Genomic DNA, 137155 nt, shown 5'->3' on the forward strand with positions numbered 1-137155 from the left:
ATGTGTTCTGATCTTCATCTAAGTCACAACAATAGATAAACACAGTCTGCTTAAACTAATACCGCAAAAACATTTTACGTTTTCATGTTTTTATTGAACACAACATGTAAACATTCATAGTGGAGGGTGGAAAAAGTATGTGAAACCCTACTAGGCTAATGACTTCTCCAAGAGCTAATTGGAGCCAGGAGTCAGCCAACCTGGGGGCCAATTAATGTGATGAGATTGGATGTGTTGATTAAAGCTGCCCTGTCCAATAAAAAACACACCAGTTTGGAGTTTGCTGTTCTGAAGAAGCATTGTCTGATATGAACTAGGGCTGCACGATTAATCGAAAAAGAATCACAATCTCGATTCATACATATATGCGATCTTCATTTGAAATGAAGGCGATTCACTTGCATACAGTATTTTCCTGTATTCAGATTCTGCGTTCACGTATTTACATTACAATCCAAGAATATCAGTCAAATTGCTAACACACACTCATACAGGGTAAACCCAAACCCTATTCATTCACCAATCAGTTTCTCTCCTCTCATTTCCGGCATTCCGCTGTCACTCGTGTGACGTATAACAAGGCGGCAGACCTAAACACAGTTGTTTATTTGGTGGATTTGGAGCGGCAATTTCCACAAAAAAGAGAGGATAAACGAGTGTCGTTGTGGAAGATCCTGGTGGCGACGGAGAAAGTGAAGATGCAACAACATTGGGTTCAAAAGAAGGCAAGGAAATAATTTACCTCCGGACATTTCTAAATCCGGAGGTCGCATGCAGGCTGTATACGTCATCAAGCCTGGTTCATTTGAGTTAACGGAGCATTACATTCGCAAGTCATAAACATACTTCAACAATTTAATATTAACTAAAAATATTAGTCATCTTTATAATGTTAACTGTTAATATTCTGAAATTAGACAGTCTTTATGATGCACAGTTTAGAAATGCGACCTCCAGAGAGGCTGCAGCCTTCAGATTGAGAAACGGCCTCTGTGCGTTCCCCATTTGAAAGGGTTAGCACGAGGGGAACATTGTTTCATGTCTGCGTTTCTCTCTGATGCCTCAAAATGTTGATCGTTTAGTCTTTGAAAGGTTTAACGTTAGTGTTTTTAAAGTTTTAAGGTTGGCCAGTTTGATAGTACAAAAAGCACAGGTGCAATTTAACAGCTAACAAATTTTAAATTACTCTAAATTTTAAGGGCTCTAAAGTAAGAAAAAGAGACTTTGAAGACACGTTATTATAACTGAAGGTCCTGTAGCACATAATAAATGTTTTTGTTAAAAAAAAGAGAATCAGGTGAGAGAATCGGGATCTCAATTCTCATGGAAAAAATTGTGATTCACATTTTAGCTTGAATCGTGCAGCCCTAATGTGAACCATGCCTCGCACAAAAGAGCTCTCAGAAGACCTACGATCAAGAATTGTTGACTTACATAAAGCTGGAAAGGGCTACAAGAGGAAATCTTAAAGCCTTGATGTCCATGTGTCCACGGTAAGACAGATTGTCTACAAATGGAGAAAGTTCAGCACTGTTGCTACACTCCCTACACTTTTAGGAAAAAAGATTCTTCAAAGGTTCTGAAACAATGGTAAAGGTTCTATATAGAACCATAGCTTACTGAAGAACCATTTTTGCTGAAATGGTTCTTTGTCTTGGCAAAAGGGTTCTTTATTTCCCTCCTTTTTTGATTTTAAATTTAGTCAGTTATTTTCAAGCTGCCTCCTGATTATTTTCACCTGTAAAAGCCCTGAATCATCAGTTCTGCTGAACCACCTGCAGACTAACAACACAAACAGGTAAGAGAGGAAAATAATCATCATTTACTGTTAAAAACATTTTGAAAATTTGAAAGTTTTGTGTGTTCTTATTGTAATTTATTTATTTTATAGCTTCATTCCCTTTATAACAGGTAAGCTTCATACTGTTTTAAATGATAGGAGACTCTGCTTTAACAATGACTTCGGATAATGATTTGTTATAGTGTTTGTTATAAAGCATATACATGTATATTTTACATTAAGTTTATTAAACTAATTATGAAAAGAATGTGGTAGAACGTGTGTTTAGTTTTTTTATTGATATTTCAGAGTTCTCATACGTGAGGTAATCTTGCTTATGCTGGGAGTGAAGGCAGTGCGTATGACTGCTTGATATGAGAGACACATCTTGTTTTTAAAGGTGATGTATGCTTGTTACTTTCAATGCTGGCATTAAAATAATAGTTATTTACTGTTTAAACATTTTGGAGATTGTGTGTGTGATCTTGTGGCACATTTACTTGTGATAACAGAATTATTTTTGTCTATCTGTTGTAGGTGGATCATGAGTGAAGCTCTGCAGATCTGCCATTGGCTTGATAACAGTGGTTTATGTGAATTGAGTGAATTCAATTTATTTTATTATTTTCCTTTCTCCAATCTCCAACAGATCCAAATCTTGTTCAGCCTGATGCTCAACCTTGTATGATGATGACCACTGCAAGGTGATGGAGATCTGTGTTAATCACAGCCTGCGTCTCAAGATCAACATGACAATAGCAGACCATCTCTTATCTTACTCTTATCTGACCAAATATTCAATGTCACTGCCACAAAACAAAGAACATTGGATGGAGTATTGGATGATCCCGTAAAGAAAATAATATGGACTTTTTTGGTGAGATTCTACAAAGATTGACACAATCCTTTTGACTTTTATTTTTACAGTTAATAATGCATTATAAACATCCCATTCATTTGTATTTTATGTCATCGATCTGTTTGTGCTAAAATGTATACATCTGAATGTAATGTCAATAATATGTTAATATTCAGGATTTATTATCATTTGCATGTTTTGATGTTGCATGTCACGATTTTATTGATTTCATGTAATTGTTGTCTATTTAAAATTATTTTAATTGCATTGATTGTGATTTTAATGCACATATTTATTATTGTATGACACCTCATGTAATGAAAAAGTGTAAAATAAAAGTATGTTCTGATGTCTTGCAATTCTGTTTTTTTAAACTGTTAAACCTTATAAAGTGCTATAAATAAGAAAAAACAAATAAAAAATAATCCTCCTGACTGCTGATAAATGAAAGGGTTCTTTATAGCACCACTGAGGTTCTATTTAGCACTTTTTCAAGCAAGGTTCTAATATAGAACCATCTAAAAAGGGTTCTATATAGTACCAGAAAGGGTGCTGCTATTGTTACAAGCTGAAGAACCCTTATTTGGTACTATATAGAACCATTTTTCTTAAGAGTGTAGGCGTGGTCGGTCTGTAAAGATGATTGCAAGAGCACAGCGCTGAATGCTCAATGAGGTGAAGAAGAATCCTAGAGTGTCAGCTAAAGACTTACAGAAATCTCTGGCACATGCTAACATTTTTGTTGAACAATCTACAATACGGAAAACATTAAACAATAATGGACTTTATGGGAGGACACCACGGAGGAAGCCGCTGCTGTCCAAAAAAAAAAAATGCAGCACGTTTGAAGTTTGCAAAAGAGCACCTGGATGTTCCACAGCACTACTGGCAAAACATTCTGTGGACAGATGAAACCAAAATTGAGTTGTTTGGAAAGAACACACAACGCTATGTATGGAGAACAAAAGGCACAGCACACCAACATCAAAACCTCATCCCATCTGTGAAATATGGTGGAGGGTGCATCATAGTTTGGGGCTGCTTTGCTGCCTCAGGCCCTGGACGGATCACTGTCATCGATGGAAAAATGAATTCCAAATTTTATCAAGACATTTTGCAGGAAAACTTAAGACAATCTGTCCACCAGCTGAAGCTTAACAGAGAATGGACGATGCAACAGGACAACGACCCAAAGCATAGAAGTAAATCAACAACAGAATGGCTTCAACAGAAGAAAATACGCCTTCTGGAGTGGCCCAGTCAGAGTCCTGACCTCAACCTGATTGAGATGCTGTGGCATGACCTCAAGAGAGTGATTCACACCAGACATCCCTGATCTGCAACTATAGGAAATGTTTGGTTGAGGTTATTGCTGCCAAAGGAGGGTCAACCAGTTATTAAACCCAAAGGTTCACATACTTTTCCCACCCTGCACTATGAATGTTTACATGTTGTGTTCAATAAAAACATGAAAATGTATAATGTTTGTGCGGTATTAGTATAAGCAGACTGTGTTTCTCTATTGTTGTGACTTAGATGAAGATCAGAACACATTTTATGACCAATTTATGAAGAAATCCAAGTGAGCCCAAAGGGCTTTCAACTGTATATCATTAGCAACTAGAATAATTTAAGCTGTACCATCTAGCCTGCTTGACAATGATAATAAACTGAATTTAACCTTGTCAGTAAGTGGAACAATTTGATTAATTTGCAATTTCGTAAAATAGGCTGCATTTACACTTAACATGCAACCTGTATCCAGATGTTGTCTATACACATTGAAAAAGTGTAAATGCACGTCTGGTCGGAATGTTATCCAATCAGTGTGTCTTGTTCCAGAGTTAAGGATGTATTGTGATCGAATTTCAGTGTAATGTTTATGCAATCCAGCCATTGTGTCTGCATTCACCGGTCAACAGCATGCAAAACGCTGCACCCTCTCTCGCGAACAATTATGTTGCTCATATTAATTATCATGTGTAGCCCAATGGTAGAGCATTGCATTTGGGTACCTGACTGAGCAAACGTCTTTTCACACTGAGAGCATATTATGAAAGGTTTTTCACCTGTATGAAGTAGCAGAAGTAGCAGTAGTAGTACTTTATTGTCACTGGTCACAGGTACCAGCGAAATTACCCATAAACCTGTCCATATATACAATACATACAACATGACAATGGGGGGACAGGACAGGAAGACGGGGGATTGAGAAAGAAATACAGCATAACATGAGGGAGGGGAGGAGAAAAACAACAACCCCCAGACTATATGATCCTGTGGGAACAGGAAAACACCTAAGCAACATAAACACATAATCAGTACACCATGAAAAACACATGACTTGCAACACAGGAGGTGAGTGGGTGGTGGAGGTAAACTCTTCCTACAAACATTAGAGTGTTAAGGTTTCTCTCCAGTATGAACTTTCTCTTGATGAACTCTGAATAGAGATGAATTAGAGAAGCTCTTGTCGCATTGAGTGCAGAAGTAAGGTTTTACTCCAATGTGAACTCTCTGATGGGATCTTAAGGAACCTAATTGAGTAAACGTCACGTCACACTGAGTGCATTTGAAAGGTCTTTCACCTGTATGAACTCTCCGGTGCTTTAGTAAGGTAGACTTATGACCAAAACTCTTCCCACAGACACTACACTGATTAGGTTTTTCTCCTGTATGAACTCTTTGGTGGGCTTTTAAGTAACCTACATCAGAAAAAGTCTTTTCACATTGAGAGCATTTGAAAGGTCTTTCACCTGTATGAATTCTCTTGTGACTTTGTAAGCTAGCATTTCCACTAAAACTCTTCCCACAGAGACTACAGTGATAAGGTTTCTCTCCAGTATGAACTCTCTGATGTGCTTTTAAGTTAGAGGACTGAGTAAACGTCTTGTCACACTGAGAGCATTTGAAAGGTTTATCACCTGTATGAAGTCTCTTGTGATTTCGTAAGGAACTGTGTCCACTAAAACTCTTCCCGCAGACACTACAGTGGAAAGGTTTCTCTCCTGTGTGAACTCTCTGATGGGCTTTTAAGTGATAGGACTGAGTAAACATCTTGTCACACTGAGAGCAATTGAAAGGTTTTTCCCCTGTGTGAATTCTCTTGTGACTTTGCAAGTTTTCCAGTTTACTAAAACTCTTCCTACAGACACTACAGTGATAAGGTTTCTCTCCAGTATGAACTCTTTTATGAACTGTAAATTGAGATGAACTAGAGAAGCGCTTTCCACAGTGAGCACAAACGTAAGGTTTCTCTCCAGTATGACGCCTTTGGTGGACTTTTAAGTGAGCTAAATTAGCAAACGTCTTGTCACACTGAGAGCATTTGTATGGTTTTTCCCCAGTGTGAATTCTCTGATGACTTTTAAGAGATCCTTTCATTCTGAAGTAAGTTCCACATTCAGTGCAGTAGAAAGGCTTTTCACCACTGTGTATCCTCATGTGACCTATTAGATTAAATTTATTGCAACAAATCTTCCCACACTGCTCACAGGGAAACTGCTGCTTCTTTTTCTCTCTGTGCTCTTCTGAATGAAGTTTCTTCTCATGTGTCTTTAAATATCTCTTTAAGCGGAATGTCTTTCCACAGGTGATGCAGGAAAAATTTTGTGCTGTCAGTCGCTCTTTTGATGTTGAGGACGTCATTTCTATATCCAAACGTGAGTTACTCTTCACACCTGAAAGAAATGAAACAATTAAATTGCGTTTCCACTCTTATTTACACAAACGATGAAGAATCGAGATTCTGTTTCTTTTTCTATATTCACACATATAGACAGAAGAGAGGTGTTAGTCATGTTATTAAAGCTGGGTCATTGCACATCAAATAAACCAAAATTTGTAAACATATGCAAAAAAAAAAACGTAAATAATTTTTGTTTATATTTTATTAAAATAAAGACAACATAACTAGTGTGAAAAAGCCCTAACCACACCCCCTTGTGTTGTATGTCGGAGTCAAGTTCAGGCATGCAGACTCGGCAACAGAGTAAATGAAGGCTAGCTGGATTGTTTATACATTAATATGCACAACGCACAATGTCGTAACAATAAACGGGAACAGACGTGAATTAATGTCTCGTTATTTGATTTAAAATGTCCATCTGTCTAACACAGGGGTCTCCAACACATCGCTCGCGAGCTACTGGTAGCTCATGTCTTAATTGCAGGTAGCTCGCTTGTGGGTTTATTTATTTATTTTCTGTGGTTATGGCGCATTTGGATGTCTGGTTAGTGTTAAGTGCCTGTGGTACTAAAAACTGGATGCGTGTTTGACATCGCGTTGTAGATCATATGACATCAGTAATTTAACATGTATGATCCAAAAACAAACAGATAAGTCTGCGCATCCGCGCCACGGCGACCGGCCGATCCGCGCGATGCTTTGAACCCGAACACACTTCGAGTCGAGGCACTATGGTTAAAGGGCACAGAGAATGAAAAACCATTTTTACCCTGTCTTTGTTGAATAATGGTAGTCTACCCACATTTACGATCATACAAAAAGTGCTAGACATGCTAAACATCTCAGTCTCACAGAAAATCCTCTTTTAAAAATGTCAGCCAGAAAACGGCCCAATCTGAAAAACGGATGCTTATGACATCACAGGCATCTAACTGACCCTCCACTTTAAAATAATCGGCTACATTTTTTGAGTGGCAGCAAAGTCAGCCAATCAGTAATGAGATTGCAAGTTAAGCCAGTAGGGGGAGCCAAATACGTGCAAAAATTGCAGAACGAGTTTGTGAAATTTTTTTTTTGTAAAGTAAGCATTTTTGTATTTATTTTGCGAAAAGAATGTAACAGAGATTGAGAAGGATAACTTGATTGCACTCAACAAAGTCAAGTAAAGAGAAAATTGACTTAATCACCTGAGTCATCATTGAACCCTCATCAACTCTTTACATTGTTTGGCTATCTGTATATGCATGCCCAATACACACACATGCAGAGGACAGAATAGTGAAAAAGCATCATCACGACGGGCAGAACACAGCACTCACAAGAAAACAGCTATCCAGTTATTTCATGCATCGCAACTGGCTCAAGATGGATGTTAAAGAGAAAGCTGAGGAGCAACAGCGGATTGCATCGAATGTCTCACTCAATCAGCTGGAAACCAGGTCATTAATATCTACCTCTTCTAAGAGCTCAAGAGTGTCCACTGCAAGTATGACAGCAACCAGAGCACGAGCTAAAGCGGAAGCAGTAAGAGCACGTACAACATTCATCCAAAGAGAGGCAGAAGTACTGCTGGAAAAGGCTAAACTGGAATCTGATCTGTTATCTCTACAGCATAAAAAGGAGGTTGCTGCAGCAACAAAAGAAGCTGAGATTCTAGAAGCGGCTGCATTAGAGATTGAGTCAGGAGAAATGAATATGGCGATGGCTGTCAACACATTTCCACAGAGACTGTTGAAAAGCGCACAAAGGACTATGTGGACAACCATTCTGGATCAAGTTTTCATTGTCTTCCTCTAGTCCAGGGATGGGCAACTTCGGTCCTGGAGGGCCGGTGTCCTGCAGAGTTTAGCTCAGTGTTCTTCACTCCCAGCCCTGGAGAGCCGGTGTCCTGCAGAGTTTAGCTCCAACCTTAATCAAACACACCTGAGCAAGCTAATCAATGTCTTCATGATCACTAGAAGATCACAGGTAGGTGTGTTTGATTAAGGTTGGAGCTAAACTCTGCAGGACACCGGCTCTCCAGGATTGGGAGTGAAGAACACTGGTTTAGGTCCAACCGTAATTAAACACACCTGAAGCAGCCAATTAAGGTCTCACTAGGCAAACTAGAAACTTTTAGACAGGTGTGCTGAGGCAAGTTGGAGCTAAACTCTGCAGGACACCGGCCCTCCAGGACCGAAGTTGCCCATCCCTGCTCTAGTCAAAGCAGAGCTTGATTCCCATGATAACAAACAGTTCATGATACCGCCTGCACTGCCCACGACTGCCACAAGCCATGTCACACAAGATGCTGACAGACTGAACCGAATTTCTACTCCTAAACTATACCAAGTAAGTCAGCCCAGAATGCCCAGCACACAGCTATCATTTGCTCAGCACACTCCTGTTAACCTGCCATACACATTGCTCTCTCATAACCAAGCATATGGACAAGTTCCAGTTTCAGAGAAATCAAGCAAACTTCAGACTTCCTATCTTATCAGTACAATGCAACAACCATCCTCTTCAGACCATGCAGCTTTGGGAGTGCAGAAATAATTGAGAAAACGCTCTTTGATAAGCTGGACTGTTTCCATAAAATCAGCAACAAAGAACCCCAAAAGTTAAGAGAACTTGCAGATCTGCTTTAAGAAGTGGAGTCAGCAAAGCTTGGAGGCTACTTACCCGGGCTCTCTTTCTTGGACACAGCGAGGGGCATGGGACCTATTGTCAACAAAGTTCCTCCCAATCTTCAAGAGAAGTGGATGTCCCAAGGGTCTCAATTAGGGATGTCCCGATCCGATCAAGTGATCGGAAATCGGCCCCGATCACGTGGTTTCAGACTCGATCGGAATCGGACGTTACCTCCCGATCAGGACTCGGATACATATGCAGGGTTTAAAATCCATTAAGGTCTCGCTCTCCTCCGCGCCAGTGTACGCGCTGCGCTGGTGCGTGTGAACTGATGAGTAGAGAATAGGCTTGTTCGACTTCATGCAGCGCCACAAGAACCGGCAGCCGGATGACGTCAAAGTTCCGCGAGAGCGATTTAAAAGGAAACTCCTCCATATGATTTCGCGGATCACTCTCGCGGTAGTTTGACGTCACCCGGCTGTCGATTGTTGCGGCGCCGCATGAAGTCGAACAAGCCTATTCGTGCTTTCATTCATAGGCTTTACACTCTTGCGTGCAAGGAACCCACGACAAAACCGGGTTTTTACCGCTCATTTAAACGACGCATTGATCGTTTTTGTCACCATACGCAGCTCCGCGTCTCACTCAGAAACTCAAGAACGCACATTCGCGCAGGATACTGTAGAGATGAGAGATAGAGAGAGAGGTAAGAATGGTGCCCATGTCGAAGAAACAAAGTATTAAAGTATGTATAGCCATGTCACTCATCTCATTACAATATGTTAACTAGATAACTGGATACAACTGATTGTATAGTTTAATAAAATAATGTATTTTGATTATACAAATTAATTATGACCTAACTATAGGTATTTTATAACTAACTGCTGACCAGCTTAGGGAGTCTCTATGGCTAATTTATAAGATATATTGCGGAATCAGTATGTTGTTTTTCTTGTTAATTGAGTCTTTTTGGGTAGCCTATCTTATGCCTAGAATTAGTCAAGGAGGTTGATTCTTATAACTTCCTTCAAAGTTTGATCAATTGCATATATGACATAATGACATGTGCAACAAATGCATATAGGGTGTCAGACTCATAGACTTGCATAATTTAAAGTTCAGGTTTTAAAGTTTGGGTCAACATGTGGCACAGCTTTAAAATTGAAACATGACATAAGGAACATCCTGGTTCCGTTTTTTTCCTTCTTTATTCTTTTTTTGTATTATAGAAGTATCGGATCGGGACTCGGTATCGGCAGATACTCAAAATCAAATGACTCGGACTCGAACTCGAGGGCAAAAAAACCTGATCGGGACATCCCTAGTCTCAATACAAGCTTCAGTTCCAGGTAACATTTCCTCCATTTAAGTTTTTCACAGAGTTTGTATGCAGGGAAGCCTACATGCGTAATGACCCAAGTTTCACGTTCCACTTATCTTCGAATGTCCATGCAAAGCCAGAAATCCCAGTGAAAAGAGGTGGATCACTGAAAAGCTTCCTCTCTACTCACAAAACTGAGATTGCACGAACAGCCATCTCTACTGATTCACCGAACAGTAAGCCAGACATCAACAGACAATGCCCCATTCACAGAAAACCCCATCCCTTCAAAAGGTGCAGATCCTTCAGAGCTAAGAGCATCGAGGAAAGGAAAATGTTTTTAAAGGAGCATAATATATGTTACAGATGTTGTTCTTCAAATGATCATGTGACCAAAGACTGTGATGTTGGCATACATGATTGTTGACATGTGAGTGTGGCAGTAATAAACATGTCACAGCTCTTCATCCTGGACCACCCCCATGGATGCTAAAGGTACCCAATATAGAGCATGGCGGGGAGAAGGAAAGTGCAAACCCTTCCATTAACTCTAAATGCACCGGTCTGTGGGGGTGCTAATAGCTCACGATCTTAGCAAAAAATCTGTTTCATCAGAGTTCACCCCAAGGGAGAGCCAGACAAATCAGTGAATATCTATGCTATTCTCGACGATCAAAGTAATCGTTCACTTGCCAGGTCCGAGTTCTTCGACCTCTTTAATCTCAAGAGCACTGAATTTCCCTAAACTCTGCGCACATGCGCTGGAGTCACAGAAATGTCTGGGAGGCGAGCTATGGACTTCATTGCACATCCTCTAGATGGCAGTCTTTCAGTCCCACACCCTACGCTCATTGAGTGCAACTACATGCCCGAAGATAGGTCAGAAATACCCACTCCTGAAGCAGCAAAACAACACCTACATCTCAAATCTATTGCTCATCTCATCCCTCCTCTAGATCCAAATGCTCAAATACTTCTCCTTCTCGGACGTGATATCCTCCAAGTCCACAAGGTAAGAGAGCAACGCAATGGGCCACAAAATGCTCCATATGGTCAAAGACTGGACCTAGGCTGGGTTGTGGGTGGCGAAGTGTGTATAGGCGCTGCTCACAAGCCCTCAACCATGAGTGTTTACCACACAAACATCCTAAAAGACGGGCGTCCATCCTGCTTTAGCCCATGTCCCAACGAACTCTACATCAAGGAGCAATTAAATGCACAGTCAAGTGTTAAAGTCTCTCCCCTTTCCCAGTTTGCTCCCAACCCATTAACCACCTCAGTCTTTGAAAGAACAAAAGATGATGATAAGATTGCCCCTTCAATTGAAGATAGGCAGTTCATTCAGTTAATGGACAGGGAGATGTTCATGGATGATACTAATAGCTGGGTAGCGCCCCTTCCATTTCGTTTTCCTAGAAAACGCCTTCCAAACAACAGAGAGCAAGCTCTGAGTCGTTTCAACTCTCTCCGTCGCACACTTCACAAGAAACCAGAGATGAGAGAGGACTTTCTAGAGTATATGAAGAGGATTTTTGATAACAATCATGCTGAGCTAGCACCTTCTGTAAACCCAGGGGAGGAGTGCTTGTACTTACCCTCTTTTGGTATGTATCACCCACGCAAGCCTGGTCAAATTCACGTAGTGTTTGACTCCAGTGCGCAGTTCCATGGCGTATCTTTGAACAATGTGCTGTTAACAGGCCCAGATCTCAACAACAGCCTACTGGGAGTCCTGTTGTGATTCAGGCATGAGCCAATAGCCATCACTGCAGACATCGAACAAATGTTCCACAGTTTCGTTGTCAGAGGGGATCATAGGAACTTCCTCCGCTTTCTGTGGTTCAAGAACAATGATATGTCTGAAAACATGGAAGAATATCGCATGAAAGTTCATGTCTTTGGCAATAGCCCTTCCCCAGCTGTTGCCATTTATGGTCTTAGACATGTTGCCTTGTTCGGTGAATTGGAGTTTGGTACAGACGCGAGACATTTTATTAAGAGAGACTTTTACGTTGACGATGGACTTAAGTCACTTTCTTCCATCAGCGAAGCAATCAGTTTGCTTAAGGCCACCAAAGATATGCTCGCTATCTCTAACCTAAGATTCCACAAAATAACATCCAACATGATCTTTCAAACATGAAGTCAGACTGGGATGCTCCTCTTGCAGCTGAAAGCGAAACAGAATGGAACCTCTGGAAAGGCTCATTACAAGACTTAGGGCAGCTCAAAATTCCTAGAACTTATACTCCATTGTCCATTTCTCACTCTGTGAAAAAGGAAATTCACTTGTTCTCAGATGCATCTGTTAAGATCATATCTGCTGTCGCATACCTAAAAGTAACGGATAATGATGGAATGTGTCGGGTTCATCATGGGAAAGGCTAAGCTAGCCCCCCAAACAGTACTTACAGTTCCCAGACTCGAACTGTGTGCGGCCATCCTTGCAGTCGAAATAGCAGAAAAAAGCCGATGTTGCTACTAGACCTGTACTTGCGTGTCGCCTAACTGAAACAAACTGGTTCACTGGTCCACCATTTTTGCAACATTCAGCATTTACTCCTGTGAAAGAGGCTCCCTATAGTCTCATTTATCCAGATACAGAAACGGAGATGCGAACGCATGCCACAACCTGTTTAAACTCTAATCCTGGTCTCGGTTCAGACCTCTTCAAAAAAATGTCTTCTTGGAAGTCGTTAAGAAGAGCCATAGCTTCAATTGTTCACATTGCTCTGTCGTTCAAAGACAATGGAAAGACATGCCGAGGCTGGCACCATTGTGAGAGTTCATGCACACCCGAGTTACTAACTCAAGCTGAAAATGTCATCATCAGATGCATACAAAGAGAGGCTTACAAAGCAGAAATTTTTGTCTTGTAGAATGGAAAGGCCATTCCTAAACAAAGTTCCCTCAAGAGGCTGAACCCAGTCCTAGAAGATGGATTTCTAAGAATTAGAGGCAGACTAGAACAGTCCGCACTTCCCAGCGGTGAGAAACACCCTCTCATCATTTCAAGCCATCATTACATAGCAACCCTCCTAACAAATCATTACCATGAGAAAGTAAATCATCAAGGTCGAATATTCACAGGAGGAGCAATCCGCACTGGAGGATTCTGGATAGTCGGAGCAAAAAGACGCATCAATGCCATTCTTCACAAGTGCATCACTTGCCGTAAACAAAGAGGTAAAACATCTGAACGGAAAATGGCAGACCTCCCACATGACCGCATCAGCATGGAGCCACCCTTTACTAATGTCGGCTTAGATGTGTTCGGCCCTTGGAACGTATCAGCACGCCGTACCCGTGGAGGTCATGCCTTTAGTAAAAGATAGGCAGTAATTTTCACATGTTTATCTATGCGAGCCATCCATATTGAACTGATAGAGTCAATGGACATGTCGTGCTTCATTAATGCACTTCGCCGGTTCTTTGCCATTCGAGGCCCGGCAAAGATCTTACCATCTGATTGTGGTACTAATTTCACAGGAGCATGCAAAGAGCTGAACATGCTTGTGGTCTCTACCAAAGATTCAAGCGTGACAAATTACCCCAGTGAAGAAGGTTGCAAGTGGATCTTTAACCCACCACATTCGTATTCATCCCACATGGGAGGAGCATGGGAGAGGATGATTGAACTTTCAAGATTTTAGACTCCATGCTCTCTCAAATCAGCTCCTCAGATCTGACTTACGAAATGCTGTCAACTCCAATGGCTGTAGTGTGTGCTATTGCCAATGCAAGACCTCTCGTATCCATTTCTACCGATCCTGAGTCGCCACTTCTCATCACCCCAGCAATGATCCTCTCCCAAAAGATGTGTACTTAATCTGCACCCCCAGGACCCTTTTGAAGGCGCTGATCCAAAAACAGTGGAAAAGGGTGCAGTATCTTGCCAGCATATTTTGGGAAAGGTGGAGATGAGAATAACTTGCATCTCTTCAGCCCCGTAAGAAATAACATGTCAACAAACCTAACATCAAGGAAGAAGGCCTGGGGTGTATTCCAGAAAGGAGGGTTAACTTACCATCAGATTAACCCTAAATTTTGGGTTGATCAACCCCAAACTTGCTTACTCTGGGTATGTCGGTTCCAAAACACAGTTTAAGAGTTAGTTCAATCAACCCGCTGAAAGTAACCCAGAGTTAATGCGCGCTCACGGTAACAACATAAAGGCATTGTCAATGGATGACAGATTTCACGAGTCACCATGGAAACGTCAGAGAACTTAAACTTAGCTGATAAATGAACCCTCTTTTAATTGTAAAGCTTCCTTACAGTCCTTACAGATTTTCAATGATTTTGTGTGATGCTTTTCAGTACACTACACTAAAAATTATCATTCATTTGCATTGGACGATTAGGATCTGCTGTGACAGAAGTGGAGAAAAGAAATGTTACATTAGTGTCAATAGTAACATATTCTAATATGTCCTGTATCATCTTATATAAGCAAGCATCTCATTTTCCCTTTGGCTAAAAAATTATAGCTCAGGAAAGCAGCTACAAAAGGCCCATTTTAAAGAAAAAATTTAGAAAAAAGACCAACTATAGATCAAATGTAGAGAGGGGGCTGAGTATCTGAAGTGTATGTTTAAGAAATAAATAGGATACTATGATATATATTTATAATTTAATTTCATTATGTACATGATCTAACTGATAATAGAAAATCTCTGACCACTATGCCATGTCTGTGATTCAATGGTGTTTCAACTAATGATGAAGTCTGTGCTTTACCTGTGTCACTCTATGGGTCAGTGTTAAATCGTGCCTGTGCTTCATGGGTGTCATTCTGTGGGTCAGGTTAGATGCACATGCCTATCAGACACTGCAGGCAGGGGTAACTTCTATCCCTCAGTAATTATTATTTTGGGGTAACTTCTGTCCCTCAGTAATTATTATTTTGATAGGCATCATGTGTTTCTATTTGTTATAACCAATTTACTGTAACATTGACACATTATCACTTAAGTAATATATGTTAAGATTTCTGGCTCAATAATGACAATGTATTTGCACACACATGTATTAGAACTTTAGATTTATCTCAAATTATCTAGTAAGTGAGGTTATTTATGAATTGTCAAAATTGATATGGAAATGTACTTTATTGTTAACATTAATTAACTGATGGAAATGTGTTTCATAAATCCACTGATATTTAGAGATATATTAATAATGAACATAATTAAATGTAGAGTAATTAGTAAAATCACAAATATCAATCCATGTAATTAAAAAAAAACAGTTTCTTTAAAGAAAATATCATACATTTTTTAAGACAGCAATAAATATTCGTGACTGTAAATGTAATAAAATAAATGCTTTAACATTGTAATATTATGCAAAATATATGCTTCCACACCCGCTGCACGCTCATCATAAGTACACGCATGCGCAGACATCCTCCGGAGCCTCGTTTTATTAACTAAAATGAACTTACCCTGCAACATAACCTGCTCCGGAGCAGGTTATCTTCAGAGAGTCAGTTGCTATGGTTACTTACATAACCCGAAAGTTACCTCCGTTTTTGGAACCGAAAGCAGAGGTTATCCGCTTACTTACTCCTAAACTTACCCGGGTAAGTCACATAACCTGCTTTCTGGAATAAACCCCCGGTCCTTCTGAAAGATAATCAGGTTAAAAGGAACGAATGGCCAATGGCTTTGGTCACCAAAGCTATCGTTGACTCGGATGGCAAGGTCAGGAAACTGGAACTAAAGGTCACTAAGAGTGGTACTACTAAAACTTTCTTACGACCTATTACCAGGGCCGGATTATCCAATGGGCATTATGGGCACGTGCCCAGGGGCCCACGCGCAGTCGGGGCCCACGCGCAGTCAGGGCCCAAGCGACGGGAGAAAATAAAATGTAAAATCTAATTGTTAATTATTTAGATTAACTATTTAAGCGCAAATAATCCCGCGCTGAATCGAGCGGACTGTGGGTGGCAGTAGTCTTCATAGTTTAAGTTCGGAATGAGTGAGAAAAGCAGAAGTGCACAGTTGATTTATCAGACAATCCATTACTTTTCTTCATTTATCCTGAATATGTGAATGTCCTGTAAATGATGCGAATCAGTGCTGCTCTGACAGCCTGGTAAAGTAATCATTTATATTAGAAATCATTTGTACTGCGTATGTGTCGAACGGAGCCGTCCGCGCTTGTCCGTGGTTTGGAAGCTGCGCGGGAACGCGCGCGCGACAAAGACAGATGGGGACAGTTTGTCGTATTTGCCCAGATTGCCCTTTCTCCTCTGCATCTGTGCGCAACAGTGAAACACACATCGCCAACAGACAGACAGGTAGGCAGGAGCTCTCCACACAGGTCGTATTCCAGCTGTGTTTTTCTTGACTTGTGGGGAAGTCAGTGGAGATCAAATGACATAACTACCAGCACCTCAGTTTTACAGCTCATTATCCAAAAGACAATTGTTGTCTTGCTAACATGACTCATAATACCTTTTCTAAAGTGTAGATAAGCCAATAGTAACAGCCTGTTACTAACAGGTCATAAATAAAACGTAGCGCTTTTCTAAGCGGATTTAAAAGAGGATCTATATTTTGTGGCGTGATGGCATTTTTGGGAGTGCTTCGACTCGCCTGAAAAGTCCGCTCCCCTTCTCACTCTCATAATGGGAGAGGGAGGGTGTTACTGCGCCGAGTCGAGGTGCTCCTAGGAGTGCTATTGCGCCATGGGTGTAGTTCCTCTTTTGAATCCGCTTGGAGAAGCGATACGTTTTATTTTGTACCACCAAACTTGCTCGTATAACTACTCGTCTTAAATAGGAAAAACGTTGATGTGTTTGATCACTTCTAACTTTATCTCTAAATGGTACCATTGAATGAATGGGGCTAAGCTAAATGCTATCGAAGCGGCGCAGCGCGCTCCAGCGCTTACGTGCACGCACACAGATGATAGAGGGATGTATCAACAGTTCTTAGTTAAGGTAATAACATATTTTAATATTGAAAATGACTAGACTATTCCTTTAAAGTCAAATTCCGTTTGTGCATGATTACATGATATAGGCTAACTTTTTTAATACTGTATCCAAAATTATGGATAATTAATACCTTAATAAGATAATACTAGGGATGGGCATCGAAACCCGGTTCCACTCGAGAACCGGTTCTAAGTTTAACGAAGCATCGGAATTGTATGTGCTGAACGTTAACGAGTCCTCTTATCGATGCTCTGAGTCCCAGCCAAATACAGCCGTGCACTCGAGTCGCAACTGTCCCTTTGTCCTTTATCGCGCACCATAGATAGCACGGCGTCTACGCATCTGCATGCCATCATGACGTCAAAGCGATTTGAGCAAAGGAGGGAATTATGGAGAGAAAGAAGCGATCCAAAGCTTGGCTTTATTTCACAAAACGTGACGAAAATCATGCCGTTTGCAATAATTGCAAGGCGGTGATTTCATGTAAGGGTGCAAATACAAGCAACATGCTTAAACATATGTTAACCCATGGTACTAAATTGCAGGAATGCCGTGTTTTTGATCCGCTGCGTACAACTGCGCAAGCTAGCAGCACCGTAACCTCCATTGAAAAGGGTAATGTAATGTTACACATCACTGGCGTCTTACAAATAACAGGCATATTGTACGAAAACACTCTACTGTGTTTGTGTATAATTATTCTCGCAATATCCATTTTAGATGATAGGCAGGATGAAATCATTAGCTCCCAGTCAACAGGCTGCTCGAGTAACGTTACGAGTGAAGAAATGCGTTCGCCATTCACACTCGCTGCTATGGGAAGAAAACTAAATGATGAGAAGGTAAACGAGTGTCACAGAGCAGTAACCAGGTTCGTGGTGAAAGGGTTACACCCATTCTCAACGGTGGACCAACCAGATTTTAGGTATGTGGTGAAATATTAAGCTGGCAAGTCTTTTTTAAATCAAATTAATACTTTTATATGTTATAAACAGAGTTATAATTATCACATTATTTAATTTACATGAATAAAAATGTGTAGGGAGATGATCAGGACAATAAACCCCAGGTATAAGCCACCTTCAAGGGACTACCTTAGCAACAGTTTGATCCCTGCATGGTACCAAGTTGAAAAAGAAAACTTGTTATCTGCTGTCAAGGATGTTACAAAGGCAGCCATCACAGCAGATGGATGGACTAGCCTGGCCCAGGACCATTACCTCACAGTCACACTCCATTACACCAGACAGGGCACTACTGTAGGGAAAGTCCTTAAAACTAAAGCAGTATATGAAGCCCAGACTGGTGATGCTGTGGCTGAAGAAGTTGAAGCAATGCTGAAGGAATTTGAAGTTAGAGAAAAGGTTGTTGCAGCAACAGTGGACAATGCAGCGAATATGGATGTTGCTGTGAAGAAGATGCAGGTTTTGAAGATCAGCTGCTTTGCACATACATTAAATCTCGCCGCACAAAAAATTAACAAATGCAGCATCGTTTGCAATTGGTCTGCAAGAGTGCTATAGTTGTTTGGATGAAGAGGTCCCACATGGCAAAGGTCATTCTGAAGGAAAAGCAGCAATTACTGAGTAAGTGCACATGAATTTCTGTTTTTATTTTACTTCACAGTAAAATGTTAATATTTTTATGTAAAAAATCTCTCTCTATCTCTCTCTCTCTCAGATTTTAGCAAAAAAGTTAATATGATTATTATAATGTTTTGTAACATTTTATTCTAACAAAAATATGCATTTTTTCACAGACCTCGCTCAGCACTCACTAATTGTTGATGTAAAGACACGATGGAATTCTCTTTATCTGATGATTGAGAGGTTCTATGAGCAGTTCCCTGCTATTCAAGCAGTAATAATGGACCCGCGGATAAAAAAACAATCTGAGAAGGAAAAGTAAGTTCTGTAATAATTAACTACTACTACTAAATTACTGTAGGGTGCAAGAGAGGACCACTTATTGTGCTACCTTGCTTAAGTAAAATTATTATCTATAATTATAGGCTGCTTGAGAAACTGCAAATGGAGGACTTCAGGAAGGCAAAGGAGTTCATGGAGTTGATGTCTGTACTCTACACACTCTGTGTATCTAGTGAAAAAAGCCCTACATGTGGCCAAATCATTCCAATTTTAAAAAAGTTGGAGTCCCACTATGCAGACCAGGCCGAAGACTCTGCATTTGCAAGAAACATTAAGGAGAAAATCTGGACTGACCTTTCAGCACGTTACCAGGTTTCTTTACAGATACTCATTAATTTCCAGGCTTCATGTGAATGACTCATCGTTGTCCTTTCTTACTTTTTTTTATTAAGAATGAAAATGTCCAGAACTTCCTGGAAGAAGCAACGGTGATGGACCCTAGGTTCAAGTTGAAAATAGACAGTGATGCCATTTTATCCTATTACTTTTGTGTCAATATTATTCAATCAAACATACAGTATTTGAGAGCAAAACTATTAAATTGTTGTAAAATTTAAAAGTTTAAAAAGTTATCTTAAAATTATTTTAGTTACAAAATACAGTGATTGTTAACCAAATTTTTTGCAATATGAATTTTTCTTTGAGTAGTTTCATCGCGTGTCCCTACATTTTGCTCTCTGCTACGCTGTTTTTGTTTGCGGATCAAAAATCTTTGCTTTTGAGTCAAAAAGTTTTGGATGCAAGTTACAAGCATCTCAGTGGGCGGGATCAACCTCGTTGAATGAAAGACCCGTTTCTATTGGCCACTACTGTCACCATTTGGCCACGCCCACCACGGAAGTCTGTTTGTAAGGTACGAAAGATCATTTAATGTCATAAACTCTGTGGAATGTGTATAAAAATGAATATCTTGTGTTTAACCATCCATATGTTTTAATCTCTCTTATCTAAATATGCAACGTTAGTTATTAGCATTAGCTTCCGGAGGCTATTGCGTCCAGAGTTTGCTTTATCCAGCTACAGTTAACGCTAAGTCTTACATAGATATGCATACCAGTGGCGGATGCAGAACGTGACATATGGGTGGGCATGGATTAAGTCCGGGTGGGCCTGAATCTATGGGTGTCACTTTTGAATAAGAAACTATAACAAGTCTATAAAATTCGTCAAAACTTCAGAACACTAATTTAAACAGCATACACACACACCCGAACTGCACGTCACATTTTTGACATTATTGATACTTTAAATTGTAATGCAACGTGACATTTGTTAAGCCTTTTTGGTAAAAAAAATATTGGGCTCTCATAGCCTACAAAAAAGAACCTGCACACAGTGACAAGAAATATAAATGATCCCAAAAAAAACTTATACTTTTTTAAATAACCTATTAAAGTGTTTAAATAAATACGGCTACTAAATGCTTAAAATGAAGCTTCTAACATCATATTCTCTTCATGCAAATAACTAAAAATATATTTTCGTTCTCACATATTTAAGTTAACTTACTAAATAAAGAAAGAAAAAGGGAATTGCTAGAATAATGTTAGACTCTGGGGTTAAACGAAATGACAAATAAATAAACATTTAATATACTTTTTGATGAGCACAAGAGCAAGCCTACTCGTGAAGAGCGGAGCCGAGGAGCGCGCATATCAGACGTGAACGAAAGGAATAATGGATTTAATGCTTTCATCTCATTTCCTGACAGTTTCACTTGTTAGTGAGGATAGTAATGGCTAACAAGATGACGCCGAATTACATACAACATAATTACCTAACTAAATCTGAGAGAATGCAAACACATTACAATATTTTTTCCTCCGCCCGACGGCCAAGGCGCATCATTTTTTTAGCCCGACAGGAATTCGCCATAGCCCGTAATGGCGATTTTGTGAGGTTTGTTTTGTAGAAAGACTTTCTTTAAAGTGAATTTCGTTTTGTATAAATTGTATCTTAATATTAATCAATGTTTGATCAAACAATTGCCTCGATTTAATAAATAAGAAGCAAACCAAGAACGTCTGTGGTGTGGATTGAAGTGAACCCACTATATTTCCGCAGCCTACGTCTTTCTGCTTTAATGCATTTCTTAAATTAATGTCTCAATTACACAGTAGGCTTATAGGTTGTTATGATAGGCTATTTGTTGCTTAAAAGCAATAGGCTATATTGTATAAAGTGTAGCAATAAACGTGGCGTGACTTATAGTGCTGCTATATCGCTATATCAAACAACATCACTATGATCAGATGTTTTCTTTCTATTTTTTACCCTGCTGTCATATTTGTTGTGTGTTTATGTTATTGAGAGGAAAGCGCGCAGCACATATTTATAACGTGTTGTTATTCAAAATACGTTTTCTACTTGCTTGCAAAAAAAGTTCTCAAAGTGATCATGGCCAGGGACGTGCACAGACATTTTGAGGGGCAGGGGCTCAAGTGAAATAAAGGGCACTTCTCATAATTATGTATTTTTTTTCTTTTTTTAAACAAAAAAAAGTATATATATTAACGCAATTCTGACTTCCTTTTTAAAAATTTATTTAAAAAGTTAATTATTTGATCTTCCTCAAACTCACGCAATTGTTTCATTTTTAAAAGATGTCTACAAAATAATCAGTTCACACAGAGACCATGGTCTCCTTAGTATTCTAGGTTTATAGAGCAGCAAAGGAAACCATTACACAATGTGCATGTTTTGAAAACATTAAATTACACATTAATGACATATTTGTTAAAATGCTAAAAACAAAATTGTGACTGCTGAGTAGTGCTACATGCCGATAAATGCTATATGCTAGGGTTTAGCTGAAGTTCTATTAGTTTGCAATTAGTTGTTAATCAAAATCTGTATTTTTGTCTGATAAGGGCTCAAAATATAAGGTCTGTTTACTAATTTCTGGCATGAGCCTCAGAGCAGAGCCAATCAGAACAGAGCTCAACATTATTATTCATGACCCTTTCAAATAGGGCAAAAATAGACCATTTCATTCAAATGACAAATTCTAGGCTTGTAAATGGACATGTAAAAACGTTTCTGGATAATTTTTGCACTTAAAGTGCCTTCTTTGTCAAAGAATAATTTAACATATTCTTGCAACACATCCTTTGGCACCTTTAATTTTAGGTTTCATATTTATTAGGGTTACACATGTCAGAAACAACAAATATAGATTAGGCCTATTTTATTTGTATTTTATATTTTACTTTTTTGTGATGTCAGTAAAAATTCAGACTGGGCAAGTAAAATACTGAACCATCAGATTTCTCCCCAATCTACTACTTCACTCCAGTATAACACATTATAGGCTACTTATTTTACAGACATTACAAAAAAACGCAATCAAAAAAGCTTACTACTGTAGTTAGCAATTATATTATTGTTTGTGCTTTATTATTTTATGAGCAGTCTGTTTAAACTACATACACTATAATGTTGCAAGTTTGCAACTCTTCAGGTTAATATGGGATTGTCGTGGAAAACAATGTCCCTGAATCGTTATGTGTAACAACGTGTCCCATATTTTGTGCATAAAACTAGGGATGGCTCCCGCGAAACTGACGTTTCGACACTGTGTCGAGATCCCGAAGCGTAAATGTTTCGAAACACTGCTCCGAAATGTGATTCGGTACACCCATGTCACGTGATGAAGTGATTCGAAACACCAAGCGGTGCATTTCACAAGTATTTCGAAAGGTGGCGTACCTGTCGAATCTGTGTCGAATAACTGACAGGGTAGGAAACAAGTCTGACAATACATCATAGATGCGTTTTTGGCAAGATCAAATACTATAAATTACTGAAAAGAAGTAATTTTTCCTCATAGGTATGTAACACTTAGGCTACTTACAAAAAATGCATGCCATCAACAAGTGTCCCTTGTTTGAGAATGTTTTCAAAGGCTGGAGAAATTATATGTAAAAAAGAAGCTGGTTGAGTTTATCAACACAGAACAATTTATATATTTGAATAAAGATCTTTATATGTAAACAATATGGCATATTATGGCTTGATATATTTTATGAATCTCTTATTATTTATTTGGTATATCTCTATTCCATTTTTTTATTATTAAATAGACCCGAATAGCCTATAGTTATCGACAATTGTGAGCCTAAAAGCTCATGTAGTTGTCAAACAGATGTTAAAACAACAACTAAAAACATTTTATTATGATGTAGCGCATGCATTTCCCGGGTTCGATCCTAAGATCTATGTATGAGAGACGAGAGCACTATCCACTCTCACATTCTATCACTTGTGTGTCAATTAAACAACATGTGTGATACAATGTGTCAGCGCTCGTCTAAAATCTTGTCAAGGCTGCTTTATGTAAAGACATGCAAACGACCGCTAGGTGTCACTGTGGAGGCGGTTTCGGATTGATGTTTCGAAGCCTCGAAACATACGGCACAATTGATTCAACTGTTTCAGTGTTTCACGAAGCCTCGCTCTGCCCACCACTACATAAAACTGTTAATATAAGAATGCTTTCTTCCTCACACACTTACCGGTAGCTGCCTGCATAATCATGCACATGATCGCGTCTCGTTCAGCTTTGGCGCTTCTACAAGCGCGAATGCAGCACGAGTAAAGACAAGACCAATCATAAAGCGAAGAACGTTAGAGAGGCGGGACTTAGGAAAGGTAAAGCCAATCATATTAGCGATGTGAGTTTTGGAGGCGGGACTCATCTGTTAACCGTTTATGTACCACAAATAGCGCTATTTTTCTTTTTATAAGAGTTTACATCTCATTTAAATGATTACTGAATAAATTCAGGTTAAATTAAACAAGTAACAAGTAAAAAACACAAGAAACAAACAGACATCAGTTGTTATATGAATAAAGATCATATTATTAATAAAAAAGCACCCCAGAAAAAAAGGGCACTTTTCTCCAGGAATAAAAAGGGCAGGTGCTCAAGCCCCCTTTGATGTCTATGTGTGCACGTGCCTGATCATGGCTGAAAGCTGCTCGGGAATATTTCATTATAACGCAACATTCAACTGCTTTAATAGTTTTTAAATAGTTATCAGGCTTACTTATAATTTTACTGTTTTTAACATAACATGCAATAGATAAATTACACCACATAAAGTAGTATACATGTCTAACTATACAGAGTAGTATTTTTTACATTTCTGATTGGGCGGGCCAGCTGTCAATCTGGGCGGGCTCCGCGCCTGATGAATACCACGCTTTTATTAGAAAGTTAATCACTTACTGCATACGGACATAAAATGTACTCATGATGTGACGCAATCGTGCAAGTTTGCTGTTGCAGGCTGAATATTTTTGCGTAATTGACTACTAAATTAGTATTTCTTTTTTTGAACAGAAATGATAAATTATACAATTATTTTATACAATTAATTCTAGCATAGCAGCTATGACATATAATAGAGTAAGATCATGTGGGCATCTAATGACATTGATAGATCCAAATATGACTATGCCAAAAATGTTAGATTAAACCGATACAAGAAGCAAGTCCAGTTCACTAGTTCTTAGTTTTACTAGACCTCTCTTGGTCAGGAAAATGACTTTGTCCATTGCTCAAAGATAGAAAACTCTGTGGTGAGTTAATGCTTTTACTCAACCACAAGGTAGACAGAGATGAGAGCATCAGGCAGGGGACAAAATGATAAAGAATAAAATAAAAATGGTTTATTGAATAATCTTAGCTGCACTGGCAATGGTCTGTCTGACTCGTCTTGTAACATATTTTAAACAACATATAAAATATTACACAATGCTACTTTGTCTTATGACATTATCAAAAATCTTTAGCCAGAGGAGACCACTGATATACCTATATCTACTTGTGAAGACAATGCGTCACCCAACATAAATAATCTGCAGTAATGAAACAACAAGCAAAACAGTTTAGGATAAAATGAATGAATATGAAAAATGTGTAAATGTAAATAAATATATTGGTAACTAAACAAAATTAATAAAATCCAGTATTTAAGACATTTTGATATGAAGATCTTTTAAAAGTAGCAAGTAGACCAGACTTTAATGACAAACTGTGATTTGTGTCATAAAAGTAATTTGTGCTTCTTGTGTTGCAGGAATGATTGGGAGGATTGTAATCAGAGAGGCCAAGAAAGATGTCAATATCACTTTGTAATGCAAGATCTGTTGTGGAGAGGATGCATTGTGTGGCATCCTCATCTCTGCTGTTGACTTCAAACATTTCAATTTTGTTCCCATTTATTTGTATAGCGCTTTGAACAGTTTTGAAGTCCTTGTGATGGCCGATGTCAACTTTCCTTATGTGTAGGGTCATCTGATAGAGACAGGATCCAGACTGGAGCTGGTGTAATCTGAAGTTTTAAAAAAAAGCAAATAGAGAAAATTACCATAGCTGCTGTTTAGAGCTTTTTAGGTTAAGGATAATTTAAAAAAAGTAATTTTAACTTAATGCAAAGTTACAGGATGAAATTATGTTTATGCACACTGAAGAGGTGTCTTTAGGCTAGATTTAAACTGGGAGAGAGTGTCTGAACAGTGTCAGTAAGGCTGTTCCACAGTTTCCATAGGTGGAAAAAACTTGGGTAACGCTTTAGATTACAGCCCGGAAAGTACTGGGTAAGTACAGCGAATTTACAGCGTATGTTTCTGTAATTATAGTTTACGTATGAAGTACGTACGTGTAATAGGGGAACAATTTGTGGTGTTTGGGGAATAAAGGGGTAACAACCAGGAAAAATACAAATAATATATGCAGTAAAGTACTGCGTAAGTACAGCGAATTTACAGCATACATTTCTGTAATTATAGTGTACTTATAAAGGACATACGTGTAATTTATAATATTTTGTGAACAAAGGGGTAACAAGTGCCACTTTAATTTACAGCCCGCAGATGCTGTACTTACTCTGTAACTACGTGAACCGAGGGGGTAAATTTTTTTGACTTAGACTGTAACAACACAAAACAATGCTATATTTACACAGTAAGAAAATACACTCTTAGAAAGGATGTGTTAATTTAACAACACATTATGTGTAATTTTAACACATTAGCTTATGTGTCATTTTGTGTTGATTTTGTGTTAAAATATAACACAAGTTCTGTTAAACGTAACGCAAAATGTGTTGTTTTCATAATAAGAATCCATGTGAAAGCAGCAATTGTATGACGCCAGTGCGATCCCCACGCACCAGCTATATGTGGAGAGGAGTGTGATCGAGCCAATTCAGTGAATGTGTGTGTTCCTGATAAATTACTCTCAAACATAAGATTGTTTTGCATGTAGCATATGCCATAATCACGTAGGCCTAATATTTGAATTGTGAGTCCGAAGTTATGAATTACTTACTGTATAAATAATTTGTAATTTCCCACGTTTTTAGCATATAAGTCATACATACCATGTAATATTAAAATAGTTAGCCCTTAGTTATAAAATACTTACTGCATATATTATTTGTATTTTTCCTGGTTGTTACCCCTTTGTTCCCCAAATGTTGTGGATTGTTCCCTTATAATTACATGTACGTGCTTCATGGGTATACTATAATTACAGAAACATACGCTGTAAATTCGCTGTACTCGCGCAGTACTTTCCGGGCTGTAATCTAAAGCGTTACCAAAACTTGCCCTGCTTTGGTAGATTTTGCTATCCTAGGAACTACTAAAAGTCTGGAGTTTTGAGATATTATGGAGCATGATTGTTTGTAGCATACTAAGTTCTGTCTGTAGGAGCTAAACCATTTGGGGGCTTTATAAGTGAGTAGCAATATTTTGTAATCGATACAGAATGTAACTGGTAACTATTGCAGAGATGCTAAATTTGGGGTATTATGAACTTGCATGACCTTGTCAGAACTCTAGCAGCTGGGATTTTGCACTAATTGTAGCCTATTAATTAAGGATGCAGGACAACCACCCAGTAATCTAATCTAGCATTAACAAGGTTCTTCACATCGGAGACGGTTGATATGTTCTGCTGGAAGAAGGCTGCTTTTGTGATGTGAGATATGGGTTTCAAAAGAAAGATTTCTGTCTAATAAAAGTAATTTACTGTATTTGCTGAGGTGACCAACATCCTTCTATTTGAAAACTGTACTCCAAATTATTCTGCTTACAGCTCTTTGGTCCCATGAGTAGTCCAAGTATCTTCATGTAACTTTTTTTTATCAGATCTTGGAATCCCCAGCCATCCCTCCTGTCATTGGCTGACTTCAATGTAACCTCTAGTGAAGAATCATCTGAGAAATAAATACAAATTACTGAGATACAAAATGGTAAACAAGTGTTGTATATTTATGGCGCTTTTCCATTGCATAGTACCCCACGGTTTGGTTTAGTTTGGGTCAGCTTACTTTTGGGAGCTTTTCCATTAGGTGCAGTACGTGGTACCCGAGTCTTTTTTTCGTACCACCTCGGTTGGGGTTCCAAGCGACCCGAGCTGATACCAAACGTGACGCGAAAACACTGTAGATCACTGATTGGTCTGAAAGAAACGTCACTAACAGCGTCATCGCTAGCTTTACCTGTGCTAGGCTAGCTTGCGCTGTCTCGAGCAAGCATGTTGTCATCTGTGCTCTGCTATAAGTTCCCAAACTCCCTTTTAGCGACGAAAAACAACCACATGTTGAGAATCAGGGACACCATAACAGTTTTTTCCAGACTTGCAGTTTGTGGCGGAACATTCGCGACGAGCACGTCAGCATTATATGTTTAAATGCAACTTCAGTGAGGCTCAGCGGAGCGCCGTAGGCTGACGCCGCGGGTGTTTGAAACTGTCATGTGATACAGAGTTAGTGATAAACGCGATGTGCAAACATCTATTTGTGGTTGACAATTTTAATTTTGTGGCGGACTAAGAAATAAATAAATGTAGGGGAATGTACAACAACGCTCTCCTCTCACTTGTATGATGTCACAGCTGTGGGCAGCGCAAATATAACGACACGCCTAAAATCCCTCCCACTACGAAGTGATACTAAACTCGATGGAAAGGCTAACAACGCCAAAGTGAGGTGAGCTGACCCGACCCAAACTAAACTAAACCGTGGGGTACTATGCAATGGAAAAGCGCCATTAGTGTCTTACTAAACATTACATGGGCCTTTGGACAAAACATTTTGGGGCGGTTTCCCGGACAGGGATTAGACTAGTCCTAGACTAAATGTAAGAGCTGTCAAAACTGAAAACAACTTGCGCTGACATATCTTAAAATACATCAGTGCCCTTTGTTTTGCCTCAAAATGCACACATGTAACGTTTTTAGTAAGGCATGTTTGTTAAACCTTGTTATATTTCCTAATTAAACTAAGGCATAATCCTGGTTTAAGATAATCCCTGTCCAGGAAACCGCCCTTAAATGTTTTTTCATTTGTAAATGGATTTGAATAAAGGCATCTGCTATGGGAATAAACATACATTTAAATTTCTTCAATTGGATATTGTTTGAATACATAAACATTTACATAAGTGCCATTACAGGGATTAATTCTTCACGTATTGAGTAATATTTAAGCAGTATCAACACTAAGAACTTCCAATGTAAAAATATAGTCGGGCAATTACATAATATGTAATATTAATATTTGTTTTTATGGTCGTATGCAGTAAGTGTTAATATCTATGTAAGACTTGGCGTTAGCTGGATAAAGCAAACTCTGGACGCAATAGCCTCCGGAAGCTAATGCTAATAACTAACGTTGCATATTTAGATAAGAGAGATTAAAACATATGGATGGTTAACCACAAGATATTCATTTTTATACACATTCCACAGAGTTTGACGACATTAAATGATCTTTCGTACCTTACAAACAATGCCGCTCTCCATAGCTCAGCATCGCTCTCCTCGGTGGCAGACTTCCGTGGTGGGCGTGGCCAAATGGTGACAGTAGTGGCCAATAGAAACGGGTTTTTCATTCAACTAGGTTGATCCCGCCCACTGAGACGCTTGTAACTTGCATCCAAAACTTTTTGACTCAAAAGCAAAGATTTTTGATCCGCAAACAAAAACAGCGTAGCAGAGAGCAAAATGTAGGGACACGCGATGAGACTTTGTAGGACAAAAAAAAAATTTGGTTAACAATTACTGTATTTTGTAACTAAAATAATTGTAAGATAAATTTTTTTAAATGCGAATACATTTTTTTTACAACAATTTAATAGTTTTGCTCTCAAATACTGTATGTTTGGTTGAGTAGTATTGACACAAAAGTAAAACCATAACATTTGGGACAGGCTGAGGTCTGCAGCAATTGTAGCAGCCACACCCAGAGAGACAGAAAAGGTTTTTGATTTACAGTTTGTGGCTTATTTCTGTTGTGATGCTCAACACTGGTTCCTTTCATAGGGCTGACATGTTCTATTTTTCTTTTAAGCAGTCAGAGCAGGAAGACAGCATACCGAGTCTAGGACAATCTCAGGAGGTGGAAGAGAAGCAACAGGAGGAGGTAGAAAACTATGTAAGTCCTTTTACTCATAGTAAATGTGGCATGAAGATACAATAAACTAATCAAATCATTAATCTAAACATTTTGGTGGTAAAGTAACAGTTCCCTTACCAGTAGCACTAGCTTTAATAATAGAATTAGTACATAAGTATATTTGTTTTTTGGACATCAGATTTACTTGGTAAACCTTTCAGGCACCACATATAAAACACCCCAGGAAGACAGCCTTGGAGAAGCTTTTTGCGGAGGAGGAGCATGATTTACAAACAGCCCCACAACAGACTCTGACATTTTGTGAACGACTGGACCGAGAAATACTGATGTACAGAGCCATACCTTCCATCTCTGTATCAGCGAATGCCACTCTTTGGTGGTGGCAGAAGAGGGACACGATGCCTCTTTTGGCTGATCTTGCCCAAACATATCTGTGTGTTCAGGCATCTTCTACCCCTTCTGAGAGGGTGTTCTCCACTGCTGGAGACACTATTAATCGAGAGAGAGCTAGGATTCTCCCAGAAAAAGCAGATATGCAGGGCCGGTTTTTGCTATGGGCAATGTGGGCGAACGCCCAGGGCGCAATCTATGTGAGGGCGCACGAGCGCACTCCAAAAAAAAAAAAAATCCAAAGCGGTTTTTTAGACAAACGCTCATTTCCATGTCAAGTTAGTGCTGAGAGTCATACACAGGTTGTGTGCGTGTCAGAAGAAGCATGGGAGAAAGGGGCAGGGAAACAACTTGCGACTGCAAATCGCTCGCTCGCCTTAAGGGGGGCGAGCGAGGGATAGACTGATCCCAGGCCAGAGGCCACACAACACAACTGCTTCGTCTGCTTCCAAAATCATTTTATTTTTAATTCCTAAAATTAACATAGACCCATATACCTACGAACATGTTATCAATTGGATTTTGTGAAAAAAAAAATCTGTAAAGTCATCTACGTGACTCACGTCACGTGACACCGGTTGATTGACAGGCGAACGGACGTTGTTGTTGGCAAAATGTAATGCAAAGTTAATGATGTCGAGTCTTCATCATCATGGATCAAATTAAAAGACCAAAGAAGCCATAAGTTGCCCAGATCAGAAAAATAAGAAAATAAGATGAGGAAAAATGGGCAAAAGATAAAGGTATGCCGATTTCTACGAGCTAACGTTATTTATATTAGCCTCGCTCTCTTGCTAATATGTTGCTATTAGCCACAGAACACGACTGTTTTTTTTTGTTTGTTTTAGTTTTGCTGAACTAGCAACTATTAGAATTGAGGCACCATGTCATGCAACTAAATTCACCCATAGGCAACACACAGTCTAGTTTGTGTTTGCAACACAACAAGTGCAAACTCATAGCCTGACGTTGTCATACTCAATTCTAGTCAGAATTTGAGTCTGATACCGCTCCATTGAGCTATAATTATGAGGCGTGTCTCAACCGAAAAATGCCTCTGCACTCAATTGGATAGACCTACGACCAATCAGAGCAACGGAGTGTGTGACGAATGTTGAAATTACATCTTTGCAGCCTGACCGAACTGATAGTTATTTCGCTACAATGACACTAACATTGTGATTATACTGAGTTAGCGAATGTACATCAACACCTATTATGTTTACAACATTTCGTTTATATCACAACATGAAGTATTTACTAAGTCATAGAGTAAGACTATCTCTTACCATTTGTACGTTAGGTGAACTTCATCCACGACGATACCCATTACGTTTGCTTGAAAATATTGGAGCCTAGCATGTCCCTCCACTTATTCAGCAACCACAATTCCGGGCTTCCGAAAAGAAGCTGGCAACGACCGCTAATTATATCCATCTCGTCGTGCACGCTGAGTTGCATCGCCGTGATAACGTTAGCCATTTCAGTTGCGACCAACTTTTGCCGAATAGGAAGGATGGCAAAAACATCAACAAATGCCCTGCTCGCGTTTCTCTGTTCCTCTTTTAAAATCAATGCTCTGTTGATATCTTTTAGAACAGACTCAATGTCAGAATCCACACATCTGAACTCTACAGCGGCAGCCATTCAACACACGCGCTCTTTGGTGACGTGGTTCATTACGTTACTGTTGATTATCTGTCCATCATCGTATAAAGCCCGCCCTGACAATTTGATTGGTTCGACCAGCGTTTGTTCTAGCATAGTAGCTCCTCAACGGAGAAACCCCAGACCCATCTTCCCGTTTACAAAATCTTGTGGGCGGGGCTAAGATGGGCTGGCACCCAGGCTAGCAAACTCACACAGACCTCCTGACTGTGTCATTTTTTATTGCTATACGCTATATGTGAACTTAAATAACTTCTAATTTAAAATGGCATGCCATTTTGTAAGCTACACAGTGATATAGCTTTTTAAATAATTTGTAGTGTATGCTTAGCATTTGTTAACATCCTATAAACTAATAAATGTGTGTTATGGTCATTTTAATTGGGTAACTGATGCATGTGTGATGTAAGTGTATCTAACTTACATATTGTATCTTAATTGTAAATTCAGGGGCATTTCTGAAATATTTTGGAGTTAGAGCACCCACTGGCAAAAATGAGGAGTCAGATACTTCCACAGCAGCCACAGACATGGTTGTTGTGTGTGTGTGTGTGTGTGTGTGTGTGTGTGTGTGTGTGTGTGTGTGTGTGTGTGTGTGTGTGTGTGTGTGTGTGTGTGTGTGTTTATTTATCTTGTTTTTCTCTGTTCTTGTTACCTTTTTGTATTTAAGATTATATATAATAAAATAATACATGTTGGTGGCGGGATTTGGGGGTAATTCTTTTTTTCTGGGGGCGGCCAAGGGATGGTTCGCCCAGGGCGTAAATCTAGCCAGGACCGCCACTGCAGATATGCTTATTTTTCTTCATAAGAATTGTTAAATTAATCAAATTTGGTTCAGACATATTTCATTGCAAGCCAGTTTTTCACTGTTAGGCTTCCATCCCTATTTTTATAGAGAACTGTTCATTCTATATTAGGAGGAAGAGTTTATGACTTGTAAGATTGTAATGTTTACAGAATATTTTATTTTGTAAATCTTATTTATTTTTCAGTTTTCTTACTCAAGTGTAAACTTTAAAACAAATAAAACCACTTGTTTTGCACGAAAAAGCAATTGACTACTTTTTCCCAAAACCTATTAGGAATTGTTAAGAGAATCGTTAAAGAATCGTATTGATAAGAAGAATCGTCAGTGGCATTGACATTGATAAAATCTTATCAATTCCCATCCCTAGATAATAATACATTTCTGGAGTGTAAAAAAATTAAAAGAAAAAATAACAACAAGAACCGTACAGAACCGAGAACCGTGACCATAAAACCATGATACGAACCGAACCGATGGTTTTGTGAACCTTGCCACCCCTATTAAATATAATTTTTTATCATATAAAGTTTTGAGAGATAGTGTTTTTCCACTGCTAATTCGCTTATTTAGTCTTATTGTTAGTATGGTTATGTTTGGAGCATTTACCTCAAAGTTTATTTTATAATAATAATAATAATAATAATAATAATAATATTAAATATAGCTGCAAGCAGCAATGCCGGGGTCAAGCCGAAAAGGGCACAAAAGGATGTAAAATTGAGGTTGGATAAGCAGATTGAAGAACTTAGGTAAACCTAATAATTTTAGATGAAAAAACAAAAAAGTTATCAACAAAAATAATCTAAGTTCTTGTCAACTGCAATCGTCCTTCTGTTGTTGACAATCATGGAACATTAGAGCACTGAAGGACATGTGAGTGGTGTTTGCAGTGGTAAAACGTAGGTCACATCATGTTACAACAAGTTTAATCAGTCAAAAGCGACCATCCACGTGTCTCTACGATGTTCTGATGCAGAGAAAAAGCTCTTGAAAAAACGGTTGATAAGGTATTCTCAATGGTTGCTAGGGAGTGAATTGGCAACCACCAGAGATTATAGTCAAAGCCATGAAAGGAATAATCCATGATGACTCATGATTTTAGATGTGTTGTTGCAGTAGTTTTGGGCAAAAATAAAATTTTCTATCTCAAAACCAGTAGGTGGCGCAATGAAAAAATTGTGCATGCAACATCAGGTCATGATTATGTTACATCTAGCTAGTTTTATGACTATACACTTTAGTTTAGTTAAGAAACAGTTGTATGACCATAAGGCTGGCTTGTTATCAAAGGTTTTGTTCAATCATAAGGCCATCTAGTGGTGCAAGCATACAATTTTTTTTGTGTGGCCTCAGAATGTGCTCATACATCAGTGTATCAAATCTGGTGTAAAAATCTTATTTTGTTGCAGAGTTATAACCATTTATGTGTAAAAAACACAAAATTTGAAGGTAATTTTTCGTTTTTTGCATTTTTCGGCCATTTCTGATGAAAATTTTAATATAACGCCAATAGAACTTTTTGTTCAGAAGGTAAGGTTAGTTTCTTGCTATGGTGTTTTCGAGTCGATCGGAAAAACGCTCGCGGAGATATTCACGCATGTTTTTTAAGCGCTATTTTGCTGAGCAGGGTTAACCGTAAGGCGAATTCTGGCATGTTTGGTATCGTTGGACTCGGCAACTATTCAGAACTCCAAGGAAACCAGTCCCGTGAAAATACGTCAATCGGAGCCAAAGTTATAGGCGTATAAAACATTTCTCTGGCCACTAGGTGGCGCTGCAACGAAACTGTGCATGCTCCTTCAGTTCCTGACTGGCATCACAAGTACCAAGTGTCGTGTCAATAGGCCTAAGTTTGACAAAGATACAGCCTAAAATCTGTTTTTTTGCGCTCTACGTAAACTTCGTTAAGGCGGTATTCGACAACGGATTGCTGTATCGAAATTCTTTTGATAACTTTCTGCCATGAGTGTCTCAAGATGATACATACCAATTTTCGTGGCAATCGGACAAAAGCTCTAGGACGAGTTCGAAAAAGTAGGTTTTACGAATAATACAAAATGGCGGGGAATTTTTCTTGACGGAAAATGACGTCATAGGGTCCAATCGAATCGTCTTGAGCCAAGGAATCAGAGGAAGCATGAATTTTGTTTCTAGGGCTTACGGATAAGAAGTTATAGGCCAAAACATAAGTGCAATTTTGGACTGTTGGTGGCGCTAGTGGGTTAGATATAGAGACTCCAAATTTGCTGTGGGGACACATTGGACTGTCGTTTATCAGTGTGCCAAATTTCATAACTTTCCTACGTACGGTTCTATGGGCTGCCATAGACCGCAATGGCGGAAGAAGAATAACTAATAAATATAGCTGCAAGCAGCGATACCGGGGTCAAGCCAAACATGGCAAAAAATGATTCATACGTGATGACTGTCATGATTTAAGATCTAAGTTTGCATTAGTTTTATGAAAAAAAGCTATTTTTTCGTATCTTGAGACCACTAGGTGGCACTGTGCCGAAAGAATAGATGGTGCCTCAGGTCATGACTGTGATGACACATACCAAATTTAGTGTAAATACAATAAAGCGATACGGAGATATAGCCTTAAATGACTTGACCACTAGGGGGCACTGACCAAAAAATAAATTGTGACTCAGGTCTTGATTGTGATGACACCCACCAAATTTGGTGTAAATACAATAAAGAGATGCAGAGATATAGCCTTAAAGGACTTGACCACTAGGGGGCACTGACCAAAAAATAAATTGTGACTCAGGTCTTGATTGTGATGACACCCACCAAATTTGGTGTAAATACGATAAAGAGATGCAGAGATATAGCTTCAAATCTCTTGACCACTAGGGGGCACCGGAAAGTTTACAAGTCCTCCCAGAACATGTTGCTGATGAACCATACCAAGTTTCATAACAATACGCAATTGCGTTTCTGAAATACTTGAACTTAAAGAAAAATTCAAAATGGCCGACACACAAAATGGCCGACCAAAAACCATTTGGTATCGTTTGACTCGGCATGCCTCACGAAATCTAACAAGACCAGTCTCATAATTTTACATTCAAGTTTGCAGTAGTTATAAGCAAAAATAGACATTTTTTATATCTCGTGACCAATAGGGGGCAGTGTGACGAAATGGTGCATGCACCCTCAGGTCATCACTGTTATGACATATACCAAGTCTCATATTAATACGCAAAAGTTTTGCGAAGATACAGGCTCAAACACATTTTGGCGTGCTCGCCCACGCATTCTTTGATGCGTTATACGACAACGGATAGGTCTACCAAAAAGCTTTTGATAACTTTTTGTCTGGAGTGTCTCTAGATGATGCCTACCAAAAATCAAGCCAATCAAACGAGCGCTCTAGGAGGAGTTCGAAAAAGTAGGTGTTTAATATAATTCAAAATGGCCCACAGGAAGTAGGTTTGACTCAGACATATTTGGTACAGTCGGACTCAGCACGAGCCAAGGAATCAATAGAGTGAAGTCTCATGTCAGTGTGTCAATTTAATCAAATGAAATAAAGATTTTAAACAATTTCTTTACATATCCTGACCACTAGGTGGCGCCGTCCTAAAGATTTATATGTGCGCTCAGAACATGTCTCTGATGAACCATGCCAAATTTCGTAGCGATACGCCATTCTGTTTGTGAAATACTGAACTTAATGGGAAAATTCAAAATGGCCGACACCCAAAATGGCCGACCGAAAACCGTTTGATATCGTTTGACTCGGCATGCCTCAAGGAATCTAACAAGACCAACTTCATGATTTTAGACTCAAGTTTGAAGTAGTTATAAGCAAAAATAGGCATTTTTTGAATCTCGTGACCACTAGGTGGCGCTGTGACGAAATGTTGCAGGCACCCTCTGGTCATGACTGTAATGACATATACCAAGTTTCGTGTCGATACACCAAAGTGTTGCGAAGATACGGCCTCACGTCCGTTTTGGCGTGCTCGCCGCCGTATATGTTGTCACGGTATACGAGAACGCATTGGTCTATCAAAAAGCTTTTGATAACTTTTTGTCAGGGGTGTCTCTAGATGCTAGATACCAAAAGACATGCAAATCGGACAATCGCTCTAGGAGGAGTTCGAAAAAGTAGGTTTTACGGAAAATTCAAAATGGCGGAAAGATGTGCATGACACAAATGACATCAATGTGTTCATTTGAATCATCATGAGCCAAGGATTCAGAGGAAACAAGAATTTAGTTTCTAGGACTCACGGGTCAGAAGTTATGAGCATGAACATAAGTGGATTTTTGGACTGTTGGTGGCGCTAGAGGGTTTGAGTCAGACACACCAATGTTGCTATAGTAACTTCTAAGACCGTCCTCTACATGTGTGCCAAATTTCATAACTTTCCTATGTACGGTTCTATGGGCTGCCATTGACTTTAATGGCGGAAGAACAAGAAGAAGAATAATATATAATAATAATAATAAGAAAACTAACAATAACAATAGGGTTCTACGCCCCTTCGGGGCTTGACCCCTAAATATAGCTGCAAGCAGCGATACCGGGGTCAAGCCAAACATGGCAAAAAATGATTCATACGTGATGACTGTCATGATTTAAGATCTAAGTTTGCATTAGTTTTAGGAAAAAAATATCATTTTTTTGTATCTTGACACCACTAGGTGGCACTGTGCTGAAACAATAGATGGTGCCTCAGGTCATGACTGTGATGACACATACCAAATTTAGTGTAAATACGATAAAGCTATACGGAGATATAGCGTTAAATGACTTGACCACTAGGGGGCACTGACCAAAACAATAGATTGTGACTCAGGTCTTGACTGTGATGACACCCACCAAATTTGGTGTAAATACGATAAAGAGATGCAGAGATATAGCCTCAAATCGTTTTGACCACTAGGGGGCACCAAAAAGTTTACAAGTGCTTTCAGAACATGTTGCTGATGAACCATACCAAGTTTCATAACAATACGCAGTTGCGTTTATGAAATACTTGACTTAAAGAAAAAATCAAAATGGCCGACACCCAAAATGGCCGACCGAAAACCATTTGGTATCATTTGACTCGACATGCTTCAGGAAATATAACAAAACCACTCTCATAATTTTACACACATGCTTGCAGTAGTTATAAGCAAAAATAGTCAATTTTCATATCTCGTGACCACTAGGGGGCGCTGTGACGAAACGGTGCATGCACCCTTACATCATCACTGTTATGACATATACCAAGTCTCATATCAATACGCAAAAGTTTTGCGAAGATACAGGCTCAAACACATTTTGGCGTGCTCGCCCTCGCATTCTTTGATGCGTTATACGACAACGGATAGGTCTACCGAAAAGCTTTTGATAACTTTTTGTCTGGAGTGTCTCTAGATGATGCCTACCAAAAATCAAGCCAATCAAACGCGCGCTCTAGGAGGAGTTAGAAAAAGTAGGTGTTCAATATAATTCAAAATGGCCGACAGGAAGTAGGTTTGACTCAGACATATTTGGTACAGTCGGACTCAGCACGAGCCAAGGAATCAATAGAGTGAAGTCTCATGTCAGTGTGGCAATATAATCAAATGATATAAAGATTTTAAACAATTTCTTTACATATCCTGACCACTGGGTGGCGCCGTCCTAAAGATTTATAGGTGCGCTCAGAACATGTCTCTGATGAACCATGCCAAATTTCGTAGCGATACGCCATTCTGTTTGTGAAATACTGAACTTAATGAGAAAATTCAAAATGGCCGACACCCAAAATGGCCAACCGAAAACCGTTTGATATCGTTTGACTCGGCATGCCTCAAGGAATCTAACAAGACCACCTTCATGATTTTAGACTCAAGTTTGAAGTAGTTATAAGCGAAAATAGGCATTTTTCGAATCTCGTGACCACTAGGTGGCGCTGTAACGAAATGTTGCAGGCACCCTCAGGTCATGACTGTAATGACATATACCAAGTTTCGTGTCGATACAATGAAGTTTTGCGAAGATATGGCCTCACGTCCGTTTTGGCGTGCTCGCCGCCATATATGTTGTCAATTTATACAAGAACGCATTGGTCTATCAAAAAGCTTTTGATAACTTTTTGTCTGGGGTGTCTCTAGATGCTACATACCAAAGGACATGCAAATCGGACGGACGCTCTAGGAGGAGTTCGAAAAAGTAGGTTTTACGGAAAATTCAAAATGGCGGAAAGATGTGCATGAAACAAATGACATCAATGTGTGCAATTGAATCATCATGAGCCAAGGATTCAGATGAAACAAGAATTTAGTTTCTAGGACTCACGGGTCAGAAGTTGTGAGCATGAACATAAGTGGATTTTTGGACTGTTGGTGGCGCTAGAGGGTTTGAGTCAGACACACCAATGTTGCTATAGTAACTTCTGAGACTGTCCTCTACATGTGTGCCAAATTTCATAACTTTCCTATGTACGGTTCTATGGGCTGCCATTGAATTTCGGCGGAAGAACGAGGAAGAAAAATAATAATAAGAAAACTAACAATAACAAGAGGTGTCTACGCCACTTCGTGGCTTGACCCCTAAATATAGCTGCAAGCAGCGATACCGGGGTCAAGCCAAACATGGCAAAAAATTATTCATACGTGATGACTGTCATGATTTAAGATCTAAGTTTGCATTAGTTTTATGGAAAAAAAAACAATTTTTTCGTATCTTGAGAACACTAGGTGGCACTGTGCCGAAAGAATAGATGGTGCCTCAGGTCATGACTGTGATGACACATACCAAATTTAGTGTAAATACAATAAAGCGATACGGAGATATAGCCTTTAAATGACTTGACCACTAGGGGGCACTGACCAAAAAATAAATTGTGACTCAGGTCTTGATTGTGATGACACCCACCAAATTTGGTGTAAATACAATAAAGAGATGCAGAGATATAGCCTTAAATGACTTGACCACTAGGGGGCACTGACCAAAAAATAAATTGTGACTCAGGTCTTGATTGTGATGACACCCACCAAATTTGGTGTAAATACAATAAAGGGATGCAGAGATATAGCTTCAAATCTCTTGACCACTAGGGGGCACCGAAAAGTTTACAAGTCCTCCCAGAACATGTTGCTGATGAATCATACCAAGTTTCATAACAATACGCAATTGCGTTTCTGAAATACTTGAACTTAAAGAAAAATTCAAAATGGCCGACACACAAAATGGCCGACCAAAAACCATTTGGTATCGTTTGACTCGGCATGCCTCACGAAATCTAACAAGACCAGTCTCATAATTTTACATTCAAATTTGCAGTAGTTATAAGCAAAAATAGACATTTTTTATATCTCGTGACCAGTAGGGGGCAGTGTGACGAAATGGTGCATGCACCCTCAGGTCATCACTGTTATGACATATACCAAGTCTCATATTAATACGCAAAAGTTTTGCGAAGATACAGGCGCAAACACATTTTGGCGTGCTCGCCCTCGCATTCTTTGATGCGTTATACGACAACGGATAGGTCTACCGAAAAGCTTTTGATAACTTTTTGTCTAGAGTGTATCTAGATGATGCATACCAAAAATCAAGCCAATCACACGAGCGCTCTAGGAGGAGTTCGAAAAAGTAGGTGTTCAATATAATTCAAAATGGCCGACAGGAAGTAGGTTTGACTCAGACATATTTGGTACAGTCGGACTCAGCATGAGCCAAGGAACCAATAGAGTGAAGTCTTATGTCATAGTGGCAATTTAATCAAATTATATAAAGATTTTAAACAATTTATTTACATATCCTGACCACTAGGTGGCGCCGTCCTAAAGATTTATAGGTGCGCTCAGAACATGTCACTGATGAACCATGCCAAATTTCATAGCGATACGCCATTCTGTTTGTGAAATACTGAACTTAATGAGAAAATTCAAAATGGCCGACACCCAAAATGGCCGACCGAAAACCGTTTGGTATCGTTTGACTCGGCATGCCTCAAGGAATCTAACAAGACCAATTTCATGATTTTAGACTCAACTTTGAAGTAGTTATCAGCGAAAATAGGCATTTTTCGAATCTCGTGACCACTAGGTGGCGCTGTGACGAAACGTTGCAGGCACCCTCAGGTCATGACTGTAATGACATATACCAAGTTTCGTGTCGATACAATAAAGTTTTGCGAAGATACGGCCTCACGTCCGTTTTGGCGTGCTCGCCGCCATATATGTTGGCAATTTGTACGAGAACGCATTGGTCTATCAAAAAGCTTTTGATAACTTTTTGTCTGGGGTGCCTCTAGATGCTACATACCAAAGGACATGAAAATCGGACAAACGGTCTAGGAGGAGTTCGAAAAAGTAGGTTTTACGGAAAATTCAAAATGGCGGAAAGATGTGCATGACACAAATGACATCAATGTGTGCAATTGAATCATCATGAGCAAAGGATTCAGAGGAAACAAGAATTTAGTTTCTAGGACTCACAGGTCAGAAGTTATGAGCATGAACATAAGTGGATTTTTGGACTGTTGGTGGCGCTAGAGGGTTTGAGTCAGACACACCAATGTTGCTATAGTAACTTCTGAGACTGTCCTTTACATGTGTGCCAAATTTCATAACTTTCCTATGTACGGTTCTAGGGGCTGCCATTGACTTCAATGGCGGAAGAGGAAACATAATAATAATAATAATAATAATAATAATAAGAAAACTAACAATAACAATAGGGTTCTACGCCCCTTCGGGGCTTGACCCCTAATAATAATAAAATTAAGAAAACTAACAAATACAATAGGGTTCTACGCCCCTTCGGGGCTTGACCCCTAATAATAATACAATTGGCATGTCAATATTGCTTTCCAGTCTGTTTATTTTTGTCATTATGCTGTTATGTATTTTTAACGTATGTATCTAAAGTATATTGTTATGTGAAGAAAACACAGGAGGCTATGATATATTGTTTATGGAGGTCGAGTTCCCACAGAAAGCGTTTTAATCGCATAATTATTTTATACGCAGAAGCAGCCGGTCAGCAACGCACTACAAACGGGTTATGTGTCCTGTTCGGTAAACGCATGCGCAGTATTACCGGCTTTCAAAATTCCTTTACAATTTTGGCACTTATATTTTTTGGTCTTTAAGTGAAACGTGATTAGTAATTTTGTGACTGGAAACCCAAAACAGGTGCTCGCAGGCACGTGCACACATAGACATCAAAGGGGGCTTGAGCACCTGCCCTTTTTATTCCTGGAGAAAAGTGCCCTTTTTTTCTGGGGTGCTTTTTTATTAATAATATGATCTTTATTCATATAACAACTGATGTCTGTTTGTTTCTTGTGTTTTTTACTTGTTACTTGTTTAATTTAACCTGAATTTATTCAGTAATCATTTAAATGAGATGTAAACTCTTATAAAAAGAAAAATAGCGCTATTTGTGGTACATAAACGGTTAACAGATGAGTCCCGCCTCCAAAACTCACATCGCTAATATGATTGGCTTTACCTTTCCTAAGTCCCGCCTCTCTAACGTTCTTCGCTTTATGATTGGTCTTGTCTTTACTCGTGCTGCATTCGCGCTTGTAGAAGCGCCAAAGCTGAACGAGACGCGATCATGTGCATGATTATGCAGGCAGCTACCGGTAAGTGTGTGAGGAAGAAAGCATTCTTATATTAACAGTTTTATGTAGTGGTGGGCAGAGCGAGGCTTCGTGAAACACTGAAACAGTTGAATCAATTGTGCCGTATGTTTCGAGGCTTCGAAACATCAATCCGAAACCGCCTCCACAGTGACACCTAGCGGTCGTTTGCATGTCTTTACATAAAGCAGCCTTGACAAGATTTTAGACGAGCGCTGACACATTGTATCACACATGTTGTTTAATTGACACACAAGTGATAGAATGTGAGAGTGGATAGTGCTCTCGTCTCTCATACATAGATCTTAGGATCGAACCCGGGAAATGCATGCGCTACATCATAATAAAATGTTTTTAGTTGTTGTTTTAACATCTGTTTGACAACTACATGAGCTTTTAGGCTCACAATTGTCGATAACTATAGGCTATTCGGGTCTATTTAATAATAAAAAAATGGAATAGAGATATACCAAATAAATAATAAGAGATTCATAAAATATATCAAGCCATAATATGCCATATTGTTTACATATAAAGATCTTTATTCAAATATATAAATTGTTCTGTGTTGATAAACTCAACCAGCTTCTTTTTTACATATAATTTCTCCAGCCTTTGAAAACATTCTCAAACAAGGGACACTTGTTGATGGCATGCATTTTTTGTAAGTAGCCTAAGTGTTACATACCTATGAGGAAAAATTACTTCTTTTCAGTAATTTATAGTATTTGATCTTGCCAAAAACGCATCTATGATGTATTGTCAGACTTGTTTCCTACCCTGTCAGTTATTCGACACAGATTCGACAGGTACGCCACCTTTCGAAATACTTGTGAAATGCACCGCTTGGTGTTTCGAATCACTTCATCACGTGACATGGGTGTACCGAATCACATTTCGGAGCAGTGTTTCGAAACATTTACGCTTCGGGATCTCGACACAGTGTCGAAACGTCAGTTTCGCGGGAGCCATCCCTAGTTTTATGCACAAAATATGGGACACGTTGTTACACATAACGATTCAGGGACATTGTTTTCCACGACAATCCCATATTAACCTGAAGAGTTGCAAACTTGCAACATTATAGTGTATGTAGTTTAAACAGACTGCTCATAAAATAATAAAGCACAAACAATAATATAATTGCTAACTACAGTAGTAAGCTTTTTTGATTGCGTTTTTTTGTAATGTCTGTAAAATAAGTAGCCTATAATGTGTTATACTGGAGTGAAGTAGTAGATTGGGGAGAAATCTGATGGTTCAGTATTTTACTTGCCCAGTCTGAATTTTTACTGACATCACAAAAAAGTAAAATATAAAATACAAATAAAATAGGCCTAATCTATATTTGTTGTTTCTGACATGTGTAACCCTAATAAATATGAAACCTAAAATTAAAGGTGCCAAAGGATGTGTTGCAAGAATATGTTAAATTATTCTTTGACAAAGAAGGCACTTTAAGTGCAAAAATTATCCAGAAACGTTTTTACATGTCCATTTACAAGCCTAGAATTTGTCATTTGAATGAAATGGTCTATTTTTGCCCTATTTGAAAGGGTCATGAATAATAATGTTGAGCTCTGTTCTGATTGGCTCTGCTCTGAGGCTCATGCCAGAAATTAGTAAACAGACCTTATATTTTGAGCCCTTATCAGACAAAAATACAGATTTTGATTAACAACTAATTGCAAACTAATAGAACTTCAGCTAAACCCTAGCATATAGCATTTATCGGCATGTAGCACTACTCAGCAGTCACAATTTTGTTTTTAGCATTTTAACAAATATGTCATTAATGTGTAATTTAATGTTTTCAAAACATGCACATTGTGTAATGGTTTCCTTTGCTGCTCTATAAACCTAGAATACTAAGGAGACCATGGTCTCTGTGTGAACTGATTATTTTGTAGACATCTTTTAAAAATGAAACAATTGCGTGAGTTTGAGGAAGATCAAATAATTAACTTTTTAAATAAATTTTTAAAAAGGAAGTCAGAATTGCGTTAATATATATACTTTTTTTTGTTTAAAAAAAGAAAAAAAAATACATAATTATGAGAAGTGCCCTTTATTTCACTTGAGCCCCTGCCCCTCAAAATGTCTGTGCACGTCCCTGGGTGCTCGCATGGCAGTTACAAATGTTTAAAATACAACAATCATTGAGGAGACATACCTGATGCCTTAGTGTGATCTTTCTCTTTTGTGGGTTTAGTTTTTATCTTCATCGTGATGTTCCTGCAGTCGATGAGTTTGACTGAACACATCTTCAGTTTGGTCTGCAGGATCTGCTGCTGTTCTCCAGCGTTACAGACAGAATCTAGAGACTCTGTGGAGCTTTGGTCCTCTTGTAAGATCTGTTTACTCATTATCAACGCTAAAATACTCAGAGGCAAGACTCTGTTTACACTCAAGAGAGAAAAACACTGAGGATACACAAACACATCACACGCGCGCTCTTTCTTTCTATCTTTCTTTTTTAAGTGAGTTTAACGGCGGACAAAAGACCTGCAGCTCCTCCTGCTGTACTGGAGAGAGAAGTAGTGATGGTCCTTTTCGAAGCACTGCTTCATGAGGCTTCGAAACATTTACGAATCTTTTGTTTCGAATCAGTGGTTCGGAGCTTGTTTCAAACTGGCCCAAGTACGTGATTTTAGCAAACGAGGCTTCATTACGTCATAACTGTTTCGAAACGTTTCGAAAATCCGACGATTCACCACTAGGGGGAGTTGATCACATGACCAGTGTCTAATATGTTTCGGTGAACTCGGGCCAGTTTTATTATAAAAGTTCATAAAACATTTATCCTTCTGACTAATAACACTGCCAATTTGTCTATTTATTGTTTATAGACAGATTTAATGACAAAAATGTGCATAATTAAAAGGGTAGTTAGTTTTAATCATTTGCTTGCCCTAAATAAAACTAAAAACACATAATACACTTTTAACTATGTCTAAATTAAGTTAAATAATTTTTTTAAACATATTTTAATAAAAATCTTGCTATTATTTTGTAAAAAACAAAGTGTAAAATGTTTGGCCATATCTGCTTTACACTATTTTGACCAGCAGGGGTCGCCAGCGTGTGTGGTGTTTCGAACTGCTTCGAAAAACTGAATCAATTTTCAAAGCAATTGGTTCAATTGATTCGAAGCTTCGAAAAGCTTCGTTTCTCCCATCACTAGAGAGAAGACGCTCACTGCTTTACAATGGATTTAGCAAAAAGGGGTGGGAAAATAATTGCTGAAGAATAAAGACAAAACATTAAGCTTATAGTCATAAATATAGGACATCGTAAGACAAAGATTATGATCAATAAAAATACAAACACAAAAAAGTTTTGTAATTGTATTTTCATTGTAATTAGGTAATGTTTCAGCAAAACCCTAAATATAAACAAAAAGGACGTTTTAAAAACGTTGTAAAAAATATTTGGCACATTTTCTTTAGGTAGTAAAAAATGTAAATCATGTTCACTACGAAAACAAAAACAGACAAAAATCCAACATTTGTGAGATGTTTTGTTCAGTTGTTTAACTAACCACCTTGGAATAAGGCTTTTAAAAACATAATGACCAATACAACCACGGGCCTCATGTATAAAACTTTGCCGCCCTTCTTTTCAATAACAGTCACAAGCCTTTCATTCACAGAGTCAATAAGTTTCTTGATCTGGTCAGAATCAACTTTTTGTGCAGCCGCAACCACAGCCTCCCAGAGACTGTTCAGAGAGGTGTACTGTTTACCTTCAATGTAGATTACCTGCTTAAGAAGGGCCCAAAAGTTCTCAGTAGGGTTTAAATCAGGTGAAGAAGGGGGCCATGTCATTAGTTTTTCATCTTTTAGGCCTTTACTGGCCAACCACGCAGTGGAGTACTTTGATGCATGTGACGGAGCGTTGTCTTGCATAAAAATCAAAGACTTCTTGAAAGATGCAGACTTTCTCCTGTACCACTGCTTGTAGAAGGTATTTTCTAAAAATTGGCAGTACGTCTGAGAGTTGATTTTGAGTCCACGTTCAACCCAAAAAGGTCCAACTAGCTCATCTTGAATACCTGATACCAGTACCCCACTTTCACCCTGCTGCCTTCTGAGTCGAAGTGGAGCTTGGTGTCCGTTATCCAACTACGAGCCCATCCATCTGGTCCATCAAGAGTCACTCTCATCTCATCAGTCCACAAAACCTTTGAAAAAAATCTCTCTACAGATATTTCTTGACCAATTGTTGACGTTTCAGCGTATGTGTCTTGTTCAGAGGTGGTCTGGTTTGGTTTCAGCCTGTCTTATAATATGATAATATGATAACTGAACACCTTGTACTTCTTGACAGTCCAGGTAGATTGCAGGTGTGGAATATGGCAGCACTGGATGATAATGGATTCCTGGTAGCGTTATGTTTGATTCTTCTCAAATTTTTGGCAATTAATTTGCATCTTTTCTTGTCAACACGTTTCTTGCGACCCTGTTGACTATTTGCAACAAAACGTCTGATGGTTCTGTGATCACGCCCCAAAATCTAAGATATTTCAAGAGTGCTGCATCCCTCTGAAAGACTTTTTAAAATTTTTGACTTTTCAGAGTCAGTTAAATCTTTTTTTGGCCCATTTTCTTTAAAGGCGGAGTCAATGATGTTTGAAAGCCAATGTTGATATTTGAAATCACCTAAACAAACACGCCCCTACCCCAATAGAATCTGGACCTTCTGTTGATAGACCCGCCCCACACATACGCAAACCGGCATTTGATTTGATTTGATTGGCTATAAGTGTGTTTTGGTAGTCGGCCCGTCTCCTTTTCCAACGCGTTTTTCAAACATCGTGGACTCCGCCTTTAAGAGATCAATCTGCCTAATAATTGTGCACACCTTGATATAGGGTGTTGATTTTATTCGGCCACACCCTACCTCATAACACAAACACACATCACCTGATATCCATTAAATCCAATCAATATTAAAGTTTAAACAACTTTGAGTTGGAAAATATGGACAAACTGAAGATATCGTCAAAATCATCACTTGCCTAATATTTCTGGACACAGTGTAGATTTCCTCCTTGTGCGTATGCACATGAGGCAAAATTTGCATACCCATGGGTCATTGAAACCCTGAACTCGAGAAAACAGCTGTAATCTTAAATCATTCTTCAGACTGTTTTTTATCAAAGGAATTCTTAAATGAAACAAAGAGCCTTACTGAAAAAACATTAAATTTGTTTTTAATATAGAAATGCTGTGTTTGTATTTTCTGTACAATTCTATTTATAACCCAAAAACTTTAAATGCAAGTTGATTATATTTGATCATACAACTACGGTGAATGTATTTCTTTAGACGATAATCAAATCTCCCTTTTTATCAGGGATTTATTTTATGCTATAGTTTATTTGTGAAGCCAGTTTTATCATTTTGTTTTAAACTCCTCTTAGATATATCATTAGCAACTAGATTAATTTAAGCTGTATCATCTAGCCCAGTGGTTCCCAAACTTTTTCAGCGTGCGGACCCCCTTGTGTACGATGCATTCCTTCGCGGCCCCCCAAAGAAAATTTGTGACAAAAAAACTGTTCTAAAACTCAACATTTTAATAAAAATAACATTAAATTATACAAAAAATTAGTGCTTTTGGTTAGTAGCCTTATTTTTTTAGTTTTAATTATACAGAATTCATGATAAATTAATGTATTTCATAAAATGACATAAAATTGGGGCCCCTCTGGCACCATCTCGCGGCCCCCAGTTTTAAAACCACTGATCTAGCCTGCTTGACAATGATACTAAACTGAATTTAACCTTGTCAGTAAGTGGAACAATCTGATTAATTTGCAATTTCGTAAAATAGGCTGCATTTACTCTTGGCCTTAACATGCAACCTGTATCCAGATGTGGTCTACATACACATTGAAAAAGTGTAAATGCACGTCTGATCGGAATGTTATCCAATCAGTGTGTCCTGGTCCAGAGTTAAGGATGTATTGTGATCGAATTTCAGTGTAATGTTTATGCAATCCAGCCATCGTGTCTGCATTCGCCGGTCAACAGCATGCAAAACGCTGCACCCTCTCTCGCGAACAATTATGTTGCTCATATTAATTATCATGTGTAGCCCAATGGTAGAGCATTGCATTTGGGTACCTGACTGAGCAAACGTCTTTTCAAACTGAGAGCATTTGAAAGGTTTTTCACCTGTATGAAGTAGCAGAAGTAGCAGTAGTAGTACTTTATTGTCACTGATCACAGGTACCAGCGAAATTACCCATCAACCTGCCCATATATACAATACATACAATATGACATTGGGGGGGACAGGACAGGAAGACGGGGGATTGAGAAAGAAATACAGCATAACATGAGGGAGGGGAGGAGAAAAAAAACAACCCCCAGACTATATGATCCTGTGGGAAAAAGAAAACACCTCAGCAACATAAACACATAATCAGTACACCATGAAAAACACATGACTTGCAACAAAGGAGGGGAGTGGGAGGTAAACTCTTCCTACAAACATTATAGTGTTAAGGTTTCTCTCCAGTATGAACTTTCTCTTGATGAACTCTGAATAGAGATGACTTAGAAAAGCTCTTGTCGCATCGAGTGCAGAAGTAAGGTTTTACTCCAGTGTGAACTCTCTGATGGGATTTTAAGGCACCTAAATGAGTAAACGTCATGTCACACTGCGAGCATTTGAAAGGTTTTTCACCTGTATGAACTCTCCGGTGCGTTAGTAAGGCAGACTTATGACCAAAACTCTTCCCACAGACACTACACTGATGAGGTTTTTCTCCCGTATGAACTCTCTGATGGGCTTTTAAGTAACCTAAATGAGAAAAAGTCTTTTCACACTGAGTGCATTTGAAAGGTCTTTCACCTGTATGAATTCTCTTGTGACTTTTTAAGCTAGGATTTCCAGTAAAACTCTTCCCACAGAGACTACAGTGATAAGGTTTCTCTCCAGTATGAACTCTCTGATGGATTTGTAAGTAACATGAATGAGTAAACGTCTTGTCACACTGAGAGCATTTGAAAGGTTTATCACCTGTATGAAGTCTCTTGTGATTTCGTAAGGAACTGTGTCCACTAAAACTCTTCCCGCAGACACTACAGTGATAAGGTTTCTCTCCTGTGTGAACTCTCTGATGGGCTTTTAAGTGATAGGACTGAGCGAACATCTTGTCACACTGAGAGCAATTAAAAGGTTTTACACCCGTGTGAGTTCTCTTGTGCCTTTTTAAGTTTTCCAGTTTACTAAAAGTCTTCCCGCAGACACTACAGTGATAAGGTTTCTCTCCAGTATGAACTCTTTTATGAACTGTACATTGAGATGAAGTAGAGAAGCGCTTTCCACAGTGAGCACAAACGTAAGGTTTCTCTCCAGTATGATGCCTTTGGTGGACTTTTAAGAGACCTAAATTAGCAAACGTCTTGTCACACTGAGAGCATTTGTAAGGTTTTTCTCCAGTGTGAATTCTCTGATGTCTTTTAAGAGATCCTTTCATTCTGAAGTAAGTTCCACATTCAGTGCAGTAGAAAGGCTTTTCACCACTGTGTATCCTCATGTGACCTATTAGATTAAATTTATTGCAACAAATAATCCCACACTGCTCACAGGGAAACTGCTGCTTCTTTTTCTCTCTGTGCTCTTCTGAATGAAGTTTCTTCTCATGTGTCTTTAAATATCTCTTTAAGCGGAATGTCTTTCCACAGGTGATGCAGGAAAAACTTTGTGCTGTCAGTCGCTCTTTTGATGTTGAGGACGTTATTTCTATATCCAAACATGAGTTACTCTTCACACCTGAAAGAAACATGAAACAATTAAATTGTGTTTCCACTCTTATTTACACAAACGATGAAGAATCGAGATTCTGTTTCTTTTTTTTAGATTCACACGTATAGACAGAAGAGAGGTGTTAGTCCTGTTATTAATGCTGGGTCATTGCACATCAAATAAACCAAAATTTGTAAACATATGAAAAAAAAAAACGTAAATAATTTTTGTTCATATTTTATTAGAATAAAGACAACATAACTAGTGTGAAAAAGCCCTAACCACACCCCCTTGTGTTGTATGTCGGAGTCAAGTTCAGGCATGCAGACTCGGCAACAGAGTAAATGAAGGCTAGCTGGATTGTTTATACATTAATATGCACAACGCACAATGTCGTAACAATAAACGGGAACAGATGTGAATTAATGTCTCGTTATTTGATTTAAAATGTCCATCTGTCTAACACAGGGGTCTCCAACACGTCGCTCGCGAGCTACTGGTAGCTCATGTCTTAATTGCAGGTAGCTCGCTCGTGGGTTTATTTATTTTCTGTGGTTATGGCGCATTTGGATGTCTGGTTAGTGTTAAGTGCCTGTGGTACTAAAAACTGGATGCGTGTTTGACATCGCGTTGTAGATCATATGACATCAGTAATTTAACATGTATGATCCAAAAACAAACAGATAAGTCTGCGCATCAGCGCCACGGCGACCAGCCGATCCTAAAATGAAAGCAAAAGACTTAAGGCTGGGGTAATATTATGAAGGTTGTGCTTCGACTGGATGTGTTTAAAGCATGCTGATGATGCGCATCCACAACAGGAGTTAAACTTTCTCTCCAGTACATATATTATGCCATGTCTAACATTACTCCTTTTTCCCCTCTGGAGGGCGCTGTTTGTCATAGGTTAAGCTAAACTACTGTTTGATAAAACTTTATTTGTTATACTTTCAAGCACGCAAAGCGCAGCAGCCATTTTTTGTTCTTTGCAGCAGTGAGAGCACATGCTCCTCTAATCTGTTTCTATTCGTTGTGTAATTTCCTGGAGAAGCTTTGCTTGTAAGTTTATCGTTCATATTTTCTATTTGCTATACTTTTTGTTTGAATGTTGTTCATATTTATATATATTGAAAGCATGTTGCCAGTTTCACATGCATTATGAGTACATTCAAAGGATTTCCATGTGATCCCATGACAACTACTGTAATTTAGTCATGTTAATGTAAAATTGCAGAACGAGTTTGTGAATTTTGTTTTTTATATGTAAAGTAAGCATTTTTGTATTTATTTTGCAGTTTCACAAAAAGAATGTAACAGAGATTGAGAAGGATAACTTGATTGCACTCAAAGTCAAGTGAAGAGAAAATTTACTTAATCATCTGAGTCATCATTGAATCCTCATCAACTCTTTACATTATTTGGCTATCTATATATGCATGCCCAATACACACACATGCAGAGGACAGAATAGTGAAAAAGCATCATCACGACGGGCAGAACACAGCACTCAGAAGAAAACAGCTCTCCAGTTAGTTCATCCATCGCAACTGGCTCAAAATGGATGTTAAAGAGAAAGCTGAGGAGCAACAGCGGATTGCATTGAATGTCTCACTCAATCAGCTGGAAACCAGGTCATTAATATCTACCTCTTCTAAGAGCTCAAGAGTGTCCACTGCAAGTATGACAGCAACCAGAGCACAAGCTAAAGCGGAAGCAGTAAGAGCACGTACAACATTCATCCAAAGAGAGGCAGAAGTACTGCTGGAAAAGGCTAAACTGGAATCTAAACTGTTTTCTCTACAGCATAAAAAGGAGGTTGCTGCAGCAACAAAAGAAGCTGAGATTCTGGAAGTGGCTGCATTAGAGATTGAGTCAGGAGAAATGAATATGGTTATGGCTGTCAACACATTTCCACAGGAGACTGTTGAAAAGCGCACAAAGGACTATGTGGACAACCTTTCTGGATCAAGTTTTCATTGTCTTCCTCTAGTCCAGGGATGGGCAACTTCGGTCCTGGAGGGCCGGTGTCCTGCAGAGTTTAGCTCCAACCATACTTAAACACACCTGAAGCAGCCAATTAAGGTCTCACTAGGCAAACTAGAAACTTTTAGACAGGTGTGCTGAGGCAAGTTGAAGCTAAACTCTGCAGGACACCGGCCTTCCAGGACCAAAGTTGCCCATCCCTGCTCTAGTCAAAGCAGAGCTCGATTCCCATGATAACAAACAGTTCATGATACCGCCTGCACTGCCCACGACTGCCACAAGCCATGTCACACAAGATGCTGACAGACTGATCCGCATTTCTACTCCTAAACTATACCAAGTAAGTCAGCCCAGAATGCCCAGCAAACAGCTATCATTTGCTCAGCACACTCCTGTTAACCTGCCATACACATTGCTCTCTCATAACCAAGCATATGGACAAGTTCTAGTTTCAGAGAAGTCAAACAAACTTCAGACTTCCTATCTTAGCAGTACAATGCAACAACCATCCTCTTCAGACCATGCAGGTATGAGTGAAAAAGCCAGATACCTAGTATGTCGTGAGCATGTGAACTCAGGGCTTAGTAAGTTTGATGATTGCCTGGAAAATTACTTAGCCTGGAAGTTGTCATTTATTAATGCTCTAGAAGGACTATCATTCACCCCTAGAGAGGAGCTCGATCTTCTGATAAGATGGCTGGGACCACAGTCCTCAGAACAAGTAAAAAGAGTGAGAACTGTTCATGTCGCTGATCCGGCAGCCGGCTGTAAAATGGCATGGTCCCGACTAGAAGTAAGCTTTGGGAGTGCAGAAATAATTGAGAAAACGCTCTTTGATAAGCTGGACTGTTTCCATAAAATCAGCAACAAAGAACCCCAAAAGTTAAGAGAACTTGCAGATCTGCTCAAAGAAGTGGAGTCAGCAAAGCTTGGAGGCTACTTACCTGGGCTCTCTTTCTTGGACACAGCAAGGGGCGTGGGACCTATTGTCAACAAACTTCCTCCCAATCTTCAAGAGAAGTGGATGTCCCAAGGGTCTCAATACAAGCTTCAGTTCCAGGTAACATTTCCTCCATTCACGTTTTTCACAGAGTTTGTATGCAGGGAAGCCTACATGCGTAATGACCCAAGTTTCACGTTCCACTTATCTTTGAATGTCCATGCAAAGCCAGAAATCCCAGTGAAAAGAGGTGGATCACTGAAAAGCTTAATCTCTACTCACAAAACTGAGATTGACAAGCAGTCAGCTCTACTGATTCACCGAACAGTAAGCCAGACATCAACAGACAATGCCCCATTCACAAAAAACCCCATCCCTTCAAAAGGTGCGGATCCTTCAGAGCTAAGAACATAGATAAAAGGAAAATGTTTTTAAAGGAGCATAATATATGTTACAGATGTTGTTCTTCGAATGATCATGTGGCCAAAGACTGTGATGTTGGCATCCATGATGTGAACATGTGAGTGTGGCAGTAATAAACATGTCACAGCTCTTCATCCTGGACCACCCCCATGGATGCTAAAGGTACCCAATACAGAGCATGGCGGGGAGAAGGAAAGTGCAAACCCTTCCATTAACTCAGCTCTGTGGGGGTGCTAATAGCTCACACGATCTTAAAAAAATCTGTTTCATCAGAGTTCACCCCAAGGGAGAGCCAGACAAATCAGTGAATATCTACGCTATTCTCGACGATCAAAGTAATCGTTCACTTGCCAGGTCTGAGTTCTTAAACCTCTTTAATCTCAAGAGCACTGAATTTTCTTAAACTCTGCACACATGCGCTGGAGTCACAGAAATATCTGGGAGGCGAGCTTTGGACTTCATTGCACATCCTCTAGATGGCAGTCTTTCAGTCCCACACCCTACGCTCATTGAGTGCAACTACATGCCCGAAGATAGGTCAGAAATACCCACTCCTGAAGCAGCAAAACAACACCTACATCTCAAATCTATTGCTCATCTCATCCCTCCTCTAGATCCAAATGCTCAAATACTTCTCCTTCTCGGACGTGATATCCTCCAAGTCCACAAGGTAAGAGAGCAACGCAATGGGCCACAAAATGCTCCATATGGTCAAAGACTGGACCTAGGCTGGGTTTTGGGTGGCGAAGTGTGTCTGGGGGCTGCTCACAAGCCCTCAACCGTGAGTGTTTATCACACAAACATCCTAAAAGACGGGCGTCCATCCTGCTTTAGCCCATGTCCAAACGAACTCTACATCAAGGAGCATTTAAATGCACAGTCAAGTGTTAAAGTCTCTCCCCTTTCCCAGTTTGCTCCCAACCCATTAACCACCTCAGTCTTTGAAAGAACAAAAGATGATGATAAGATTGCCCCTTCAATTGAAGATAGGCAGTTCATTCAGTTAATGGACAGGAAGATGTTCATGGATGATACTAATAGCTGGGTAGCGCCCCTTCCATTTCGTTTTCCTAGACAATGCCTTCCAAACAACAGAGAGCAAGCTCTGAGTCATTTCAACTCTCTCCGTCACACACTACACAAGACACCAGAGATGAGAGAGGACTTTCTAGAGTTCATGAAGAGGATTTTTGATAACAATCATGCTGAGCTAGCACCTTCTGTAAACCCAGGGGAGGAGTGCTTGTACTTACTCTCTTTTGGTGTGTATCACCCACGCAAGCCTGGTCAAATTCACGTAGTGTTTGACTCCAGTGCGCAGTTCCATGGCGTATCTTTGCACGATGTGCTGCTAACAGGCCTACTGGGAGTCCTGTTGTGATTCAGGCATGAGCCAATAGCCATCACTGCAGACATCAAACAAATGTTCCACAGTTTCGTTGTCAAAGAGGATCATAGGAACTTCCTCCGCTTTCTGTGGTTCAAGAACAATGATATGTCTAAAAGCATGGAAGAATGTCACATGAAAGTTCATGTCTTTGGCAATAGCCCTTCCCCAGCTGTTGCCATTTATGGTCTTAGACATGCTGCCTTGTACTGTGAATTGGAGTTTGGTACAGACGCGAGACATTTTATCGAAAGAAACTTTTACGTTGACGATGGACTTAAGTCACTTTTTCCATCAGCGAAGCAATCAGTTTGCTTAAGGCCACCAAAGATATGCTCGCTATCTCTAACCTAAGATTCCACAAAATAGCATCCAACAGCCTCGCGGTGATGCACGCATCCTCTCCAGCCGACTATGCTAAAGACTTAAAACATCTGAATCTAGACACTGATTCACCCCCTTTGCAGTGCAGTCTTGGCTTAAGTTGGGATCAGGGTGATACGTTCACATTCCATGTCAACCTCAGTGACAAGCCATTCACACACAGTGGAGTCCTGGCGACTGTGAATAGCTTGTTTGACTCTCTCGACATGATTGCGCCTAGAACTTATACTCCATTGTCCATTTCTCACTCTGTGAAAAAGGAGATTAACAGATGCATCTGAGAAAACGTGAAGACCATATCTGCTGTCGCATACTTAAAAGTAACGGTCATGATGGAATGTCCCATGTACGGTTCGTCATGGGAAAGGCTAAGCTAGCCCCCCAAACAGTACTTACAGTTCCCAGACTCTAACTGTGTGTGGCCATCCTTGCAGTCAAAATAGCAGGAAAAATTATCCAGGAACTAGGCATCAAACCTGACAACCTGCTATTCTACACTGACAGCAACGTCGACCCGACGATTTTATGTGTATGTCAGCAACAGAGTGGAAAGAATCTGAAAATGTACCCACCCAGAGCAGTGGCGGTACGTTCCTACCTCACAAAACCCTGCTGATGTTGCTACTAGACCTGTACTTGCGTGTCGCCTAACAAACAAACTGGTTCACTGGTCCACCATTTTTGCAACATTCAACATCTACTCCTGTGAAAGAGGCTCCCTATAGTCTCATTGATCCAGATACAGATACGGAGGTGCGAACGCATGCCACAACCTGTTTAAACTCTAATCCTGGTCTCGGTTCAGACCGCTTCAAAAGATTTTCTTTTAGGAAGTTGTTAAGAAGAGCCATAGCTTCAATTGTTCCCATTGCTCTGTCGTTCAAAGACAATAGAAAGACATGCCAAGGCTGGCACCATTGTGAGAGTTCATGCACACCCAAGTTACTAACTCAAGCTGAAAATGTCATCATCAGATGCGTACAAAGAGAGGCTTACAAAGCAGAAATTGTTTATCTTGGGAATGATAAGGCCATTCCTAAACAAAGTTCCCTCAAGAGGCTGAACACAGTCCTGGAAAATGGATTTCTAAGAATTGGAGGCAGACTAGAACAGTCCACACTTCCCAGCGGTGAGAAACACCCTCTCATCATTTCTGGCCATCATTACATAGCAACCCTCCTAACAAATCATTACCATGAGAAAGTAAAACATCACGGTCGAATATTCACAGAAGGAGCGATCAGCACTGGAGGATTCTGGATAGTCGGAGCAAAAAGACGCATCAATGCCATTCTTCACAAGTGCATCACTTGCCGTAAACAAAGAGGTAAAACAGCTGAACAGAAAATGGCAGACCTCCCACATGACCGCATCAGCATGGAGCCACCCTTTACTTATGTCGGCTTAGATGTATTCGGCCCTTGGAACATATCAGCACGCCGCACCCGTAGAGGTCATGCCTTTAGTAAAAGATGGGCGGTAATTTTCACATGTTTATCTGTGCGAGCCATCCATATTGAGCTTCATTAATGCACTTCGCCAGTTCTTCGCCATTCGAGGCCAGGCAAAGATCATACCATCTGATTGTGGTACTAATTTCACAGGAGCATGCAAAGAGCTGAACATGCTTGTGGTCTCTACCAAAGATTCAAGCGTGACAAATTACCTAAGTGAAGAAGGTTGCAAGTGGATCTTTAACCCACCTCATTCATCCCACATGGGAGGAGCGTGGGAGAGGATGATTGAACTTTCAAGACGGATTTTAGACTCCATGCTCTCTCAAATCAGCTCCTCACATCTGACTCACAAAATGCTGTCAACTCTAATGGCTGAAGTGTGTGCTATTGTCAATGCAAGACCTCTCGTATCCATTTCTACCGATCCTGAGTCGCCACTTCGCCTCACCCCAGCAATGAACCTCTCCCAAAAGATGTGTACTCAATCTGCACCCCCAGGACCCTTTGAAGGCGCTGATCCAAAAACAGTGGAAAAGGGTGCAGTATCTTGCCAGCATATTTTGGGAAAGGTGGAGACGAGAATAACTTGCATCTCTTTAGCCCCGTAAGAAATGGCATGTCAACAAACCTAACCTCAAGGAAGACGACCTGGGGTGTATTCCAGAAAGCAGGGTTAACTTACCATCAAATTAAACCTAAACTTTGGGTTGATCAACCCCAAACTTGCTTACTCTTAGGATGTTGGTTCCAAAACACAGTTTAAAAGTTAGTTCAATCAACCCGCTGAAAGTAACCCAGAGTTAATGCGCGCTCATGGTAACAACATAAAGGCATTGTCAATGGATCACAGATTTCACGAGTCACCATGGAAACAAGTTTTAAATGAGAAATAACAATATAAACCAATATTTTGTCAAAATCAACGTTTTATAATGTAATCTAAGTGCGTGATTACAAAACAGATCAAATTATTTAATTAATTAATACAAACCTATTTTACCCCATTTAAGTCCAATATTATATGTGTCTCAATGAAAATACACAAAATATTATTTAAATATTATTTAAAAGCCTGTAAAAATAATCATAGATTTTATATATGATTTTAAAAATATTTATTATATCTAATTAGAATAGAAAAAACATGGTTACAGTAAAACCATGGTTACAGTAAAACCATGGTAACCACAAAATAACCATGGTTTTGACAACCATAGTTAACCATGGTTAGTGTAGTAAAACATAGTTTTGCTGAATCAATGCACAAAAAAAACATAGTTACCACAACTTTACACCAATAAAACCATGGTTAATTTTCGTAAGGGTTGCGGCACATAAAGTGCATAAATCTGTCATAAGGCTTATTTACAGTATTTTATTTAGATATGATGCATAAAATGCACTATGATTATATTCACTATAATGTACTTATTTCACTTCTGCTCCTTTGGGTGACTCTGTTTAGTTTATGGACTCGATAGTATGACACTGAATCACCATCTTTTTTAACATTTACTTAGCTGATAAATGAACCCTCTTTTAATTGTAAAGCTTCCTTACAGTCCTTACAGATTTTCAATAATTTTGTGTGATGCTTTTCAGTACACTACACTAAAATTATCATTCATTTGCATTGGACGATTAGGATCTGCTGTGACAGAAGTGGAGAAAACAAATGTTACATTAGTGTCAATAGTAACATATTCTAACATGTCCTGTATCATCTTATATAAGCAAGTATCTCAATTTCCCTTTGGTTCAAAAATGAAAGCTCAGGAAAGCAGCTACAAAAGGCCCATTTTAAAGGAAAATTTAGAAAAAAGACCAACTATAGATCAAATGTAGAGAGGGGGCTGAGTATCTGAAGTGTATGTTTAAGAAATAAATATGATACTATGGAATATATATTTATAATTTAATTTCATTATGTACATGATCTAACTGATAATAGAAAATATCTGACCACTATGCCATGTCTGTGATTCAATGGTGTTTCACCTAATGCAGTCTGTGCTTCACCTGTGTCACTCTGTGGGTCAGTGTTAAATCGTGCCTGTGCTTCATGGGTGTCATTCTGTGGGTCAGGTTAGATGCACATGCCTATCAGAGACTGCAGGCAGGGGTAACTTCTGTCCCTCAGTAATTATTATTTTGGGGTAACTTCTGTCCCTCAGTAATTATTATTATAACATAATTAAATGTATAGTAATTAGTAAAATCAGAAATATCAATTCATGTTATTAAAAAAAAACTGTTTCTTTAAAGAAAATATCAAATTTTTTAAGACAGCAATAAATATTCGTGACTGTAAATGTAATAAAATAAATGCTTTAACATTGTAATATTATGCAAAATATATGCTTTCACGCCCGCTGCACGCTCATCATTAGTACACGCATGCGCAGACATCCTCTGGAGCCTCGTTTTATTAACTAAAATGAACTTACCCTGCAACATAACCTGCTCCGGAGCAGGTTATCTTCAGAGAGTCAGTTGCTATTGTTACTTACATAACCCGAAAGTTACCTCCGTTTTTGGAACCGAAAGCAGAGGTTATCCACTTACTTACTCCTAAACTTACCCGGGTAAGTCACATAACCTGCTTTCTGGAATACACCCCCGGTCCTTCTGAAAGATAATCAGGTTAAAAGGAACGAATGGCCAATGGCTTTGGTCACCAAAGCTATCGTTGACTCGGATGGCAAGGTCAGGATACTGGAACTAAAGGTCACTAAGAGTGGTACTGCTAAAACTTTCTTACGACCTATTACAAAGGTTATTTTGCTTATGTCTTAAATTATCTTGTGAATACAGTAATTGAGAGTGGTATTATACTTAATATAGGGGTGGCACGGTTCATGAAAAAAATCAGAACCGTTCGGTTCGGAGCGTGTGTGTGTGTGTTGCACAGTTTGACGGTTCATGGCATGCGCAACGTATATAAAGTATATGTAGCCTCGTGCCCTGTATGTGACCTCAGAAAGCATGTTTCCCTTTCGCGAATCGCGCAAAAGAAGAGGTGACTGGTGTGGAGAGAGAGTACTGCAGGTCATGTTACTTGTAGAAATGGCAAGTGGGAAGGAAGTCTGCCCGGAGTTGGAGGATGCCCCAGCGTCGTATAGGTTTGGTATGTTTTTATTTCATGTTACCTATGATAACAGCGGAAATAAAACAATAGATAGTACTGCAGTCTGTACCCCGCCCATTTATCTAATCTGAGATACTGAACACAACGTTTCACATCTTTTCTGACTTCTGCTGGGAATATACGGTGAACAGCGCTATTTTAGCCTTTCATTGATAAAACTAAAGCGCTGATTTACGCATAGTTTCTATTTTGCTAACGTGTGAAAGTTGCGATCTTATTTCATAAATTGCCCCTCAAAGTAATCAGGACAGAAGTTGTCAAAAGTGAACAAAAAGAGACGGATTTAAAAATTACAGGTGTAATTAACGTTATGTTTCTCTCTCGTCCACATATGAAGAGTTTGGTTCCAAAACGCGATAAACGCCATTTTTGAAAAAAATTAGTTACTGCCAAAATCAGTATTATATCAGGTTAGTAGTTAAAAGTAAATTCTTAATTTTACGCAAAATCCAATATCCGCCGTGTTATTCTGTCATCGTTTCTCCCTTTTTTCCCAAAATGCGATAAACGCCGCCACTCCTTTTTTACAGAACGCAATAAATCCATTTCTGATATTACAGCCCACCAGTCACACAATGTAAACAAACAATGGCGGACGCGCTGAGTACACGGAGTCCTAGTTTTCCTCATCTACTTTGTACTTCGTGATCAACAAACAAAACAAAATAATACTTTAATTGCATCGCTAAACCCGTGATGGGAAAGAAACGTAAGCCATCAGCATCTAACAATTTCCCTGAGAGGCACTCGGGAGACGGGTGCTTGTTCTCCCGACAGCATCAAGCTTCTCATGCTAACACATTGACCCCAGAGGATCTTATGAAAAACTTTCCATTATTTTACAAAAAAGTCAACGAAAATCGAGCAGGACCAAAACATTTTACAGCTGATCGCTGTGAAAAACGTTAAGCGAGGACGTCAAGTATAACCGCAGAAATGACAGTGATCTTAATATGACAAAGTAAGTGTTTTGATTAATGACATTAATGTTTATATTTTTAATTAGTGTGTACAACTAGTCAACTAAATGAATATAACATGGCAAAGATGAATGCACATTTATATAGGCTATTGATTCAATAGATTTATAGCATTTTGAATAAAAACTTGTCATGGATTTATTGCATTTTGTGGAAAAAATTATCCGTTTTTATAATAAATCTTTGAAAATCAACTGATGGATTTGAATTTTTTATGTTTTTATAACCTAAAGATGCTATGTGAAAGTTTGTAACAGAAAATTGTTGTTTTCATCTTGTCACTTTCTTGGTATAGAAAACACGTTTTTACCAAAATTTGTCAAAATGGATTTATTGCGTTTTGGAACCAAACTCTTCGTATACTCTCTGCAGTATTTAAGCAGCCTCTCAGTTATAAATCTTAGAGCTACACTGAAGTTGGCAAGTTATCTTTGTGTGCTAAAAAGGCACAAGTTCATGTAGATGGCAATACACATTCTCTTTTTTGCCAAATAAATGAAAAGCATGTTGAAATCATCAATGTCTTCCCCCTTGCTGTATCAAAATCTCACCTGGCTTTCCTCAGAGATGGTCCCAATAATGTGCTTAAAGTCAAATTCGGTTTGTGCATGATTACATGATATAGGCTAACTTTTTTAATACTGTATCCAAAATTATGGATAATTAATACATTAATAAGATAATACATTTCTGGAGTGTTAAAAAATTAAAAGAAAAAATAACAACAAGAACCGCACAGAACCGAGAACCGTGACCATAAAACCGTGATACGAACCGAAACGATGGTTTTGTGAACCTTGCCACCCCTATTAAATTTAATTTTTATCATATAAAGTTTTGAGAGATATAATGTGTTTTTCCACTGTTAATTCGCTTATTTAGTCTTATTGTTAGTGCGGTTATGTTTGGAGCATTTACCTCAAAGTTTATTTTAATACTACTACTAATAATAATAATAATAATATTAATAATAATACAATTGGCATGTCAATATTGCTTTCCAGTCTGTTTATTCTTGTCATTATGCTGTTATGTATTTTTAACGTATGTATCCAAATATATTGTTATGTAAAGAAAACACAGGAGGCTATGATATATTGTTTATGGAGGTCGAGTTCCCACAGAAAGCGTTAATCGCATAATTATTTTATACGCTGAAGCAGCCGGTCAGCAACGCACTGCAAACGGATTATGTGTAAAAGCACAACGACAACGGGTGCTTGATGGATCGTCCTGTTCGGTAAACGCATGCGCAGTATTACCGGCTTTCAAAATTCCTTTACAATTTTGGCACTTATATTTTTTGGTCTTTAAGTGAAACGTGATTAGTGATTTTGTGACTGGAAACCCAAAACAGGTGCTCGCATGACAGTTACAATTGTTAAAAATACAACAATCATTGAGGAGACATACCTGATGCCTTAGTGTGATCTTTCTCTTTTGTGGGCTTAGTTTTTATTTTCATCATGATGTTCCTGCAGTCGATGAGTTTGACTGAACACATCTTCAGTTTGGTCTGCAGGATCTGCTGCTGTTCTCCAGCGTTACAGACAGAATCCAGAGACTCGGTGGAGGTTTGATCCTCCTGTAAGCTCTGTTTACTCATTATCAACGCTAAAATACTCAGAGGGAAGACTCTGTTTAAACACGCAAGAGAGAAAAACGTTGAGGATACACAAATGCTGCGTCCGAAACCGCCTACTACATACTATATAGTACGCGAAAAGCAGTAGGCGAGGCGAGTAGTATGTCCGAATACATAGTATTCGAAAAACAGTATGCAAAAAGTACCCGGATGACCTACTACTTCCAGTTAGATTTTGCAGTGTGCATACGATGGACGCTTCACTATCCCATGATGCCCCGGACGAGGAGTTATCCAACGAAGAAGAAGAGGCACGCTGCTGTTTTCGCGCTGAAATGACATGACGTGATGACGAAGTATGTCACGTGATGTAGCAACATGGCGGCTGTAGTACGTCCGAATCTCATTCATACTACCAGGATCCATACTATACAGTACCTACTGTTTTAATGCCAAGTAAGTAGGTACTTCATCTAATTCAGTACCTACTATACAGTATGCGGTTTCGGACGCAGCCAAACACATCACACGCGCGTTCTTTCTTTCTTTAGTGAGTTTATCTGCGGACTAAAGACCTGCAGCGCCTCCTGCTGTACTGGAGAGAGAAGACGCTCACTGCTTTACAATGGATTTAGCAACTATGCGTCTCAATTAAGGCAAGAAATCATCACAATCTATGTTGTATGATTCGAAGTCATGACTAAATGAAAAGAAGGGATGGGAAAACAATTACTGAAGAATAAAGACAAAACATTAAAGTGTATGTTGCAGGTTAACCACCACTGTCGATTAATGGGTACATAAATCACTCAAGATATGTGTATAATTTTTAAAATGTCTCAAAAATGGTCTTAAAGACCACTTTTTTTACGTTTTTGGTATTAACGGTTTTTTTAACGCAATTCTGCGATGACGTCACGTTGGGGAGAAGTTGAGAAAGACTCAGCCAGAGCCATAGAGATAGATGAGACATTTATTGCTGTTTAATACTTACGTATATAATTTGGAAATCATATATACATCGTAGGAAATATATAATGTGTTATACTGCAAAGTTACCATGATAATTATTATTTATGATATATGTGGAGATAAATAAAACTTCGCAAATCTGCTGATTTGATCCATTCATGTCCTGACCACCAGGCTAGAGATTTTTAAACATCCTTAATCCACACTTACTAGTCTATCAAATAATATCTCAAATATATTGTTTTGTGAAATAAAAGGATGCTTTGTTATATTGTTTATGCGATTATAACGAATCACACGATCATTTTATATGCAGCAGCAGTCAGCAGCTGCAGCATAAGTTACTCGGATCCGACCGCATACATACTGTAATAAACAGGCGTTCGGCGGCTTTTTACATCACGACAGACTATGCCATTTGAGGAGGAACCGCTCATTGATCACCGTATTTTTATAAATCCTGTACATGTTTGGACCTGCCGAACAGGTTGAGCACTTATATACTTTATTGAGCAGAGAGGCTGCCTGCACAGTTTGACCAGCGGGCTGCGGGAACCGGCGCACATCACGCCGCCAGACGGTGTTGCTAATATAACTCGAAATGTATAACTATTATCAGATCGGCCCGTGAAAGTCCCGACTCTCTCGATTGCCATTCCGTTACTGGCTGTAAGAAAGTGAGTGCGTTTGGGTCGCTGGTTCCCGCGAACAGACGTGACGTGCTTCACTCACCTTCCAGGATTAGAGACATGCTGCCAAAACCGTTTGTGCTGAAGATCGCATAAAGTTACACCCATTTCAGGCAGGATCATGGACCCCCTCAAGCCAGCATGCACGAGTAGGTTAATTGTTTGTTTACTTTCTACACGAAGATATGCTAACCTTATGCTATCTGGCTGTCTGCCTATCTCTCTATACTAGCCTATCCATCTGTCTGTCTGTCTATCTATCTGTCTATCTATCTTATCTATCTATCTATCTATCTATCTATCTATGTATCTATCTATGTATGTATGTATGTATGTATGTATTTATCTATTATCTGCGCTATCAGAACTGTACTTTACTCGTCTTTCTATAGTCATTCTCAATGCTCTCAAGGCGGCTTTGGTAAATTCTCTCCCCAGCGTGACGTCATACAGTGCGTTGTGAGTGAAAGGAGAATCATTGCAAATTGCTGTACTTTTTCATACTTTTTCGGGTTTTGTGATACCCAACAACATAAAATACAATGGATAACAGTTTAAATGTTTATTATCAACAAGCAAATTGCACAAATTCGTTGAAAAATTTTACCTGCAAAACGCCCTTTAAGCTTAAAGTCATAAAGATAGGACATCGTAGGACAAAGATTATGATAATTAAAAAAACAAAGACAAAAAAAGTTTTTACAACTTTTCACAACATTGTATTTTCATTGTTATTAGGTAATGTTGCAGCAAAACCCTAAATATAAACAAAAAAGGACGTTTTAAAAACGTTGTAAAATATATTTGGTACGTTTTCTTTAGGTAGTAAAAAAATGTAAATCATGTTCACTATAAAAACAAAACCAGACAAAAATCCAACATCTGTGAGACGTTTTGTTTAGGTGTTATACTAACCATCTTGGAATAAGGCTTTTAAAAACATAATGACCAATACAACCACGGGCCTCATGTATAAAACTTTGCATACACTGTGTGCAGAATTATTAGGCAAGTGGTATTTTTGACGATTACTTTTGTTATTGTACAAGTACAGTGCTCTTGGCCAGTCCGAAACGTGAAGAAACCCTCAAACCTGAAGTTTTAAGTAGTAAAAGTTAAGTTTCGCCTTTCTTAAGAGAGTAGTTAGATGTTATTAGGCAACTATTAGTGTGCAGAATAATTATGCAACTACAAGAAAAACAAAGGTTTTCCCATCACACTTGTTTATTTTGACCTGGTAAAGTGAGAATAAGAAACAAACTCAAAATTTCCAAAGAAACATTACAAAAATTTCGAGAAAAAAACATCCTCAGTGACCAATATTCCCGTCTTTTCAATAACAGTCACAAGCCTTTCATTCACAGAGTCAATAAGTTTCTTTACCTGGTCAGAATCAACTTTTTGTGCAGCCGCAACCACAGCCTCCCAGACACTGTTCAGAGAGGTGTACTGTTTACCTTCAATGTAGATTTCCTGCTTAAGAAGGGCCCAAAAGTTCTCAGTAGGGTTTAAATCAGGTGAAGAAGGGGGCCAAGTCATTAGTTTTTTATCTTTAAGGCGTTTACTGGTCAACCATGCAGTGGAGTACTTTGATGCATGTGACGGAGCATTGTCTTGCATAAAAATCAAAGACTTCTTGAAAGATGCAGACTTTTTCCTGTACCACTGCTTGTAAAAGGTGATTTCTAAAAATTGGCAGTACGTCTGAGAGTTGATTTTGAGTCCATGTTCAACCCAAAAAGGTCCAACTAGCTCATCTTTAATAATACCAATACCTGCCCATACCAGTACCCCACCTCCACCTTGCTGCCGTCTGAGTCGAAGTGGAGCTCTGTGTCCATTAGTGATCCAACCACAGGCCCATCCAGAGTCACTCTCATCTCATCAGTCCACAAAACCTTTTAAAAATCTGTCTTCATATATTTCTTGACCAATTGTTGACGTTTCAGCGTATGTGTCTTGTTCAGAGGTGGTCTGGTTTGGTTTCAGCCTGTCTTACCTTGGCCATGTCTCTGATAACTGAACACCTTGTACTTCTTGACAGTCCAGGTAGATTGCAGCTGTGGAATATGGCAGCACTGGATGATAATGGATTCCTGGTGGCGTTATGTTCGATTCTTCTCAAATATTTGGCGGTTAATTTGCGTCTTTTCTTGCAACACGTTTCTTGCGTTCCTGTTGACTATTTGCAACAAAAAGTTTGATGGTTCTGTGATCATGCCCCAAAATCTTAGATATTTCAAGAGTGCTGCATCCCTCTGAAAGTCTTTTTACAATTTTTGACTTTTCAGTGTCAGTTAAATCTTTTTTTTGGCCCATTTTTCTTTAGGAGGAAAATCTGCCTAATGATTATGCACACCATGATATGAACGGTTTCATCGGACGCACGTGATACACATCTGGATCCGAACTTTACTTCCGGATTTGTTTTTTCAAATTCCTTGTTGAAAATAACAAATGTTTCCGTTTCCTATGTAAGCTGTGTGTTGTTTTTTTGCTTGTTATATAAATAAACTATGTTTATAGTACTTTGTTGTTATTTATTATTAGCGGAGTTTACCGGAAGTTACGTGTGGACCGTGACAGCGGCTTGTTTATGTTGTTATTGCTGAAACCCCCTTCAAGGTTTGTAAACATTGAATGACTATCGGGTGCGCGCGCAGCATGGGGTCAAACTGTTTATACCATTTAGGCTTTAGTTTAATCTAACAGGGCTGAAAAATGATGACTTACCTGAAATGAAGTGAGCACTACAAACAAAAGCCTCTTTGGTCTTTGCATTATCCCAGTCTGCACGTTTAATTGCTTGCAGCCAGATAACAGAAGACCTGGTTCGATTTTCACAGCACGAGGCAAGTAGGCATTTTTGAAGATACCGAATAATACGCAACTCAATCTGCTGCAATGACTTTTCTGACCCCGACATGCGCAGTGGGAACCGCCTGTGACGTGAACTGTGAAGGGGTGTATAGGGTGTTGATTTCTTTCGCCCACACCCTACCTCAAAACACAAACACACATCACCTGATATCCATTGAATCCAATCAGCATTCAAATTTATACAGCTTTGAGTTGGAATGTATAGACAAACTGAAGATATCGTCAAAATCATCACTTGCCCAATATTTCTGCACAAAGTGTAGATTTCATCCTTAAAGCGTGTGTATGCACATGAAGCAAAATGTGTATGCACGGGTCACTGAAACCCTGAACTCAAGAAAACAGCTGTACTCTTAAATTATTCTTCAGACTGTTTTTTATCAAATTTAAATGAAACGAAGAGCCTTGTTAAAAAAACATTAAATTTGTTTTTAATATAGAAATGCTGTGTTTGTATTTTCTGTACAATTCTATTTATAACCCAAACACTTAAAATGAAAGTTGATTATATTTGGTCATACAACTTAGGTGAACGTATTTCTTTAGACGATAATTGAATCTCCTTTTAATCGGGGATTTATTTTATGCTATAGTTTATTTGTGAAGCCAGTTTTATCATTTTGTTTTAGACTGCTCTTAGATATATCATTAGCAACTAGAATAATTTAAGCTGTATCATCTAGCCTGCTTCACAATAATACTAAACTGAATTTAATCTTGTCAGTAAGTGGAACAATTTGATTAATTTGAAACTTCGTAAAATAGGCTGCATTTACACTTGGCCTTAACATGCAACCTGTATCCGGATGTTGTCTACATACACATTGAAAAAGTCTAAATACACATCTGATCGGAATGTTATCCAATCAGTGTGTCCTGGTCCAGAGTTAAGGATGTATTGTGATCGAATTTCAGTGTAATGTTTACGCAACCCAGCCATCGTGTCTGCATTCGCCGGTCAACAGCATGCAAAACGCTGCACCCTCTCTCGCGAACAATTATGTTGCTCCTAATTATCATGTGTAGCCCAATGATAGAGCATTGTATTTGGGTACCTGACTAAGCAAACGTCTTTTCACACTGAGAGCATATTATGAAAGGTTTTTCACCTGTATGAAGTAGCAGAAGTAGCAGTAGTAGTACTTTATTGTCACTGGTCATAGGTACCAGCGAAATTACCCATCAACCTGCCCATATATACAATACATACAATATGACAATGGGGGGGGGGCAGGACACGAAGAAAGAAAGAGAAAAAACAACCCCCAGACTATATGATCCTGTGGGAACAGGAAAAACACCTCAGCAACATAAACACATAATCAGTACACCATATAAAAAAAATGACTTGCAACAGGGGAGGGGAGTGGGAGGTAAACTCTTCCTACAAACATTATAGTCTTAAGGTTTCTCTCCAGTATGAACTTTCTCTTGATGAACTCTGAATAGAGATGACTTAGAAAAGCTCTTGTCGCATCGAGTGCAGAAGTAAGGTTTTACTCCAGTGTGAACTCTCTGATGGGATTTTAAGGCACCTAAATGAGTGAACGTCATGTCACACTGAGAGCATTTGAAAGGTTTTTCACCTGTGTGAACTCTCTTGTGCCTTTGCAAGGCAGACTTATGACCAAAACTCTTCCCACAGACACTACACTGATGAGGTTTTTCTCCCGTATGAACTCTCTGATGGGTTTTTAAGTAACCTAAATAAGAAAAAGTCTTTTCACACTGAGTGCATTTGAAAGGTCTTTCACCTGTATGAATTCTCTTGTGACTTTTTAAGCTAGGATTTCCAGTAAAACTCTTCCCACAGAGATTACAGTGATAAGGTTTCTCTCCAGTATGAACTCTCTGATGGATTTGTAAGTAACATGAATGAGTAAACGTCTTGTCACACTGAGAGCATTTGAAAGGTTTATCACCTGTATGAAGTCTCTTGTGATTTCGTAAGGAACTGTGTCCACTAAAACTCTTCCCGCAGACACTACAGTGATAAGGTTTCTCTCCTGTGTGAACTCTCTGATGGGCTTTTAAGTGAGCTAACTGAGCAAACATCTTGTCACACTGAGAGCAATTAAAAGGTTTTACACCCGTGTGAGTTCTCTTGTGCCTTTGCATGTTTTCCAGATTACTAAAACTCTTCCCGCAGACACTACAGTGATAAGGTTTCTCTCCAGTATGAACTCTTTTATGAACGATACATTGAGATGAACTAGAGAAGCGCTTTCCACAGTGAGCACAAACGTAAGGTTTCTCTCCAGTATGATGCCCTTGGTGGACTTTTAAGAGACCTAAATTAGCAAACGTCTTGTCACACTGAGAGCATGGGTACGGTTTTTTCTCCAGTGTGAATTCTCTGATGTCTTTTAAGAGTTCCTTTCATTCTGAAGTAAGTTCCACATTCAGTGCAGCAGAAAGGCTTTTCACCACTGTGTATCCTCATGTGACCTATTAGATTAAATTTATTGCGACAAATCTTCCCACACTGCTCACAGGGAAACTGCTGCTTCTTTTTCTCTCTGTGCTCTTCTGAATGAAGTTTCTTCTCATGTGTCTTTAAATATCTCTTTAAGCGGAATGTCTTTCCACAGGTGATGCAGGAAAAACTTTGTGCTGTCAGTCGCTCTTTTGATGTTGAGGACGTTATTTCTTTATCCAAACATGAGTTACTCTTCACACCTGAAAGAAACATGAAACAATTAAATTGTCTTTTCACTCTTATTTACACAAACGATGAAGAATCGAGATTCTGTATCTTTTTCTAGATTCACACATATAGACAGAAGAGAGGTGTTAGTCCAGCTGTCAGTTCATTATTATGAGTGGCGATCGTAGTGGTGCAACAGGAAGTATGTATTCGAGATCTGATTCACATGGGCCGTTGTTCAATGTTCAGGAAGCACATCATAGCGCGTGGTACATTTTGAATTTAGTTGGCGCGATGGCGGAGCGAATATGTCCATAAACGGCAGAGAGAGAAGGTCTAAAGTTTGGGATCGTTACATTATCATTACATTCAGCATCTGAACTGAAAACATCCACTGTTGTTTCACAAAGCGTCGATGAAACAAGGTAACGTAGCTTCAGCTGATTTTAATCCCATACTGTATTTGTAGCGATGTCGTAATGCGGTTTGACTAGATATGATGTTTAGCTTTGATGTTTTTATGTAGTAAACGTATTCACGTTCAATTGCAGGAGAGTATAGCTTAAAAAAGAACCCCTTGACAAACACGCATGCACTTTACAGGTGTGTGTACCAAAAAACGGCACCACAGTGCAATCATATATGGGCAACTTGTAATCTGACATATTTTGTTCAATAATAATAATCTCTGTCTTATTGGAGTTTAGCATAAGGAAGTAAGTCTCTCTCACGCGTGTCAGACCGATCGCGCAATGCATCACATGCTTAAACTTTTATGTAGCCACGCAACAATAATTTCAGCATGCATTCCCTGTATACAGCAGGACGTGATGTTGTGATTTTTCGAACGGATTCTTAACCTAAAATGCACCGCAATGCAAGTGATGCAAACCAAATGCAGCGTTCTATTGAAAATGAATGTATGTATTTCTGCCGTAACAAAATGCAATGCAATGCAAATGCAATGAACGTCTGACTGGGGTGTCACTCTTCCTCACGCACAGCACGCGTGCACACACACAGGTTGTTACCATAGCAAATAGGCTCACCCCAGAAATGATATATATGTTAGTAGCCTAATGGTAAATGCTGCAGGTGTAGAAATGTCCATAAACCAGATATTTACATTGATGTCAGGCTAGATTACAGCATGAAACCTGTTGTGCATATTAATAAATTAAAGTGTTTAATTGTGGCACTGGCACTTATAAACACTAAATGGGTAAAAATTGAAATAAATAGGCTTATTTTTTGGAGCCAAATACCTCTGTTTTTTTTTTTTAAATAAAAGCCTTTTTAAATAAAAGCCAAATGCTTGAACATTTTACAGCCAAGTCATTTTCGTAATGCATTATTTGTTTTGGTTGTTTAAAAACACACACAAAATTTTTATCCGATTACTCGATTAATCGACCGATTCAGTGCTAGATTAATCGATTACAAAAAGAATCGATAGCTGCAGCCCTAAAACAGAGAGTGCCTTTGTGATAACTAATCACATATTTGAAAACTACAATACCAATTTCTCGCTAGAAATGCAATTAAAAGGTGTAAAAAGTGAAAATATAACTTTATTTACACTAAATTTGTGCTCCAGACACTTTCTAGACCAGGCTAGACCAATAAAATTCCCCATGCGTGCATACCAGTGGCAAAGCTACGGGTGGGCCTGGCCGGGCCTGGGTCCGCCCACTTTGAGTTGTGGCCCATCCAATCAGAAGGCCATTTTTCAGACAAATGTGTAAATAATTTAACAAAAATAAATAATAGTACTACGAATAGACGTCTTATCACACTATAATTTCATATATGTAATACAATTGTAAATATAAGTAAAATATAAAATATAAGTGCAAGTTTGCATGTTCAGGCAGTTTCGCAGTTTTCTTTTACCCTATTGGTGCACACGCTTGTCAACATGAAACGTTTAATATGATTCGTCAGTCATTGTTAGTTCCGCCTACGCGCGATTGAACTGAATTTAAAAATAGCGAGTCGCAAATCATCAAGTTTAACAGCCTTTCCACGATGACATCTGCTGTTGTTTGTTTACTTTTGGAGACAGAGACTATACATCACTCATGGAAATGTTGGATTACTTGAGGACATCTTTTCAAATGTCAAAAAAACGAAACAAGCACTTATTACTTTGATAATGACGTCATGCTGTGTTGAAAAACTGTTCTTCACCACATATTGTACAAAAACATTAAACGTTACGCTCATCGATGATATATGCTCATCTGAGAAATTTATTTCTGCTTTTCTTTGCGCAAAGGGACATATTATGATCAAAGATATTGGACTTTGTTATTATGATCGAGACTTTCTCCATCTTTAACCAGAAGCCCTGTATCAGACTACAGTAGGACATGTAAAGGTGAGTTCAGACATTTTCGTAATGTTTATAGTCAGGAGTATTACTCCAGTCAACTATTTAGGCAGGCAGACTCTGTGTCGTGTATATAGGCTGTATGATTTACTGTTGTTGGAATAAAATTTACACTTAAATGACAACACATGACATTTGGATTGCGCCATGTTGTTTGATGGCCATTTTCTCATTAAATAACCATCTCTCAAACGAGTTCTTTAGTAAAATCAAATCACTACCTGTTGAATCTGTCGTAGCCTATGACGCTTTCACGTCATGCATTTTGCTGACGAGGAATGACATATCATTGTTCGGAACTACGTTCACGTAACGTAAATAACGTAAAAACTAATTCCGTTACTAATTCTATTGAGTTGTGTTTTCAAGTGGATTAATAATTTGGTGGGGCACTGCCCATAGACTAAAACAGGCACAGTCCCACCTGCCCATATCCTGTAGACAAGCTGGTTGGTTATTAGGGGTCAAGCACCGAAGGTGCTGAGACACCTATTGTTATTAGGGGTCAAGCACCGAAGGTGCTGAGACACCTATTGCAATTGTTAGTATTATTATTATTATTATTAGGGGTCAAGCACCGAAGGTGCTGTGACACCTATTGGAATTGTTAGTATTATTAGGGGTCAAGCCCAAAATGGGCGAATGTATCTATATTGTTATGTGAAAGAAACACAGGAGGCTATGATATATTGTTTATGTAGGTCGAGTTTCCACAGAAAGCATTAATCACATAATCATTTTATACGCAGAAGCAGCCGGTCAGCAACGCACTGCAAACGGATATGTCACAACAGATGCTTTGACGGATCCCACCGCATACGTAACGTTACTGCAATACGCAACGCAAACGCACTGCATACGGAGTATGTGGGTGATTCTCACGAAACCATTGAAACACCACGGCACTAATGATTTTAGCTTTAAAATGTGTAATATAGTAACATTAAAAAGCATCAGAATTAACACAATACTGTGTTCTACCTTGCACAATGTGTGATTTCAACATAAGAATTTATAATTGTCAATTTTATCTCATTTTCTGCTGAAATTCTCATTACCGCAATGTGTCCGGCTGTGTTTGAACATGCGTTATGTTGTAATTTAATCAAATTAACACAAAAATATTAAGAAAAAATAAATGGATGTTTTGCTAGACTACTTTAGATGACAGAAAAAATATTTACTGAATATTCATGTATAATAATAATGAAGAAAAATTAGGAAAATGATGTGTCCATGCCTGATGTTCTCATCCTCCCCAACACTTTTTAAGAACCGTTTAAGCACATACAGAATTTTAATGAAGTTTGATTTTGAGTGACCAAGCACATGGACCAGTTACTTCAAGATGGCTACCAGGTAAGATCATTTTTTTACAGTTAATTTGAAATATTGTCTTGTCAGAATGCTTACACGACATTTTGATTATCATTACCGCAACAGATGCTTATTAAATGTTAATTTAATTAATAGAAGCATAATACTTTGATTTTAAATGCATGTGCAGAATCTCCAAATTATGTTCTTTCAGGTTTGTCATGTCATTTTGAAAATATGTCAGTGTTGATGTTTTTTGACTGTTGCGGTAATGAGATTTTTTAGGACACATTTTTTAAATGATGTTACAAAAAGTGTTAAATGATAAGTAAAAGTTTTTAAATTAATGTTCCCATTTACTCCAGACTTTGTTTTTCAATGTCTGGTGGGAAAAAAGTAAATGTAAGCAATTTTTACATTTTCATGCTTGACATTTTTAAAACCAAGTTTTCGTAAGAATCACCCATGTGTGAAAACAGGCGTAAAAGCACAACGACAACGGGTGCTTGACGGATCGACTTGTTCGGTACACGCATGCGCAGTATTAACGGCTTTAAAATGTCCTTTATTAAAATTGTATTAGTTACATTTTTTTGGTCTTTAAGTGAAACTTGATTAGTGATTTTGTGACTGAAAACTCAAAACAGGTGCTCGCATGGCAGTTACAAATGTTAAAAATACTACAATCATTGAGGAGACATACCTGATGCCTTAGTGTGATCTTTCTCTTTTGTGGGTTTAGTTTTTTTTTTCATCATGATGTTCCTGCAGTCGATAAGTTTGACTGAACACATCTTCAGTTTGGTCTGCAGGATCTGCTGCTGTTCTCCAGCGTTACAGACAGAATCCAGAGACTCTGTGGAGGTTTGATCCTCCTGTAAGCTCTGTTTACTCATCATCAACGCTAAAATACTCAGAGGCAAGAGACTGTTTAAACTCAAGAGAGATAACGTTGAGCATACACAAACACATCACACGTGCGCTCTTTCTTCCTTTTTGTCTTACGTGAGTTTATCCGCGGACTAAAGAGCTGCAGCGCCTCCTGCTGTACTGGAGAGAGAAGACGTTCACTGCTTTATGGATTTAGCAAAACAACTGTGCGTCAAAAACCACACGCTAAATATAATATATATATATATATATATATATATATATATATATATATATATATATATATATATATATATATATATATATATATATATATATAAACAAAAAGGACATTTTAAAAACATTGTACAATATATTTGGCACGTTTAGGTTGTAAAACGTAAATTATAAAACGGCTCGTTCTGGTTCTTCATTCTGATTGGTTGAAACGCGTTCTAAGCCGTGATAAAATACCCCGGTAAACCCACAGTTCTGACCGCATCACAAGTATCACTGGGCCACTGTTGCTGCGTACTGATTTATGAAAATAAACACCACAGTCTTTAATCATATTTAGATTTTTCTACATTTGCACAATTATGGCGATATCCAGATAAATGACTGGGTCATTCGTATTCAGAAATGACCGGTTTCTGTAATTCATATTTTTGTTTCCACTGCCATCTAGCGGTCATGAAGTGAAATTACAACCCACGCTTAATTTGCACGTATCATTTTTAATTTAATGGAAAAGAAAAGTTTATTCACTTCTTAAAATAACTAATGACTTTAACCATTGTGTATTTATAAATGCTACAAATTAAAGCAAAGCTTCTACCGGCGTCCAAACACAGAGTGCAGAATCAATGCTGTAAAAAACTCAAAAGCTGCGAAAAGTTCAACCAACATGATTACCTTAAGATAATTTGTTTCAAGGTTTATGTCACATTCATGTCAGTTCTTCAGAAGCTCAGAATCTGCAAGGCACACAACTTTTCTATGGCATCATTCTTGATACACTTGGTCAATGTGCTTGTTGCTAGCCTCTTTACTTGAATGTGTCTCCAAACAAATTTCATTTACAAAGATATGACTGAATGTCTTTATTCTTAAATCAGTGAAATGGTCAACACCCACTGCTGATATGTGGTTTAGACCTGTTTGTGTATGCAGCAGGGCCTGTAGGTGTTGAATGGGCTTGTATCATTACAGAATGACTTCTCATCGTGGCATTCATATTAGCAGTGTTACTTTAGGCCTTAAACTGGTTCTTATCCTTGAGTCATACTTTGTGTTTGCTTGTGTTTTTGAGTTTTGGGGCGTCCAGGTAGCTTACTTTATGAGGTTGAGCCAACAATTCTCTATTCTAATTCTTAAATTGCAATGCTTGTTATTTTTTTATTTTTCTGTAATTTTATGTATTTCATGCAATGTTGCTTTCTAACAATGTAAAATGTTAAAAGCACTATATAAAAAAATTTGAAGTTATTTGAGAGAGAGAGAGAGAGAGAGAGAGAGAGAGAGAGAGAGAGAGAGAAATGGAGGGAGACATGTGCGTGAGAACTATATAACAGTGTTAAGAAGTATTAAATGACACTGTTTTAGTTGAAAATTTACATTTCTGAGAAGAGAAACTGTTTGATATTAAAGAGTTATTATAAGGAACACATGTCTTAAATTGTGTTTGTTTTGTTTCATTTACCCTGATTTATCCTTTTGGCAAAATTCTAAAAACATTTTCACTGTATAATGTACAAATAATCTATCAAACATAAAACATTTTGAAAAAAAAATAATATGCCTGTGTGTGGGTCCGCCTCTTATAACTTTATTTTCTTAAGATGTTTTTTTTTAAATTAATTATAGAAGTCACAAATCTTTCTTCCACCTACTCATGAAGTACATCTGCTGCAGCTTCTTACATCCTCACCCCCGCTTCATTCACTTGCCTCTGCGTCAGACCCCATGTCAGTGTTACCATAGCAACGGATGATGCTGATTCTATTCTCTGATGCAGACGTCTATGAACGTCATCGGCTCTCATTCATCTCTCTCTCTTTTCTCTCTCTCTCTTTCGTTTTGCTGTCTGCAGATATATTTTTAGAAATCATAAAGCTCGCCAAAGCAGCTTATTGAATTCACAAAATAATTTAATTTATCTTCAAAAAAATCGTCATGTCCTTCAAACATTTTTATGGCAAAGGTCAAATTATATATTTTTAATTTAAGACAATCATGCATATTTTCCCGCTTAAAATCGAGTTATCGTGTTATACTTAGGTTAATTCAGGTAACACATTATTTTTGTAGGCCTAAAATGGTCCGTGTATAGCAGCAGTGTTTACATAGGCCTACTTGTACATTTTTCACGTATAACGTCAGAACTGTGCATATCTCTGTTTATTATATTTATTGGTAAAATATATATGTGAATATTTGGAATACATTTTAAGATACATGTGTGCGCGTTTTATTTTCATTATCTATATAACCTACACGTGCTGTTTTATTCCATTAGATTAAATTCAAGAGGAAACATGGTTTCAAACATCTAAAATAAAAGAACATTTTCTACCACCAAACAGCCTTGTTTCTGTCCCCACCCTCGCGCGCTCTACGTTCTCTATGACATCAACCCACAATGCACCGCGCTGTTTGCCGTTTACTCGCCGTCTCCATGGCGACAGCGGCGAGCGCGGCCCCTTATGTAAATGAAACCGGAAGAAAACGTCATCTTTGGCCAATCTGAGCGCTCTGAAGTGACATAATGGAATTTTTAGGGATAGAAAACTTGCAAATGCGTATTGACGCCCATAGATAACATTTCTCGCGCTGGGGAGAACCGACAATATCATGACAACAGTATCTTAAATCGATCAAGTGAAAGTAAAACTATCGCAACAAGAAGAGACTTTAGGTAAAAGCAGAAGACGACAAAAACAAACTCATGGATTATTTGGACACCAAACCCAGCGCACTCCATTATAGGGTGTAGGATGGGAACAAGCTTTTATCCACCAGAGGAAATACTAGGAATATCAACCATAATGATGAAGAAAGACATGAGCTTAAACCTAGACGATCAGAACAGCTCCAGTTTAAAGCCGGACCTGAGGGATGCCGAGGGGATCCTCAATTCGCCCGACCTGGGACTCCTAAAGCTAGCGTCACCAGAGCTGGAGAGGTTGATCATCCAGTCCAATGGCATGGTGACGACCACACCGACCTCCCAGTTCGTCTACCCGAAGTCGGTAAGCGACGAGCAGGAGTTCGCCGAGGGCTTCGTGAAAGCCCTGGAAGACCTCCACAAACAGAACCAGCTAAATGGCGGACCGTGCGTTCCGCCGACGCTCAACAGACTCCCGTCCAGCGCCACCCTCGCCCTGCCCGTGGATCTTCCGGTGTACACGAACCTGAGCGCGTATGGCGGCACCACGGTGAACTATTCCACGGACACCATTCCCTTCCCACCGCCGCCGCCCGCGCATCCCATGAGCGCGCAACAGTCCCTAAAGGACGAGCCGCAGACGGTACCGGACATGCAGAGCATCGGCGACAGTCCGCCGCTCTCCCCCATCGACATGGACACGCAGGAGCGCATCAAGGCCGAGAGGAAAAAACTACGCAACCGGATCGCCGCTTCCAAGTGCCGCAAGAGGAAACTGGAGCGGATATCCCGACTGGAAGACAAAGTGAAAACCCTAAAAAACCAGAACACGGAGCTCGCGTCCACGGCCAGCGTGTTGAGAGAACAAGTGGCGCAGTTAAAGCAGAGAGTCATGAACCACGTCAATAACGGGTGTCAACTGCTGCCTAACCAAGTTCAAGCGTATTAGAGGACGTTCATCTCTATTGATCAGTATTTCAGTGGTTGACAGACAACACAGGCAGGTTTATAAATCATGGTTTTTAGTTAAACGGTGCATTTAAGTAATAACGCACTACAGGCTGTGCTTTATTGTGAATAGTTACGACGCGCGACACTTCCAAAGTAAATTTATCAAGAGCAACATGTAGCCGATACAATATTGTTGCGCTAATATGAAACATTTCATGCACACTAAATCAAGCTCTTTGACGGCCTGTATGGTAAGATTCCATCAATCCACCTTTTTGTTGCGCAAAACTTGTAGTGGTAAGTGCGTACTGCATAAAAAAGTGAGAAAGAATTTGATCTTTTTAAAACCTTTGCCTTAAAAAGTTCTTTGGAGACCAAAAGTTGGCATCACTAAGAACCCTTTCCGAACCTTTATTTTAACAGCGTGACTTGGAAATGTGGGTGTTTTTAAAAACTCCATATTTCCAGGTTATAAATGACAATGGAAACCCTGACTTTCACAGTGAAGCACAGTCTCAACTGTCCTATTTTGGGCTAACAAAAATATCAACTTTTCAGCTTGTATTAAAACTCAGAAAGTGAATGCGTTTCATGTCTAGATGGGAAATAGGCAGTGAGTTATGTTTAGACGTTGGTCATTCAACATCTATTGTAAGCATCTCCTACTACAGGCCACTCCTGTGATGTCAACTCTCTGTTCACTGATGCATAAAGATCACAGACTGAACTGAACTCTTTGGACTGTTGAATTGGACACTAAAGGTGCTGATGTAAATAAACGTTATGTTTACAACATTTTGTAGCAAATGGACTTTTGTGCTCAGTTGCATTGGGAAACGATGGCAACTGTGCAACATTATTTGATCTCATCTCTGAAGATCTACGCGACTGTATTTTTGCATGCTCGAGACAAGCTCAAAATGAGTGCAACCAAACACAACAAAGATGTCATGCATGTACGCTTCATATTAAAGGCCTTTTCTCATGACAAGCTCTTATTAATCTATGACTGTATCTATTTTATACTATTCACATGATGTCTTATTTTATGTTCTTTTGGATTATGTGTGTTGTGTTGTAAATGTAAATGTTTCTCGTCACATGTCCTTTATTGTTCTTTATATGTTATCAGTGTGATCTGTACATTAAGTGTCATTAAAACCTGTTCAATTCACACGTTTAATTGATGTAATTGTGTTTAATGGCATTTTCATACCACCAAATACACAGCTAGCAGGATTTTGAAGTAATTTCTGTTGGTACTAAACCTTAAAATGTCTAGGCTTGTGTTTGTATTTTAAGTATAATAAGAAGATTAATAGCATGAAAATGAAGATTCAGATTTACCAGGTTCCCCAGTGAGGGACTAAAAGCTAATATACTAAATACATTTGTATCTATTTAATATATTTAAAACGTTAGTTGTCATTTGTGTAATTTTATCAAGCATTTGACTGAGACAAATAAACTTAAATCATATATTCAAATCCCTTGCTTAGTATATAGAATGAAAAATGTTAAATACTATTAAAATGACTTTAAAAAGGGAACTGTTAATAATTCTTAATAAACTGCCAGATTTTCATGTAAGACATTACTTCATATCAGCCAGAGACAAAAAACAAACATTAGGGAATCAAGTTCACTTTTGATATTGTGATTAAAGAAAACAAAATAATATGATTTCATATCAAAAAGCAAATAAAATATAGTAAAATAAATAATTGTTTAATGACAATGATTAGCTTCTAACGTCATCTGAGCTCGTGAGTGGGAATTGGTGCAATCTAGCGGTGAAATGTGTTATTGCAATACCCATTTAAAACTTAAAGGTCACGTTCTTTCTAAACCCATTTTTAAACCCTAGTTAGTGTGTAATATTATCGAGCCCCTAAGGTGACATGAGTAAAAAAATCTAAAGTTTAGTCTCATGTGCTCACGTGAAACCTTCATGTGCAGAATATTTTTTTAAAAAGTTTAGTTTCGCATGCTTGTGAAACTATCGTGTGCGCACGTGAAAGTTTCACATGAGCACATGAAACTGAAAGCGATGCGAAACTAAACTTTATTTAATTTTGCTCCATGTCCCCTGAGGGGCTCCATATGTTGCTATAATAGCATAAATAATACCTGTAAAGTGATAAAGCTCAAAGTTAACTGCCAGGTGAAATATTTCTTTAACAGAATTGGCCTTTCAAAGCCTACAGCGAACAACCGGTTTGGACTACGGTCCTCTACTTCCTGCTTTAATGACATCACTAGAACAGTTTTTTGACTAAACTCCGCCCACAGGAATACGTCAGTCGACAGCTAAACTAAAGGCAAGCCAAGCTGCTATCGAATCACAATACACTAAACAAGCTACACAATCAGAAATTGATACGTATTTCTGAAGGATGGACTTCATAGAACAAGGAAGATCAGACTGTTTTGAGGACAGTGAACACAGCGCTATAGAGATAAGTAAATTGTGTGAAAAATACCGTGTTTTTACACGTAAAAACATGAACACATGTTATATATTGCGCACTGTAAACACAATCAAAGCTTCAAAACAAAGAAAAAACTGGACCTTTAATGTCAAAATCACTCGGTAACAACAACCACACTCAACAACAAATTATATTTACGTATTAATAGATTTTCCAGTTAAGTCATGTCATTCAAAAAACAAAAGAATAAAAAAATTGTTGCATTTGAACGATAACCAGCCCAATACAAATGTCAATCATTGTCTGCTTCACTCTCCCTGCTGAAAAAAACAATAAAACCATTACAGAAAATTCTAATGGTTTTATTGGTTTTATTGGGAATTTTATTGGTTCTAATGGAATATGGCCCAAAACACACTACAGTGTATTGGTTTTTGTTGGTCTCTAATGGTATGTATTGGTTCTATGTATTGGTTCTAATGGAATATGGCCCACACTGCAGTGCTAAAAGCTAATGGTTCCTATTGGTATTTTAATGGAAACCATTAGAATTTTCTGAAATGGTTATATTTTTTTCAGCAGGGCTGACTGCAAAATGATAATACTTTCGCCTAAAGTTTTACACCAGACCACTGGTCTTCTGGTAGATACGAGACTTTTCCAAGCCACAGCCTATATGCAATATGTTATTTGTCCAGTAGGGCGAGACCAATACCATGTTAAAAGATGTTGGTGTTTAAAACATTTGAGACTGTCATTAAACGTGTTATGTGTGACTTATTGTCTGAGAATTAAAACAACTTATTTAAAAAATGATTATGCGTTGCCAAACGAAACTTCCCATGAGCCACAGCACAAAGGGACTTTGATAGAAGGCTTGGTCGACTTCATGCGGCGCCGCAAGAATCGACAAACTGACGTCAAAGTATCGCGAGAGCGAGACGAAATATGAATTCTTGAATTATTCTCGCGGTCCTTTGACGTCATCCGGCTGTCGGTTCTTGTGGCGCCGCATGAAGTCGAACAATCCTATAATCAAAAAATCATGTGAGGAGAGATACTTCGCTGTGATTGGCTCATTAACCTCTTAATCTGTGAATGCGGTAAGTCCCGCCTCTTGTGCTTTCAGCAGGACCGACCAAAGCTGACAAGTCTGTGGTCTGTGGCCGTTTCTTAACCAGAAGGCGGCAGCCTCCGGAGGTCGCATATGCATAGTGCATACGTCATCAAGCCTGGTTTATTTCAGTTCACTGAGCATTACATTCGCAGTCATAAGCATGTTGCAACAATATACAATTAACTAAGAATAACAGTCAACTTTATAATTGTTAATAGTTTGAAATAAGACAGTTTTGATCACGTATGCAGCCTACAAATGGAAGGACAGGGTTTATATTAGGGTTGACCCTTACGAAAATTAACCATGGTTTTATTGTGGTAAAAATGTAGTAGCTAACTATGTTTTTTTGGTGTATTGATTACTATCAGCAAAACTATGGTTTTACTACACTAACCATTTAACTATTTTGATGTTACCACAGTTTTTTTACTGTAGTAAAACCATGGTTAATTTCCGTAAAGGGAGAAATGGCAAGTGACTCGGACAGCATCACTCTTATGGGAATGGAAATAAAATTTAAATGCATTTAAACACGAATTGATGGGTGAGTGATCTTCACAGACACAGAGGATTTCTGTACTTATGATCCAAAAACAAGCTGTGACTAACAGTGTTGGGGTAACGCATTACGTGCATTACGTAATAATATTACTTTTCTGAGTAACGAGTAAAGTAACGCATTACTTTTTTAAATTACACATTAATATATAAGTTACTTTTTTAAAAAAAAGTAATGCAAGTAATTTTTTTAGTTGAATTAATTTGATAAAAAAATCATGTACTGAATTAAACTGAACATAGTCACATTATGCACTCTATGTGTACACGCCTGTGTGAGAACAGTTTAAGTCAGAAACTGAGATGAAAGTTCGATATTTTTGTGATGAAATATGCGATTTCTGAATGCAGAACTTTTCAGTTATAAGAGATCCTGAAAGAGATCAAGCCTCAGCCACAAAAAGTAACGCAAAAGTAACTAAAAAGTAACGTAAGCATTACTTTCCATGAAAAGTAACTAAGTAACGCAATTAGTTACTTTATTTGGGAGTAACCTATTGTAATGCATTACTTTTATAAGTAACTTTCCCCAACACTGGTGACTAATGACAACAAAAGGCTTTTCACACTGCGCTTAACCCTGGGTTATTTTTGTTCTTAACCCTGCTTTTAAGGATTTATTTTTAGAAGCCTTTTTGAAACCTTGCTCGGAAGCATGTTAACATCGCATTGCCGGGTTTAACTATTTCCAGTGTGAAAAGCCTTTAAGAGATGAACAGCTTGTAAATCAAAGAAAAATTAAATATACCTGTTATTGTAACGTGCAGTTATATTTTAAAATATATTGCTATTGTTTATTGTTAGCATTTTCCTGTTTTCCTGTAGTGTGTAAGATACATTTTTGTATTTATTTGGTTCCAACCAGTTCCTCCAGTATTGCTAGTACACTATACAAATGGCAGGCACCCAAAATGTTCTTTCAAAAGTGCCTAGAGGTTTTTAAAGGATTATGCCGGTGTAGCAGCTGAGAACCCTTAAATAGTAATTTTTACAATGTGGACTAAAAATAAACCAAGCACTGAGTGAGAACGTCATCTCTTTATTTTAGGAGAGTCATCCCTGCCTCATGCCTGAACATTTTGAACATCTCTTATGTTGTATGCTATTGTTGCACATTTCATTTTCATGTTAAGTTACAGTCATGGTGACTCTGGGACATGCGATAACCAGCCACCCAAATGTGGCAAAATGTTAGAAACTGCACATTTCATTTGTTTCCATGGCTATATTTTTTGTCTATCTGCATTCTGAACTTGACTGTGTTTATCTAACTAAAAACTTCAGGTTTAAAAACACTAGACATTCATTCATTGCAATTGTGCTACAGTAGATGTTTGCTGCAAATATGCTTGAGATGTTTGGCCACCTGTCAAAGACAATCTGCCATTCTTAAAGGGACAGTTCACCCAAAAATTCACGACGGTTTTGTTAACTAACCTTACCTTAATTCCTTGTAAATTAAAAAAAGGTAATGTAAGTAAGTATTTTGGCAATTGTTGCTTTAAACAAAAGATTGTGTGATATAAAAGATTCAGTTTTGAGTTTTTGTTTAAATTAGATCTTTGAGAACACATCAGGCTATTGCAGTATCACTTTAATCGTATAATAATCGACATTTCCATGTTCCTTTGAGAGTAATTTCCTGTACTTCAGTGGTTTCTATCAGATTCAGAAAGAGACGTCAGGAAGTGATTGAGCCGGGAAGACTTGCATTCTGGGATCAACACTGTACTTTAGTCGATGATGTGTTTTTGCAGAGAGCCGTGCACTTGGATATCTCATGTCAGGCCTTGAACAGTTAAAGCTACCCGATAGAAATTTTTATCAAACACACAAACTCAATAGTTGTGATTAAAATGAAATTTCTAGCATACTGCACGGTCTAATTTCAAAGTGAATGCTGTATGTTGTGAATGTATTGTTGTCACATGACCTAATTTAGCCAATGGCATTCATTTTATTAAAACACATATCTGGATGCTGTTTTGAACAACAAAACAATAGCAAATGTTTCTTTACATCATTGTAGATGTTTAACTAATCAGTTGATTTTCTTCCTCTTAAAACCATGATTTTTTTTTCCCGCCAGTTCATGTGGAGCTCTCATGAATCTTTTAGCTTTACATTAACCTCTTCATCACACTGTTAAAGTTCATTTTGTTTTTATATTAAACATGATTTGTAGGGTAAAGTTCATGATATAACTACTTTAAAACAGTAACAATGTTGAATGCTCCAGAAGAACTAATGCAGTGGAAAATCAACAAGACGTTCTGTCTCTCTTTCCCGCTGAGATGTTCACCTGATGTCCACCTCAGTCTCAATGGTAGAGATTATGGAGATGGATGACTCCCTCTGTCTGTCTGTTTAGTTGGCCATAGCAACAGCACATTTAGAGCCCTTCAACACAGGACGTCTCAACATGATGTGCTTCATGTTCTGCCCTTTAGTTATTATTTACCATCATCATCATGTTGTGGGTGGGAGTCAGGAGGGTTTATGCGGTTGCTAAAGTTTTCTGGTCTGCAGTCTTGGAGAGCTGATGTCCACTGGAGATTTTAGGTCCACTGCCTGTTTTTGGACTTATTATTTGGTTCAGGTTTGAGGAGAGTTAGAGCTGGGGTATACATTTTTACCTTTTGACAGTGCAGAACTGGAGTTTTTCTGTCTTTTAGTGAAGTCGAAGATATTGTGCGAGTTCTGAGCACACAAACAACCAAACGACCAAACAAAGTTGTATTTACTAGTGTTAAACTCTGGATTATAAATTATACGTGAGTTGCCAAGTTGTGACATTGTATGGGGCTTGTGAATTACCAACATGAGGGGTTTTCAAACTTTATGATGCAAAGGACCCCCAAATACAACAAAACTTTTGTGAGGGACCCTCTACCTATGATATATAGAGGAATTAACCCTTGTGGGTTGTTGAGGCCATTATTGGCCATTTTTGATTTTTTATGTCTTAATTTGGCCACAACCTTTGCTGTGTTCAGCAAAAGGAATGATTTTTGGTGACAAATGTTATATTTACACATATTTTGAGAAAATGCTTTGAAATTTTTCCAAAACTCAATAATATACTGTGGGCAAATGTACTACCCTTTCGGGTTGTTAGTGTACAAAAAAGCCACTCAATTAAACGGTTGTAAAAATGTACCAGATTTTTCATAAATATGTTAATAACCCTCAGTACTGATCACAACTACCAAATGCTTACAAAATTTCCATGATTTTAACTCTTTAATTGCCAAGTTTATAAGTGGTGTCACTGATTTGATGAAAAAAACACAAACAAAATTACTGATTTTCAATATAAAAAGTGATTGTGGACTGGATTTTTTTTACCTTTTTCACAGTCTTGGGCTTGTCAAAGATTGGTAAAAACATTGGCTTTGATGCATTTTTAGTTTTTGTGCAGCATCAGTTTTAATTTTTTTCTCCCTAATTAATTTTTGTGGCTTTTCTGCCCCATTGACTTTCATTAAAACGACATTTTTTGATTGCAAAGCCATGACACCATATAGTCATGCATTCTTGATTGTTGGTGGTTTTTCCTTTTGCTAAGACATAAAATTTGTCGTTTTTACTGTTGATTACCATGTGGCACCATTAACCCTTTACTATGCCTGTGCAAAAAACAGAGCTTCATTTCTGGCTTGTACATAAACAAAAACAGAAAAAGAATAAAAACTGATGCTGCACAAAAACTAAAAATGCATCAAAGCCAATGTTTTTACCAATCTTTGACATGCCCAAGATTGTGAAAAGGGTAAAAAAATCCAGACACAACTTATAAACTTGGCAATTGATGATTTAAAATCATGGAAATTTTGTAAAAATTTGGTAGATTTGATCAGTACTGGGGTGATTAACAGATTTAGGGGAAAAAAAACAAATCTGAAATTTTTACAGCCGTTTATTTTAGTGGCCTTTTTTGTACACGAACAACCCAAAAGGGTAGTGAATGGAAACAACCCACAAGGGTTAATATTTTTATGTTAAACAAATATAGAATTGGTTACACTTGAACACGAAGAGATACTTTTTCAATTCAAAATGTACTGAAGCAACTTTGACAATAAATCTTGTTTCATAGCAGCTTTATAATGAATCCTGCCTTATAAATCCCAATAGGCCCACTGGGGGTCCAAAGCTCTGCTCAATGTCATTCCATTTAAATGTGCAATGTGTGGATAACTTATGAAAATGAAATATTTGTATTCATTACCCACATGCATACAGTTTATATGCTCATGTAGCTCAGTGGTAGAGCATTGCATTAGCAGTGCAAAAGGTCATAGGTTCAAACTCAGGGAACGCATGCTGCTACGATACTGTGTATTTTGTGTAAATACTGTGTTAGTTAAATGACGAAACACTCATGCTCTTCATAAATATAGCTGTAGAAGCTGGAATGTCATAAAATACATACTATATTTATTATATTTAGTATAATTGCCGTTCTCATTATTGTTGATGATGTCATGAAAGATTCAGAGCAGTGCATCTTTTTATAATAACAGGTTTGATTTTGACCGTCTGTATGTTATGCAAGAGATAAGACTGCTAAAAGTAATGTTCTAGTGCTTTGCATTGCGCTTCTTCACTTTGGATTATGACTTATCTGCAAATGCAAAAGGAAATCTTTTGTTTCTCTCTGAATAGACAGAATATTGACTCAGCACTTACAGTATGACCCAATATTTTACCCTATAGATGGTTTCCATAGGAACACAATTGTGTTAAAACGTCAGCAAATCTTGAGAAGTCATAATGGCAAAGTGAAATAGCCTTTAAGGCAGGAGGATAATATCTGAAAATGTGCATAGAGTTTGATCAAAGCTGGGACATCACTGAAACTCATTCATTCTGATTCAGATTCATCACAGTGATGTTTTTAAGCAGTGATGTAAATTATACATGAGTGCTTTTGTATCATGCATGCAATGTCTAGAAAGAAAAGGCACATTTTGAATTTAATTATAGTTCAGCCATGCATAAGACTGAGAAGTTACACAACGCAAGAGGCCTCAAGGGGAAAACCTTTCAGATTGGAAGATGAAATGCACTTGCGACACAAACAAAACCACAAAGCCCCCAAGTCTTCTTTTTGATGTGGTTAACTGGATCAAATGTAATCTTACTGTTTACACCCGAATTTATGATACAGTAAATTATAATTCACTATAGTTGGGTAAGATTTCTTGAACATTGACTGATGTTCACAGTATATTCTGAATGCTTCCCTTTACACTGCGTTAAACCGAGCTATTTCAGTACACAATGAATATGACATAATCCAGGAAAGAGAAAAAAAGCGTATGTGTTGGTTAACTCAGTTCCTCTGCGTTACTTGGTTTGGTCATATTTAGTATCTCTGTGGCATTGCAACTTATTGTCACCAAACCAACAGCAATAAAAAGACATTTCTGAAGTGAATATATGGCCACACTGAGAAAAACAAAGTGTAAGATTTTATAGCTCAGAGGTTTCACTTTCATAGCTCAGGAGACTTCATTTGGAAGTTCTTAGTTTCACAAGTTTACTTTCACCTAAATGTTTTAATGCCTGCCAGAAATGAAATGGTTATAGCCACTGTTTTTAATTAAGGTTACTGGTTTGAAGAGATGTAGAGATGCTTGCCTTAGTAAACACCACCAACAGAAAGAGTGAATTTATTTAGGAAATTTTAAAGGACTTTAGAAAACATATCTTTTTTTCTTTGAGATCTAGAGATCTCATTTGTGAATTTTATGAACCGTGGGACTTTCTTTGGAAAATAAACTGAAAGTGTCAAATATGAAAGGGGATTTTGCTAGTACACAAAAAAAATGTGAATTGTGTATAAACCACCCTGCTGAAAAAAACAGCATACCAGCAAGACCAGCATATGTTGTGTTTTGGTGCTGGTTTGCTAGTGAACACCAGCTAAACCAGCACCAAACCAGCATTAGCACCCACTAAACCAGCACCAAACCAGCATTAGCACCAGCTAAACCAGCATTAGCACCAGCATCCCATGCTGGTCATACCAGCATATGTTGTGTTTTCGTGTTGGTATGCTGGTGACCACCAGCTAAACCAGCATAATTTCAATGCTGGTTTGATGCTGTTTTTTTCAGCAGGGTATGCTGTGTTGTTCATTACACAACGTCTACCAAACACAGTGCTAGTATCTCAGTAGACTTTTAAGACATCAGATGATCAGATAAGTGAAGGCCTAACCACAGAGATTTACACACACACTGTGTGCGCATTCAGTTTTCCCAAACACACTCTCACACGGGCTTGTGGGAAAGAAGTTATGCTGAAAATCCCCTTATACTGGGGATGAGTGTGTTTCTGTTTTCCTCCTTACCTCTCCCTCTCTCTCCATATCGCTCTGTCTCATGTTAGATCCTGTCTGCTTCAGCAACGTCTGAAACCCCACCTCCTTTCTCTCTCTCTCTCTTTCTCTCTCTCCACCCCATCTCTCAGGCGGTGTGGAATCCTGGCTGTGTTTAATTGCAGAGTGGCAGCCAGGCACAAGATCTGAGGGACAGATCGGGAATCACACGGAGCCGCTGCGTCTGTCAACACTCTACAAGCCCCAGTCCTGAGAAAGGAAAGACAGAAAGGGGGAAGAGAGGAAGTGTTTGGAGTTTGGGAAAGGGAGAGTGAGTCAGAGCAGGGAATTTTTACACATGGGAACGAGCAGATCTTGGAAGAAGGCAGAGAGTTATAGAGAGGCTTTGAGAGAGGTAGAGCAGGAAAGGGGTGGAGAAACGGTGAAGTAAGACCTCAAGTGAGTGAATTAGAAGAAGGAGAGGTGGAGGAAAAAAACTGGAGGGAGGGAAAGAAAAGAGGCCCACTGCTGGAGAAAGAGCAACAAGCTGCTTTGGGGAAGAACGTGAGAGCGGGAAAGTGGGAAAACAAGAGTAAGTTAGAAAAAATAACTAGGAGGAAGGAAGGGGGGGAGTGAGACGGGCAGAACAAAAAGTTGAAGGGGGAAGTTGCGAGAGAGAAACAGTATGTGAGAGAGAGCAATAAATGAGAGCAGACGCTAGACGAGAGCTGCGCAGATGAGAAAAACAGTCGCCGTGGATGGCCTGGGTGGAGAGAGAATGTGGAGACCAGTTGCATTTTAAGTCATTTGACCGGACGGCTTTTGGACTGGCATGCACTCGGACAATACGATATCGGGACAGCGTGCGTTCCGGACACCATCCTGCCATCTCTGCTTGCAGCATGAAACCGCACGGCCCCAGAGCATACCGAACGGATCGTGCCTGCGCGTGGAGTCCGGAGTATCACAGCGGACGGTCACCCTCCCGTTCCCAAAAGACTTGGCAATAGCCGACTACAGACCAGAGAGGACGGGAAGCTGTGCGACCTCTTCTCCACGCCAGGTGTACGCTGAGGAAATTCGCCATCCATCTTACTCCTGGGGGGATGTGAGGCCGGGCAGGTGGGATAGGCCATTAGACTCTCCGCACGCCCCCTGCACGTGCGTGAGGGAGATACGCAGAGAATGCGGCTGCGTCCAACGATGGTATTACCCAGAACACCCCTTTAATGGACGCCATGTCCCGCCATACCCAAAGATCAGAGGTCAAAGGTACTATAGAGAGGTCTTGTACGTCACGGAGCAGCACTACAAGGGTCACGATCAAGAAGACGAAGATTTACAGGAGCCTCAGTGGGACAATCGTGCATCTACATATAATGGACATTGCCAAAGGAGACAAGTATCTTTCCAGAATCACGAAGAGCGGCATGGGATTGAGACTAGCAGACAATCTAGTCCAAACAAGCCACTCTATAATGGGACAAACTCTGGACCGACAGCTTTCTTTCCCACCGAGGTTCCCCCGAGCAAGCTGAGTCACTCAAGGGTGCGTGGATACAAACAGGGACAGGAATTAAAAACGTCTACGGAGGGTGAAAGTCCGGAGAATCATGATAACCAGAGGAAGAGTCAAGGAACAGTACGTGAACAGATCAAACAAGTGGTCACAGAGCTAGAGGAAGTGCTGGGTGGTCTCAAACAGGTCCAGTTGGAGATGAAAGAGGTAAGGATACAACAGTACATTCTGAACTGATAAAACTATACAAAATTGTATAATACAGGATCTGAAAGTATGGCTAGTTGTCTCAAGATAAATCAAATCCATGAGGATGAGCTATAAGAGGTTTTCTTAATGCTGTACTTTTCTATTTGAGAGGGTATTTATGAATCACTCTGAGCTAGAATTGAGATAATGAGGTTTGTCAGTGATTGGGTTTCAGTGTGTTTGAGATGGGATTTTAATAAGCACAGAAATTTGACTCCTCAGGATAGACTCGGAATTCAGCCAGTGGAAATCTAACATGTGATCTTAGCAAGCATCTTCACATTGACAAGCATTAAAACAAAGCAACTGTCAGTGCCTCTAGCACCTGATACTGACCCAGAACACAGCTGATAGAAATCCAGTTGTCTTTCATTTCAATTGGAAATGTTTTATATACAACCTTCCTTAAAAGCTTATTGTGGAGAGGATATTAAATCTTGTGAAATGGAAGTGGTCAGTCCTTAAGTCCATCAGAGAGGCCTGAAAGAGCACAGAGATCTTAAAATCAATACCGAAAGATAACTTTAGATATATTCTAATTGACATTAGTAATAATGGACTCTGCATTAATTGAATTATTTAGATATGTCCTACCAATTGCCTAACCAGGCAATGAGCTCAGCAAGTTTCTTCTTTACATGATGATCACCTGTATAAATGTGCAGTTTTTTAGAAAGTTAATTTAAAGTACCTTTAAAAGTTAAATGCGCAACTGAGTGAAGTAATCCATTGCTAGGTTTGACCTCTCTTACGAAACATTGCTTTGTTTGTCACCTCATGTTGCTTCAAAACCATGTGACTGTTCTTTTCCATGCAGTCACAGCATACACAAAAATTTGAAATCTAAGCTTTCAAATCTCATTCGCAGACTTTAAACTCAGCAGGACACGATTGTTTTGTCAGACTCGTGATTAAATTTGGCACACCACACTCATAAATATTAAGGTGCTTCACGATGCAGTAGCAAAAGCATTTTTTTTGCAAAACCTTTAACATCTGAGGAACCTTTCTGTTTTGCAAAATGTTCTTTGTAGTAAAAAAGGTCAAGGTTCTTTGAGGAACCAAAAATAGCGGCACCTCTTTTTAAAATAGTGCCTATTTGAATGCCTTGAATCCTTTGCACAATAGGTATTGCATGACTTCAGAAGACTTGTAATGTGTCACATGAGTCTTTTAACAAAACTTTGTGCTTGACAAATGTGTAATATACTGTAAAAATAAGAAGTTTGGCAGAATTTTCAAGAAATAAATAATTTAGGTTTTAAATTACATGAGACCGAACAATTCTTTTAATTCCTGTGTTATTATCACTCTTTCTTGCTTAGGTTGTCCAACAGATTGACATTCTGACATCCAACATTGACCTTAGTGAAGAGGAACCAAGTCTATCCAATGGCTACCTCCACGATGCACAACACAGGAGCAGTAATTGGACCAACGCTGTTTCTCCTGGTGTTCAGGGAGAATCACCAAAAGATCAAAGTGACACAACACCAGAGACTTCTGATTCCTCTATTACACATTACCCGCTCGATGTGGATATTGTTCATATTAACGATCCTGCAGCGATGAGAAACCACACAAACCTTTCTCCTCCTGACCAGCGATCAATCTCAGCTGAAAATAACAGCAGGACAGTCGTCCAACAGAGCTCAGAGCTTCACGGGATGAGGAGCACAGCCAATGGTACCTGCTTACCACATCGAACACACAAAGTCAAAACTAACGGACACCAGCATCATAAAGGAGAACTGGAAAATCACATGCCACCTTTTTCACTAGTAGGCACAAAAAGTAAGAACCACCGGCCTCCACCTTATCCCCAGAACGGCCAGGTGAAAACACAGACAGCCCCCTGCCCTGGAAAACATAAGACGATCTCCTCTACTATAGTGTAGAGAGACTGAACTTACCATCCCAAAAAAGCCTCTTATAACCAAAGAAGACAACACACTTAAATACACAGTAACAGATGCAAATGCAACACACACACACACACATACGTATTCATTTACAAAGGATGTTTTGCCGAAGGCCGCTTGGTGACAAAACTCAGGGTGAGTGAGACTACACATCCTCAGATTAATGATCGATAGTTTCTGTGTCCATTTACATGCACATGCGTATGTTTGCATTTGTGTTGTACATTTTTATTACATGTTTTTTCTTAGAAGAAAAATCCCGCCAGTTCCAAATTGTCTATCCACATTATTATTTAGCTCTGGATTCTTACTGCATGTGAACAATAGTCTCACTTTGGTCTATTTCATTTCTTCAAAGCAATTTTATGAAAAACATCAAAGTCAAGGCCCGTACCTCAAAGTCTCCTGAGCTTTAAAGGGCCACATTTTCTGTGTTTACTTCTCAGATGTGCTCCATTCAAAAACCTTTATGTCTGTAATAAGACTTCTGATGCGTCTCATTGGTCTTGTGTTTAAGGAAACACTCCCATAGCTGTTAAAACTGCCAGCATCACCGTGATTGTTTCCACTTTACTGTTTCCCAGAAGAAAAAGCATGTCTGACATTACTGAGTCAGAGACTGAAGACAGTCTACACAATGACTCAGTGTTACTACAGCTCATGAAAGATTTCTGCCATCTGCTCCTCAGGCTAATATGGTGTCAATATGCTGCCCTGGCTTCCTCAGATTACCGAGAGCTTTGTTGTTTGGCCTCCAGGCAAATTTAAAATCTCCTTTATGACATTATTTCACAACTTTAGTTTTGTGGCAGCCTGGTGCTCGAGTTTTGGGGGAAAGCTGAAAAAACTAGAGCACTGTGTGGTTCATCGCTGAGGAATTCAGGACACAATCAAGAAGGTTTGAGAAGCATTCTATAAATGAAACTTTAGTGAATTTGTGGTTGAATCGCTGATTAAATTTGGATTTCTGCTCTAGGGCCAGATGTTATTCTGATAGAGGACATTATTACCTAATGCATCAATGAGATTAACTACATGTTTACTGAGAAGTCCTTGCACTATAGGAAAACTCTCCACCACCAGTGCAGGAGTGTTCTGTGTGGATGCCAGTGTGCTCTCAGTGCTTGCTAGTTTTCTGGGCGGTTACCAGTGTGATCTCAGTGGTTAATTGATTGGTAACTATAGTTTTCTGGCTATTGGCTAGTTTGTTTTGAGTGGTTGCCTCAGTCTTTTGGGTGGTTATTATTGTTTTCTGATTGGTTACTAGGGTGTTGAGAGGTTGGTAATGTGCTCGGGTGGTTGCTAGGGTGTTCTGGGTGATGGTAGGGTGTTTTGAGTTGCTAGGATTTCTATGTGGTTGCTAGTGTTCTGGTTGGTAGCTACGGTGTTCTGAGTGGTTGCTAAGGTGCTCTGTTGGTTGCTAGGATGTTTGGGTGGTTGCTAGGTTGTTCTGAGTGGTTGCTAGGGTGTTTGGGTGGTGGTTGCTTGGGTGTTCTGAGCAAGGCTTTGAGCTGGTTCATGGAACGAAAACGAAAACCAGAAACTTTTGATGTTTTGCAAGGAACAGAAACGAAACCAGAAACTTTCAAAAAGTATATGTTCCGGAACAGAATCGTTTATTTAAAATAATGGTAACCGGTTAATACCGTTAATTTTTCATTTTTTGACAAGATTTCTGTGCAATACTCGGTGAAGTTCACTTCGGGTCGTCGTTGACTCATCTGAGAAATGAGAAGCTTGCCAAGTAGCCTACTCAAGCCCAAGTCTGTAATGCTCAATCATAAGAGGGAAATATTCTAGTTTACCAAGTTTCTCAAGATGTTTTTTTTAATACTAATTTGTGGTGTAACAGATCGCAGTTGATCCTTGATCCGTACAGATCACGACCTACGGTTTGGCTTGCATGTGATTCGCCGATTAATATGCAAATTTAAATAAAGTTGATCATTTGCACGTGTTTCAAAGGCTTGCAAATGTTAACACTTTAGTGATTGTAAACAATTTAACCACAAAAAGGCGCTAAAGTGAGCAATTTTCTGTACGCACAGACGCACATGCAGTTGAATGTGTACGGTCCAACTCCAGTCAAACGTGATCATCCCTATGCCCTGAGTGTCTCACTGTAGTCTATTAAAATACATTTGGCGAATAAAGCACTGAAAACAACATCATTTTCACTTTATGTGGACCGACACTTAATGTGGATGTGTTTATGCTGCATCTTCTTCCTGAAACGACGTTTGAAATTCATTCTCCGTCTGTGTGTCAGGATAACATTACATTATTAAGGAGCATGCGATCAGTCCAGAGGATTAATATCCAAATAGGGCAGATTGTTCCTTTTTCATCTCAAAGCAGTGGCCATATCAGAGCAGGACACATTTCAAAAGTTTTGCTTTTGCGTCTTCTTTCTCTGTGCAAAAATGGAAATGTTTATGGTCAGGGTCTAGGACAGAGGCAATCAGCGAAGGTCTGGCCACTAATGTGCGGACACATGCACGTCTCTGTGCAGCTTCCAAACCATCACGGACACATACAGTACAAATGATTTCTCATACAAATGATTACTTTTCCAGACTGTCAGGGCAGCACTGATTCACGTCATTTACAAGACATTCACAAATTAAGAATAGAAAAGTGATGAATAGTCTGTAGGCATTTGTCGACACTCAGCGTTTGTTAACAAATATTTTTTTCTTTTAGCTGATTGTATTAATCGATCATAAATCCTTACCTTCGGTAAACAGTTAACCGGTCAATATGAACATCCTTAGTTGCTAGGGTATTGTGGTGTCCTGTTAAGGATAAAACAAATTGATTCTTCACAGCCGAGGCTATCCTAAGATTAATTGCGTGCCTGTAATGGCTGAATATAATGGCAAGATATTTTAAAATAAACAATTAAAACCTTTATTAAAAAAGGGTGTGTTTAGCAGAAAAAAGTTTCTTGTCACTGTATTAGTGTCATGTTTTGTATTAATATTATTCTGTGTATGTTGTGTATATTTCTAAAGGTTCATACATTTGATATATTGTTGGTTAGTTTAATCTACATCAAGGTGTCATATTTTCTCAATTAAATGTATATTATTCTGGTTCCATATTTATTTTAATATTTTAAGTCAGAAATGTCTCCGCTGTGTCCAGCTGACCGGCATTGCGGGCACGTACGGCAGGTGACACAAATTATGGATCCTCCGAAGGCAAGACCGTCTCATTTCAGTGCTGGCCTTCTGAGGTCGCGTCCTTAGAAGGTCGCAGCCCTTGAATTGGGACACAGCTAGGGTGTTCTGGGTGGTTGCTAGGGTATTGTAGTGGTTGACAAGGTGTTCTGGGTGGTTGCTAGGGTGTTCTGGCTGGTTGCTAGGGTATTGTAGTGGTTGACAAGGTGTTCTGGGTGGTTGCTAGGGTGTTCTGGGTGGTTGCTAGGGTATTGTAGTGGTTGACAAGGTGTTCTGGGTGGTTGCTATGGTGCTTTGGTGGTTGACAGGGTGTTCTGGGTGGTTGCAAATCTATGTGTATGATGGTCTCTGTATATGACTTATGTGATTTATGTTACATGTTTTGACATGCCAGGTAAATATCATAAGTCTGATCTGTTCACTAACCTCAACAAAACAAAAAACATGATCTAAAATATGATTCTGTGGTATGCACCTCATCTTAATACAGTTAAATTGAGTTTAAATTCAGAAAAAAACTTTAAATCTGAGCAATAGTAATAGTGACTTATAAATTACCAAGCACAACCAGTTTCTTGTTATCTCCTGTGGTGTGGCTAAACAGTGGCTAAACTTAGCTTAACTTTATGTGTGTATGGTGGCACTGATAGTAGAATGCTCGAAAAACAAAAATCTGAAACTATTCTTACTATAGACATATTTTACATTCCTCTTGGTTTAAAGTAAAAAAAGGCAAATGTGATCTCAGTGAATGTGGTGGAGAACAAAAGGAACTGATTTCTGCCTGCTGGGATGTGGAAACAGTGGTTTAGGTTTGGCAGTGAATGATTGTTGTCCTCTAGTGGATGGTATGCATCTGTGCAGTCTTGTGTTTCTACCGTATAGTTTTCAAGCAAGACCTTGTATCTGGTTTTCATTAGAAACCACTTGGCTGCGGGCCTAACCGAACGAGGCGAGCTCTGCAATATCTGTGATGGTCACATAAACACAAGCACTTTCAGACAGTATTTACAATGATGGCCACCCACTATCTGGCAGGGCAGAACAGCTGGCTTCATGACACAAACCAGGAAGTAGGTGTTGCGAAGAAGGCCACGATGACCGGCGGATGTTTTGGTAGACGTGTGTTTACAGAGAACGCCCACAGCTTGGTGCCTTCTTTCTGGCTGAACAATGTCTTTCTGAGACTTTTCGGGAAAGCGTGTCTGATGTGAATCTGATGTAAAAGAAGCCAGATGCAGGTCATGACAATCACGTCCATTGGCTTTCATCTGAATTCCCAAAATCTGATAGCAAACAGTGAGTATCTGATAACCTTTCAGACGTTTCTCTTGTGAAAAGACCTCTGTAAAGTCTTCTTAGGAGAATTCACGAGAATATCTCTGACTAAGCTTGGATGCACCACAATATTTTTGCACTCAAAGATCAAATTTATAGCAACTAACTTTACTAGCATGTTTAGATTGATATCTCTATACTCTTACAGTAGGTCAGCACACATTTGAGGCTATTTATAATTCCTATGAGGAATTTTAAGGAGACAATGGCATCTCATGCATCTTCATTATCATCTGGATCACCAGATTCGGTTTATTTCTTTTTCATTTTTTTTATCTTGGAAAAAACATGAAATAGATATAGATGTGCACCAGACTGTTTGACTTACAGGTAGGTGGATAATGACAAGTGTCTGCAAGTACTTAGGCGGTCTTCAGTTCAGACGTTGTCTTTAACGCCTTAAAGATGAAAACAGATGATGCAGTAATGTATAGACAGATTGCATAAAGTCTCATCCACACTGCAGCCTAATCTGTCCAGGCTGTCACCAATACAATTTTTGTTTTGCGTCTGCATGCTGATGCTAGGGTTCAGTTTCAAACTACGACAATAACAGACTGTGCATGTGTCTTCAGATAACCCTTGATAAATTGACTTGTTTAAATAAACCTGTGAACTCTATTACTCCTAAATGCATGCTAAACCAATCAGATTACAGCCTGCCAAACGGATAAACTGCTTTACGGGTTTGGGTTCATGATGTATAAGACGGTCAGTGGGTGGTCTGAGACTATAACAGTGATGGAAATTACATTGAACAAATGTCAGAATACAAACAGCTGGATGTCAGCTAAGCATTTAGGGAATGTCTCCAACTTTCTCTCTGTTTCTCTCCTGTTAGATCTTAGTTATGCTTCATTATCAGTTTTGCATTAGACGTTTTGACACAAATAACATAATTTCTATAATAAAATGAGTGTAAAGAGCTATTAAAGTAATGTAGCATATATTTTTCAGATTATTATAGAGTCAAAACTTAAGAGGACCCCTTAATGTTTAGAGGAGAAGAAGGGACCCCCAGTACATCAAAGTAGATGGTTACATTGACATTAACATAATACTTTCTGGTCATATTCTATTTACATACTATGATATTTTAATTTTATATTTTATTTTTACAGAATAGATTTTATTATGCTCTTCATTTTAAAATGTCTATTATTTGCCTATTGATTTAACCTAATTTAGTTCTTGAACTATTTTGAATTCGAACAATATTTGGAGGACCCTCTTTAATACCACCATGGACCCCAATGAGACCCATGGTCCTGAAAATAGATTGTTTGATCTGGACCAGTCAGCATCAACCCCAAAAACCATAGCAACCACCCAGAACCGCATAGCAACATTCATATATTATAGATTAAATGCTAAATGATCAGTAATTGAATTAAGCTAATTATTCCTAATCATTTCTAAAGTCTATTGTTGTACTGGAGGGCCTGCAGCTATTAAAAACCTTTCAAATCAACAGGATGGCATTATTACAGTCTTGATAAAGACAGCAGACTGCGGCATGAGGAAAAATGGAGTCCTTAACATTGAGCCAAACTGAGTAGCAATAAATCGCATTGGTAAATGAGAGCAATCTTGGCTTTAGAACAGGAAGGGATAAATGTTTTAACACATAATGTGTGTCCTTGACGAAAGCCAGAAAGTTGGGTTCGGGAAAACACAAGGGTTAAAAAGTCAAAAGTATCATACAGTTTCACGGTTGTATTTTGTTATTATTGCCTTTTAGGCCTTTCAAATTGTTTGTTGGCAACTTTTTGTCTTTCCCTGATCTGGGACCTGAGCCAGGGAGACACTTGGGTATACGCATCGATCAACACGTTTGAAAGGGGCATTTGTATAATGAATTTGCCCATGGCTTGTGACCATGTCAGTGATGGTTGGAGACTAGAGAACAGCATGTAATGAAAATGTCTCTTTTAATATGCAGGGATTGATGCCACAAAGCTCATCTGAGGACAGAAACACTTCAAACCAAAGTGCAGTGACTGTATTTCCCATGGAAAACTCCAGGAACATCTGGATCTCAGATCTTCTTCAGCGTTTTAGAGATATATCTCTGCCTTTCAACATTAAAATAGACCCATGGCCATCCAAAGCGCTTTACAATTTGCCTCACATTCACACACTCGTTCATACACCGACTGCAGTGTCAGCCGTGCAAGGCACCATCCAGCTCATCGGGAGCGGCTGGGGTTAGATGTCTTGCTCATGGACACCTCAACACTTGGTCAGGTGGAGCCGGGATTGAACCACCAACCTTACAGTTTGTAGACAACATATATGATCCACTGAACCACTGCTGCCCCCATTACCAAAGCTATACATCATTTAATATATAAATTACAAACCTGCCATATTTCTTCTCATGTAGACTTTGACCCACTGCATTTTAAATGAATGTTTATCATCATATCAAGTATGTACTTTTCATGTACATCATGTCTTTATTGAGACCAGCCAATCTAATGGTTGTGTTGCTCTTTTTCTCATTTATGCATTTTCTGACTGTTGGACAACAGGACGTCTGTGTGGTTGGAATTCTGGAATCGGAATATCACAGTATTATCCAACACATCCGACTCTGAATGCAACATTATTGCTACAGTAACTGCATCACTGTTTGTTATCAGTTAACATTTAAACTTTATCTCATCTCCCAACCACCAATTTCTCAACCCATTTTAAAGATTTTTTGCTTTCATGTAGCCATTCCTAAACCATTACCAGTAACCAGTAATGGCTTTCAGCTGGTTAGCAGTTCAACCAGTTTACGCTGTTTTCATTTTTTTCTTTTTGCTCCCCCCCTCTCTCTCGCACTGTGTAATCAACTTTGAGCTGATATCAGCATATTGTTGGAAAAGTATGACTTTATCACACACAGTCTTGAGCTCTTGGATTTATGCAAACTATCGCCAGCGTCCGTGTGGATTTGAAAGACTGTGAATATATGCTGAAATGCTTTACCATTTCTTAATAATGTCTTATATTGATAAGACCAAAAATGGACATGTTTTCTTCAGAGAAGCTTTTGAAATGTTAAGCTAAATCTAATGTTAAGCTAAATCGAATATTATGGCTTAAAGGCAGCTCACTAAACCACACCTGAAAGGTTGATAAAGTGGATAATCTTTATTGAAGCTGTGGACTGGAATTATTTAAGCAGTATTTAAAGTCATTTTATTGAGTGTTGCAGTCATGTATTTTTACCCTGTGGTCAACAGAGGGCGCTGCAGGCCACACAACATCATAATGGAAACGGTTTATAATAGTGTACAACTTGAAACATGAAATAAAACATTGTTTCAAACATTTTTCAATGACTTCTGTTGTGTACAGTTTTTACATGCTTCACAAATGCTTTACGCTTTTCTTTAACCATTTTGGGTGAAAAAATATTAATCTAATTTATTGCTACATTTTTAATTAGCTGTTTTAACTATATTTAAATTTAAAGGGTTTTAAAAGAAAAAAATTAAGGACGTACAACAAATATAATGTCACAATACAAAATGATAATGGTCCTAAACTAGGCCTTATTTTTTTAAAGCAAAATTACATTTATTTTTTTTATATTTATTTTCTTTTATATATATATACTGTATGTAAAATATATATATACAGGCCAAAAGTTTGGACACACTCACTCACTCATTCTTTATAAATATATTTTTTTCCACATAACAGAATAATAATAAACTCGTCAGTCTGTTCTCATATTTAGTTTTTGCAAATGCCATATACTGTACAGTGTGTAACATTATCGCACACATGACTGCGTCTTTCCAGTCTGACATTTATAACTTATATTTTGACACATGTATATATTGTAGTTCAGGTCTCATTGGGGTCAGTATTGACAGTGTCTGCGTGTCTGTTTATTTAAATCTTGTCTGCGAGTTTCCACACTTCTCCCTGAGAGACCCCTCACCTCCCAGCATGCATTTGTGCAGGGGTCTTAAACCATTTCACACCTTTACAAAGTCACATTTAAATGTCATTCCATTGGATAACAAAATATCAAATCAACCACTAGTGTCACAACATTTCAGAAAATCCTAAGAAATGTATTTTGCTTAAAATCATCTAAGAGAAGTGTGCTTTAGTATTTTTCCATCTAACGGTGACACACTTTAAGATACTTAACTGAGTGTATTTTATCATTCAAACTTCTTCATCTATTAATGCAAGATTGATTTAGAGCAGAGAGTAAGTATGTATAATGAAATCAGCCTGCCCGGCGGATTCATTTCATTCATTGACCTGCTCATACGCCACAGTCCTGTGATTTTTCACTACCCTTTCTAATCTCTCATCTGTACCGCAGGCTCCAGCCAAAACTGACAAATATTGAAAGTGTATGAGTCACTGTGACCGCTTAGTTTGGCCGTCTGGACCCAGAAAGACAAATGGGCCGGATTATTCAGGGGTGAGTCCTCGAGTCTAGCCGTTAAGTTTCTGTAGGCTAAGCGAGCGTGCGAGGTCACTCAAACAGACTCATTTCCCTCGGCCTGAGCAAACAGCTAAACTAAATGGATAATTTGGACACTTTTTAAATTGAGTTAAACAGAAAGCGTCACGTCTCAACAAGAACGCAATTTACAAGAAGTAGCCCACAAAAAAAGGTTTGGAAATATTGGACTAGGCAAATTTTTAGAGAAACTGAACGGTTTGAAAGTCTTTATATACTGAAGATATTTGAGTAAACAGTCCTGATGTTGATTTAGACACATGAAAACGTCTCGGGTTACATATGTAACTGTTGTTCCCTGAGAAGGGAACGAGACGCTGCGTCTCCCTTGCCATTCTTCCTTCGTCCCTGTAACGCCATCTTTGGCAATATTTCAGATAGCTTTATACTTCCTGGCTCCCGCGTCACCCTGTCTTTGTCGTTAAGCCTCACCATTGGTTGAATTTGATATACACATTCAAACGCACTTACCCCTGGAGGCGTCTCCAAAGTGTCACCGCAGTGACGCAGCGTGAGTTCCCTCGATAGGGAACTGTAACAATGTATCTTAAAAGGTAACACGATGTAACCTTGCTCTTACTTGAAATGTGTCCCCCGATGTAGTCCTTGAATTTGAGGGTATTGGACCTGGAAAGTCCTTGAAAGGTCCTTGAATTTGGAGTAAACTAAGGTGTGGGAGCCCTGTAATTGGTCAGTCACAACATTCCAAGGTTTGTTATTCTGAGATAACAACTGTTCAAATAATTACACACAGGTACAGTTTATTATTACAATTGAATATATGGGGGTGGTTTCCTGCACAGGGATTAGCTCAAGCCAGGACTAGGCCTTAGTTCAATCAGGAAATATAATAGTTTTAACAAATGTGCATTACTAAAAACATTACCTGTGTGTATTTTGAGGCAACACAAAGGGCACTGATGTATTTTAAGATATGTCAGTTCAAGTTTTTAGTTTGGACAGCTCTTACATTTAGTTAGTCCAAGACTAGTCTAATCCCTGTCCAGGAAACCACCCCTTAATACCATATATGATACAAATGATTAAACCAAATAGTGTGTTTGTGACATTTGAACGTCTAATTTTAAAATTGAAAGTAAAAGGGTTATCCTCACGGAAGGTCTGCATTCATTAAACATTAGCAAATAAATTATTTCAAATCAATATTTAATGTTCCTTACCTTACTTATGAGGTAAATAGCTGTGTAATAAGCAGGGTCCCAGCCAATATGGGCTTTATATGTGGTCCCTATATGGGTTTGTCAGCAGGTTCCACTATGGCTCCACCTGGATCAGCCCACGTGAATTTGACATTATAGAGTCTGAGTGTGGCTTTTGTGGGGCCCAGATCGGCAACTTACATAGGACCTATATTGCCCCCACTTAATGAAGCCCACTTGTTACATGCCAGGGCCCAGTATGAGTTTTTAATGGGTACTGCACTGGTTCCTTATTATGTAATAATTATACTTTAAATGCTTACTTGTAATTTAGCTTATCTATTTATTTAAATAATATATTTGATTAAAATTGATAACCGATAAAAGCAATTTTAGTTTGATAAACATGAGTTTTCAGCATGATTGTTTAACTGTTCATTCATAACATCACAAAACATGAAGGTGCAATATGAAAAATCAAATAAAAGCTGTAAAGGTTCAATATATCAAACTACTTTATTGTCATTTTGTTGCACATTCAACACTAAATAATCAACATTTTACAACTGCTAATGCAGGTAATGACTAACAATTTAACATAACACTTAAAACAAGAAGTTAAACTCTTAAATTGCTCGTGACTCAAAAACAACACAAACATTGCTCACTGTTCTGGAGATGGTCTTAACCCTTTATAGGGCACTCATTGAAATCTTTGGAAATTCTAATTTTTAACATCAGAAAGCTAATGGGGGATGTTACAGGACATTCTTTAAAAAAAAAATGTAACAATATTTTTCACCTTTGCATTGCAAATCAAGGTCAACGAAGTTACCATATATGAGCACTTGCCTGTCTAGGGTAAAATAAATTACAGAGAGTGAATCTTTAAAATTTGATAAAAAACACACACAAACTGCAAGGGACATTTATTTATTATAGGCACAAACTGCAAGGAACATTTATTTAGAGACTACTAATAATAAGTACCTTTGTATGCCATTTAACTATAATTGAAAACATACATTTATAAGGCATATGTCTAAAAATGGACATTTGTGCTACTTAGGTGAACGGGGCATATGATCAAATATGGTGCGTTTTTCAGTCAAACATTAAGCAAATTTTTATAAATGCTATGCAAATAACAACAATCTCAATCTTTAACACAACTATTCAACCAAATAATTTGTGAGTTACATCAACTTACCATGTTTAGTTATGATGTTATAACTATTGCTGTGGGAGAAGGCAGGTTCAAAAAAGTAATATTTTTGATTTCTGGAAGATGGCTGTGTATGAGGTGCTCCAGGCCACTGCTGATTGGTCAGATGCCTTGATGTTAATATCCATGAGATAGCTTGATCTCCCCTGATTGGCTGAGAGAAAACTACATGACTCTACTACTCCAAATGAAGGCAGGGGGAGGGCACTTTGAATGTGTGCGGAAGTGACTAAATATGGTTACTTGCCCCATAAAGGGCTTCACACACACGCTGATAAAACAAAGATTGAGTTATTTGGTCATAAAAAGAGGGGCGTTATGCATGACGGCAAAAGAACACAGCGTTCCAAAAAAAAAAACACTTGCTACCCACACCACAGTAAAATTTGGTGGAGGTTTCATCATGCTGTGGGGCCAGTGCCGGTACTGGGAATCTGGTTAAAGTTTAGGGTTGCATGGATAAATGAGAATAATGTTGAGGAATCAGTCACAAACTTGAAGATACACCGGGGCTGGATATTTCAACCAGACAATGACCCAAAACACTGCCCAAAATCTACTCAGGCATTTATGCAGAGGAACAAGTACATTCTGATATGTTCTGAAATGGCCATCCAACACTCTAAAAATGGCTGGGTTATTTTTGACCCATAATGGGTAAATATTGGACAGAACACACCGCTGGGTTAAAAAGTACCCCGTGCTGGGTTAAAAATTATCCAATGTTGGGTTGTTGTTATGCAACCATAGGGTATAATAACCCAGCATTGGGTCAATTTTTAACCCAGCACATGTTCTGTCCAATATTTACCCATTATGGGTCAAAAATAACCCAGCCATTTTTAGAGTGCAGTTCTCAGACCTGAATATCATTGAACATCTGTTGGGTGATTTGAAGCGGGCTGTCCATGCTCGGCAACCATCAAACCTAACTGAACTAGAGATGTTTTGTAAGGAGGAATGATCCAAAATACATTCATCCAGAATCCAGACACTCATTATAGGCTACATGAAGTGTCTAGAAGCTCTTATTTCTACTAAAGGAGGCTCTACTTAATATTGATGTGCTTTTTCTGTTTGGGGTGCCCAAATTTATGTACTAATTTCATGTTGATGCATATTGCACATTTTCTGTTAATCCAATAAACCTCATTTTACTACTGAAATATTACTGTATCCTTCAGTTATTTGATAAATCAAAATGAAGTTGCCGATCCAAACACACAAATATTTATAAATGAAAATCATGGAAATTGTCAGGGGTGCCCAAACTTTTGCATACGACTGTATATGTGACCCACATGGAACTCACATAATATTGCTCATGTTAAGCCACTGCCCACATGCAACCCATGCTGCCTAGATAGGACCCACATATCAATGTTGGCTGGGATAATGTACAAAACGAATATACATTATCTCTTACTTAGTTGAGAAGACATCTCACATGCCTCCTATAGAGTTTCAAAAGAGATCTCAATAAAATCTCCCCAACAAATGATTGTAGGTTTCTTATACAGTGAGAAAAATAAGTACTGTATTTGAACACCCTGCTATTTTGCAAGTTCTCCCACTTAGAAATCATGGAGGGGTCTGAAATTGTCATCGCCACTGTGAGAGACATAATCTAAAAAAAAACAGAAATCACAATGTATGTTTTTTAAACTATTTATTTGTATGATACAGCTGCAAATAAGTATTTGAACACCTGAGAAAGTCAATGTTAATATTTAGTACAGTAGCCTAGCCTTTGTTTGCATTTACAGAGGTCAAAGTTTCCTGTAGTTTTTCACCAGGTTTGCACACACTGCAGGAGGGATTTTGGCCCACTCCTCCACACAGACCTTCTCTAGATCTGTCAGGTTTCTGGCCTGTCACTGAGAAACACAGAGTTTGAGCTCCCTCCAAAGATTCTCTATTGGGTTTAGGTCTGGAGACTGGCTAGGCCATGCCAGAACCTTGATATGCTTCTTACAGAGCCACTCCTTGGTTATCTTGACTGTGTGCTTCGGGTCATTGTCATGTTGGAAGACCCCGACCCATCTTCAACGCTCTGAGGGAAGGAGGTTGCTCCCTAAATCTCGCAATACATGGCTCCGGTCATCCTGCCTTAATACAGTTTAGTCGCCCTGTCCCATGTGCAGAAAAACACCCCCAAAGCATGATGCTACAACCCCCATGCTTCACAGTAAGGATGGTGTTTTTGGGATGGTACTCATCATTCTTCTTCCTCCAAACACGTTTAGTAAAATTATGACCAAAAAGTTGTATTTTGGTCTCATCTGACCACATGACTTTCTCCCATGACTCCTCTGGATCATCCAAATGGTCATTGGCAAACTTAAGAAGGACATGTGCTGGTTTAAGCAGGGGAACCTTCCGTGCCATGCATGATTTCAAACCATGACGTTTTATTGTATTACCAACAGTAACCTTGGAAACGATGGTGTAGTTCTAGGCTGATTTCTCACCTTTCTTAGTATCATTGAGACCCCAAGAGGTGAGATCTTGCATGGAGTCCCAGTCTGAGGGAGATTGACATTCATGTTTAGCCCCTTTCGTTTTCTAATGATTGCTCCAACAGTGGACCTTTTTTCACCAAGCTGCTTGGCAATTTTCCCGTAGCCCTTTCCAGCCTTGTGGAGGTGTACAATTTTGTCTCTAGTATCTTTGGACAGCTCTTTGGTCTTGGCTAGGCTAGTAGTTGGATTCTTACTGATTGTATGGGGTGGACAGGTGTCTTTATGCAGCTAACGACCTCAAACAGATGCATCTAATTTAGGATAATAAATGAAATAGAGGTGGACATTTTAAAGGCAGACTAACAGGTCTTTGAGGGTCAAAATTCTAGCTGATAGACAGGTGTTCAAATACTTATTTGCAGCTGTATCATTAAAATAAATAGTGTGATTTCTGGATTTTTTTTAAATTATGTCTCTCACAGTGGACATGCACCTACGATGACAATTTCAGACCCCTTCATGATTTCTAAGTGGGAGAACTTGCAAAATAGCAGGGTGTTCAAATACTTATTTTCCTCACTGTATGTGTGTCAATATGAACTCATGAACATTTCTCATCAACATTTTTCTAATTATTTAGGTAAATTTAGGCCTGTAATCTTACTCTAGGTCAACAAATGTCTATGTTTATGTATTAAGAAATGTTATAGGACTAACATCTGAGGTAACATTGATATTTGCATAAGGTGGAGACATTGTAAGATGGTGAAGAGAAGAGTGCAGAAAGACAGATGGGGAAAAGATGAAGAGATGAAAAGCAGGATGCCCCAAATGACAGATACCTGCTAATCATCACACATTGCAGTTACACAAAAACTGAACTCACCACTGAGCACATCAAAGACCTGCTCTTATCAAAATTAACCATGCTTACCCTGGGAAACCTACAAAAAACCTTACTGACTAGTTAAACCATGGGTACCACAAAATACAAATGGTTGTGCTACTACAAAACCATGGTTTAACTGTGGTTACTGTAGTAAAACCATGGTTTGGCAATAGTAATCAAAAAATAAAGCAAGGTAATACCATGTTTTGCAAGTTAACATTAACACAAAACTGAGTAAATGTCCATAAATCTTGTGAAATGAAACTAAACAGAATTAATGTAATAAAAATAAAGTCAAGCATAAGCATGTTCAGCATGATGTCAAACAACAAATTGGTTTTTAGATCATCACACACAATCCTCTGACCAGCCTTGCTTTCTCTCACAACAATCTGAAGGTCATCAAAAGTTAAAAACTTGCTGCTAATCAAAATCTGTTTAAATACAATTTTCCAATCACGTAGCTTTGATAGAAACACACACACATTGCTTAAACTTAAACACACAGATGCACACAGCAATGAGCACGTCCAGTCTTTCTGCTGTCCGAGTCTGCCTGTCATATCCGCTACAAACCAGGGCTGATGTTTGCTTTAGGATGTGCACATGATGTCATTCTCACTCTGCCTAAATGTTTTTAGGCCATACCTGTGTGAAGAGGAACAGGTCAACATCCTGAGGAAGTGTTTAATACAACTACTTCCTGTCTTTAACTTAACTAAAATATCAATGTGACTTAAAAAGTAGGCTGTCTAAAAAAGTATATTTGCAACAGGTTAAATAATCTGTAAATAAGCATTGAATAACTTTTTTAGCCACAGACATTAAGCCACTTCAGGTTTTTAGACCAAACCTATCTTTTTTAAAATGTTTTATTATACTTTTTCATTTTTAGATGTTTAGTGAACTACTTTTATATTTGGCACAGTTGTTGTTTCAAAACCTAATTAGATATTTAACTAGACAGCACTGAATGGGCATCACTTGTGCATCTCAACATTAAGGCATGCATGTTTCTTTACCTCTTTTGAGGATAATGCTTGTTTGAGGCAGGGTTGCATGTATACGGCATGGAGAAGTCAATCTCATAATGCACTGCAACAAGTGCAAAAAGACCCTGTGAATGAGTTCTCATTGCTGTTTGTAACCAACCTAAATAATACTGGTTAACTTGGATTGTGTAGGTGAAATCCACATAATAAAAATATGTAGTAGATATATGTCCACCTACATATATATAAATGGACATGTGTGGTCAGTGTCATGGGATCATTTTTAAAGATCTCCAGTTGACTTTATCACCTCTGGTGTGTCTAACATTTATTCAGTCTAATGTGACTTCTGCACTGTCAGCATGTTTTACAGCTGATAATGTTTATGTTCTGTATGGTAGTCGAGGTGTCTGCCAGTTGTTTAAGTAAACCAAACCAAATATCTTTCTGTCTCCAGGGTGTACTGTGTGGATCTCTGTCTAAAACTTTCCCCCTCATTCTTTAAACTGAATCAGCTGCTGAGGAATTTCAATACTCTGTGTGGAAAGCACTATACCAATGCAGATGTGTCAAAGTGACACACACACACACTCACGCACACACGCACGCACGCACGCACGCACGCACGCACACACACACACACACACACACACACACACACACACACACACACACACACACACACACACACACACACACACACACACATTCTGGTTTCCATGTTTTGTGGGGACATTCCATAGACGTAATGCATTTTATACTGTACAAACTGTATATTCTATTCCCCTTACCTACCCCATTCCCTAACCCCAACCATCACACAAAACCCTTCTGCTACTTTACATTTTCAATAAACATCATTCTATTTGATTTATAAGCTTGTTTCCTCATGGGGACATCAAAATGTCCCCACAAGGTCACAAAAACATTCGTATTCCTATGTTTGTGGAGACAATTGGTCCCCACAACGTGATAATTACCAGGCACACACACACACACACACACACACACACACACACACACACACACACACACACACACACACACACACACACACACACACACACACACACACACACACAAACAAAGTTGGTTCAATTAAAAAAGTTACATGTTTGCCTTAAAATTTTGAATTAATTCAACCTAAAAAATAATAGTTGACAACAACTTTTACAAAAAAATTGGAATCTGTATTTTTAAAGGTGCCAAAGAATGCATTAAAATAAAATGTTAAAGCACCCCTAACCTAAAAAAAAAAGTTTTAAATGTGTTTCTAGCAGAAAATGAGTCACCAGTGTGTATGTGCAGAAACATCCTGTAATTATACAAATCCATCTACTTTGTTTAGTCTCCTTTAAACCACAACAGTCACACAAAACAACTTACAGACACATTCTGGGGAATACATTTTTATATTGCTGAAAACATCTACGTTAGCGGCCCTTTAACTAGTATATAGTGCTAACTCAGCAGTCACAACTTTTAGCATTGTAACAACTTTGTACTTAATTTAACCTCTTGAAAAGCATCCCCATTCTAGCCCAAACAATGAAAATACATACTTTCACTACAGTAAAAGGGTTGTTTTTACTAAACCATTCAGAGTATAATTAACTCTTTCGCTGCCATTGACGAGATATCTCGTCAATCAAGAGAAAACGCTTCCCCGCCAATGACAAGTATTTCCGTCTTTCCGGAATACAGCTATTATGGCAACTTATTATGGCAAAACCGGAAGTATTGCCCTATGGCAAGCTGCTGCGTGTTTTTTTTTATTGCTCAAAGAAGCTGCTGCATGTCCGTGTCTGTTTTAAAGATCGCTCTGAATGGGATCTCTATGAAAAGTCTGTCACAAAAATGGAATTATCTCTGCTTTTTGCTCAAAATGTGGTGTTTTTGAAGAAACCTACCCATATTCAAAAGCTGATTACAAAAGAACTACTGAAGGTAGGATGAAACTTTTTTTTGTTTGAAAGCAGAGGGTCTGTTCTTTCATTTGGTGTATTGTATGTTTATATATTTGAAGAAGAACATTTTCTGGAAGGCATTAAACTTTTGTGAAAATCATGAAAAACGCTGGCGCTGGCTGGCAACTTTTTTAAAGGATGCTGGCGGTGAAAGAGTTAAGGGTGAGGGGTGTATAGCCACTGTGGTCACGCTTAACCCACATCCCGTCTCTTTACCCATTTTCGGATATCCACGAGTGATGCGCGATAACGCACGGCCAAGATGGCGATGACAGGCAACGCCCACTTTAAGCTTCAAAAACAATCCACAGAAGCCAATGGGTGATGTCACGGACGTTCGTTTTTTTATCCTTATGTTTTATCCTTATGTTAGCATATAAAATGCAGTTTCCACACCAGAAAAAAAAATGTCACACAAAGATTGTTGTATTCGTTATCTAATTGGCTACACGTTTTGTCTATCATTATTTTCCATGAAGTCATTGGAGGAACAAGCGAGTCAAATGACGTCACGATTTTTGACGGCGCTGTTTGGATATTATGTATTATACTTCTGCCTACTTTTAAAAACAAAGTTTGATTGCGGGTTTGTGTTTACTTGAACCTAAAGTGTAATCTCATATGCAGTGTTACGACGTAAATAGTCCTCAGATTGTACATTATATTCTATGATGTTCATGCGAAATCTGAGGAAAACAACAGACTATATATATATATTTCATGGATTATACACATTTATGGACAAAAATGGTCATTGGATCTATTCTATTAGACGGTTATCATGGTAATTATTCACACATCTGAAACAGACTGGATTCGACTCGCGATCGTTATATCAACACAAAGGTAAGAAGATTTGCCATTTGAAGGGGTGTTGAGCTCATAAGTTTATTTTCACTTTTGGGTGAACTATATCCTTTATGAATCAAAGGGTATGTCAACCTATTCATTTTATTCTGTGTTGCTATATATAAGCATCTCTGATGTGAAATAGCTTGTTAAGGACAGTACTAGATTTGCAATTTAATGCTAAATACTAAATATTTTGCAAGGAGGTGTAAACTTATGAGCTCAGCTGTATGTGTATCTTTAATGAATTAATAAGTCTAGACAAAAAATAAACATCATGTGATATAAGTTCTATTGACTGTCGTTAAAATAAATTGATTTTGGGATGTCTTCATTAACGTCTCTGCGTTTGTCATGCGCTCTGGAGATACTGATGGACTCTCACCACATGTCCTCTGCTGCAGCTGTACAAACAGTCATCTCTTCACCAGCGTGACATATTTGAGAGGAGCAAACTGCTTTGAAAACAGAAGCTCTTCCTCCGTTGACTAAATGTGAATGGAAGATCTCCAGTTAGCATCAAAATAGGTTTAATAGTCTGTGCAAAACGAGAATCTTATTATGTTTTCACAAAGATCCTTCTGTTAATTGACAATAAAGAATGATTTATTTCAGCAGCTCGTCCATTGACCCAAGCGAGACGGTAAATAATTTGTTGCTGTTTATTTTCCCATTTTCTGTCTTATAAACAGTATAGAAGCAGAACTCATGTCATTTCAGAGTCAATATTAGGCCAGCACAGGCCAGGAGAGAAGAGGAAATGGCTTTTTCCAGACATATTCAAAAACACAGAGAATCTATTCTGACAGAAAATAACTCAGAAGTGCCAGAATAAATGTCTTGTTCTCTGTTTATTCTTATTCCTCATTACAGCTAAACTTGGATTACATTATTTTCTTATTCTCTTGAGTCTATGACATCATCTGAAGTGTAATCATGTTATCATGTTCACAAATATTTTTCCTAAATTTTCCCAAAAGTCTATAGGTGTCCGTGCAAATTGGATTATTCTGGTTAAACAGATGGATGAATAATGCCTAGCTGATGAAGTTGGTCAACCTGTATGACTTCTTTAGTGAAGCTGGTTGACCAGATAAATTGGTCTGACTGGTCAGTCGTGATATTATGAGCTTTGTTTTTCCTAATAAAACTGATAAAACACCTCTCATCCAGATACCGTGAGTCCTGTTTTTATACTGTATGGGGTGGTTTCCTGGACAGGGATTAGCTTAAACCAGGACTAGGCCTTAGTTTAATTAGAAAATACACTCACCTAAAGGATTATTAGGAACACCATATTAATACTGTGGTTGAGCCCCTTTCGCCTTCAAAACTGCCTTAATTCTACGTGGCATTGATTCAACAAGGTGCTGAAAGCATTCTTTAGAAATGTTGGCCCATATTGATAGGATAACTGTGACTGTGGGGGCCATTTTAGTACAGTGAACTCATTGTCATGTTCAAGAGACCAATTTGAAATGATTCGAGCTTTGTGACATGGTGCATTATCCTGCTGGAAGTAGCCATCAGAGGATGAGTACATGGTGGTCATAAAGGGATGGACATGGTCAGAAACAATGCTCAGGTAGGCTGGGGCATTTAAAGATGCCCAATTGGCACTTAGGGGCCTAAAGTGTGCCAAGAAAACATCCCCCACACCATTACACCACCACCACCAGCCTGCACAGTGGTAACAAGGCATGATGGATCCATGTTCTCATTCTGTTTACGCCAAATTCTGACTCTACCATCTGAATGTCTCAACAAAAATCGAGACTCATCAGACCAGGCAACATTTTTCCAGTCTTCAACTGTCCAATTTTGGTAAGCTTGTGCAAATTGTAGCCTCTTTTGTCTATTTGTAGTGGAGATGAGTGGTACCCGGTGGGGTCTTCTGCTGTTGTAGCTCATCTGCCTCAAGGTTGTGCGTGTTGTGGCTTCACAAATGCTTTGCTGCATACCTCGGTTGTAACGAGTGATTATTTCAGTCAAAGTTGCTCTTCTATCAGCTTGAATCAGTCGGCTCATTCTCCTCTAACATCAACAAGGCATTTTCGCGCACATGACTGCCACATACTGGATGTTTAGCCCTTTTCACACCATTCTTTGTAAACCCTAGAAATGGTTGTGCGTGAAAATCCCAGTAACTGAGCAGATTGTGAAATACTCAGACCGGCTCGTCTGGCGCCAACAACCATGCAACACTCAAAAAAATAGCTTAAATCACCTTTCTTTCCCATTTTGACATTCAGTTTGGAGTTCAAGAGATTCTATTCCCTAAATGCATTGAAGCAACTGCCATGTGATTGGTTGATTAGATAATTGCATTAATGAGAAATTGAACAGGTGTTCCTAAAAATCCTTAGGTGAGTGTATAACTAGTTTTACCAATCATTTCTTACTAAAAACATTGCTGGCGTGCATTTTGAGGCAAAACAAAGGGCACTGATGTATTTTAAGCAGTGGCGGCTTGTGACTGCTTTTCCAGGGGGCGCAAATTCAAAATAAGTGTTCAGAGTGTCATGTGTGTTGCTCATGTTTTCAAAATATGTGTTTGTTTCATCAAGTTAACCATGTGTATCACGTGTTTTGTCAAAATAAGTGCCTGCTGCACATGCGTCAAAACCGTTTATGATAAAAGAGACGCTCACGTTCACAACATACACACAAGACACTCCCTTAACAGTAAATTGTGATTACACATGAGATTATGTGAATATCTGGCAAACGCGAGCGTCTCTTTTATCATAAACCCTTTTGACGCGTCTGCAGCAGGCACTTGTTTTGACGGGACACGTGATGCACATAGGTTCACTCAGCGCACGGAACACATATTTTGAAAAAAAATACATACATGTTGTGACGAACTTCGCATCGTGCGCCCTCGAATAAAGAAGTCACTGGCTGCCACTGATTTTAAGATATTTCAGTGCAAGCGGTTTTCAGTTTGGACAGCTCTTACATTTATTTTAGTTTAGGAAGTCTACATTTTAATAATCCTTCAGATGGGACCATTTAGCCAACAATGGTTCTTCTATGGCATGGTGAAGCACCTTTATTTTTAGATTTAAAGGTGTTATTGTAAATGAGCTTTTATGTAAATGTTTTGCATGAGGAACACAGGTGGGTTCTTTGTAGAGTAGAAGATGATTTTGGAATAAAAGAATAAATAAATCATTGCCATAACATTTCACCTTCCATATCCTGTTTATAGAGAAACCGCAAATCTAGAGGAGGAAGAGATCAACACAAAAGAGAGATTCATTCATTCATTCATTCATTTCTTCATTCATTCAGGTTTGGCAGACACACGGCTGGAGGTTTAATAACATCTCAGCTCGGTCTTCACAGGTCATTGTCAGTAAACAGGCAGAGATTCTCCTATCAACCTGATGAAGTCACAAAGTCTACGGCTGTAAACCTCAGAGGAACTTTATCTGACCAGTCTTATTTACATTAACACTTTTAACAAATAAAGACTCCAGAACGATAAAACCCCACGAAAGGCACTCGATAAACAAAAATATTGGGGTATTTAAGTTTCAGAAATCCTCCTGCAAAGCATCTGAAACCATTGACAGAGGTTTCTCTTTTAAGAGGCTTCTGGTTTTTAACTGATATGAAGCAACTTACTCCGCTTTCATAAAAAATCTCAATAATTTACTGACCCCCATGTCATTCAATATGTTTACTGTATCTCTTTCTTTGTTCAGTCAAGAAGAAATTATGTTTTTTGAGGAAAACATTGCAGGACTTTTCTCTATATAGTGAACTTTAGTGGATCTCAACATTTTACAGCTTCAGTGCAGATTCACTGGGCTCTAAACAATCTAAAGGGGTGTGCACACCAAAGCTTTTACGCCAGGGGCCCGGCGGTTTTTCCGCACTTGGCGCTGAGAGTTGAGAGTTGAAAGAGATTCAACGTTGGGTAAAAAGCTCAGCTCGTCAATGTCAGTTCTCACAAGGCCGTCCAATTACAGTGGAGAAGGGGCGGGACAAGTATCACAACAACCAACCGCCTCACAGCTCAAGTATCACAGCTAAACATCGCTTAAGCCGTGTTTAAAAGGGTCTAAACAATCATAATTTTTGCAAAAATAACTTTTAAACCACAACTTCTCGTCTTGCATCTGTGTGACGCACCAGTGTGCCCTTACGTATTACGTAATCACATTGAAAGGTCAAGCGTTACATATGTGAAACGCACATTTGCGGACCATTTTAAACAATAAACTGAAACAAAGACATTAATTAGTATTACACATACAACAACATCTGAACGGTCCTCTTTCTTCACACTTGTAAACACTGGAGAAGTAGTTTCACATAAGTCACACATGACCTTTCCATGATTATGCATTACATAAGCTCGCACTGGCCCATCACATGGACCCTCATGCCTCGGTTGGGATCGTTTAGAGCCCTTTAGCTGCACTGAAACTTTAAACTGTTGAGGTCCACTAAAATCCACTATATGGAGAAACATTCTGAAATGTTTTTCTCAAACAACATAAATTCTTCTCGACTGAACAAAGACAGACATTAACATATTGGTTGACACTGGCAAAAATTATCAGAATTTTTATGAAAGTGGAATAATCCTTTAAATGCAATGGTTGACAGTACAGTATTTTTTTAAATGAAAAAAATCCTGATTATAAACTACATTTGCTCCAATAAAAGGAACAATTACCCAGAAAAATTTTAATCATGAAGTCTTAAAGACAAATTCTTATGATATATCTTAAATATTAACAGCATGAAGGTGTCATCATGCTTGGTGTTTTAATGTTTTTGGTTTTCTTTTTCTTTCATAATGCTAAGCTGTACACTGTAAAACCTAACAGTTAACTTAACTCAAACCTTTTAAGTAGACCGGTTGCATTAGGCCATTTAAGTTTTAAAACATATACATTTAAATACTGTGAACTTGAGTCATGTGCAATTATGCACTTATATGTAAGTAGTGTGAACTTAATAATTATGGGTGCATAACTGCATATGACTCAATTTATTTAAGTTCACAGTGCTCAGGTGTATGTGTTTTAAAACTAATGCAAGTGGTTTGCTTGGATGGTTTGAGTTGAGTTAACGTTTAGGTTTTACAGTGTAATAATGACATGTGTCTGGCTTTAAACTTTTTTTTAAGTTCTGGGTTTTAGTTGATAAAAGACTCACAATTCATGTTCCATCTTACATGTTCTGTTTATTGTATTAAGCCAAAATGCAGGACTCAGGAAAGACTCTTACAAACATGGATATCTGTATATTACTACATAGCTTTCAAATTACTGTAACAAAATATTGGCTTACAGCTGGACAATTACATATACACCATAGTGGTCTGAACTGAAGTCACACTCAGCCACTATAAACTCACAATACATTTTTTTAAAGGGATAGTTCACTGAAAAATGAAAAGTCTGTCATAATTTACTCTCCACGTGTTGTTTTAAACCTGTATTCGTTTCTTTATTCTGTTGAACACAAAATAAGACATTCTGATAAATGATATTAACTACACAGATGATGGTAGACCAAATAAATACTATGGAAGGTATACTGTCAACTGTGCTTTCCATCACTTAACAAAATATCTTATTTTGTGTTCATCAGAATAAAGAAACTCACAGGTTCAGTACATGGACATGAAGGTGAGTAAATGATGACAAAATCTTCATTTTTGGGTGGACTATCCCTTTACCAAAACGTTTATATTTTAGAATTTATGCAATAAATACAAAACTAAAAATCAGCATTATAAAAACATACTATAAAAACCTAATCTAATAATTTATCATTCTTAATTTAAACTGTTGAAAATAAAAAATTACACTTTTATATTTTAGACATTACAAACACAATAGTTTGACTAATATTACACATGTAAATGTTACTGCTCGCACAAGGGCACAATATCAAACTCATCTAAAATAGACCCATTTGTCATTGAATATTATTCCAAAAACTCTCATGACATGTTTAAAGCTACTCAAAACCTTAAAAAGGACTTTTAAAATAATCTCTATAGAAGCACAACAGCAACTGGAAATAAAGATCAATGGCTGTAATTCCTGAAAAATAGACAGAGAAAACACATTTACTTTAGATCATTGCAGTCATAATGAATATCCATTTTAAATAATTCACCTCAAAAATGTTTAATGGTCTGCTTTACGCTAGCTCAAGTTGTTTCAAAGTTTAATCTTATGTGCAACACAAAAGAAGAACCCATTTACTTTAACTGCATGTACTGTTGAAACGCATTGTTAACATTTAACTGAAAGTCTCCACAAAAGAATGAGATTTGGAGCGAATCAACCCTTCATTGTGTAGATATCTTTACTCACCCCGTTATTATGCAGTTTCGTGTTTGAATATAAAGGCCAGTGTAAATGACATCACATCGCACAACATTATTGGAGAAATCTGACTCGGGCACCAGGTAGTCTGGATTGACTGTGACCTGTACAGCAAAAGAAACGTCACATCACGGGATTTCTTTTATAAACAAATCTAAATAAATCTTCAGACAAGCTGTCATACCTTCAGAATGTAGTTCCCAGGAGGAACGTCAGTGATGTCAATCCATTGGCAGTCAATGTTTGCTGCGTACGTATCGTGGCAGCCTGGACTCAAACCCTTTAAACACAACATTTTGAATTTTACATTCAAAGAGCACAAATACGTCTCATTAGCATTGTGGAATGAATGATAACACATATAGGTTTGTACCTGGGTGTGCGCAGTGCAGGCATATCGCCGGTGAATTCCAGGATCACAGCCTGTGTCCTCCAGACAGAAACTCGCCTTGTGTCCCTCAGCAACCTTCAGGCCGGTGTTGATGTCCAAGAGGTCATAGTTGCTGAACGCATCCATGCTGTGATAGTGTCTGTGAAATAAAGTTGGATCAACCTGATATTGCACTTCAGTAAATAAGTATTCATAAGCAGCAATCATATTTAAAGTTATCTTACAGTTTTACTAGATGTTTCTGGTAGAGCATTGGCAGTGCAAAAGTGATAGGTTTGATTCCTAAGTAGTCACTTTAGATAAAAAGGCATCTACCAAATGTAAATACTAAACCTTACTGTGTATGAGTTGGCACACAAGCACCAGTTAGCAACCACCTGTAACACTTTAACAACCGCAGAGCAAAATTCGAAAACCACAACAGAGTTTTAACCTCATCAGACAACATCCAAATCTTGTTATGTATTGTTGCTAAATTATTGTCGTGAAATACACATACACCAATTTAACGTATGTTAATTGGCATTCATAATGAACTAGTATTGTAATAAATACTCACTGGTGACAGCTGTGCCACTCCCATTCATGTGTGGGTTTGACTGGGAGAAAGTCAGATGTTCCCATGTTTCTCACTTTCTGTGGGAACCGTAGAAGAACCCTGTAGTCAATGTCTCTCACTGTTGGTCTGTATGCTGACCTTTCCGAAATAAAAGATAGGGATGACAACATAAGTGCATGTTTAACAGGTCATAGGAGGTCGCGCTCCCATTTACACAGAAGAACAGTTGAAATACATTCAAATGAGGCTACAATTTATTTTATTAACAAACCTTATACAAATGATTATTTTCAAAATAATTTATTTTTATACTTTAATCACACCTAAAATGTCTGAAAGTATTTGCATTATAAACAAATCATCAGAGCTAAGTGGTAGAGCATTGGGTAAGCAGCGCATAAAAGGTGATGGTTTGAACCCAGGGAACACACATACTGATAAAAAACGCAAAAATTTAACTATAGGCATGTTCCACACCTTTGACAACCACAGTGTCAAAGTACAATAAATAAATGCCACTTTGATATTTTGATTTTCTACATTCATTCTAAAACATGCTGAGTTGTTTCAACCCAAGGTTAGGTTCAAATAGACGTGTTCTAGGTGAAATTAAACCAACGGTTAGTCTATATTTTACTCAAACATGGGTTGAAACGACACATATTTTCTTCATGTAAAGGGCTGAAACCGTTAAATGTGATATTCACCGCGCTAAGCAGTTCTCCTCCGCCGCGCACCGAAGCGCGTACATCTGAACGCGCTGGATGTAGGAGCCCGCCTGGATCGAATACGGGTCTGGTACGAGGTCTGGAAGACCTGCAGACGAACACAAGATAATTAAAGTCACGATAAGACTGTCTCATAAATTCAAAAGCGTCTATAAAATGCCTAAAAATAATTCGCCATTTGCGCACAGCTTACCGTTGTGGAAATATCTGGTACCATACCCGGTACCAGGCGGGGGACGACGGGGAATGACTGCTCTTGCACTGCCTGGATAAATGTTGTAAAAGATCGTATTCCTGTGTCTTGGATCATCTCCCATATTACCAGTTGTAATTTCCTGCTCTGTCTGAACATTTGAAACAGGCGCTCTGGTGAGACTCATCACGTTGGCAACATCAGAGTTTGGCAAAGTGTTGGAGCTCTCAGTTGGCGCAGGTACCTGTTGGATATCGGCACCAGACGATGCTCTCCTTGCGTGATTTACATCAGAGCCTGAAGATTCCGGCAGGATGGTCCCGTTAGCTCTGGTTCCTGGAGGACCCCTGGCCCTTTGACGCATCTGCACTTGCCTGGCACCAGGTGCGCGACTGTTGGCGACTACATACTGCATGCTGTCCGGTCCCAGATGCGCGTTTGTGCCGCTGTCCGGCGCAGAATTTGATGCGCCCGTGGGCATATGCACTGTCCTGTCACGCATAGCATTTCCGTTGTTGCTCAGAAAAACTCTGGATTGTCTTCTGGACGGCACCGGTGCTTGATACTCTGACCCGGTGCTCATTAAACTGAACACCTGGCCGTTATTCACCCACTGAAATCGGTTCCTCCAGGGCGCAGCTTGCTGTGCGTTAATGAAATTATTTAGACATTGAAATAAATATAAAAACAAAGTCAATTTGGACATCTTAGGATACATTTCGAAACGCCACAAAAAAATTAAAATAGTATCCCCAGTTGTAGTATCTCTCCAAGTGGATGTGGGATTCTGGAGTGCGTCAGCGGCATAGTCCGAATTTTCCCAAAGTCACTTGAAACGGGCTGAAACCCACCGGACGGAGACATTTATCACAGTGTTAGAGTTTACTTGCGCATGCACAGTCAGGATTTACTATGGAATAATGTTTAACTCTTTCCTCCCCGGGCTCAGGCTCACAAAGTTACATTTTCTGACACTTTTCACAGATTAGGGTCAGATTTGTGTCCCTTTTATTGAATAAGGTTTATCACTATTTAACACTATTAATCACTAACTGTACACATTTTTTAAATGTAATGTATGTTATTTGATTATCTTTTTTGGATTTAAAGGTTGTACTACAGTAAACTGTATTAAAAGTACTAAAGTAATTTATATTAATATAAAATGAAGTAAAATTACTCTAGTAAATACTATAGTGTTATTGAACCATACTACAATAAAAATATTATAGTTATTTATAGTAAACTTACTATAGGAAATTACTCTAGTAAATACTATAATATCCTAGTACACTACAATACACTATAGTTATAGTAAGAACTAATGTATACTATAGTAATTACTACAGTTTATCAGTTTAATATAGTTAATACTATGACATGTGTAGAAAATACTATAATATACTATAATTTACTACAGTTTACTATAGTAAGTACTAAAGTATACTACAGTATTTTTTCATGTGGGTGATCTCTGTGAGTTTATACTGGTAAATATGGCTCAGATGGAAACTGTTACGATTTGTATTATTTTTAGCAGATTATTAGAGTGCCCTTACTTTTATCAGTAAGGTTAAAAAAAAGTTATAGAACTGGTAAAAACATCATCAAAAACACTTGTTTACGGAGTTTACATCAATTCGAACGCACCCGATAACTGCTCCACATGTTAAGCTGCACTTTGATGTCCACAAGATGGCAGTAATCACCTACCATGAATGACTGCAACCCCGATGTGCCTCTGTTTAAAATGTATATAGGCCTACTGATGGTAGAATAAGATAAAACAGAATCACTGCGCATCATTTGTTCATGGTGCGCACTCATGTATGTGCACAAGATCTGCGCACTGTTGTCTTATTTACTTCATATGTTTTAGTTCAGGTAAAGTTTTTTATTAATGTGAGCAAAAAAAAGAGAAAAAATTATATATATATAGCCTATTACATAAATGAACAAACAAACAAACAAACAAACAAATATATATATATATATATATATATATATATATATATATATATATATATATATATATATATATATATATATATATATATATATATATATATATATATATTTTTTTTATATTAAAGGTAACTCTTTACAACCACAGTCCTTTTCTTATAGAAAATGCTAAACGTAAAATCCCTGCGCGTGACACTCCAGTCCGCGCTGGCTCGTATTTCATTTACACAGCGGGGGAATTACAGCTTGGACTTTGAATGCCAAATAGGGCAAGATCTGTCCATAGACTCGTGTGACACCACGAGCAAAAATAGATCCGATCAGATGTGGAAACGCCCCATGCATCAGACTCTATAAGACCACACAGACCAGTGAATCTGTTTCGCCACAAGACACTCACTACCCTCAGCCGAAGATACTAAGATACAGTTTAGACTACAGTAAGTATTGACATTACATTGAGTCTTTTATAGCGTAGCCTACTTGTGTGTATAAAAGTGCAAAATGTGTAAAAACAATCACAACCGTTGCTTCCACCGGTTTGGACATTTTGTGTAATATTGAAATAAACTCTCAATGTCTTTGGCGCACCTGCTTGTTTGTCACTGGTTTGTTAAATAAAATCTTCCCCGTGTTTCCTCCCGATACAAACTAATGCTGCTACGCTTTGAAATTATTTCATTCGTAAATCTAGGTGTCCAGAGCCGCACTGATCTTTGTGCGATTTGTGAAGATGGCCTTTAATGGTTTGAGCACAAGAAATCCCAAAAGGAATATAAATATCCACACACCCGATGCCACGTAAAGAAAAAATACTCTTCATGGAATTACCATCTAAATGATAGTCCCTAAAATTAGGGCTGAAGGTCACCTTTACACATTTACTTCTGATGGCGAGAAAACAGGTGAGGAATGCCTTTTTGCCTTTCAAGGAGCTGTTCAAACGACCTTGTAAATCATGGAATATATAAAATGCTTGGGATAAAAGTGGGAGCGAATCGCAAAACATGGATATACATGGAAGAATAAAACGACAATGGTCAAGATGTCAATGGTCAAAATGTTTATTCATCTCATTTTGCCGTGCGCAGCTGTGTGCGTAAAAGCGCACGTCTCCAAATGCGCATCAGAAACACAATAGCGCTCCAATGCGCCACTGAATGCTTTTTGCTATCGAATTGTAATTGTGGCACAAAACAGGTCTTAGGTTTTTTAGGATAAAACTGCACATGTGATTCAAAATACGTCCTTTGATATTTTTGTCCATTGGTAAATAGAGCCTATTTTCTAGATGTTGGTTTGGCTAGGCTGATCATTAAAATGAATAAAACAAGAGTTATTCTGGCTGAAGTAGTTTGCTGGTCTGATTTTAACTAGCTGGTCTTCTAGCCAGACAGGCCAATAAGTGTCCACCCCCAAAATAACTATCCAGCATCAATAGACACCACTGTAGGTTGCTTTTTAGCAGGTATAATCAGGAATTATCCTGTGATGATTTTACTTGGTAAGTGGCCTGATATTACTTGAAAAGGTAGGATGGTCATAAAACGTATTCATTTCACACCATTGACAACATGTTTTTATGATTGCATGTCTACTTTGAGATATGAGTCCAACATATGTCTGTTGCTGATTAAAAATCACCCCATGACCTAAATTCCACAAGATGTGATGACACGTGTCTTCATAAGAATATCCTTCACAGACACACATCCTCCAAATATATAAATACGTATAATCCTCATAAATGGGAACATGCCTTGTTGGTTCACACAAGGAGATCTATATGCCTGTGTTAACATGGCCTGCTATTAACATTTGAGATGCTTATCTGGTGAAACTAAAAATAAATTGTGCTCTCCACTTAGTAATAGAAGAAGATGTGCTGTGGGTCTTATCTAAAAGTAGACACACATTCAGCACAACACACATTAAATAATAAGAGATATCAGTTATTATTAAAGACAAAGTGTTTCTGTAATTTAATGTGGAGATATATAACTCCAATTTCATAAATCTTAGAGTCTGACAATTAAAAGTTTTATCCATTTATGACTTGATTTACTATAAATCTAGATGCTGTAAATAAACTCTCTAAATGAGTTAGGATAACACACATGAAATGAGTTATATAAAAGAATGACATTGCTTTAATTGCTGGAAAGTGTCACACTATATTTTAAGTCTCTGACAGATACAGAAATGATACTGTTATCTAACATATGTGTGAAATGTTCCTCGCACATTTACAGCTGCCTGTGGGACAGCATGTGTCTCTAGTCAACAATCTCAGTTATGAGGGTGTGTGAAAACATATTCACCCCATAAAAAAATCCCTTGCATACATCACTTCCTGAAGGGTCATGTGACATCAACAGTTACCATAGACTAAATTACAGTAACCTTTATGAATGAAGTAGCCAAAGTTTGTTTGCCTTAATTTCCACGTACGACCTCATAGAGAGGTGCTTTGAAACTATATGATGTGTTCTTGTAGTTTATTGACATTACATCTATACGGTTAACAAACACTATTGTCTAAAGCAACTTCCTGTGCATTTTTATCTCTATGCATTCTCCGGGGTTCGAACCCATGACCTTTTGCAATGCTAACTCAATGGTCTTCTACTGAGGAGGTCAGCTGGTGGCGTATCGTTATAGCAACACAAAGGTCATGAGTTTGATTTCCAGGAAACACACATACTGATAAAATGTGGAGCTTGCATGTACTGGAAGTGGCTTTTGATAAAAGCAAAATGCATAAATGTAAATGATTGAAAATATGGAATGAAGCTAACAAGAACTGGAGAAACTCTCATTGTCCTGTATAGGACAGGCACATTGGACATGTCCTCTTACACACCTTGATGTATTTTTTTTAAATTCCCAATAGAAATGTACATGTATATCAATCCACACGTCTGTTCGTGACTTTCAACTGAAATAAAGCGAAACTTGATCTGCGTCTCCGCTACCATTTTTGGTGTATGTGACAAACCTTGACGTTAGAGACGTTCTCACCTTTCCCCCAGCCTGACCTCGTGGTCCAGGCACATGGCCAAGACTCAGTGCTTCAGTGTGACTTGGCTGTGAGCGGGCACAACTGATTAGAGATCAGAGGGTACACATCTATTTAGATTGCACACTATTCCTTTCCTCTTGACACTGAAGGTATGCTGTCTAAATTTAAGTCCTCACGCCCAGCTGACACACACACAGTCAACGTGTCTAATCTCCTGACAATGCGTCATATAAGAAGCTCACGTGACACAATACAGCAATGCACTTTTTACATCGTATTACAATGATAATATTTGAATCCTTCCTATTACTAATCAATTTAATGGGAAACATTTCAAGTGTATTTCTAATTGAGGCATAATAATAATAATAATAATAATAATAAAAATAATAATAATAAAAACTCAGACATATCCATTTCCTCAGCTCTGGCACTGTCTCTTACAGTGATGGTGGCTGGATATGTTTGCTAAACATGTAAGATTGAAATCAATATTTTGTCTGGTGTGTCTGGAAATATTTGTCAGCTCCTAAAAGTGCAACTTCAGCCAGTTGGAGAAATGCCATTGGCTCAATGTGGATTTGTATCATTTACATTTTGCAGTCGTATATGAAATTCTGGCATCTGAGGTTACTAGGAAAATGCCTTTATCCAAACGAAGTCATCCACTCACAAAAATAAAGTTTTGATATATTTACGGTAGGACATTTACAAAATATATATTTATGGATCATGATCTTTACATAATATCTCGATGATTTTTGGCATAAAAGAATGAATATATTGGTGACCCATACAATGTATTGTTGGCTATTACTACAAATATACTTGTGCATCTTAAGACTGGTTTTGTGGTCCAGGGTCACATATCATGTATCAAGCATTTTGAATGTACACCTGTTGATATTATGTAATGATATTTAAATTGATGAAATTTAGTATGGTAGATCTACTTCTTTGAATGAATTGATATGCTATGAGTTTTCTCTTTAGATAAAAGTGCCTGCTATTAACTAAAAATGATTATGATTATTGTAATGGTGGGTTTATAATATTTTTAGAAAAGGCCCATTTTTCATCTTTCTCGTGCAGTTTTTTTTTTTACTAAAGTCAGGAAGTGATGTTATACACAAAATCTGCTGCAAAAACAGGGCGCAATGATTTTCATTTTGTTATATTTACATCTCAGCATTTTACAAAAGTGAGGAAGACAACAAAGCAAACTGTCTTGGGGAAGCAATAATGAAATGGGTTATATAAAGTAACTTTCAGCTTAAGGGAACTATATTCCTTTACCAAAAATCATGTCACATTTTCTGATGGTTTTTGAAAAGCCAATTCAACATGAGCATAAATACACATTGCTAGACATGTATATTGTTTTTGGGTAAAAAGTTGCATGAATATGTAACAGAATATACATTTTTTTAAATACAAAATAATGTCAAAAAGACATCACTAACTCACTAATTGTTCAAGGACACCAGCGTTTTAGTAACTACAGTACATACAGGGTACATAGATGTTAATCGTCATTGTCTTCTGCATTATGATCTTTAGCTAAGGTCTTTGTGTGATTTACTGTTTTCTACATAAAATAATCGAACATAAAGAACATTCTGTAAAAATATAACCTTGATATCTTTAATATTGGTTAATAAAGTGTTATTGATAAATACTGTACAAGTGTGATGGTCTACAGTACATGAATGTATGTTTGTATATGCATATTGCATTAAGCTTACATTAGCTTTAAAGATAAAAAACTGATGAAGTTACCAAATTAAGTATGCAATGCTTTATATGAACAGATAATACAGTCCAGACATTTTACAAGATGATTTTACAAGATAATGTGTTAAAATATGAAGAGTTTCGTTGCAAAACGAGATAAATCCATTTTTTAACATTTTTGTCAAAACATGTTTATTATTATGTTATCATGTTATTATTTTGTTTTACGGTGCTACTTAGCTGTATTTTTTAAGTTATGAAGGTTTAAATCAAAACAAACCAACTGCAGTTGCATTGAAATTAATTGGAATGCACAACCAAAAAACGAGATTTCTGAACAATTAAAAAAATGGTGGTTATCTCGTTTTGCAACGAAACTCTTCATATTGTTTTCATATTGTAAACTGAAAACAAAGTCTTGACAGCCATACAATGTTCGTCTCTGGCAGTCCAGAGGGTAATGAGTTTTTAATAAAGTTACACAGATCAATACAAAATTCCAGGCTTTTGCCATCAATTGTAAAATAAGTTAATATTTTATCATATTTACAGCAGCAGATGGCATATCTACTACAATGCTATTTACAATTCTATACACAAACATCTTCATGTTAACAGGAGATGCTGAAAGAGAAAGAGACAAAGAGATATAAAACACTTGTTGTGATGATAATGATTTAGAAATAAATAAAAGATTCTTAAAAGTGTCTTACCTATAAAATATTCAACAGGGCGTTCTGAATGTCTTCATAAACTTTGTTGTAGATCTCTCCTTTGGATTTCATCCCATCCAGATATTCTACAGACATAAATTGAAGCGGTTAAGTGTTAATAAACAAATTATAAATGAACTTGTCTGTATTTCAAGATTGGTGACTTACGGATATCAATGTTGTTATTCTCCATCTCTTTTCTATGTTTCAAGTACATGGGCCAAACATGGCCATCAAACAGACCAGGAGGGTCAGGAACGGTGTAGGTTCTCGTACTGAAAGAAAAAAAACATCTTTGTCCGAAAATCTGTTCTTTTACAAACATCTGATCTTCTAGAAAAAAAATCTCACCTTCTTCTCCTTTTGCACTCCTCGTATGGAATGGTCACATAGTAACACTTGCTGTAGACATCAAGCAAAGGCCTGTAAACGAGAAACGATACAACTTTACAGGTGCATTGTATGGAAAGGAACTGAGATGATAAGACTCGCTGCCAAAATCAAACCACCTACTTGTAGTTATAAAGCAGAAATCCCTCCACAATAAGGATGTGGATCTCGCTTTGAGGGTCTGAGCCATCTTGGATGGCTGAAACGGTGACGCCATGAGAGCGGGCGAACTTGACCGGGTTCTCGATCCATCCCTTAACTGTGTTCACCATAGCTTCCATATCTAAGGCGGTAATCACTACACAAGGACGACAGAAAAGAGAAGACGTGTCTCACATGCCAGAAAAATGGAAATATGAAAGTAAGACATCACGCTTTCAATCTTTGTTTAATTTATTTCCTTTTCTGTCTTTAGGGATGTTAATAGTTGAGTCACATTTGCACTACCGGGCAAACGTTTGGACACACCTACTTCAAACGTTACTACCATTTCTCTCATTTTAATAAGTAGCATAATCAATAGAAAAATACAAAAATGAAAACTTTATAATTATGTAGTAACCAAAAACTGCCTTATTGTAACAAACTTGTTTCAAAAATCGTTTAAGCATGTCCAAACGTTTGCCTTGTAAGAGAAAGTTTTGCAGGGTTTAAAAAACAAATCAAACATGGAAAAGTGGGAATACATTACTGTTTCTCTTCCCACAGCGAAAGCCATTCTTACCATCCCACTGTCTAAAGCCGTCGTCCCCGACCTCTATTTGATCTTGGGGCTGCAATAACAGTGACCAATAAAACAAAAGGTGCAGATCGCTCACGCAGTGCTGGTCCCACCTGGACATGTGATGCCAAGCCCTCAGGCTACAGTTATATCATCTTCAATTTGAGTCATGTGTTAACCCCATCATGAGGGGAACTTCATTTCTCCAAGTGTACTGCAATTATTTTACTGAAATATCTGTACAAGCATGTTGCCAATGAGATATCTGAAGCTTTGATGACAATGTGTGTGTATGCGTGTATCTGCAGCTAGCCTTTATGAGTATGAGCATTGGAGAGTATTTGTGGCTTTAGTGTTGGTGAAGGCTAGCCAGATCTTCTTGCATGCCATATAGTGATAAATGCATGACCAAGAGCATCATATTAGTGAAATTAGGAGCTGCAAATGAATGCCTGCTAGACTTGAAGGCATCTTAGGAGCATTAGTAGGCATTCATTTGTTGTGTTTGAGGTTGGCTGCCCAGGAGAACACCAGCATAGGAACCACATACAATAAAAAGAACCCCTACATGTCCTATACCTGCTGTCTATATACAATATAGACTATATGATAAAAATATACTTAATATACAGATCTATGTTTTAGACAACTTTAAAGTGTTCTATCCATACCTTGAAGAAATCATCTTGATGTACTACACAACAGTTTGGTAAAGTCTTTAAAAGTCTATTCGTCAGCGTTGTCTTCCCTCCATTTGTCACGCTGTAAACGACACATGGCACACATTAAACGATGACATCATGCAATAGATCGCACATATAAAGAGCAAAGGCAACACTTACCCTCCAATTCCAATAATAAACTTCATTCTGATAATTGTTGGTCTTGTATTTGTCAATATAGTCGGGAATGCTGTCGGTGTATCTCTCTCCCAGAGTCTACCTCTCTACTATTTCATTGATGGATTTCTCTTTCGGCTTCAATATATATAGGCGACCCGCGCACGTCACGAAGATGCTGATGACTCGCGAATTACGCCACTCTCAAGGAACCAATCACCGACGATCGCGCTCGACCAATCGGCGCTTCACTCTCCTCGTTAGATTTACATGAGGGGTGCGGTCCAGCGATGCAGCTGTCGCGTTCTGTCTGTCTGCGTGATGGGGCAGGTCGAGTCAACCGGGGGCACCTCATAGAGGGCAGGCAATTAAAGACTGGAAATAACCCGTCGAACCACGCCAGTGGAATTCATTACCATAACTTACTCATTTTAAAATAAAACACAAACCTTTAAAACACGTAGTAGACACGGTAATTCTGTTTACAAACATATGAATACATTAACGCACGCGCGTAGCGAGTTTATCACGTGGTTTAGGGACTTTGCCCTGTGAAGTAACACAACTTACCCGTTTCAAAATAAAACGAACTTTGATTCGCTTTGTTGTTGTAAAGCATATAACAAGTCAACAATAAATAACAAACACATTTTTTCTACATTATCATTATCTTGTATGAAACATTTTTTATTAGAATTCACTTATTACTTTCGTTTCATTTAATTTTTTTTTTACCTTTTGTGATGATAACACCCACAACAACACATAAATAAAACAATAAATATTTATAAAGCAAATTCAAGGTGGCCAAAGTAAATGCGTACTGTTGTCAGGGACAAATGAGATGAGTTAATATTTTATGGTCCCCATTGCTGTGCCCAAAAATATATTACAAAAAACCTGGTGATGATTTGGTTTGATTCTATCATTTTTTAAATTACATTTCCAAATAGAGGTACAATTTACATTATAGTGCAATATGGTATTTTGTAGGCTGAAGAATTGTGTTTTATTGTAGTGGTACAATTCATTTTAATTGTCAGACATTGCCACATTATGCACTTTCACTGATTGTATGACACGATATCAGGTCTAAGACAAAATGTGTTCTTGAGGTTTCTGATATCTTTATTAATATCATCTACCCTCATTTACTCTGTATAAACTGTGTGAACTGCAGTCTGAACAGCATCCAACATGTGATAATTCAACTTCAATATCATCAAGTACATGTGTATGTGTCAATCTGATATTTCAAACTGGAGAGATCCTGCTGACTGTAAAAACTTTTCCATTTCATCAGAGCTGTTTTTTGACTTACGGTAGCATCCGCAATTTAATTCATGTCTGTTAGTAGTCATGTATGCATTATGATTGCATGTACGTGCTTAAAATCAACACATGTGGCTGTAGGTCACATAGTCAAAGTCTGAATGGTCACATGCTATTAAAGACACTTGACCGTTCTATAATAAATTGTTTCCAATTACTTGACTCCTTAATTTGGCACAGGGTAAGGAAACCATTTTCCTTGTGTGGGGTGAAAAGTTCCACACTAAAACAGCTCATGTAGATGTGGCTTAGTGCTATATTTGGCAAGATGTGTGTGTGAGCATGCTACAAACGCTTCTGATGCAACTAACAAATACCAGACACAGTAGCGCGCGGGAAGGGGGTGCTGCAGCCCCCCTCGTTATAGCATCAGCCCCCCTAAAATTATAATAATATTATATTGCATTTAAAAACATGAAATAAAATAAATTTAAATCAAATAATGGGCATGGATAAGATATAAGCTAGTGATTAATTATTTTAATATTTAGTTGATACTGGTTACTCCATCACCTCAACTCAATCCAAAACCCAATGCCTACATCCACAGCATCATAGGTGCGTTCCTGACACAACCCAACAAGAAATGTAACTTTTAAAAGATGTCTAATACCTGTCCAAACACCATAATAATAATATCTTTATTTTGTATAGACGGTTTCAGCAGTAACAACATAAACAAGCGGCTGTCGTGGTCCGCACGTAACTTCCGGTAAATAAATAACAACAAAGTTCTTTAAATGTAGTTTATTTATATAACAAGCAAAAAACAACACATAGATTATCTAGGAAACCAAAACATTTGTTATTTTCGACGAGGCATTTGTTCAAGAGATCAGCTTAGCAACTAGTCAGAACATTAAAAAAAACTAAACCGGAAGTAAAGTTCGGATCCAGACATGTATTGCGTAAGCACCCATGCGTCCGATCAAACCGTCTATAGCACCTTTAAAACTCATGTCTCAAAGTGCTTAACACAAATATAAAAAATAAGATGTATAAAATAGGCATGGTGATAAAAACACATAACATAAGTATAAAACAACGGAAGTAAAAATTAAGTAAGGAATAATTGACCACGGGCCATTGAATTACGGGCCAATGCCGTTACACTGCGGGTGTGCATTATTTTCAAATAATTCAAAGGACCGGAGTCAATTATTCCTCTTATACCACGGTTACCACAAAGATTGCTCTGGTGCCTATTTTTAGAAAATTGACAAGTTAGGTGTGCGTTTATCAGAAATTAATGCATACCCACAGAACATTTCTCAGCCAATCAGAATACAGCATTTAACAGACCTGTGGTATAATAGAAAAAGTAAATAACAGTAGTAAAAAACAGTTAAGAGTAACACTTAGAAACCATAAAATAAACACATTAAGATACATTACATAATAAACCACAAGAGACACTTTATCACCCAAATGCTTCTGAGTTTTGAACTCACTGTAGTTTATTCAGTGTAGATTTTGAAGCTCCCGCTAGTAAAGCATTACAATTATCAATTCTAGAAAAAAAACATGGTTGTAACTAATTTTTCAGCCACCGGAAAACTCAGCATGGACCGTAATATGGATATATTTCAAAGATGAAAAAAAGAAATTTTAACAGTATTATGTACGTGAAGATCAAATGTTAAATCGGGATTGAATATTATTCCCAAGTGTTTTGGAACTGAATGACGGAGCCATCCACATGAAAAGCTACAGGTTCCACTCTGCGTAACTGGTGGGGTGAACCAATAAGCATCACTTCAGTCTTATTACTGTTTATACATTGGAAATTAACAGACATCCATTTTATGATTTCTGTGATACAGTTAGAAAGAAATGAAAAAGCAGCATTTACTTCAGGCTTTGAGTGAATGTATATCTGAGTGTCATCAGCATTAAAATAAAAGTTAAGACCAAGAGAGACCTCAAAAGTTGGCCAAGAGGAAAAATGTAAAGACAAAATGTAAAAAGCAGAGGGCCTAAAATAGATATATAAAATATATTTTACCACACCAACCTCAAATCTACAGCCATTCAACAAAACGAACTGTTTGCGATCCATAGGACTCAAACCAGCTTAAAGCAGTGTCAGATACACCAAAGACAGGCTCTAAACGGGTGAGTAAGATACAATGATCAATATTGTTGAATGCTGCACTGAGATCAAGCAAAATCAGTATTGATAAGCATCCTGAATCGGAAGCCATCAATAAGTCATTTGTAACTTTAACTAATGTCTCAGTGCTATGCATTTTTCGGAAGCCGGATTGAAGAGGCTCAAAAAGATTATTTACAGACAGATGGGAGAGCAATTGTGAAGTAACAATATGATTTGAGATTTGAAATTGGATGAAAATTATTTAAATTCTCAAGGTCAAAGCTATTTGTTTTTGGAACAGGGGTTACAGTGGCAATTCTACAGGATAAAACAACACTGTAACATTTTTTGTTGTATCAACTCAGATTTACAAGTCCTTTTAACTTACAAATATTTATTTTGACAAGAGATGAGCTTATAATTGAAGTTGACATATTTTAACTATAACAACGTATCTCTTATAACAACGTATCTCTTTGTTGATACAACAAAAATTCAAGACAGCAAAGAATTTCTTACAGTGAAGGCTAACATTAAAAATGTAAAAGAGGTCTAACCAAATTAAATCTAAATAAAATAAAATAATCAAAGCAAACACCTTGTACTCACTGCAGTGTAACAAAATGCAGCCGTATTGTCAAACTAACACAGAATTTTAAGTTTTAACAAATTAAGTTAAACAAATTCAACTTGTTTTTATTAATTATGTCGACTTGACATCAAAACGTAAAATTGTCCGTTAAATTGACTTTCAAAGAAGTTATTTTAACTTCATGCTTCTTAACTTCTTACAGAGTGTTGACTTTACTACATGATGAAATATCATACATCAGGTTATTTTATTATATTTTATTTTAAAACGACACGTATCGTTTGGCTAAAAGTGGGTTACTCATATATCGGGTCTATAGTTAATAACCTACACTGTAAAAAGGGAAAAGTTGGTTCAACTTACAGTACTTCAATTGGTAACACCTAAAAAATTTAATTTTATTCAACTTAAAATTTTCACTTAGAAATAATAATAAACGTTTTACTTTTACAGTGTAGACGGTGAAATGATAGCTAATGCTTGCTAGAAAATATCCTCAATTGTGAGTTGAATATACCACTGTTTGTGCTTCAGAAATACAATACTTTGTGTGTGCCTGCTCAAAGTGTTAAAGTCAGTCGATATCCCGGTAAGGGATATAAACACATTCAGAGTCCATGAGTGGAAATGATTGCTTCACCTCCTTTTATGATCTTCAAGAGATAGTTCAGCCAAAAATGAAAATTCTGTCATGTTGTTACAAACCCCAATAAATTTCTTTGTTTTGATGAACACAAAGGAAGATATTTTGAGAAATGTTTGTAACCAAACCGTTTGTGGACCCCATTGATTTCCATAGAAAAAAGAATACTATGGAAGGTAAAGGGGTCCACAAACGGTTTGGTTCATGCGGGTTTGTAACAACATGAGAGTGAGTAAATGATGACAGAATTTTTGGGTGAACTATCCCTTTACCAGTCTTAACTTACTAATGGAATGATCATTTAGGTCATATACGTACATTATTAGAGGTTTGATACAACTTTAGAGCAATCTCATTTCTTTTTTCTTCTATCAACTTTGACTTACATTCAGCAAACAAATATATAAACATTTATTGTTGATAGCTGAGATCATAACTGGATCGAGAAGAGGATTTAAAAAAAGAATTTGCTTTAGTTTGTATGCAGGAGAAACCGTACTAGGACATGATAGTACAATTGCAGAATGTAACAACGAGTCCGACATCATTTGTATTAACACAACAGTCAGGAAGTCTTTCCTAAATCTTATGACCGTCCAGTGACAGACCTGCTGTGACAGCTGCTAATGACGCACAACACAGGCGGCAGGTCAACCTTGAGTTGTTCAATTCAACACAATATTATATAAGAAAACTCACTAAATAACTGCTTTTCAGTTTTGTTCAGTCTGGATATTCACACAAAAAACAAAAATGCTTAACATAAAGCTTTTATTAAATGTTCACATTATCAGTATTAGTGACTCCTTCACTTATTGCACATTATATGATACAAATGATTTATACACAGTATGCTGAAAAACAATCCTTTAAGGTACATTATACAATAATGTGGCAAATATTATCCCGTCAAAATTCATTATGAGCACCAATATCAATGCCTACAATAAGAATTCCTATTATTGGCCATTACAGAGAATAAGATCAATACAGTTCTCCTGTACACCATCAATTTCTGTCTTCCTAGACAAATATTTAATAGCTAACTAACTGTTTGTGGATAAACTATTTCCGTATAAGGCTTTCTGAGGGGAGGGTTAATAAGCCCCGCCTCCTGTGATGTCACTTTGTGTTGGAAGCACACGAGTTTGTACTCTAGTGTTGAATTACATGCTTATGTACATGAATTTATTACAGTAAATTCATAGGACGACATTCGGACGATATTTGTAATAGAAAACTATCACACAATTATTACTGTGGTGCCCTGCGTGCACGAAAAACACGGATGACTGACGGCATTTGACAACGGATCACATTTACTGGAATACTGCTTCTTATAATAAAATGTGTTCATTAACAGTGTGTTGCCACATTGAAATGATATCAACTTTAATTTTTAACATCATCTCAATGCATTATTTAATCATTTTATTTAAGAATAAAATAAAACTGTATGACCAAACACCACTTGCTATTTAGCAGCATGCATCAGATGAAACAATGCAACCCAGTACTGTATGACATCCTATTTTAAAATATATTACAATACAGTTGAATAAAAAATAATGTGCATTATACAGTGTGTAAGTTTTCTATTGCAAAACATAGCCCTGACCTACATTACATTAACAAACCTCAGTTAAACACCAAACACTCAGTTAACTGATGCCTGACACATTTGTCCTTAAATTCAGAGCCACAGTATGTACAGTACAGAGCGATGTACACATGATTTAAGATAACTTAAGATCTGAGCTTCTTTAAAGCAACCTATATCTGTGAGGCGATCAAAATCTTCAAGACTTGACCAGGGCCGGGTTTCCCGATAACGATTGAACTTAGCACTTAAGAGCGCTTTCTACGAGCTACTTAACGAACATTCGTCGTTCATTTACGTGCGTATCCCAAAGATGCACGTGAAACGATCACTCGCAGCTGGGTTTTAAGTGCTACTTACGAGTCGCTATCCGTTTGTGAAGTGCTGAAATGTCACCTATAGAATGACTCGAATTTGTAGCAGAAGCTTGTTTAGGCTAATGATCTTTAACCGATGTGCACTAATATTTTTTATAATATTTTTATTATTGTTCAATGACTTTTTAAATGTTTTAAAATTGTTCATAATGAAATATTCTTTTCCGTATTTAGTTAGGACTTGTCCCACTGCAAAATGCTTTCTGCATTTTATATTATAGTTTAGATTAATATTATTATTTGTTGTTTATTATCTATGTTTATTTATTATTATGGAGTATTGCATTGTACCGTAAATATTTATTTGGTTTCTTTAATCAGATGCCAACCCTTCAAAAAATGTTTTTTTACTGTAGCGAGATGAATTATAGAAGAAATTGGTAGGAACAATTATCAATTTGCTAGTACCAACTTTTACCAAAATTGTACCAAATACGTTTTTCTTCTTTGTTCATTTATGTTTAGTCATTTAAATTTTATTTTTCATTTGAATTTTAAATATATTATATTAAAGTAATTTAAACAAATAAGCAAAGAAAACCCCAATAAATAAATATAGCCTACATTTAAAACATTACATTATCGTCATTGCAGGAGTGTAATTCGCTGGTTGTCCTGTAGGTGACCTTGTAACACTGTTGTCTTACGATGCACTTATGAATTAACGATTACTCCAGAACACTCGTAGATCTACGACGATTTTTAAGTGCAACTTAAGCTACGAAGCTTTTGGGAAACGGCCCGTAATTCTAAGATGATTCGTACGATCGTTTTTACGATCTACTTAGTCTTACGATGCTTTTCGGAAACCCGGCCCTGAACAGACAGACATCTGTGCTACAGACAGATATCCATGATGTTAAAATGATAATGTTGAGTAAATCCACAGCTCACACCAGTAAGCGTAAATGTCAAAAAAGCAGATAAAACTGCCTTATCTACAAAAAAGTTAAATATGTTGCAGGATCAAGATGTTACAAACATACCTGCGAGTCCTAAAGTGTTAAATGTAAACTGTGTCTAAATGTTAATTGGCTAACTTTAAAAAAAAACTTTGACATATATGGTTAAAAAGTGTAATAGATTTAACAAAACATAAATTTTATGGTGAAATAAAGTAAAATGTATGTTTTTTTAAAGAATAATGTATGAATTACAGTAGTACCATATATGAAAATCTCTATAATACTGAACTGGATTATACATAAAATAAAGTTAGAAATACAAGTCAGCATAAAATTTAAGGTGATAAACGGAAAAAAATGTGATAATATTTGATTTAAATAATTATGTTTCCTATTTTTTCCAGTTATGAACATTAGGGGGGTTTAGTACAAAGCAGATTTATAATAAAGAGCATATAAGGTTATTAATACATGGTTAAGAATTGTATAAAATACAAAAGTTTGCAGTAATAAAAAAATAAAATGCTGTTGTTTTTCTTGAAGTCAGAATCTCAGTTATCTCAGGTAAACACACACACACAGGTTGCTTTAAAGGAACTTCATGAAGATCCTTCACAAGAAAACAGTGTAGACTACTGTGAACAGATTTCCTTAGTAAGAGATAACAAGTCATTTCATTACCTGCCATTACTGTTTAACATTATCCAACAGCTCGCATGACCTAGGTGACATTATCTACAAATAAAATATATTACAGAGGTGGACCAAGTTATTTGCATTTGATATAAGATTTTAAATACTGTTTTTTTCATTGGAATAACATTTAGGGGAGAACCGGGGCGAAAGTAACAAAGTGATTTTCTCTTTGCTCTGACTACATTTACATTCCGAACTATGACAGCATCTTTAACCCTTGACAGAGCTGACAAATATCGCTTAATTGTTTCATGATTGTTTCCCACGAATCCAGAAACTGTTGTGTTTCTGGTTTATAAATATCTACACGTTATTTAGTGCTGTAACAGTTGTATTAAAGTAAATCGGGTTTAAATGTAAGGAGTTCCTGTCGGGACGAAAGTAACACTTGGATTATTTTGAGAATTTATATTATGCTCATTTCATTCATTTTAATTTTCCAATTGTTGACACTGTTGAAAATTTTTAATTCTCAACAGTTCAAGTTTGTACTGTCGGCTTGCTGTTGAAACATTTGATGAAACTAAATGTAAAAATGAAAATGTAATTTCATTATTTCTTGCAAAGATAAATGACAAAATATGTTTGCAGTTACATATAAACAAGATGATAGTCATGCATATTTAATAAAAACAAGTGTAACACAAAAAACATCTTCTTCTGTTGTGTTACTTTCGTCCCAGCTGACAGGGTCGAAAGTAACAATGCGCTACTTATGTTTAAAGTGAAATTATACTGATGTCGTTTTACATTTGATCAAAATTTCACCTGGTATTGAAAGATCACACTTGTGAGTTATTGACCACAGCAAAAATATATCTCTGTCTAAAACATTATCTTTTAAAATGACGTTTTTCTGAAAAATTTTACTTATGGCCCCGTTCTCCCCTACTGGTGGATGAGGCCCAATATAACATGATTTTAAAAAGTAAAGAGAGTTGATTCT

The 137155-nt window shown here is 38.0% G+C and overlaps 7 protein-coding genes and 3 long non-coding RNA genes across 12 annotated transcripts; 5 read left to right on the forward strand and 5 right to left on the reverse strand.

Annotated features, from left to right (window-relative positions):
- Positions 1-4727: 4727 nt before the first annotated feature.
- On the reverse strand, positions 4728-44549 carry LOC129441426 (uncharacterized). Of its 2 annotated transcripts, none has more exons than XM_073871935.1 (2): positions 44198-44549; positions 4728-6319 (listed from the first exon to the last, which is right to left on the reverse strand). In XM_073871935.1, the coding sequence occupies exons 1-2, from the start codon at positions 44388-44390 to the stop codon at positions 5043-5045; spliced, it is 1470 nt and encodes a 489-aa protein (XP_073728036.1). In that variant the 5' UTR covers positions 44391-44549; the 3' UTR covers positions 4728-5042. The 2 variants fall into 2 exon arrangements, with proteins under 2 accessions (XP_073728036.1, XP_073728040.1); XM_073871939.1 differs by lacking the exon at positions 44198-44549 and adding an exon at positions 6573-6935.
- LOC129453720 (E3 SUMO-protein ligase ZBED1-like) lies at positions 17250-19627 on the forward strand. The gene is made up of 5 exons (XM_073871944.1): positions 17250-17828; positions 17934-18138; positions 18256-18799; positions 18973-19117; positions 19225-19627. The coding sequence occupies exons 1-3, from the start codon at positions 17603-17605 to the stop codon at positions 18734-18736; spliced, it is 912 nt and encodes a 303-aa protein (XP_073728045.1). The 5' UTR covers positions 17250-17602; the 3' UTR covers positions 18737-18799; positions 18973-19117; positions 19225-19627.
- Positions 24365-29103, reverse strand: LOC129441555 (uncharacterized). Its single transcript, XR_008643482.2, has 3 exons — positions 28935-29103; positions 27247-27369; positions 24365-25479 (listed from the first exon to the last, which is right to left on the reverse strand). It is a non-coding gene; the product is annotated as an uncharacterized lncRNA (long non-coding RNA).
- LOC141367219 (uncharacterized) lies at positions 29351-30097 on the forward strand. The gene is made up of 3 exons (XR_012371458.1): positions 29351-29414; positions 29506-29589; positions 29772-30097. It is a non-coding gene; the product is annotated as an uncharacterized lncRNA (long non-coding RNA).
- A 3664-nt stretch (positions 44550-48213) lies between the features above and the next one.
- Positions 48214-69163, reverse strand: LOC141366144 (uncharacterized). Its single transcript, XM_073871503.1, has 7 exons — positions 69107-69163; positions 68021-68989; positions 65733-65915; positions 65509-65613; positions 65191-65437; positions 61901-62185; positions 48214-49812 (listed from the first exon to the last, which is right to left on the reverse strand). The coding sequence occupies exons 1-7, from the start codon at positions 69161-69163 to the stop codon at positions 48536-48538; spliced, it is 3123 nt and encodes a 1040-aa protein (XP_073727604.1). The 3' UTR covers positions 48214-48535.
- A 7395-nt stretch (positions 69164-76558) lies between these two features.
- Positions 76559-78860, forward strand: jund (JunD proto-oncogene, AP-1 transcription factor subunit). Its single transcript, XM_055201235.2, has one exon. The coding sequence runs from the start codon at positions 76836-76838 to the stop codon at positions 77673-77675; it is 840 nt and encodes a 279-aa protein (XP_055057210.1). The 5' UTR covers positions 76559-76835; the 3' UTR covers positions 77676-78860.
- Positions 78861-88238: 9378 nt separating this feature from the next.
- On the forward strand, positions 88239-99657 carry LOC129441552 (uncharacterized). Its single transcript, XM_055201234.2, has 3 exons — positions 88239-89841; positions 91209-91940; positions 98268-99657. The coding sequence occupies exons 1-2, from the start codon at positions 88948-88950 to the stop codon at positions 91779-91781; spliced, it is 1467 nt and encodes a 488-aa protein (XP_055057209.2). The 5' UTR covers positions 88239-88947; the 3' UTR covers positions 91782-91940; positions 98268-99657.
- Positions 99658-115545: 15888 nt separating this feature from the next.
- loxl5b (lysyl oxidase-like 5b) lies at positions 115546-119344 on the reverse strand. The gene is made up of 7 exons (XM_055203914.2): positions 118586-119344; positions 118372-118480; positions 117665-117802; positions 117088-117244; positions 116899-116994; positions 116703-116818; positions 115546-116426 (listed from the first exon to the last, which is right to left on the reverse strand). The coding sequence occupies exons 1-7, from the start codon at positions 119301-119303 to the stop codon at positions 116411-116413; spliced, it is 1350 nt and encodes a 449-aa protein (XP_055059889.2). The 5' UTR covers positions 119304-119344; the 3' UTR covers positions 115546-116410.
- A 1328-nt stretch (positions 119345-120672) lies between these two features.
- LOC129441550 (uncharacterized) lies at positions 120673-123509 on the forward strand. Its single transcript, XR_008643476.2, has 2 exons — positions 120673-120990; positions 121245-123509. It is a non-coding gene; the product is annotated as an uncharacterized lncRNA (long non-coding RNA).
- A 2227-nt stretch (positions 123510-125736) lies between these two features.
- nmrk2 (nicotinamide riboside kinase 2) lies at positions 125737-128583 on the reverse strand. 2 transcript variants are annotated; one of them, XM_055201230.2, is made up of 8 exons: positions 127973-128580; positions 127802-127892; positions 127134-127182; positions 126533-126707; positions 126371-126442; positions 126188-126294; positions 126020-126105; positions 125737-125930 (listed from the first exon to the last, which is right to left on the reverse strand). In XM_055201230.2, the coding sequence occupies exons 1-7, from the start codon at positions 127996-127998 to the stop codon at positions 126020-126022; spliced, it is 606 nt and encodes a 201-aa protein (XP_055057205.1). In that variant the 5' UTR covers positions 127999-128580; the 3' UTR covers positions 125737-125930. The 2 variants fall into 2 exon arrangements, with proteins under 2 accessions (XP_055057205.1, XP_055057206.1); XM_055201231.2 differs by lacking the exon at positions 127134-127182 and having other exon boundaries at positions 127973-128583.
- Between the last annotated feature and the right edge of the window lie 8572 nt (positions 128584-137155).

The sequence above is a fragment of the Misgurnus anguillicaudatus genome, chromosome 2 (genome assembly GCF_027580225.2).
Source record: "Misgurnus anguillicaudatus chromosome 2, ASM2758022v2, whole genome shotgun sequence".
NCBI lineage: Eukaryota > Metazoa > Chordata > Actinopteri > Cypriniformes > Cobitidae > Misgurnus > Misgurnus anguillicaudatus.

Bases quoted from the DNA above. Each gene is read 5' to 3' on its own strand.
- LOC141366144 (XM_073871503.1), bottom strand. From the start codon at position 69,163: ATGAGAAGAAACTTCATTCAGAAGAGCACAGAGAGAAAAAGAAGCAGC. The intron at 65,438-65,508 runs GTATTGGTATTA...ATCAACTCTCAG, and splicing joins TGGGGTACTGGTATGGGCAG to ACGTACTGCCAATTTTTAGA. The intron at 49,813-61,900 runs GTATGTCTCCTC...TGTTTCTTTCAG, and splicing joins AGATCACACTAAGGCATCAG to GTGTGAAGAGTAACTCATGT.
- LOC129453720 (XM_073871944.1), top strand. From the start codon at position 17,603: ATGGAGAGAAAGAAGCGATCCAAAGCTTGGCTTTATTTCACAAAACGT. The intron at 17,829-17,933 runs GTAATGTAATGT...TATCCATTTTAG, and splicing joins CGTAACCTCCATTGAAAAGG to ATGATAGGCAGGATGAAATC. The intron at 18,139-18,255 runs GTATGTGGTGAA...AAAAATGTGTAG, and splicing joins GTGGACCAACCAGATTTTAG to GGAGATGATCAGGACAATAA.
- loxl5b (XM_055203914.2), bottom strand. From the start codon at position 119,303: ATGTATCCTAAGATGTCCAAATTGACTTTGTTTTTATATTTATTTCAA. The intron at 118,481-118,585 runs GTAAGCTGTGCG...GTTCGTCTGCAG, and splicing joins TACCAGATATTTCCACAACG to GTCTTCCAGACCTCGTACCA. The intron at 117,803-118,371 runs GTGAATATCACA...TATTTCGGAAAG, and splicing joins GAGGAGAACTGCTTAGCGCG to GTCAGCATACAGACCAACAG.
- LOC129441426 (XM_073871935.1), bottom strand. From the start codon at position 44,390: ATGAGTAAACAGATCTTACAAGAGGACCAAAGCTCCACAGAGTCTCTA. The intron at 6,320-44,197 runs GTATGTCTCCTC...CATTTCTTTCAG, and splicing joins AGATCACACTAAGGCATCAG to GTGTGAAGAGTAACTCACGT.
- LOC129441552 (XM_055201234.2), top strand. From the start codon at position 88,948: ATGCACTCGGACAATACGATATCGGGACAGCGTGCGTTCCGGACACCA. The intron at 89,842-91,208 runs GTAAGGATACAA...TTTCTTGCTTAG, and splicing joins TCCAGTTGGAGATGAAAGAG to GTTGTCCAACAGATTGACAT.
- jund (XM_055201235.2), top strand. From the start codon at position 76,836: ATGGGAACAAGCTTTTATCCACCAGAGGAAATACTAGGAATATCAACC.
- nmrk2 (XM_055201230.2), bottom strand. From the start codon at position 127,998: ATGAAGTTTATTATTGGAATTGGAGG. The intron at 126,708-127,133 runs GTAAGAATGGCT...GTCCTTGTGTAG, and splicing joins CGGCTTTAGACAGTGGGATG to TGATTACCGCCTTAGATATG. The intron at 126,443-126,532 runs GTAGGTGGTTTG...TCTCGTTTACAG, and splicing joins TTTCTGCTTTATAACTACAA to GCCTTTGCTTGATGTCTACA.